Source organism: Tachypleus tridentatus, chromosome 9 (genome assembly GCF_004210375.1).
Source record: "Tachypleus tridentatus isolate NWPU-2018 chromosome 9, ASM421037v1, whole genome shotgun sequence".
NCBI lineage: Eukaryota > Metazoa > Arthropoda > Merostomata > Xiphosura > Limulidae > Tachypleus > Tachypleus tridentatus.
The window spans coordinates 124,627,443-124,765,287 of record NC_134833.1 but is presented as its reverse complement, the minus strand read 5'-3'; the positions used below and the strand labels follow the sequence as shown (position 1 = coordinate 124,765,287).

At 32.9% G+C, this 137,845-nt stretch overlaps 3 protein-coding genes and 1 long non-coding RNA gene across 12 annotated transcripts; 2 read left to right on the top strand and 2 right to left on the bottom strand.

Moving 5' to 3' along the window:
* The first annotated feature begins 25,006 nt into the window (after positions 1–25,006).
* On the top strand, positions 25,007–28,687 carry LOC143226277 (uncharacterized). Its single transcript, XM_076457032.1, has 2 exons — positions 25,007–26,571; positions 27,061–28,687. The coding sequence occupies exons 1-2, from the start codon at positions 26,209–26,211 to the stop codon at positions 27,205–27,207; spliced, it is 510 nt and encodes a 169-aa protein (XP_076313147.1). The 5' UTR covers positions 25,007–26,208; the 3' UTR covers positions 27,208–28,687.
* Positions 28,688–44,240: 15,553 nt separating this feature from the next.
* LOC143226275 (general transcription factor II-I repeat domain-containing protein 2-like) lies at positions 44,241–137,351 on the top strand. Of its 5 annotated transcripts, XM_076457028.1 has the most exons (5): positions 44,241–44,468; positions 84,749–84,884; positions 110,609–110,671; positions 136,678–136,740; positions 136,926–137,351. In XM_076457028.1, the coding sequence occupies exons 1-5, from the start codon at positions 44,445–44,447 to the stop codon at positions 137,108–137,110; spliced, it is 471 nt and encodes a 156-aa protein (XP_076313143.1). In that variant the 5' UTR covers positions 44,241–44,444; the 3' UTR covers positions 137,111–137,351. The 5 variants fall into 5 exon arrangements, 3 of the variants coding, with proteins under 3 accessions (XP_076313143.1, XP_076313144.1, XP_076313146.1); XR_013014532.1 differs by lacking the exons at positions 84,749–84,884; positions 110,609–110,671; positions 136,678–136,740; positions 136,926–137,351 and adding exons at positions 49,343–49,418; positions 53,034–53,195; XM_076457029.1 differs by lacking the exons at positions 110,609–110,671; positions 136,678–136,740; positions 136,926–137,351 and adding an exon at positions 94,997–97,667 and having other exon boundaries at positions 44,245–44,468.
* Positions 82,317–128,450, bottom strand: LOC143226273 (anoctamin-2-like). Of its 5 annotated transcripts, none has more exons than XM_076457023.1 (9): positions 127,302–128,450; positions 105,557–105,611; positions 105,143–105,247; positions 103,280–103,414; positions 102,657–102,820; positions 101,375–101,457; positions 99,652–99,723; positions 98,556–98,633; positions 82,317–82,796 (listed from the first exon to the last, which is right to left on the bottom strand). In XM_076457023.1, exons 1-9 carry the CDS (start codon positions 127,348–127,350, stop codon positions 82,755–82,757), a joined length of 783 nt encoding a protein of 260 aa, XP_076313138.1. In that variant the 5' UTR covers positions 127,351–128,450; the 3' UTR covers positions 82,317–82,754. The 5 variants fall into 5 exon arrangements, with proteins under 5 accessions (XP_076313138.1, XP_076313140.1, XP_076313142.1 ...); XM_076457024.1 differs by lacking the exon at positions 82,317–82,796 and adding an exon at positions 91,570–93,543 and having other exon boundaries at positions 127,302–128,435; XM_076457025.1 differs by lacking the exon at positions 99,652–99,723 and having other exon boundaries at positions 127,302–128,434.
* LOC143226276 (uncharacterized) lies at positions 107,935–125,113 on the bottom strand. The gene is made up of 4 exons (XR_013014534.1): positions 125,060–125,113; positions 118,866–118,961; positions 111,360–111,508; positions 107,935–108,148 (listed from the first exon to the last, which is right to left on the bottom strand). It is a non-coding gene; the product is annotated as an uncharacterized LOC143226276 (long non-coding RNA).
* Positions 137,352–137,845: the final 494 nt, after the last annotated feature.

Genomic DNA, 137,845 nt, shown 5'->3' with positions numbered 1-137,845 from the left:
ATAGACTTTGCTTGTTAATTCACTGGGATCTTATAAATTATTTTTATAAATGTGACTCGACTACTAAATTTCAAATAAACATATATGAATAATTAAGTTGCAAAGTGCGTTATTTTCAGTTGCATTATCCTCTATATATTTTCCTTGTTACAACAGTGCACATATTACTAAAAGTTGGAATTTTTTAATAAACCACATACATACACAAACAGAAGTTATATAAAAAGAAACAAATCCAATATGTAAGTGGTGCATATATATTGTACTATGATTAGCATTATATGAATAAGGGGACTTTTCAATTTCATATTATTTATTAGTGGAGACATTATTACATCCAGGGTAACTCTACTGTAAGAAGTAAAATCTAACACTGATAATTGTTCATTCAGTTTAACTACACTGGATACACTATTCCACAGTCATCATAGCCTGTCACTAATTTATATAAGTTTGTTCATACATTATTTGAAAAAAAATCTCAGAACAAACATCTTTTGTGCTTTTAATTGATGTGCAAGAGTTTTTATCTTTCTTTGTCTGTTTGTATAAAGAAAATAAAAAACTATTATACATGTCATTGACAGTTTATTACTAGTTTCATTTATAACATACACAAAAGAAAAAATATATAAAAAATTGTATGATGCTCTCACAACTCTGTAAATAACATTTTTCCATAAGTAAAAAAAGTGGATGACAAGTGCTATATTTGAGGAATTTTTGAACAAATGAAACAAAAGAATGGAACAAGAAAAAGGAATATTCTACTTTTCTTAGATAATGCAACTTGTCACCCAAAAGTTCAACTTTCAAATGTTTGTTTAATCTTTCTATCTCCATGTACAACATCAGTTCCACAACCACGAGATAATGGAATTATACAGTTTATAAAATTGAAACACAGAATATTGATCCATATTATTGCAAACATGGTCAACTGTAAGAGAGCATCTGAAATGACCATGAAAATTGATGTGTTAGATGCAATTGCATTTTTAAGTCATTCAATCAAATGCATAAAAAATGAATGTGTAATAAAGTGCTTTCGAAACTGTGGATTTATTCTTGAGAAGTTATTTGTTATGATGATTCTAGTGAAATCCAAACTTTGATCGAGAAAATTAAAGTAGATGATTCTGTAAATGTGGAAAGTTTTGTGAATAAGAATGTTTTAACAGAAACTGATGAAATTGATTTAAAATCTACAATAGAATCGCAAGATGGTAACAGTGCGAGAGATTCAGAAAATGAACAAAATGGAAAAGATAGTAGGAAATAGATATTCCTACTTCATCGCAAGTGATAAGTTATATTAACACTATCAAATTGCATGCAAAACTTAAGGGGGAAAATGAACTTCATGAAAAGGCCATAGAATTGGTGTTCTCTTTTAACCGCATGAAAAAGCCCATTAAAAACAACAAACACTTGAAATTGGACACTTTCTTCAAATAAAGTTAAGGTTTTGTGTATTTATGTATATTTTGAATGTCTATTTTTGTTCTTATTCTGATAAATATAGCAAAAATAGTATAATAAGTTTATCCACAAACGTCTCACTTCCCTTGAGTCAAGCAAGCATAATGTTCTGCTCAAAAATTATATATAATTAAGGAAATACATGCTCACTGTATAAGCTGGAAAAACTGCTTAAGCCAGAAGTTTTGTTCGGTCCTGTGCAATTCTGCCTTAAACATATTTTACTGTATTATGGTAAGTGATACTGCTTTTCCTTTTATCCTTGTGTTATGAAATTTCCTTTTCAAATAAATTTATTTAAATCAAAAAGTGAATTTGTTTTGAAAAAAAATATGAAGTGAAACTTAAATATTACAGGTGGCACTCAGATATATAAAAAATCAGGAAGGTGGTACATGAATGACAGAAGATTGAGAAACACTTATCTATTTCAAGAGTGTTAAGAAAGAGTGAATTCATAAAGAATAGTTTTTACTTCTTTGTTTTTCTTCAATTCCTCATGCTCATTTTTCTACCTCAATATTTTTTAAATGATAAGAAGTACAATCTTTAATATAAGACTAAAGCTGTGATATGATCCCAAACATTTATAAGAATTGCATTGGTTTTGTAATTTGCTTGTAACACACTAAACAATATTTGAAGTCTTCCAAATAATGATGCATTTAAGTATATCATGTAAGCTGCTAATAATTTAACAAACTCAACTTTTTCACTTTTTCTATCAAATAATTTCAACAACCAAACCACAAATTAAAAAATGTGAACCAAAACATGCATAAAAGACGAATAAAGTAATGTTGTAAAAATACAGTGTTATAGCTAAATCTTGTTCTGGTGAGAGAAGTTATTGGTAGGAGCACAGTATTTAAGTTATTTTAAAGTCATATATATATGTAGTGATATAGATGTGGATGTTGTGGGCTTGAGCACCCACATCTCACTATCCTGATTTCTAAATTTCTCATGTAAGACTAGCATATTGGAGGTGAAGGTTGAAAAACAGTGTCTCCCCATTGAAATATGGGTCCTATTTCATCAGTCACCTCCAAAACCTAGGATATATTTTTTAATCCCACATTGTAGCTTGTACCCTAGGATCTTTTTTTAAAAAAAATATGCAGTGTACTTAGCTCAATTTGAATGTGTTTTGTTTGTGGCTTGAAAACTTATGGTAACATATAAAATGAAATGAAAATCAGTGTGTCAAAAGCAATTGTGGCTACAAACACAGGCTCTCATATCAACATTATCGTGTATAATGTATAACCAAAATTTTAAAAAAGCAAACCTGTGAGAGTGATATGTGAAACTATTCTTAAACCCATAGTGTTATTCAAAATTGTCCTACCACATATAATAGGTATTACCTTAATGTACACTCTACAGAATGTTAAATTAAAATTACAGGAGAATTAACTAATACACTGCTGGCCAAAATCTTAAGGTCAATGAACATAAAGAAAAAAATATACATTTTGTGTTGTAAGACTCAACCACTAATTTGAGTAAAAGTTCGAAAGATGAAAAATAAGAAAAGGGAAAATAAAATTAAAATTTTTAGCATTTAATAGGGAAAATATGAACACTACGAAATTAGCCTAAATACCAACTGGCCAAAAGTTTAAGACCATACCAAAAAGAAGTCCTAAGCAGGGTAGCAAATGCCCAACAAGAGATCTTAGTAGTGAGTTGCATTGAGAACAACTGCAAACATTCGCTTTGGCATGGTCAATATAAGCATTTGCAGAAGGCTGGCTGGAATGTTATTCCAAGTGGTGAAGATGACTTTAGAAAGACCATGTACTGTTTGGAATTGACGTCCTTATGGATATCCTTATCGTGCCAACAACGTTGGAAGCCATCTGTACCATCCAGAATAAATTTATTCTCATCAGAGAACAAAATCTTTGTCCACTTTTCTACATCCCATGTTTGGTGCTTCTCAGAAAAATTTAACCAAGCTGTTTTGTGGTGTGGAAGGAGGTGTGGCCCTTTGAAGACGTTTACGGTTTTTTAAAGCCTTTCTCTCATAGATTCTGTCTTATTGTTCTTGAGCTATATTCTGCATCCATAAGGGCCTTAATCTGGTTCGACGATTGGCTGGTGTCTTGCCAGACAACCCATTGAATCCTCCTGCTCAACGCCAGAGAAATTTTCTGGGGTGACCACTTGAAATTCTCATTCTGTATTCCTCAGGGTCTTTTAAGAAATTTGCAACAGCAGTTTTACTACATCCAATCTCACCAGTGATGGCACGTTGAGAGAGACCTTGCTTTTGCAATTCGACAATTCTGCCAAGTTCACACTCTGTCAACTTTTTAGCCTTTACCATGTTTTTATCCAATGTAACGCAGGAGATGACAGTGGGAGATGTTGACAACAGTAATGCTTGAACACAAATGACTAAATTTCGTTACGTGTTCACTGATTATCACTTCGTTTCAGTGTGGGCTTAATCTTTTGACTAGCTTGTATTTGGACTAATTTCATAGTGTTCATTTTCCCTATTAAATGCTAAAAAAGGTTTTTTATTTTTATTTTCCCTTTTTCTTATTTTCATCTTTTGAAGCTCTTCTCAAATAAGTGGTTGAGTCTAACAATGCAAAATGCATATTTTTCTTTATGTTCATTGGCCTTAAGATTTTAGCCAGCAGTGTATGTAACACTAAGAACACTTGCCCAGAGTTCATCTCTTACAAGGTAACTATCCACATAGTTCACAATGTTCGGATGTTTCACATCAAACAATATTAATAGTTCAGTAACTGAACATTCTTTATTAGGTTGCTTAGTCAGATAAAGCATCGTAACAGAAACTTACAACTAAGTTCCTCTATCTATTGCTTTATATGCACCTGCTGAACCACTAAAACAATTAAAGAAATATCATCAGAATCTGTAATGTACTCGAATGTAAAGATATTACCAGATTCCAGTGATAAAATTATTATGCTTTAAAAAACAAATGAACAATGGAAAATCACATGTTTAAAATATTTGTACAATAATAAAACTGTATGCATATCTTATTATACAGGAAATACAATATCATACATAACAAAATGTCTTACATTATATGAATACTACCATAGAGTATCAATAAAAAATAAACAATAAGTGAAATTGACACACGTAAGCACCACTTTTAAAATAACATTAATAACTTTTTGGAAGTGATTCTGGTGTTACAGTCGAGATGTACTAGTAACGTGACAATTTTAGAATCTTTTCAGCAAATCATTCGTGAGTGAATTAATCCACTGAAGTAAATGTATGTTTTTAAGTATAAGAATATCAATGACACTATTGATTATTCTGCTCTATAAATCTTGTAAATTTGTGTATGACCAAATATGCTTTACAATTTCACAAAGCAATGATGTCTTTATACAGTGTTATTTTATTTTACAGAAGTTACTAAATGCTCTCTTTTAATCAAAATGTGCAGTTATTCAGTTTCAAATTTTAACTTTATCAACTATGTAACTATTTTTGCTGGGACTTAGTTATTTTTTAACACAAACATTTGTTCAAGTAAAATGTAATAGCTGTATTTGTGGGAGATGAATCAAACTGTCCACTTGTTACTCTGCATTTGTTTAATTCCTTGGTAGGTCAGAAAATGGCAAGGTGTTACTTATATTGAACATTTCCATATTTTATGATTTAAATCACATTTTCAATACATCAGGAATATGTTAAGCAGCACATACATTTCCCCTCTACATCACATATAGTGTAATAATGTTATAAACCCCATTACTTTCTCTACTGAAAATGCATTTCCATGGACTACTTACCTTTTCTTATATAAATAGCTATTCACATGCATTATTGCCCTCTATATGCAAAACAACATTCTTACACACATGCCACAGGCCTTCTGCTGCCCCTCCATCAGAAATGACTTACTCTAATGTGTATCTCATGCGAATTATCAGGACAACCCTCAACCAGTGAAACTGCCACATATTCAGGGTTACCCATGTTATTTCCTCTTTTGAATTTTACCAGAATATCAGAACGAGTTTTGCCACAAATTGGAATATTCTGCTTTAAACAAGAAAGTGAGATGTGTGAAAGGAGTTAAATACCTATCGAAAATACAATTTTAGTATTGATAAATTATAATATTACACATATGTTCACATAAATACCTAGAATTCATATTCCATAGGCAAAAGAACCAGAGCGACGAAATAAAGGAAGAATCCTTTGAAACCATAGAAGGAAAATATCTGGAAACAAGAGAATAAGATGCAAAGAACTGTTGTGAAGGACTGTACTACAATTGAACTCTTTGTCCATTGAAGAAAATTGGTACATGTGGATGGAAAACAGTGTCCAAGTGGTGTGTGAAAAAAAAACAATGGAACTGCTTCCAGAAGTACAGTGAATAATGCACAACAGGCTAAACTCAGCAAGCCAACTACATCCAAAATCCATGTTACTGGGAACTAACATCCATACAGTCATAGGGTGAGGAGCAAAACGTCAAAAGGTAAACAAGGCCCCTGAAAAATTTAATAATAATAAAAAATAACTAACCTAGCCAAAGTCACATGGAAATTTGAAGAGTGGCTACACATCAAAGAAGACAGCCCAATGAGGATGAAATGGTGATACTATACAAACAGCAAGAGACAAATGTGTTAGAAGTAGTCAACTGGTGCAGTTGAAGAAGTTCTTCCAGAGAATGATAAAGATGAAATACAAGAGAAAAGGTAAGACATCAAATATGATGAGAATAAATATGAAACAAAAAAAATACAGGACGACAACAAAAGAGACGAATAAACCAACTGAATCAAAAGCCCTGTCCCCACTGGCAAAGCTGAAAAGAGAAATATCACAAACAGAATAGTTGCCAAGGTATAAAGAGAGGGGAACAAGCACTACAGATGACAGTTGTGTGAGCAACGAAACATTTAAGATCACATAGAGAAAGTAGTCTGTCTGGATCAGACATATGATAAAAGTTACTAATGGAAGGAAGATAGATCAATGAGTTATCCTCACTAGCTACTGTTGTTTTGAGGAGGAAAGAATGATTCAGATAAAAGAGAAACATGTAGGATGATAAAGAGATAATAGCACACTGAATATAAATGTTGCAGGAAAATTAACTTGCGTTAAGATCATAGAATAAAAGAACTGATGTCCCAATGTAAAGACTAAGAATGACTGTAGTACATGCCAGAAGCATGAAAACAATATTGATGTAGCTATATTGGAATGTACAATACTCTGACAAAGTTAGCCCTGTAATGTATGAGCTACACAGATCCAGTGCAATGTGCATAGAACACATTTATCAGCTGTGTCCACACATCTCAGACAAACCCTTAGTTCACTGGCTTGACCAGGAGACTGCAGATGAAAACAATGAGTCAGAGGAGGGTGAGAACATTGTTTCTAATTGTTACATCCTGTATGAGAATAGAGAAAGGAAACTGTACTTGCATAGAACATCCAAAGAAAGGACAGCACAAATCTAACGTAGCTTATCCAAATATTAAATGGAATATAATTGAAGGCCACTTTATGAGAGAGGAACAATCGCAGCCACAACATCACAAACAACCAGTACCTGGCACAAATCATAAGGTGTGTTATCATGTAATTTACCCTGGTGTTCAGAGGTACTGAGGGAAGTAAGATAAAAATGACATTGGAGGGTACAGCATCTAACTAGTTTTACCTCCATATTGTCAGCCTCACATGATTAAGACAGAAATTGAGCAAATGTGGAAAGCTGGATGTTCACAAAAACTAACTAAATAAAATGAAACAAAAAAAATGATAATAAATTATAAAGAAAAAAAAACATTACACCAACAGGGAAGACAGCAAAACTGTCCTTGAATTTAGCATTTAAGCTTTCAATACAATGTTTTGATATAAATAACAAAGTATTAGGGTGTTACTATACTGAACCCAACCTACATTATAAATATAGTTCCCATCCTACACCATTTATGTTACCATCTGAAAATTCAATGGTTCTAATGAGATCCATAGAGTAGCAGGTATTATGTGAAGTTAATAACATAAAGCAAAAAAAAAGATATTACATGTATAATAACTTGTCTGTAATGCTATTTGAGATTCTCCCTCATAAAAAAGTACTCCTCTAGAAAATTTTGTTAATTTGTCATATCTTTCATATATATGTTTTTAAAATGGACTCAATAAGATCTGTTCAAATATGATCTCAGATCCTAATTTCAACATTGTTCAAGGTGGACACCTGAATGCCACTGGGTGCAGAAGGCTCAGAAGCTATACACACACCTCAGTACTTTTTAAGACCTCAGATGGATCATACAGTAATGTATCATATTCATGTTCCTAGATTTGGGAAGATATCCCCCACCAACAGTTCACACATCAATAAAAAAATATTTCCAGAAGCTTTTCAGCATAAACACCACGAGGTGATATGGTAGTTTGATAATATCCAAATAATGTGTAGCATATGCTCAGTAATAACATAACTTCATAACATTTTGGCATTACACAGTTAACACGTAATAATATAACACTTTTTTTTTTTATGCAGTCAGAATGTACTCTTATGGCATGTAGTACTAACTCTGCTCTGCCCACCACTGTATCAAAACTAGGTTTATAGTGGTATATGTCTGCAGACATACTATTGGGGAGCCACATAGTGCTACTAAGTAGCAATAGCATGAGTATATTAATTTCATTTGAAAAGCAAAAAGGTAAATCAGTTAGCAGTGTAACTTATAGGCTATTAGGTATTCCACACATTATTAGTTTTTGGTGTTTAAACATTACTTTTGTATACTTAATACTGCATCCAAATAAAAATGTTATAAATTGTGTAAAATATTATTTTCCATATAAAAAGAAAAAAGGATAATTAGTTGCAAATTTACTTACTTATTTGATGTATTTGTTATAATGTGGATAAGTCCTAAACTTCAGGAATGATGTTATAGTTTAATTATACCTAATTTGAATAAGATCATCTCAAATGTCCAGCATTCTTGAATAAGCAACTTTAAATCTCCAAAATACTAATGTACATAATGATAAAATGTGCTTTCTACATCCACAGAAAGTTTGTAGAATGTTTAAAATCACAAACTAAAAGAGAAGTCAACAGCAACAGTATCAGATGGAATAAGTAAATTAGTCCTAGACTTCAGGAATGAAAAACAGGGTTTAACAGTATATATTAAGTTTTGTTGTCATACCACAGTCACAAAAGCACAGATCAGAGAATTTGCATAAGACCTTTATGTGATTCTCTTTGGACTCTCCAAATTCTGCAGACTTCAATTGTTCCCAAAACACTGTCAAACACACCCTTGAGGCCAAGACAGGAAAATTTGAACATAGAGGCAGAACAATTAAACTCAATGATACTGATGTCAGGTATCTTTGTTCATTCTGCCTTCAGTACAAAAGAAAGGCTGCCACTGATGTCAAAGTGATATAAATGAACATCTATTAAATGACAGAAAGGTGTCCAGATCTAAAGAATCAAGAAGACTCACTGATAATGTAATATCTGGTTGTGTATCAGTTAAAAAGCTTTTACTTTGATATTCAAATATTTGCAAGAGATGGTGTCAAAGATGGTTCCGTAAGTTTAAAACTGGTGACTACAGTTTGATGGATGCAGCTCGCACTGAGTGCCCTGCTGAGTTTGACAATGACCTGCTTCTAGCAATACATGAGAAAGATTGTGCTGTAACTGTTGTCCATCCTTCCATTGTCCATCAACATTTGCAACTTGGTAGAGTTTTAAAGTTTGGAAAATGGGTACCACACGAGTTGTCAGCTTATAATCTGAGAGAATGAGTAGACATCTGCACATCTCTTCACTCTCATGAACTTCAAGCTTCATTTTTGAGCCACCTAGTTAGTGACTGGAGATAAGAAATGGATACTCTTTCAAAATGCCATGCACTGCCAACAGTGGGTTAATGCAGTAGAACCAGCAACACCACAGTCAAAAGTGAACCTGTACTTCAGGTGGTGTAACACTCTTTGAATTGTTACAAACAAATCACACAATAACTGCTGAGAGATGCTGGCAGTAACTGGATTAATTGAAAGCTGCACTAAAAAATAAATAAAAAGAGACCTGCTTTTGTAAATCAGAAAGGATTTCCACCATAACAATGCACATCCTAACATCGCTAGGGTTACTTTTAAAAATATTGAACAGCTTAGCTGGAAGAAACTTCCCCATCCTCCTTATTCTCCTGATTTTGCTCCTTCAGATTATAATTTTTTCAAAAACTTTACACATCATCTGAATGGAAAACAGTTTACTTCTATGATTTGTTAAAAAGTAACTCTTGTACCTTTTATATCTCAAAACAACTTGATTTTTATAAGTGTGATATTGAAAATATTTTGATACATTTCCAGACTGTTATTGAGAAGAGATGAAAAATATGTAATTGATTAAAGTTGTTATTTGAGTTATTTTTCTTCTTTTAAATCTTAGTGTTAAAAATGATATTACTTATGGGATGACCTCACAGTTTTCATATATATAGTGTAATCTACACAGGAAACCTAAACAGTAAAAAAAGGAAATAACTGCATCACTGACAGTGTTTCTGTTTAAAGCTTTATGTGATTTTGTAGTCAACAAATTCAAGATGCAAAATAGCTTAAAATTGTATTTATAAACAGAGAGTAATCTATCAATTATTTTAGGATTAACTTGATAAGTTCATTTATTCCACAACCTTCAACAGAAAAACATGTCTTTGAAATAGCATCTCAATATTACTTGCCAGAAAACAAACTACCAGAGCAGTTCCTAAAATTAAAGATATAAGTACCTATCAATTAATATACATACAAACATGTACACACTTGTTTAGGCACACTTTCCCAGTTTGAATGATTTAATATTTCTTAACTCTTTTCTGTCTTCAATCTTATAAAACCTTATTTCTTGATCTTCTAACCACACTACAACATTGAAAACTCATTCTCATCTGTGAAATATGTATTTGAAAATACATTTGAAAACACACTAGTTAATTCCATCCAGAACACAAACAAAATCAATTTAACTTGAGAAATACCAACTGAAATATTATTCAAAACATTGCCAAAAGCAATTTACTACTGTCTTACTAATATTAAAATATATAACTTTACAACTGCATGAAAGTGTAATTCAGAGAATAAAACAAATTATCAGTCACTTTCAACTATAAAAACCTGAGTTTGAATACAATATCAAAATTCTTATGATATATTTAAACTGCTATAAGTTGCACTAACATTACAGTTAAAAAAACACTTTATCACTGATATAAATTTCTAAATGTTAAAATGAGACACATCTTAATACAACAAATAGAAATGCAGTTAGCCACATTGCACAGATGTTTAACTTGCATTTCTTTCCATATAAAACAAATATTCTAACAAAATGTATTATATAACATTAAATTATCTCTCATTATAATACTGTTCTGAAACTTTATGTGCACTTCATTTTAAAAGATATAAACAAAAGGCAGGTGTAAATATACTTCAGTCAACATTTTGAAGTAACACATATTAAAAGCTCATCAAAGTTTTAAAAAGATCTAACATTAATAAGTCATACAATAACATGGTAAGTCTATTTATTGTTTTGAGTATGGTAAAGTTCAGCCCTAACTAAATTAAACCAAAAAATATACATAAATTACAGTGTTAATTTATTTCTTTATTGCAGAAAGGATGTATGCAAAATAAATGATTAACAAATGTCAGGCCTAAGACAAGTGGACTTAGATTTTTGGTGTATGTGATAAGAGTTCTTTTGTATTACTCTAGTATTTAAAGAAGTACTGTTACAATAAATATATTAATTTTATTGCAAATGTTTTGTGGGTCTCTTTAAGCTAAAATTATTAAACACCAATTAACCAGTCATATTTCCTAAGTAACATTCTCTTATATTTTTGTTCTCAGAAGAATAACAAACCTGATTATTCTTTCTGATTATAAACATGTTTCAATATGTTTCTTGTTGAAAATTGTGAAGCTGTTTGATATATTTCTGCTCATAAAGGACAATGTAACTCAATATGGGTTTTAGATAAATTTCTAAATTTACTATGTAATGGTACTGTTGCTTCATTATGGGTCTGTATTACATATGTATCTTAAACATTTCTTGGGAAAGTAGTTTTTCTAACCTAATCTGGTACAGATTTAATAAAATTCCATTGCTCTAACTCAAGTAGGATATAGTAATAACACTGAGGTACAATACAAAGTGTACAGCAGGCCAACACTAAAATAACTTTGAATGAAATACCTGTATTATTTGAACTTTCTGGGTGAATTATTTTAACATATTTAATTCATTTTATTATCATAATGTACCATTAAAAATCTATAACAATACTCATTTTGAAACTGGTTGATATTTAAAATGAATTTAACAGTTTGATAGAAATATGGAGAATAACTTGTTACAGAGTATTTTAAATTAGTTCAGCTTGTGAAATGGATTCTAAAATAATTTAATCAGCCTAAGTGGACTTTTAACATGAAGAGAACTGTCACATTTAAAATACAACTGTAGTCATCATAGTCTAAAGAATTCTTGAAGGTACATTTAACTTGTTTTAAATATCTAATTTTAAAATAAGTGGACTGCTTGCTGCATGTTATTTTCAAATTTATCACTAACAAATCACAGACATCTACTATAGAAGAATCCTAAAATTTTGACGTATGTAGTTTCTGAGTATGAGTTGAATGTAAAAATGTGCACAAGTTTGCAGAGGAGTTAAAGTGTTGATAGAAGCCACATATTTATTTCCTCTTTGGTTACTGTGTTTCAAAAACTGGAAAGTCTCACCTAAATACTAAAATTCATTAAGTTCATACTTATTGTAACTAGTGACACACACAACATGACTAGATAGTGGTGAGGTCCACGATAAACTAATGAAAAATAAATAAGAGGTAGAGAAAAGTTCAGTTGAGGAAATTAGTATAGAAGTAAATATAAGGGTAGACTTATTTCTTACTATCATAATAACAGAAGTAAAAGATATAAAATAGATAACTTCAGAGCATTAGTAGGAATGAAAGATTTTGATATAATGGGAATAACTGAAATACGGTTAAACAAAGATGATGTGTGACAAACATTTCCTTCAAATATAGTGTTTATGTCTTTTTAATAATTAGAGTACAAAAGGGAGAAGTGGATTTACATGTACAATGTAAGTTACATCCTGTTTTAGTTAAAGATATCAAAGATAACAACAATGAGATTATATCCAGTGAAGTTTCTATTAGTGTATATGAAGGGAAATGACATTTAATGGGAATTTGTTACAAACAACCAAAGGATATTCACATAACTCAAACAGTCACAATGAGATTAAGGTTTCAGCTGTTTGTGAAGCCACAATTATGAGTGATTTTAATTTCAAGCATACAAAACGGGAAATGCTACAGTCAACCTGTGAGAGAGAAAGGTTTTTGTCAACTGTTCATAATGGCTTTTTTTACCAATTGGTCAAGGAATCCACTAGAAAATGCTCTGTCAGATTTGTTGTAACTTTGAAAATACAGGTAGAAAACTGGGGAACACATGGGTACAAGTGATCACTGCTGTATTAGGTTTGATGTTTTTTCCTGCATATTGAAATGAGAAATAACAATATTTTGATTTCAAATTTTAAAGGGAAACAACAAGAATTATCTGTTAACTGGGCAGCTGTGTTATGCTGAGACACTGAGCAAATGTGGAAAATCTTCAAAGAAAAAACTGTCAATGTTCAAGGTAAATATTTTCCTTACAGAAAGAATAGGAAAGCAGCAAGTAAAAATAATGTTGGCTCACAAAGAGTTATAGAAATAAAATTAATGAGAAGCATAATAAATTGGAAATTAGGGGTGATGAAAATTGTCCCAATACTTAAAGACCCATTAGTCTTACATCAGTTGTGGAACACATTTTGGAGAATCTGATTAAAAAAAAACTCCAAAAATTTATTTAACCAAGCTAAGAATTTTATTAGATAACTAACATGATTTCACTGATGGAAAACCTTGCCTCAGAAATCTGTTGACATTTTTTCAAAAGGTTACTACTTGTGTAAATGAGAGTAAGAGGAGATCTGGAAGAAAGGATTGTCACAAATGCAGTTCAACCAAACCAGATTAATGTCACAAATGAGGTACCTCAGGGTTCAAGTCTTAGAACCTTTGCTCTTTTTGATTTGCATCCATGACACAGATGAAAGAATGGTCAATAAATTACTTAAATGTGCAGATTACATTAAGACATAGAGTGTTACTACCTGTGAATAGGATGCCACTGATTTACAGAAGGATTTATATCATTCAGTGAATTGGGCAAATAAATGGCAGATGGGATTTAATTATAATAAATGCAAAATAGTGCTGGTGAGTTATCATGATTTGAATAACAATTTGGATGGGAATAATATAAACAGTGTCATGAAAAATAAGAATCTTGATGTAATAGCTGATCAGTCTCATAAGCTATCCAAGCATTGTGTTATTGCTGGTGGTAGGACAAATAAATTTTATGTTATATCTAAAGAGATTTTCAATACGAGTCTAAAGCAGTTATAATTTTATTGTATGGTTCATATGTTGTGTCATATTTGGAGTATTGTGTTCAGTCTTGGTATCCTTACCTTAGGAAGGGCTTTGAATTGTTTGAAGGGTTCAAAGTTGGGTTACTAGAATGGTGCTTAGGATGGAGGAGTTGTCATATGAGGAGTGGCTGAAATCTCTTGTACTGCTTTCTCTTGGAAAAAAAAGAATTGGAGGAGGGGTGTGATATGATTGAGGTGTTAAAGATTGTAAAGGGAATTGATGATGTTGATGCATCATAATTGTGCATAATTAACAGTGAGAATAGTAGGGCTAGAGGACTCTAGTATAAACACTGGCAGGTTGGTTGGTTGATTTAATGTTTTATGGCACAAAGCAGCTAGGTTATCTGTACCAAACATCCAGTAAAAAGGTAAAAGTAAATTTAGTAAAATTCATAAAAGGAAATCAAGGTAAAACAAAACAAAGTATAAAACAACAACATAAATAGCATAAGACCAATGTTTACATCTAGTCTACAACGTCAACAATACAGTAATTCAAAGTTGTAAAGGACTTTCTGTAGCATGACTGTAATAATCATAACTCACCAGGAAGACTAACAGGTAAGTTCAAAAACACCATCAGTAAACTGAAGTTGGCCTTTCCAGTCCTGGTTTCAAGTTACTTAATGGACACTGGCAGAGTAGAAGTCACCTTCAGCTAAGATAACTTTATTTTTCTTACAAGATAGTTAGCCTTTGAAGTGAGTTTTCTTTGGATGTTATGGAGCAGAAAATTTAAACAAGTTTAACAGAAAGCTTGATAAGTATATGAATAAGTGTTGGCTTTAAGACTTCTAAAAATTAATTCATTAACATTTATAGTTTGAATTAGAGGATGTAAGAGCCAGGATGGACCAAGAGATCCCATACTGTTCCAAAACGTTATATATTATGTCCAGTGCTTCAGACTGCAGTCTAATTCCAGAAGATTTAATATGTTTCTAATGCAACAATAAAACTTTTGTCGATAATGTAGCTTCGAACTCAGCTTTGTTGTTAGTATTACATGGTTCACTATGGTACTGAAAGAGTAAGACCATACAACATAGGAGAATATAGTATTGGGTAAACTGAATTCTAAAAAAAAGTTCTATTCTAACATCTAACTTCGTTTTGTTTCGTTGGTCCCCTCATGATTCTATTTCGGATCAACTGTCCATTTGATTACAAACGTACCTTTATGCTAATGTTTATGCTTTAATGGTTGAGGTTATGTTTATTTCTGCATGCATCATACTTGGGCCAACAAAGTATAGCAAAAATATAAATTCTCTTTCTGAGAGTATGAATAACCTGGTTCTGAATTACATTGTTGAGTTGGCTAGGTCACTCGGCATATTACATTTTGTCTTTTGCAAAAAAGAACATCCTAAACAACCAAGAATGTTTGGCAACCAGAAAATAAAACATTTAAACTCACCATTTACACTAAAGTTATCTAAACTGTGATAACCGAAAGCTGTAAATTTCCTATTGAAAATCCTTATTTTTCGGTATCAAACAATGAACTATGGTCTACAAAAGACCTCTGCGCTACATAGTGGTTAGATTTTGTATAACGTTATATTTACATATTTTTTCAATTATAAATAAGCATTAATTATAGATTATGAAAAATAAAATAACTCTTCTTTGTTTGGTTGGTTGGTAAGTACAAAACAACACAACAGGCTATCTGCGTTCTGCCTACCACAAGTATCAAAATCCGATTTTGAAAGTTATAAGCCCCCAGACTTTCCGCTTAGCCACTGGGAAAATAACATTTGAACATCGATTGTGTATTGATATCGAGCAATGTACAGTAAATACACTCTTTTGGTAAGAAATGAGTCTTAATGAAGGTTTCTGAAATAAATTAGAGCCATGTTTGTGATTTCAGAAAAATACTAACAAGCAAATAAATAAATTGAAATTTGATATCTTTCGACAAAAACTGTTTTAAATAACCACGAAACAGATTAAAAGGGAAGTTAGTTTTCAAAAGCTGTAATTTTATTTATGTACAGTTTCATAAATTATTATGGAAAAGTGAGCGAAACACTAATAATCAGAAACTTAGGGACTGGTAGCCCAACTACTTCCAGAACTCCTGTATTCTATACACACGACACACCCGTGCTTTACTTATGAAAACCACTTCACACGAAATTTAACAGTTGCAGCACAAATTACAAGGTTCAGCCACGCGAGTGGCAATGCCTCCCCTTATTACGCTTACATCAAGCATTTTGAAGCTTAAATCTGTCATCCTTCTCATGAAAAAAAAATTAATAAAATATCTAATAAAATTGTTTGTTTTTCACAAATATTTCAATCTGTATGACTGAAAATATACCAATCACAAGAAGTAAAACATTGAACTACACGTGTTTATATTTGCTATGATTTCATCTACATTGACAATTTTATCCACTCATTAATTTTCAATTGATTAAGATAAGATATTCTTGCATTATTCTTTTGAAAAAACATTAGGTACAAACTGGATTAGAAACACCATATGAAACAGCGCTCTTAAAGATGTAAAACTGTATTCTCACTCTCTTGCCAGTGGCGTGAGTCTCTTTGTTACTATGGTTTCTTCCATGAAAAAATTGCCACTTGTAATTCTCAACGCAAGGGTTTTGGATTCTCTTTTGTTCGTTATGTATTTTATTTTACCCTACTTCTTTAGACCTGTAGATGGATTGGTTAACTGATGAGTCCAAGCTTGTTGTGTCTGAAGCTAAAATGTTGCTGAGTTAAACAATATGTAATGTTTGAAATTTTCAAATGTTGGTGGTTAAATTCTATAGTTTTTTCGATTAATAGGCATTAATCACAATTATAGTTTCCTAGGCCTGTAGCACATTGATTGTAGATGCCCAATAACAATATTAATCTTCTCTCTTGGTACGCTGCTTTTATATAAACCATGCGAAACTAGATTACACACCGAAGGTCGCTTGGCAAACGTTTTGTCAATCAGTAGCATTACATACACACCTAGTACTTTGTTGATTCTTACGATCGAGAATCTTCTATTAATTTCGAGAACAGGCAGGACTTGTGAATTACACAGCCCACAGTAAACGTCATAAGAAAAATAAAACTACACTGAAAGAAGCGAAGGTACTACACTAAATGTACAATAGTAAATCTGTTACAAAATAAAAACCGATAACTCAAGTGAGACTGAATTACCTTTTGACGAGGAACGCCCGGCATGGCCAAGCGTGTTAAGGCGTGCGACTCGTAATCTGAGGGTCGCGGGTTCGCATCCCCGTCGCGCCAAACATGTTCGCCCTTTCAGCCGTAGAGGCGTTATAATGTGACGGTCAATGTGATGGTAAAAGAGTAGCCCAAGAGTTGGTGGTGGGTGGTGATGACTAGCTGCCTTCCCTCTAGTCTTACACTGCTAAATTAGGGACGGCTAGCACAGATAGCCCTCGAATAGCTTTGTGCGAAATTCAAAAAACGAAAACAAAAATTGAGGAGGAACGGGTAAATAAAGAGAAACCTCAGAGTCAGAGCATGTTAGTGTTGTGTTAGTTGATGAAGTAATAATGACAAGGGACATCTCAGTTAAAAACACTAGAAGTGAAGATAAGGACCCCAGTAACAAATAATATGTCAAATACTTTCCCAATGATATATGAGTAGAACCTTATATCATGCAGATGCTCAAGTAGTTGCATACAAACCCAAGAATGATGTGAATGAAAGTAGGTAATATTGCCTCTAATAACATAACAAACACTGGATAATATGATACTCTATTTATGAAGTTGTAATTACGTTAAGTAGGTTTGTTTCTTTATTTTGAATATTGCACAAAGCCATACGAAAACGATCTACGCCAGCTGTCCCTGATTTAGCAGAGTAAGACAAGAGGAAAAGCAACTCCTGGGGTACTCTTTCAAACGAATAATGGGATTGACCATAATAACGCCCTAAGAATGAAAGGGCGAACATGTTTAGTTAAATGTGGATTCGCACCCGTGACTCTCAGATTACGAGTCGAGTGCCCTTACCACCTGACAATGCCGGGGCACGTAACGTAGGATAAGTCATATATGTATATAATTACATAAGATTATATGTTTATCAAATAAATTGTACAATATATTTTAAGAATAAATACTTAATAATTGTTTAGCTTTATTTGTAACATGAGAGTCACAATCAATTAATTTAAAGTAAACATTATGACAAATTTAATTACGAAACTCGATAGGGGGTCGTACGCATTGTTTGTAACTCATTGATGCAGAGATTATCGAGTGTCGCGTGTAGAGTACAGAAGACAGACGATTAGGTGTAATAAAGATAAATAGTTTGGTTTGATGTTTCATAGCACAAAGCAACTAGACTATCTGCGCTAAAGATAAATAAATAGTGTGATTGGAATAGTAGAAGTAGAAAAACAGACAAAAATTAGCAGACGAGATGTTACGAAACGGAAGTAGGCCAAAGAAAAGTAAAAAAGGGAAGTTAATCGTCGTGGAAGGCCTTACGATTAATATAGGCCTAATAATTGATATATTATTGTGAGTATTGTAAAAGATAACGAAAATAATTTATTTCGCCAAAGAGAGAACTGAGCATATATTTATATTAAATCTTTTAAAATCAAAATTACAGCTTAACTTCAGTTTGACGTATCTTAAAAAACAAAAGGCCAGCTAAGCCTAAAGTTACCACTAACCAACGTAAGCCTTATCGAAAGAATCTGTTTCTGTTATGGCGAAATAGAAAATAAGAAATGTATTTCATTACAAAAAAATATGATGAAATTCAAAAATACGAAGCGAAATTTAACGTTTACAAAACTTGCAGATTAAAATAATTGACACCAACCTTCCTAAAAATAAAAGTATACCTCCAGACCAAAAATCTCCCCAGTGGCTCAGCAGTATGTCTGCGGAATTGCAACACTAAAAACTGGGTGTCGATACCCGTGATGGGCAGAGCACAGATAGCCCATTGTGTAGCTTTGTGCTTAATACAAAACAACAACCAGACCAAAGAATCAAATATATCACAGAAGAACTTCAAATTAAAAGTTTAAAACAAAGTATAAAGGAAATTTTCTGCAAAAATGAACTGAATCCCCGCAACAAACTTGCAAGTTTAACTTCCTCTGAATATTACTATTATCACCATTCATACGTAAAATCACATACTATAAAGGCTTAACAATCAACTAAAGCAGCCCTGGATTAACCATTAAGCAAAATACGCACGTGATTAGGGCACCAATGGAAGGGAGAACCACAGAGATTTCCCCTTAGTTATAATGCCCTTACCTCTTTCACTTCCACACTTAACTTTGGTTGATTTTTTTTTTTTTTTTTGTAATTGCTCTTACCTACCGTGCTTGACTTTACTCTGCATTGTTAAAAAAGTTTTCTTTGGCTCGGTTAGTGACTAAAGTTTCGAGAATCTACTAAACTATATATCTGAAGTAAGAAGTAATTGATTTGCGAAAGATTACTGTAAAGAGTGGTTCAAAATGTTGATACAACTTCAGGTAAAAGATGATCATATGTTATGATGTCTAACCTTGCAGATGAAATATTTTTCTCAATCATTCCTTCTGCTGTGGCTATATATAAGAAATTTTCGGCAGTGGAACTGTTTTGTTTTATCTTTTACTGCTTTAATGAGTCACATCTACAGAAACAAAAGAGAATAATACCACAGAAATATAAGTCAAACGAAATGGTAACATGTGTACAGAGACGTGGCTAGTTTAATGTTTTTTTCGGCTTTGTTTTCGTGCCTTATATTTGGGTTATTGTCTTGTTTGTTTTAGTTTTATTTGCGTTAGTATTGCTTTATTTGTGTGTTTTGTAATATTTTTATAAGTGTGTTTTTCACTGAAGTTTTCTGAGCCGTTACGTTTTTTGGCTTCAAATAGCTTGCTGTTAAAAAACCTTTGTTTGTGAGTACATTGTTTGCAATTTATCATACCAAGAAAAATTTTAGAAAGGAATGCTACTGTAGCAATGCCACCGTTCATATATTACATGTAACCTATAAGAGCATTTGGGCATGTATGCATACCCTTCTAATTATGTAATAATATAAGCAGATCTGAAGCTGAGATTTACTAAGGAGATACGTACAAGGGTGCCTTCTGGTGATATTTTTTTATGAGACGAACGAACAATCCGAGACAGAAACACAAATACAACGAAGAGAAACTTTCAGGTGTAATTCAACTATTTTGTGACTATAAATTCAGTTCACTATGTGTTGTATTACATTTCTGAAAAGCTGGGAAAACAATTGAATGATCGGAGCAGTCTGAAGGCGATAATTCGACCTTTTAGGTCAAATTACGTAAGACTTCGACATGTTCGATAACAAGGTTCTTAACATTGCTATGTTTATACCATACGACTAGTAGTAGTACAGTACTGTGGCACCGTGGTCATACGAAGATAATGTAAACTGCAAAATCAAGAAAATCAATTTAGGATTGAAAATGTGCATAAACTAAACAACTTCATGTGAGCAAGGTTAGTACTAAGTACTAGGCTTAACGTTAGTGGCCTCAGTTGCAATGTACAGGGTGGCCCATAAGTCCCTACCCATCCATATATCTTATGTATCCAGTGTATCTGTGTGCTGTCCCTCATTCTCGCTGCATAATATGCGACGCCATGTTCTGTGAGATATTTTCAAGTATAAATGGGTTACATCGGCCATATTTCTGTGAAAAAAAGAAACGAATATATAATACATGCGTAATTGAATATAACATAATAACATATGGATGGGTAGGGACTTACGGGCCACCCTGTATTAGCATTAGGCCTGACGTTAATGTCATCTGAGAACTGAGTGACAATAACGTTAAGCCTAAATACTGTAACAAGTTTAGTGTAAGTACACTGGAAACGCTACTGTAGCCTGGAATAATGAAGTGGACTATTCCCAGTGTAAGGCTGTCGTTTTGAATTTGCCTTCGCATCCAGGCATGTAAGTAAAGTTTCAGACATATGCCTATTTCGTTGATGTATGGTTTGTTGGCTCATCTAAAGTCCCAGGTCAAATCTGAGCTCAAAAGAAAAGTTGAGGTTACAACTCATTCTTCAGATATTAGGATTAAGGTACTCTAGCCCAGGCCTAACCCAGTATTTAATAATTCAATGTGCAATACAGTTTACAACTGATTATATGTTATATATGTGTACTATTACAGAATGATTACTGTGTATATAGGCTACTACAGAATGTGTTGTGGATCACAAATTGTTTTGGAATACTTTTTGGCTCACAATGGATTTACATATTACCATTGTCATTGCTTCTTGCAATCAGCTACCATAACAACAACCTTAATGAAACTTTTGCAATGACTGAAAATTAATTTTTCTAAAATGGATTGAGGCCAGTCATGAATGGTTTTCAATGGTTATCAGAATACAGCAAGTCAATAAAAGTATTTATGAATTCATGTTTATGTGCTGATGGATCTGGACCCGAGGATAACTTTCTGACAGTCTTTGTCTAAATGTAGACCTAGAGTTTAGTATGTTTGACTGTCTTACGAATGTTTTTCTTTATAAATTTCAGTGTTTTTCTTATCATTATAACTATATATGATCCGTATTATTTTGTGTTTTTTTCTCTGTATATTTCAGACTGCAAGATGAAACAAGTTCATTTAAGTGGTGCACAAAAGAAAAACTGGCAGAAAAGAACCAACAAAAGGCTTTGGATTTAGTGGCCAAGACTAGATAGCAGACTAATTTGTTCACTGAACTTACACAACAAGATCTTCCAAATCAAAACCCATCTCTGCCATGAGAAGTCACTTGTACTGTATCTGACTCTGACATGATTAAAGTTGAACCAAGCTCCACATCTACAAGTACCACTTTGTCCACTTGAAGGTCAGAACATTATGATGACGTTGAGGTGTCACAGGCTTGCTCAACTGGAACAACTTTCACAACTGATCTTACTTTGCTTGTAAATTCTCCAGATATCTCTAGTGTTAATGTTGATGCAAGTTTCTCCACAAGACAGTTTGAAGTTGAAATAATTTCTGAAAATGAAAATTGCTGAACTATGGTAAAATGCTTCAGTCTAAAAAAGATGAAGAAACTAAAGCAAAAGATCCAGGGTTGTGGCTCGATTTCTCTGCTGCTGATGTGGCTTATTCGATTGCTTGTGGACCCACTGACTGTTAACACCACAATGGGTCATTTGTTAAATCTTGCTGGACTTTCAATAGTAGCAAACTAATGAAATACTGTTTGCAAAAACTTTTCTTTGGGGTAAAAGCCAATGGTGAGTAATACAAGAGAGAATGGTTGTTGTATTCACTGTCGACTCTTTGTCCCTAAATTTTCCTCGTGTTTTGTTGAAAGAGAAGGGTTCAGTGACTGGCGAAATACTATTGTAATTGATCATCATTAAAGAAGCACTACTCACCGAAACTCTATGTTAACATACTTAACTTACAGACAAGGTTTAGGCTTGCAACAAGAGTTGGAAAAAGAAATTAAAAGAAGAGTGCGATTACTGGGAGCATGTCTTGGAGCATGCAATAGTTGTTATTTGTACGTTAGCTGAACGTAGCCTGGCTTTTCACAGAACAGATGAAATTTGGTTCACTGCAGAATGGGAATTTTTTAGGGCTACATTAGCTCATAAGTCAGTTTGATCCAGTTTAGCAGGGCATATTTATAAATATGGAAATTTTGGAAAAGGAAATCCTTCATACTTGTCCAAAACCGCCTATGAAGAACTCATTGAACCAATGGTTCAGAAGGTCTACACATTCGTTGTTGATGAAGTAAATTCTTCTTGTTATTTTAGCTTGTCAGTTGACTCGACGCCAGATCTATCACATATAGATCAGATAAGAGTTGAACTCGATACTTAAAAAATGGGCAGCCTATTGAATGCTTTTTAACCTTTTTGGAACCAAAAAGTCAAATGACTGATGAAATGGCAAACCAGGTATTGCAGTACTTACGTGAACTTTGCAAACTTAATTTTACAAAATATAGGGGTCAGTCTTATGACAATGCTGCTAACATGTCTGGGCGTTATAAGGATATGCAGCAAAAGATTTTAGAAGAAAATAAGTTTGCCATATATGTGCCTTGTGCAGCCCATTCATTAAATCTGGTAGACCGAAGTTCTTTCTACTGCTGTCAAGTGGCAATTAACTTTTCTCTACAATGTATTTGCTCTATACATATTTTTCAGCCTCAACCAGCCAGTGGAAAATTTTTAAAGCTTGCACAATTAGGCAGCACGTGCTTCCATATTGCTCTCATGTTACTCTCGCTTCGTTGATATTCTCGATAGCACTTCTGATGATGTAATTTTTCCAGAATTTAGTCGAAGATAGTGCAGCTTCTGTAATTGTAGTCTTTATTGCTTGAGAGAAAGTTCGCTTCAAATAATAAGCTTCAAACGTTACAATGACACCGTGATTCATTAATTGCAGTAGAGATGTTGTATTGGGTGGAAAAAGATGAATTTTGACATTTCCATTAAAGTCACAAAGTCCTGTTGGATGACTTTAAAGTCCAAGTTGTTTTCTTTTGCAGTAATGTTCAACTGCAGGACAAAAATAGCTTTTTTAACCAGTCTTCAAACAAAGGTTTTGTGACCCATGCTTTTTTTATTTGATCGCCAAACAACTGGAAGAGTCTTCTTTGCACAACTGATAAGTGTTCGGGGTGTTTCCGCACGATACACAAGCACAGGTTTTAATTTAAAATCGCCAGATCCATTTCCGCGAAACAAGTGTCAAACGATCTTTTACCCCTTCTAACGTGGCCGAGTTTTTTTCATTTTCTGATAGAAAAGTTCTTGAAGGCACTTTTTTCCCAAAATAAACCCCTTTTATCAACATTAATATTTGGTTATCTTCGTAACGAACTTTTTATTAATTTGAACTTTCGCCTGCAATACGAACATTATGAAAACCAGAGTGTTTTTTAAAACGAAAGAACCAATCACGGCTTGCCAAAAATATTTCTTTAGTTCCCCATTCACCAACGTTTTCTTTAAAGGCGGCCCGGCATGGCCAAGCGTGTTAAGGCGTGCGACTCGTAATCTGAGGGTCGCGGGTTCGCATCCCGGTCGCGCCAAACATGCTCGCCCTCCCAGCCGTGGGGTCGTTATAATGTGACGGTCAATCCCACTATTCGTTGGTAAAAGAGTAGCCCAAGAGTTGGCGGTGGGTGGTGATGACTAGCTGCCTTCCCTCTAGTCTTACACTGCTAAATTAGGGACGGCTAGCACAGATAGCCCTCGAGTAGCTTTGTGCGAAATTCCAAAACAAACCAATCTTTAAAGGCGTTTAAAAAACTCGAAGCTTTCGTTTGAATTTCCATTTGACTTAAAGGAATTCGCTTCTGATTACAATCATCTATCCATATTGATAGCAGACATTCCATATTCACCATTAGAGAGCTCCTTTTCTTGACGATTGTTTTCGAGGCAAAACAGTTGGTAGCCATTCAACACTGTTTTTACAGGTTCTTTCATTCAACAGTCTTACAGATGATTCATTTATTCCTTCGTCTCGTGCGAGTTAGGTTTCTTTGGCTCAGTATCATCACACATTCTTTTCTCACGCATAATAAAATGATCTCTGTAAAAAGTATACACCCGTCCTTAACATGAAAAAACTGAACTGCCGCTGACAGCAAGTGATGCTCAGATTTATACTGTGCAGTATATAATGTGCATGCGCATTGTATAGGCTTGTAGAAAGATCTAGAATAAGCGAATGACACAAATTCGTAGACATCTTTTCAGAAATATATGTATTAAAATGTCAGCCATAATAAAAAGGGCCAAAGGCTTATTCGTATATAAATAAAGCCCCATTACAGTGAACCCCATACTGTTAAGCTTCACTGCGGACCTCCTTTAATATCCAAGAACACACTTCAAAGACGAAGAGAAATACGTAACAAGATATTTATGAAATTGAAGATTTATAAAAACATAAATCTACGTTTCAAAAACCGAAGTGTCACAGTAACAAAAATTACATTTAACAAAGGATTTCATTCATGTACTATCGTGTAATTGATTTATACGTTAGTTTTGCATGCTATTCTTCTCAGTTTTCAGTTGTTTAACTGAGAAATGAACAACTTAAAAATCTAGAAGCAAATGTATCTTAACGTCAAATTAATAGATAGGTTTGTTTTTTAATCTCGCGTAAAACAAGACGAGCCGTCCCTAATTTAGCAATGTAAAACTAAAGTGAAGGCAGCTATTCATCACCACCTATCGCCAACTCTTGGGTTACTCTTTCACCAACGAATAGTGGGATTGACCGTCACATTATAACGGGGATTTGAACTCGCGACTTTCGGATTATGAGTCGAGTGCCTTAACCACCTGGCCATGCTGGGCCTGAGGGGAAAGTAGCATTTGCAATTTCTATAATATTTATTATAAATCTTGCCCCCCGTTAGTACAGCGGTATGTCTCCGGATTTACAACGCTAAAATCAGGGGTTCGATTCCCCTCGGTGGGCTGAGCAGATTGCCCGATGTGGCTTTGCTATAAGAAAAAACACAAACACACACATAATAAATCTTAGGCTTATTTGATTCAGGGAATTAACTTTATTGCAACAGCACAACAAAACTGTGATAGTATTTTACCTGGCAACCATGAACAGCGTAATGAACATATTACCGTTTTCAGGACGGAAGATCTATTGAAATCTTGGCCTGGCATGGCCAAGTGTGATAAGGCGTTCGACTCGTAATCCGAGGGTCGCGGGTTCGAATCCCGGTCGCACTAAACATACTCGCCTCCCAGCCGTGGGGGGCGTTATAATGTGATGGTCAATCCCACTATTCGTTGGTAAAAGAATAGCCCAAGAGTTGGCGGTGGGTGGTGATGACTAGCTGCCTTTCCTCTAGTCTTACACTGCTAAATTAGGGACGACTAGCACAAATAGAGGTTTTGCGTGAACCTATTAGTGTCACGTGACCACAACGAGGTTTGTAAACATATCGCCATATTGGGTGGCAAGTGTCCCTCATGACTGAACGAGTTAACAACTGCTGTATTCAGTACTATTCACATGTAAATGGCTGCCGCTGGCTTTTCATCACTTGTAGCACACCTGACAGGTGCTGATAAGGCCAGGTATGAGGAAAACGTGAAGGAACTGGGTGTAGGAGACCCGTATATGCTCCCGCCACGTGTATTTACGCCAGTAATATCCAGCCAAGACAACGTTGTTCAGAGTCAGACTGTTTCCGGAGTAGATCTGCCATATATTACATATGGTGACATTTATATATATTTGATAAACAGGACTTCCACCTATACAAATGAAAGTCTAAAAGGTTACAAAAGCCTTGATGCGTACAAGTACTTTGTGGCAGGATTTGTACAGAATGTGCAGATAACCAGGGCAACGTCGGATAAAGTCATCATTACAGCAAAAGTTTGTACATCATGTTGTATTACATACATGTATCATGTACTCTGTATGATAGATTTAACTACATTTTAGACGAAGACTAGATACTTAAGTAAAGTAGGGCCCCCATTTTAATAAATGGTTCAATATTATTGTACTACATGTGTACTGACTGTTGTCAAAGCTCTCGCCTAGGAGCACTTCTATACATGTTTGTATAATGATATTAAGACACCTTATTGTCTAGGCTGTTTCAAAACTTAATTTTTGATTTATGATTAATTTTTGGTAAGGAATCAATATATAGATAATAAATAGTACAAGTAGACATAGACCGTTAAAGCTGGTCAATAGCCATGTTAGGTTTCTGTAAAAATAATTTAATATTTAGCTGTTCTGTTATTTTTTTATATTATTTTATTATTTGAGTGACACATGTATCCCAACCTGATACCCAGTTGTCTTTAAAAGCTTATATATACACAACTTAATATTTTCTTTGTTATTTTACAGGTGTGCCACTCTCAGCGGCTAAATGAACCACCACTAAAGCTATGGGTTGCTAGTTGCAGGAATGGAGAGATAATATCTTCCCACTGCACCTGCAAGGCTGGACTAGGTGAAGTCTGCTCCCACGTTGGCATTCAGATTCAAGTCTAACTAAGTCTATGAATGATATTTCCGTCTGCATACATGTCTCAGTTGTATATTGTGATGTACACAAGTCAAAATTATCACATGTAGCTTCAAGTTCATCAGCAGAATCAGTACAGCTGCTATCAGTGGCAGCAGTGCCAGCAGATTCTATGAAAGCAAGTTCAAGCAGCCCAGCAGCAGCTTCATGTCTCTTTTGTTGTTCTTTTCTCCTTTTGGTCACTTCTTTCCTGTTTTCATATTTACACAATTCAGCAGCTTTCCTTCTCTTCAGGGGAGAACGTGTAAAATGAAATATGGAAGGTACATAGTCAGGTGATAGGGGATCATCACTCTTCGTCCCTGAAACAGAGTACAATAATTTTGTTAAGATATAGACCTACAGGCATGATCAGATAATATTTATATATATAACACATACACTGTACACTTTTAACTAAATATAATATATATATATATATATAACTGAATATGCTGAACATTGTTTAACAACTGAATGTACAGCCAACAAATTAATTATTTGCACACTATTTAATTTTGTGCCAGTTGTGGTTTTCTGATGAATCACTTAAATTGGTCCTTTAAGAGATATTAACATTTTGTCTTAATGTACAAATGGCTATATAACCTATTCATCATGAATAATATTGTTCCTTCAGTAAATTTACTATTCAGTAATTTAAAAGTAAAAGAAAAGTGTGCAAAAAACATTTCTTTGACTGGTGCTGCAGTGTGCTCTGCTGTACATATATCATGCGTGTAAGTTTCAATTTATTCAGCCTGGCTATAGATGAATTATAGATACCTGACACAAAATGTTTACTACAAAGTCTGGTGTGCTCTGTGGGTGTCCAGTTTTTCCTATTGACAGCTGCAATCCATCGTCTTCTTCGGTCGGGATCTATAGGAAATCTGTAGTATGACACATTTTCCACCTGTCCATGTCGATTTGAACAGTTAAATGCACAACACGAGTGTACCATCGCGCACTTTTGACAATGAATCACCCTTGTGTTGGAATATAAACACGGTCAGCAGTAACTAGGTCAAGAGTGACGTCACACGCAAACCTCTATAGCCTTCGAATAGCTTTGTGCGACATTCGAAAAACAAACTATTGAAATCATATTAGTTTTGAAGAACAAAATATTTGATACAGCTAATTGTAGTCATTAATCCCTATATAACACCGTGGAATGCAGTATTTGTCACACAAGTTATATATGTGAATATTCTTTAACTGATTTTTCAATTTAAATATTGTTACAGTGTTTATACATTTATAACTACTCAATTATAATTTATATGTATCATGAGACATCTGTTAGCAGTCTTATTATGGTTGATATCATAAATACCGACTAAGACTTGTATTGTCAGAAGAAATTGCAAAGCAAAACTTCGTATACATTTTATTTGCTTTTACCTAAATTTCAAGTTGAAATCTCAGGCAAGTGTTGTTATTGTTTATTAAATCTAAATTATGCAAAACATAAACATGATTATAATTTCTCAGTTTAAGGTCTTTCACACTACAGAAAGCAATAAACTTTGCAATCATTATTGTTAGTAAAACGTTTTTCCACCGAACAATGTTACTTCAGTTCATGACGTCATTCAAACAAGAATACTTTGTGCGCATAGTAACACTGATATTTCACTTAGAAACAATACAGAAAGTGATTTACAAAGCGTACAGTGCAGAGAGAATTCAATGGCTAATTACACTCAATTATTTTATATTTTCGCTAATTTCCTGCTTGTTTCAGGTTTTAAATTCGTCTACGAAACTGAACGTGGTTCTACTCTCACATTAATTTGTTCAAACCGAGCTTATAAAAGAGCGAGAGAAGAACCAGTAATTTGGTTCTCAAATCTCAATGAACAAGTTATTAATAGTGAGAAAACGCAAATAAAATACGGTGGCAAATTAGTGCTAACCGACATCCAATTTGAAGACGCGGGAATTTACACATGCAAAAATCGTGAAGGTGATTACAAACATGATGTTAGAGGTAAATTAAAGGTTTTTTTTAAAGACCGTATTTTCATTTATTAAACGACACTAATTTAACAGAAATAACACCTAAATCGAAATCGTCCATCTTGCTTTTAAATTTCTTTCAGCCATAACCTTTTCGTTTGATATTTCACTCACCATGTGTATTGATTAAAAATAATAATTGTCTGTATATACGTAAGATTACACTGTGTAAGAAAATTTTTACCTTTTCCTGTTTCTGGGCACAAAATGTTATTTCCTAATTGCTTATGCCTAAAGTAAATGGTAAAGGCCTATTCTCTTCAAACTTTGATTTTGTGACTTGGGAGCGTGTACAACGAAAACATGATGGGGGAATATATTTGGGGGCAGATACTTGAAAGGGATTTATATGTTTCAGTCGCAAATCTCGAAAAGTACTTCTAAATATCTTTGTATAACTTTAGTATAAATACATGTAAATCTTGATTCATATGTTGTTTTATTCAGACATTATGTAAATATGCCCGTTTCTACCCTGTCGCGCCAAACTACACAAATTCATGGGGCATTATATTGCCCAATCCCACTTTTCGTAAGAATTATGAGTTGACAATAGTATCACTTCCCTCTAGTCTTACACTTATTAGGGACACTAACAAACAATTTCATATTATGTGAAATTCACAAACTCATATATTGTTTTATTCAACAACCAAGCGTTTCTACATGTTCATACAAAATTATTTATATTTCCCATGTAACGAAAGATTAATTGACAATGTCATTAATAATCGTTTGTAAAGCATTTGAAATTAGTTTATGTAAACAAAAGCCGGGTTCATACAAACCAATATTTTATCAATCTGTCATTAATTATCGTTTGTGATAAGCATTTGTATTCATTGGTTAGAGCTATGGAATTCTGATTTTTCTCTTACAGAGCTTGGTAGTTAACGAGGCTAAAAGTAAACAAGATACTCTCTGACAAATCAACCTTAGGTATTCAAAGATTTGGTTAAAATTTGAAATATCCTACTGATACACAACACTTTCAATCTATTTAAAGTTTCTCTATAGTAGTTTCAAACTGTTAATACCACTGCCGTTCGATTCTTTTTTTTTCTTTTTTTTGCTAGCTTAGCTCTGCTCCCCACTAGTACAGAGGTAAGTCTACGGATTTACAACGCTAAAATCAGAGGTTCGAAATCCATCGGTGAGCTCAGCAGATAGCCCGACGTGGCTTAGCTAAAAGAAGTTTGTTTTTTGAAATTCGCACAAAGCTACTCGAGGGCTATCTGTGCTAACCGTCCCTAATTTAGCAGTGTAAGACTAGAGGGAAGGCAGCTAGTCATCACCACCCACCGCCAATTCTTGGGCTACTCTTTTACCAACGAATAGTGGGATTGACCGTCACATTATAACGCCCCCACGGTTGAAAAGACGAGCATGCTGGCCCTACTAAAGGAAAAAAACACACAAACATAAACAACTCAGCTCTACATTTATTTTACGTATACAAATTAGATATTTTCGTTCTTACCATAAATGGATGTTTCTTTAATAGTATAAGGTTTTGATGGAGAGTGCAGATGTTAGTGAATCCTAATAATTATGTTTAACGCCACATTTGCTCGCAAATATTTCTGCCTCATTTTTATCAATTTGCTCATTACCGATTTTAAGTCTGTGGTGTGCGAAAATCTCGTTTTAGGAGATTTCTTTAATGCTAGAACCCGTTAGTAGGTCTCATCTATAGCAATAAAAATATATTTTTTCTTTATGCGTTGTAAAATATGTACAGGATGGGTAGAAAATGTTTAAGTTGGCGAAGCAATGATATTACACTTCCGATGATTTAATGTTTAAACTGGAATAAATGTGACTGAATAATTTCTTTGGTTAAAAGGAATTTTGATTAAAACTTCATTTGTTAAAACTAGTGTTTTCTTTTAAATTGATCCTCTTATTCTTGTGATTCAGTATTTTCAAATGACTTGCAAATACGTTGTTTTTTCACATTCTTTATGAATAGATTTAAATCCAAGTCGTATAAGTATGTGTTTAGTTTAAGTGGAGTGCAAATTTACAGAGAAAAATAGAAACAAAAACTCACAGCTTTAAAATGTGTAATATAATCTATTGTACCATTTAATCATTAATTAAAAAACGTTACGATTATAGTCTTATAATCGAACTGATAAGCAACCAGTTTTGGACTGACAACAGATAAAATCAGTTAACACTTAACATTAAATAACTATGTTCATGGAGTTATTGTTTTAATGAAATAGTCTCCCGATGAACAGCGGTAAGTCAATGGATTTACAACGCTAAGATCAGGAGTTCGATTGCCCTCGGTGGACACAGTAAATAGCCCGATGTGGTTTTATTATAAGAAAAACTATGTGTGCTTGACCATTCGAAAAGCTTTTCATTCTCTACAGTTAATTAGAAAGTTAAGTTCTTGCTTTCTACTCCAAGTTAGCTATCAAATATATTAGACAAAAGTGAAAGATTACCTCATACTTACAGTTTGTGGTCCCTACATATAGTTGTCAGATTTTCATGTATTACACGTGGACTGATATTATGATATTAATACAGCTACAATAAGTACATTTCTGTGTAACTTGTCTAAACATTTTCAAGGTATCTCTAATTGTAGCTGTATTAATGTCAGTTCACATGTAATAAATGAAAATCTGATAACTATGTGTAGGGACCACAAACTGCAAGTGTGAGATGATCTTTCGCTTTTGTTTAATAGATTTGATAGCTTACTGGAGGAGAAAGCAAGAACTTAACTTTCTATTTGCGGTCACATTCAGTGCTTGTACTAACTGAGCTAACTCCGATCTACTGTTTTCCACTGTAAAAGCGAACTACTGTCAGTTATTCTGAATTTTGTCATTGAAAACTAACATCTCAGCTCTTGTTTTATATATTTTATTTTTTTTTCTGATATGTGTTGATATATTAGTGATACTTACCAATGATCTGAATACTTTTCCAATCATGGTTTTCAGTTGGTTGAGTCAAATAATTCATATTATTCGTTTGTTCACCTAAAGAGTAAATAATTTCTTTATGGATTTGTCTCTGCTGATCAAACTGTTGTTACTGCACCAGATAGGAATTTTAAAATACTCTCATCTACGTTAATTAAACTGTGTTTTTATCGATTTCGTTCATAAAACGATACGTTTTTTTTATGTCATTTAATTATAATGAAAATTGAACTGTCATATTTTCATATGATAGTTTTTAACAACCTTCGTGTAATTTCCCATTAATACTATCTGCATTACTCTTAGTATTTTCAGAATATTTTGTAAATTATAAAATATTGTAAATTAAAAGTATCATCTTCAAACTATAATACATCGAACAAGATTTATTAAATCTTATTAATACAGATATCAAAGTGTTTTTTATATTGGTTTAATGTGTGTTTGCTCTTGTATTACAAGGAATTATTTGGTTTATCGTCTAGTGATGTTGGATTCTCTGTTTCGCATTTAAATGTTACCTGTAGTATATTTATTTGAGTTGCAGTGTTAAATTTAAAACGTGAGATTCTATTTTTTTTGTGTTACATGAATGTTGTTTTGAGTTTTGGGCTTGTTTCTCTGACGTAAAATACGTGGAAGTTGCCATAAAGTATTTTATAAATGACATTAGTATTGTATTTGCTTTATATTTTTACAAGAATTTAAGTATTTTGTTTATTGTATTTGGGGTTATTGACAGGGTGAGTATCGTGTTGTTGACTGAGGTTTCTCTATATCACCGTATCTCAAATCTCTTTCCTAATCGCTTTATAACCTAGAAACATCGAACTATATATGAATTCTGTAATAAAAAGTTTTAAATTACCCATTGTAGAATGTCTGCAAAATTTATTAGCTTCAAGTGGGTTCCTCAGAAATATAAATGCATAAAATAGATTATTACAACAATGTTAAAAGTACTCACAATGAATTATTACATTAGAGATAACATGAAATCAGTTTTTCTTAATTTTAATGAGAGGAAATGTCGATGTTGAAGTGTGGCATGAATAAGTATTGGTAAACATATCCACATATAATTACTTTAAATGTTACCATCAATACTACACTCTTTGTTCGTCCATATACTGATCCATCTAATCAGGACTCCAGTAATGGCTGATATTTCCCAACTCCAAGGTGCTAAGTGGGTCAAAAGATTATTTGAAGATGTTGATATTGACAGCTATAATATACTTATGAAAGATGCATCACATTCCATCAGTTGATGCTAAAGATGCCCTGAAAAGAGCTATTTCAGGGTAGTGATAAAGACGAACCCGTAATCTTATCGGTACTCCTGAAATAAACATACAGTATTAGTCAGAGGCTGCCACTAATGTTCACAGCAATAATACTTTATAGTTTATAAGGATTAGTAAGCCATGCCAAAACAATATTGAATATGCAACCTGGCATATAATGTGACTCAATCTGATATAAAGTCACGATAGAACAGAATTTATCAGAACAACTTCATGACATTGCTTAACATTTCGTAAATGGTGTGATGTAATCGAAAATTGGTTGCTTTTGGGAAAGGTTTGTAACAGACCTTTCCAATGTAAATTTTTATATGCCCAAATATGAAAATATATTCAAATGAGAATTTAAATTTTTCGAAACAAAGATATTTATTGTATTTAAGAGCATCGAAAAAATAATTTTGGTTCGCCAAAATAATTTATGAACAATTCATAAAAAAGACGTGCAACAAGTCGTACGAACACAAATGTCAGGATAAAAAACGCTGAAGTGTCCCAGGCGACAGTACGTAAAAAAAATATCTCAGTCTTCTAACCGCTGAGTAATTAGATAGATATGCATGTTATTGTACACACACACACACACTTACCAGTCACGTCACTGATGTAGTAATTATAGATTTCTATGTGATCAGAGACCAGATGGATTATGGTAAACCTGTAGAGAGAAGTGATGAGGCTCCAAAGTTATTTTGATATAATGAACTCAACTTATGAATGTTGAATCAAAATCTTATGAACTGTAAAGATACAAATCATATCTACGAAGTTTTTTAAGAACGTATTTTGAATAAACAATACTTTAAATTTACAGTGAAAGGTGTTAGATCGCAATATTATTTATCTTGATAAATCCACAAAAAATTAAGTATTTGATTTTATATTAACTTTAAATGAAAAATTTTCTCGGAATGCATTTCATCCAATTTCTGCATTATAAGGATATTATTTGATATTTTGTTGTTTGCAAGACACAATCTTATACTGATACATTTTACCAACGTAATATTCCCAAAAGAACCTGTATTTTCATACCTGATATTAACATAAACAGTGACAACAGTTCAACGTTTAACTGTGACAAATAAAAATTTTACAAGGGAAACACCAACAAAAATCAAATGTACCAATAAAAAAAAGATCGTGTGTAATTTCATAAATTTCCAAGTTTGTGTGATTAGTTTCATTAGTTAACTCCATTAGGAAGTACATAAAGAAACAAAAGTCTACTGTTAAGAAACTGTTTTGACACGTTTTATTTTTCTCACGAAAAGTAACATTTATGTTGTTATTTTACAGAGTGAGTCATACTTAATATTATAACTAGTGCGTCGTGCTCATTGTGAAAAACCTTAAAATTCCAACGGTGACACAAAACGTGCTAAAAAAATATTAACTCTCTGTTGTTTTCTCCAGTGTATGTTCCAGCCGAGAATCTCAACTGTACTCGTGGATACCAAAGAGATGTTAACAGGTGTTGTAAGTATATATGATACTCAATTACTTTAAACTGTTCACATTAAACACAAATAGATGAAAGACTTTTAAAAATATGGAATTTTGGTTAAAGAAATACGTTTTTTGACACTAAAGACGTTGTTAGAACAATAAAATTAACACTGGGTAAATAAATGTTTAACTATGTACTTTTAACGCTTTTAGATCCATGTCCTCCTGGACACTATGATAACGGATCCCAAACTCACTGCCTGCCGTGTCCAGGAGGGACTTACATGGCATCTTTTGCTGCTGACGCCTGTATACCTTGTCCTGGAGATAAAATTACTGATGAAGAAGGAGCTGATAATAAAGATCTTTGTAGAAGTAATGGAACAAAAGGGTTTTAAAGTTTTCTTTTATTGTTTCCTTAACATTTTAAAGATGTTTATTTTGTTCAGGCAGATTGTTATAATACGATACTTCTTCATAACTTTCATGGTTTTAATGCATTAAAAGCTTTGCTTTTACTGAGAAATCATACTACTCTTTTTTAAAGATGAGCTCAAACATTTACGACAAATAGTATTGAATAGCTGTCTTACCTCCAGTATATCATTTCAAAATTAGGAACGGCTAACGCTGAAAGTCCTCGTTCAGCTATCCGCGAAATTGAAAAACAAATATTAAACACAAATATTACGGTGTCTCAATATTTAACTAAAACAGTGTATGTCCCAAAACACATCTGTGTGCGTCACATTATTATCTTAGAAAGACGTTAAAGATATTTAACTAAAACAGTGTATGTCCCAAAACATAACTTATATCTATGTTTAATATGTTTATTTTGTGTACATAATGTCGTTTTGTAATAAAATAAAGTAATTTGTCCAAATACAAAACAAATGTTTTAATATGAGATTATAATAACATTGGATTATCAAAACGTTAGCAGTGTCTCATAAGTTCTGAATAAAACTATTAGAAAGAATTGTTACCAAGTAAGCGAAAAACTTCATGAGCAGTGACGTACGACGTTCAGTGTTTGTGGTCAAAATGGTATCGTTCTTTATCTGGGAAATTTAGAGTAAAGACAAATTTGTAAAATTACTGTTTTAATAGTGTTATAAAAACGCAGAAACTACCATTCAGTGGATACGATTCGATAGTAAAATATAATTATGCACCATAATAAGTGAAGCTGTTAATTATAAAACTTAACACAGTAAGTGAATACCCATTAAACAAACTGACTTTATTAAGTAGTCAATGGAAAGACAGTTTGTTTAATTTGTGTTATACATCTTTACAGTTTTAATGAATCTAAGTTGATTTAACTCACTGTGTTATACTGAGTTGTATAATATGTCAATTATCGTAAAGAAAATGTCTAGATTTTTCTTATATAGTCTGATCACGTGTGTTTGGAATGGAAAGTCAGTAGGTTTCGTGATATATCGTCTCACAATGTAAATATGTTGGAAAACCTAATTGATTTCCCGTTATATAACTATATAGTTGTTGTTATTACACAACTGTACTATTTGTCTACTAGTAAGGAGCTCAAATAATACAACAGGCGTCATTTTTCTTTGCTAATTATCTGTTTAACGTGTAAAGAAAAAATGTATATTTACAGTTGGCAAATTGTAAAGGTTGTTATCAATGTTTAATATGAAAATATATTATAAGTGTAAGAAATTTCATATTTATTCAATTGAAATTTTAATATGTTAATGAAGATTATTGTTGAACTTAAAGAATTATACACATTACTATTATTGTTAACTTACATTTGAAGTTTTATTTTTCTGTTTTACGTGACCGGTGGAGTACGTAAACTGATTTTAAATACGACTCTCTGTCTTAAGATCGAATTGAAGTGGTTTCGAAGGCTACGCTTCACTTGACTTCAAAATCTACAGTTCCAAGATGTGCTTGGCGAACAGCACTCATTTTGATGTGTCTTACTGCTTTGTGGTAAGTTACGACTGCAAGTTTTAACTGTGACGCATTATCCATAGCTTATTTAATTACAATATGTATTTTAATGGACTTGAAACACGTGATTCTTATTTATTTATTTTCTGTAATGATCATGCAGCGTACTTTGTTTTTCTACACCTGGAAATCTAAACCTCGGGAAGAACGGAATGTTTTGAAAAACCGTGTCGAACACAAACAGCTTGGTGATGAAAAGATAACCACTGATGAATTGGATATTTTGGAGGCTATGCCACTGATCCCTGAATGTGAGAAGAAGGTCTCTGAAAAGAATGTTAAGAAGACAAAAACTAATATTCCAAGAAAGCAAAAAGTGACCAAACGAACAACCCTGGAGACGATATATGAAAACGACCTAGGAGAAAGGAATACTTTGGTTCGAAATTCAATTAAGTTCTTATTCATCTTACGTAATAATTAATATTTGATGCAAGTAAATTCACATTTTTACAGTTAAAAAAAAAGATGCGTTCAGAGAATCTTTAATGTTCAGAGTCGTTTGAATGCGTGCAATTTTTTTTCTCCAAAATAGACTAATACATGTTCGATACCATTGAGGTCTAATAAGTCTATATGCTAGTTAAATTGATGAATCACCTCTTCTTCAATCTTAGTACATGTTGGAAGACAATTACCATCCATTAAACTGAACACAGAGCCAATCATAACAATATATGATTGTGTAAGAAGTTCGCATTACCTTTACTGATGTCCATAGCATTAATAACATCTGGAAAACATAAAGATCAGAATGCCCTTTCGTAATTTTTCATTCACATACATACTACCACTACTGATAATAAAAGCGAATTATTTTGTACATTAGTGGCACCATAATATATCATTTCCGCTCATATTGCTCACTTTATTTCGTTTTTTAACTGTATGTACAATGAAATGACGTCATGTTGGAGCTTTGAACATCTGATTCAGATATTATCAGGTTACACATAATCGGTATATAACGGCAACTTGCTTTAAAGGTGGATTGGGACCTTCTTAGCCAAGTACCAGTGTATTTGTGCCATTTTGTTGCAAGTGGTTCAACTATATCTTGTTGATGACGCTTTCAGACATTTTACAACAGTTTTTTTTTCTTCTTTTGACTGTCAGCCAACTTTCATTGGTCTGAAAGACATTTAGTGAAATATCCAGTTCTCTTCTTTTGGACTTTACTAAGATTATTGATTGTTTTAAAACGCTATAAGGTGCGTGATTTATTCCAAAGTTGCAAAAAAATAAGACAGTTTGAAAACTGTTTCTCTCTGTAACATAAGGTAAATAACCAGTCGTTTGAAGTTCAGATCACATAACTTTTCATGTTTAATTTATATAACAATAAATTGAGTAGAACACTAGTTATATAACAATAAATTTAGAAACACTTTCATCTTGTCTAGTTATATAACAATAAATTGAGTAGAACACTTGACGTTTAATTATAACCGCACTTTCATTTTGTCTAGTTATATAACAATAAATTGAGTGGAACACTTGACATTTAATTGTTACCGTACTTTCATCTTGTCTAGACAATAATATAAACAATCTAGTTATCCTTTGTGAACGTGTAAAATATAAATGGAAAACAGTATTTAAGCTATTGTCTGCTGTATATCATTCTTTATTCACTGCGTTAAGCAATGTTTGAAATAGTTTTTCTAGTTTCCAGAAAACATTTATGAGATAACTGAAACCAATTTCATAATTTATTATTTTTATAGAAACATTTATTTGGTTTTATGCATGTTATAGTAAAATTATTGCTCAAATTTTGAGTGTTGCACCACTAAACATAACTATATTCTACATCTTCAGAGAGAAACACCAGCGTCAAAACAAGGAAAAGCTATTAAAGAATATATCCAGCGACCTCTGTTTCCTAGAAATGTGAACAATTACGATGAACTTATTATCGTTAAACCAAATAGTAAACAAGGACATCGAAAAAAAAAGGTTGTTATTCTCATTGAAAATTCTGACAGCCAAGATACGTTTATCATTGGAAAAGTTCGGAAACAAACCTGATTTTTCTTCAAAACTGAGAAATAGAATTAATAAACGAATTTATAAAACAGCCATTGTTAATATGTTCACTCTAGAGTTAAGAGAAATCAAGATGGATTTTATCTCCACACTATACAGTTACACTAATGGGATTGATACTTACAAAATTGCACAAAATTTTTAAATTCAGTATCATTGATATTATTGGTTTATCAGAAACTTACATAGTAATTTAACTATTTACATTTATGTACAAGCAAATTAAATATAAACTCTAAAACTTAGTCTTAACATTTTATCGGAACATTCATAACTATTATTGAAATTTAAGAGACTGTGGCTTTAGTTCAACAATTCACAAGCGTTTTTTTCATGTTTTTATTATTTCCTTTTTTGCAGCATTTACTTATTACAATATATAATGTTAAAACTTGTTTATAATATTAAATCAAAAGTAACGAAATGTTTGTATACATATTTTTCGCCCATTTAAATGTAACAGCTATTATACATTAAATGCTCATTTCGGTAATAATTGTGTGTTTGTTTATATTGTTTGTAATATAGCTCTAAGTAAATTTACTGTCATAATATAGTCCAGCAATTCACAGTTGTTACACTGAGATTTACATGCAACATTTTTTTTTACTGAAATGTATGATCTACATGAACTTCTTCAATTTCTACGTTTAATGTGTTTGACATAGTTGATTACTTCGCTTAAGCCACGTATTGGTTCTTCAATTATTACACATTGATAATTTTCTTGTGCTTTGTCTACATGTTGGATTACGTATTAATTATACAACATTTTCAGTAGAATTGTTGTGATATGCCTATGACATATTCTGTTCTTATCTTACAGTTTATATTTATCGTTTTCAAATGGTACTCAGTGATTAACGTGTAACACTGTTAAGATATAATTTACATGCACCATTTTCGGTTATTAAAGTATTATTGACATGTGTCATCTTTCAGAGTGACGTGTAGCTGTTAGAGGTTGCGTCACACTGATTGTTACAGTTTATGCCTGAAATCAATAAACTAAAAGTTGAAATACATTTTTACTTTGTGTCTATCAGATGTGCTAGAACTCTAAATAAAGATAGCTTAACTGACTCTCGACCATAGTTAACTAGCTCACGTGTTTCACGTGCATGTATAGCGTGTCCTCTGCATAAGGAACAAGACTCTTTCCATCATCTGATAATGAATGAATGAATGTCGTCGTGTTTGTACCCTTGGGTTCTCTAACACTTCCCTCCAACATCTAATCAGGTTTTGAAAAGACAGTCTTCCTCCAACATCTGAAAATCATGTTAGATTATTGTTGATTTGGCGCATCTTTTTGTAAACAGGACGCTTTCAAGTCTTCAACTGAGCAAGGTCGTGTAAGTTAATAATCAACTAGAATTTTCTTATCATCAAATTCAATACACGTGCTCTGCCTGTAACTTTGTTGTTGCTCTAGTGGCTGGAGTCGAAGATATTTTAATTTCGTGGTTGTTTGATCTTAATTAATTCGTCCTGACAGAAAATGTCGGACAAAAACTTAATACAATTCATCACACGATAAAACGAATATTTTATTAGTTTAAGAAAGAAATGTTAAAACTAAACCGTCCTTTTAAATCCGATGCAGAATATCCACAATCACGAAAACTTCAGATTTCTATTCTCTCATGAACTACATTTTCAGGAAAACAATTTTCAACTAATAGCAGTACTGATACATAGTGCAGAATAATTCTAATATTTTAACTACCAAAGACTGCCATCATGCTATTAAACATAGGAGGATAGATTCAGAAAATCAGATGCTTCATTATAAAGTGGTTATTTCTAATAATTTTCATATTTGATTAAATATTAATTTCATTATTTTTAAGAGAATTGTCAGGAATATTGGACAAATCTAATAACTGCAAAATAAGGAGCTTCTATTTTATTGATCAACTGCCTGATCAGAAAATGTCAGTTGATAAATAATTTTTGTTTGAATTTCGCGCTAAGCTATACGAGGGCTATTTCCGCTAGTCGTCCTTAATATAGCAGTTAAAGACCCACCGACGATTGTAGGACTACTATTTTAAAAATAAATAGTGGTATTTAACATGACTTTATAACTTCCCCTACCGACGAAAGGGCGAGTATGTGTGACGTCGATTCGACCATGTGACCCTCAGATCATGGAACGAGCGTCCGAACCACCTAGCCAATTAATAAATTATGAAAATTTTGAAAAATGTCGTCCAATTTGATAATACAAAAAATATATTATTATATTTACAATAAAATTAAGTAATCCACTTTCGTAGAAACGTTTATCATTTATACTTAAATAATTAGGTTGCTCCCTTACCTTCAGTCAAAACATAATCATATTCAAATAATGACGTATTCCACTTACCTTGAACAAAATTATCTTCCTATTATGCTTCAAAATTTGAATTGTATTTTATTTATTGTATTTTTGACTTGTACAGTTATCAAAATTAAATTCAATAAAGCTTCTTTGTTTTGTATTTCATATGATTATTTTTCTTTTATATTTTATTTTGCACGTCTAGTTATATCAAAGACTATTGACGAAGAATAACGTTAATAAGTTTCAGATATTTCAAGTACTAATTTATTCTAATACTCGAGTCATCATTCAAAAGTATCATCTAAACTATTAAGTACAGGCTATAAATACATCTAGGTATTTATGTACACTATACAATATATTGTAGAAAAATATCATTTTTCATAATGAAAATAACAAATCAAACAAGAAAATCTTAGAAATGAAGTATTCTCCCATTTTATTTTTCTTTACCTTAGGTACATTTTCTCATTTCTCCACAAATGTATAATTCACAGTAGACAAACAAATCACAGAATGTTCTCGCGCTTTCGTAAAGTACATTTTTTAGTTGATTAACACAAAATCGGAGTTCGATTATTTAATTTATCGTTTCTTTATTCACTGAGAGAGCACGTCCTGGTGTTAGCGTACCTGGAGGGTTTATTATTCGCATCCCGCTGTTAAAAAATTTCTCTCACACTTTAGGAAAATGGATTCGCTACAAGAGGGACAGTAAAATTCCAATATTTGTAAAACAGTTGACAATGAATACCTTTTTGTAGCTGTCTTTTCTCTAGTTCAAAATACAAAACTGCTGAGCTCACAAAGTACTTGCTCAGCTTTACGCTAAAATTATGAAACAAACAAAAATACCTTCACTTCGTTTTTATGAGCCTAAAAACACACACCTAAGATTATTTATTATACTTTTCGTGATGACACCTTTGTATTTTATGTTTCATCAATCACTTCAAAAAGAAACATTCGAGGTTATTTCACCTGATTTATAAGAGAGCTTCTCTTTTCATTAAGGACATTTTTCATAAACTAAATTATGACGGCGACATAATTTAGGAGTGTCTTTGAGATCTTATGAACATGATAATCCATGTTAAAAACTGTGTCTAACAATCGATTCTGAACATTAAGCTCTAATCTAACTGTAATTAATATACTCACAAACGTAAATAACAATAAATATCTATTTTCCTTAACTTCTTCAGCACCTTTATTTTGTACATTGTGTAAGCAAAGTTAATCGTTTTTTTATCATCTTAATGACGAGAAAAACCACATGTAGATAAAATATATACGCTGCTAGCCAAAATCTTAAGGCCAATGAACATAAATAAAAAATATGCATTTTGCGTTGTTAGACTCAACCACTTATTTGAGTAGAGCTTCGAAAGATGGAAATAAGAAAAGGAAAAAAAACACAACATTTTTAGCATTTAATAGGGAAAATGTGAACACTATGAAATAAGCCTAAATACTAGCTGGTCAAATGTTTAAGACCATACCAAAAAGAAGTCCTAAACAGGATAGAAAATGCCCAACAAGAGGTCTCAGTAGTGAATTGCACGGCTGTCATTGCGAATAACTTCAAACATTCGCTTTGGCATGATTGACAGAAACGTTTGCAGAAGGCTGACTGGAATGTTATTCCAAGTGGTGAAGATGACTTTACGAAAATCATGCACTTTTTGAAATTGACGTTCATTTCTATAGACTTCCTTTGCCATCCACCCCAAACATTTTCATTGGGGTTCAGTTTGGACGAACACGCTGAATGGTCCAAAAGAAACGCGTTATTCGCCATGAAAAAATCCTTTGTCCTGCGGGTATTGTGGATTTCAACGTTGTCCTGCTGAAAGATCCAGTCATTTTTACACAAGCGAGGGTATTCAGTCAATAATGGTGACTGCCAATATCGCCACCTGCTGTTTGACGCCCTTGTATAACCTGAAGCTCCATTGTTTCATGGAAGAAGAAAGAACCCCAGATCATGATGGAAGCTCCTTCACTGTGTCGTGTAGAAAATGTCTTCGGTGAGATATCCTTGTCGTGCCAATAACGTTTGAAGCCATCTGGACCACCCAGGTTAAATTTTTTTCTCATTAGAGAACAAAACATTTGTCCACTTTTCTACGTCCCATGTTTGGTGCTTCTCAGCAAAGTTTAAAAGAGCTGTTTTGTGGTGTGGAAGGAGGCGTGGCCTTTGAACACGTTTACGTTTTCTAAAGCCTTTCTCTTGTAAATGCCGTCTTATTGTTTTTGAGCTGCATTCTGCGTCCGATAGGGCCTTAATCTGGTTCTACGATTGGCTGGTGTTGTCTTGCTGGATAAACCGTCGAATCCCAGTGCTCAACGTAAGCGAAATTTTTTTTGGTCGACCACTTGAAATTCTCGTTCCGGTCAAGGTCTTTTAAGATATTTGCAACAGTAGTTTTACTACGTTCAATCACACCAGCAATGGCACGTTGAGAGAGACCTTGCTTTAGCAGCTTGACAGTTCTGCCACTTTCACACTATGTCAAGTTTTCAGCCTTTGCCATATATTTTCCTCAATCTAACACAGGAGATGTCAGTGGGAGATGTTGAGAACGCTAATGCTTGAACACAAATGATTAAATTTCGTTACGTATTTACCTATTAACGCTTCGTTTGAGTATGGTAATAAAGTTGTGTTTTTTATTTTCACTTTTATTATTTTCATCTTTGGAAGCTCTTCTCAAATGAGTGGTTGAGTCTAAAAACAGAACACAAAAAATCACCTTCACACGTTTTCGAACACTTCAAATCAAATAAAAACAATATAACCATAAAAACACCTAATTAATAAATAAAGAAACCAACATAAACAAACTCAAAATCAAAGCATTACTTATACAGCAACTCAAGCCCAAAATAAACATCAAACATCTAAGCACGCCCTCTACATTCCTTCTCTCAATTACACAACTCTCTTCACACATGTGGTCAGCTATCAGTCACTTACCTCTTCCTTTCTTTGTGAGCTTGACGACGATCGAAGAAGGTCGAAAAGTTGTTCGCTTCTCTTCTTATAAGTTTTCTTAACACATTCAAGCAGTTTTTAAATATATACATTTGTGTATCAGATCTCTGGATTCTATCAGAACATGACGTGTATAAAATTCAACTTGGTACGTATTATTCTTTATCCTTGACGAGTCTCCTCTTTATTACGTTACTTACTTTACGTATTACTGATTCAAATCAGTACAAATATGAATTTGAAAATAGAAGATAAATAAATGTTAATACGTATTAAATTTATGATATTTTGTAACAAGTTTGAAAGAAACAATGTTCTTTTTTAAGACAAATATATTTTAATACAAAAATTATAATTTATGAAAACCGTTATCACTAAGAGTTATTACAAATGATGGATTATATACAACAGTTTTATAAACTTGTAGACGTTAATAGTGCTACTCCTCGTTTAAGCTATTTAGTTTGATAGGCTGCACATCCTTACAAGCTGAATTTTTCCGCCGAATATATTTAACATTTTCGAAGTAATAATAATGTAAAAGTTGATTAACTGAAGTTAAACTGTTTGTAATGTTAAAAAATCTATAAATGCTGCTAGCCAAATTGTGTAGTTTTCCGAATAGTTAGGGCTAATCACAGTTCTAATATTGCATTCTGATGGTAAGTGACTAACAACATTCTTCACGTAATACTGTCTCTCGGTTTTTATATGAATCAAGCGCGTCGTTCGAAGTTTCAAGAATGTTCTAGTGCGATTTCGTAAAAGAAATTTTGTGTATTACTCTCAAGAAATTTCTACAAATTTCTGGGAAAGGCTGGTTTAAAGAAAAATACAAATACCAATCAAATTAAAGTATTTTTGCTTTTAAATTTCTTCTTTCCCACTATTTTATGATTGGTTATGTTAAAATAGTTTTAAAATATAGATGAAGTTTCTATTTTTGCTACAATTACGACCAAAATAAATAAGATTATAGATGTTTTTTTTAAGAATGACTCCACTAACACAGTTTTATGAACATATAATTTTATGTGTATCTTTTTTTGTTCCATCTAATACAAAGTTAGTTTTCAGCTACAAGTGAAATGTGGGTGTACTGTTAGAATTCCATTACCATTTGACTTTCCTTCAAGCCTTCTTTTGTTAATCATTTCATCTGTGATTATTAAAAACTTTAGTAACAATTATTTGGTGCTTGTTAAAAACAAAACAGACCTGATTATCCGTTACACAGATATTTGTGTGTTCAACGTGTTTTATATGTTTTTACAGCAGTTTCTTAACTTTATATTTGTGATTAAGATTAGAAAAAAAAGATTGGTACAGTTTTCCATGATGATAATCGCTTCCTGTAGGCGAACTGTTGGTGTGACGTTTAAACTTAACAACATTTACGAGTTTAAAAACACCTGATAGCAACAAATATTTTTAAATCTTCCATATTAAAAAAAGTTGTATCCATCTTAATACAAAAAAACTGTTTTCCTTCCTTGTTATAACCACGGCAGCCTGAGTCACCTAGCAGGAAACATACAGAGCAATGGACTAATAAAATGGACAATTTTGTCAAACAGTTGACATTGATGGTGTCTGTTTGCAATATAACACATTCACACGGCTGAACAGGGCAGATATCAATTGGCATCTAATGGGTTTATCTTTACTCTTTTCGAAAGAGCTGATATCCTACAAAGCTATGTATAGCAAGAGATGTAAGACCTGTGGGCATCAAATAATATTACTGTTTCCGGAGGTGTTCAGATTCGTAGGCTGGAGTCATGTATATATTTGTATGGCTCCTATAATTGTGGTAAACTTTATATCCACAACTCATAAAACCCCCCCACAGATAAAGTATTTATACATCTTTGAAAAACAGATACGATCCGTCAGACACCTAGAGACTTTTGGAAGAAAACAGTAGCGTATTTTGGAAAGCACTAAATTTTCTATTGAATTTTTTTTTAATTTCGCTCAAAACTACTTAATTGTTATCTGCGATAGATGTCCCTAATTTTGCAGTGTAAGACTAGAAGGAAGGCAGCTAGTCATCACCACTCGCCGCCAACTCTTGGGTTACTCTTTTACCAACATTTTACCAAGATTGACCGTCATATTATAACGGTGGTACGGCTGAAAGGTTGAGCATGTTTGGTGTAACCGGGATTCGAACCTCAGATTACAAGTCGAACACCTTATCCCACCTGGCCATGCTGAACCTTGAGTCGAACACCTTAACCCACCTGGCCATGCCGGACCTTTTCTATTGAAAAGACTAATGACTACTTTAAAAATTTAGTGGAGCTGTTACGTTACTTTGTGTTTTCAGCCTTTTACAGGTTTTCTTTCATTTTCTTCAATAGTGTGATTAAGTTTTCTCTTACATATATCGTCTAGTTAAATTTAAATCATTTTTTATCGTTACTGACTTTAATTGTCCTGTGGTCTTTATTTTTATAACTTTAATCACCAAAGTATAAATTTCTATAATTATATCTCTTCTTGCTGTAGTGTACATTCGAATTTTGTCTCTATAATCTCACTGGCAAGGACTCGAATCCACTCTTATCTTTTCACCAAAAAACACTAACATCTGTACAGTTTATCAAAGTACATGTTTTGTCTTTATTGATGGTAAAAACATTGCATATATTCACTTCTTTATTGATGAATTTACTGTTGCTTACTTCTCATCCGACTTGTATTCCTGATGATAAAAAAATAATGGTAATTTAAATTACGATGATTTTCAAAACCAAGTGTAGATGTTTCTCAAGACCGTTAATAGTGTAGTGTCACATATTTTACTGTACACATTATTAACAACACATTGACTATATATATAGTTTGATTCGAGTTTTAGCATAAAAGGCAACTGTATTTTTATCTGCACATTTTGTTTTTCGTATTTTAACTGTCTGAAAGAAGGAACGTGCCAGTAGTTACATCGTAAAACTGAGCTTTGTTTGCGTGGAATTTTACCCGTTTAGGTTGTGGTGACCTTCGATTTTGGTTTTTTAAACGTTGTAGTTGTTACTGTGTGTTTTCTTTGTTAAGTGGATTATTTTCATTTTTCTATAATCGACATCACGGGAAACAGATGCAGTTTCGGTTTGTTTTGTGTTACACAGTTGCCATGGCAACTGTAGACGAAACGTTAAAAATTCTGATGTCTGTCATGCTCCATCTTCTCGCATGCTGTATACCGCAGTATATTTAGAATCTGAGAACGTAGAGAATCAAAGTAATTTTATTTATTAAATAAGTTATTTACACGCGTGCAGAATTAAACATTGAACAGCTCTGTATATATTATGCTTTAATTAAGATAATTTTGAATCTGTGAAGGATTGTTGCGTGTAAGTACAGTGGGATGCCTTGATCCAGAGACCAAAACACTCTTAACTTAAATACCGTTGGTTGATTTTTGTGTAGACTAAGAATAAGGACAAGTTTCATGTGAAGTTGATTTCCCAATAATATCTACAAATAAGGAAAACATAATTTAGATTTTATCATGAGAAAACTGTCTGGATTAGCTTAAAATTAACCGAGAACTTGGAAAAAATATAATTTGTATTTTGTAAAAGACAGTATTATAAATAATGTACATTCATTTGTTAGTAAGACGATGGTGACTGTTAACTTTATTAATTAATTTAATTAAGATCGAAATATTGGAACAATCAACAGATGTTCATGAAAACACATAACTATGATTAATGTGTTAAATATATTACAAGTAGAAATAAGTAATTCGTCTTAGAGCGAGAATATGAAGTTTATTAATCATACCGACTAATTTGTTTTATATTTATTGTTTTTATAACGTCAAACCTTGGATATTTTTAGAAATAATGAAACCAATTTAGAAGAGGACTTTATTGACTGTGAAGAATTTTGTAGAGTTTGTGTTGTTGTTTTTTTTTTAACATTGTCTGGAGAAGTACTCTGATCTATATATTATGTTTGTAATTAATCGCAAAGCTACAAAATGCGGTATTTGTTCTCAGCCCACCATGGATATCAAACCCTGCTCACTATAGTTGTAAATCCCGAATGCATACCGCTGTGTCACAGAGGGGTCTACTCGAGCTACCCAATTTGTATCACTTATTTATTTCATCTTCAACTTAAGTTAAACTTTAAAAAAATTCAAAACCACAAGTGCAGTGGCATGTTGTCAACTGCACATTAGTTCTTTAAGTCATGTGTTGTTTGAATTTCAATTTTTAAAAGAATATTTTAAATTATTAAACATATAAATTTATAAATTACTAAGTAATATTAGCGTGGCAATATGTATTTATAACAACTCACATTTTCCCTCAGTCTGCAATATTAAAAGTAAATACTAAATTGAAATACTGTTTTGATCTTCTGCAATAGTGGTGACGAAAGCCCTTTTAATTGTGAAAACTACTTTCGAATAATAAAACCAGTTATATTATTGTAATGTAGTCTAGTAAGGTGTATCCTTAGGAAAACCGAGCTGAAACCCTTTTACATACTATATAGCTATAGTTATTACATAGCAAAATACTTATGTTATATAACTGAGAGAGATCTTGTGAAACTAACTGTGTCTAGGTGATTAATTTAATTAGTAGAGTGTGTTGTAAAAGCTAGTAAATAGGAGTTAAAGATACCAGCTGGTTTACTTCTGTATTGTTTATAAAGATTTGTATAGGTTGAATTAACTAGTTTCATTCTTGTTTTATACTTTCAAAAGGTGAGTAACGATCTTTTAAAGTAAGTTACTCTGGGATTAAATAAAACTTAATTTACTTAAGTGGAATAAGTCAGATTTTATACTTTATTATCAATATCTAATATAAAAATGCAAGAAATGTCGTACTTATTTAATTAACATTTTTACGATGTTAAATCAAGATATCGTCAGGTTTAAAGAATTACACATTTTTCTGTTATTAATAACTGATATTTTCATTTTTCTCTCGGTTTCATGTAATCGATACAGTACGTAAATCGGTTTTAAATACGACTCTCTCTCTTAAGGTTCAACTGAAGTGGTTCTTAAGCGCCATTCCTCTGGGCTTCAAAACCTGAAGCTGTGAGATATCCTTGGTGGACGGTAAAGCTAGCTCTTATTTCGATGTTTTATTGCTCTGTGGAAAGATACATGTTATGTTCCAGTTCTTGATATTTAAAGTATGTGGAACAGGAATTAATCATTTTATCATACAGTTGTGGGAGAGTATCTGACCTCAATACCGACTATCTTTTAATTGAATAGCAGGGTTAGGTGTTCAATTGTATCTCTCCCACATTTCAAAATGTCAAGTATGCTCAATGCTTTTTTTGGGAAGTTCAAATGTCAGTACGTTTAATTAACCTTACGAATGAAACCAAACAAGATTTTCAGTTATAGCTAGCACTACCTACCGACATTCTATATAATGATTAAACATGTTTTTCCTCACAGTAACTATTATTTACTAAATTTTTGTGTGAAGATTTATCAAGTATTTATCGTAAGTGAATAAAATGATAAAAAATACATTGTTTTAGATTTAATATACAAGAAACTGAAAGAAAAAAACACTTTTTTGTTTCTCATTTTATTGAACAGCAGTGTTATTTATATTACTTACCTTAGTGCTTCAGTAAAGTTTGGCTTGTGTGCCCAAACTGCTGTTAGAAATATCTTCCTTCATGTGAGATACTATAGCCATGTATCTTCTTTCATACGAGATATTATGTTGATACATCTGATTTCAGGCTAAGTATTAATTTAAGACCTTCGACTGTTTATGAGGTACTATTTTGATACATCCGCCTTCATGTGAGATACTATATTTGATGGTGTGAAATAATGAAATATTATGACTGAATACACTTAGCTAAGGAATAGAGGCAATTATTTATTGCTTAAGCATGAGAGTACTGTTAAACTTATATCTGTAGGTAGATTCAGTTTAAATAAATAAAGGCGCAACCCAATATCTCTAACTTATGTAATAACGTGAGAGAAAGACCTCGACAGAGAATAAAGAGAGAAACTTATTTCCTGTTAAAGGAAAAATGTTAGGCTCGGTGTGATTTAATGATTAGGATGTTATATTTTGTATCAGAGGGTCTATGTTGGGATCTGATGACAAACAAGCAAACAATTTATTACACATCACATTTAAGAGCTACGAGTGTATTATTGTGTGTGATTCTTTTTCCTTTTTTTTTTAATTTCCCGTAAAAGTACATGGGGACTATCTGTGCTAGTCGTCCCAAATTTAGTAGTATACGACTACAGGGAAGGCAGCTACTCATCACCTCCCACCGCCAACACTTGTGCCAACGAATAGTTGGTCACATATTATAACGCTTCAAGATTGAAAGGGTAAGCGTGTTTGGTGGGACGGGGATTCGAACCCGCGATACTTAGATTACGAGTCGATCGCCTTAACCACCTAGTCAGGCCAGGACCACTTGGGATACCACAATTGATAGTGGAGGAAGCTATATACTGACTGTCTGCCTTCCCTCGTGGAAAGTTTCAGTTTTAAGATAACGTAAATTAAACACTAATTCCTGCAATCTAATCTTTATTGATATATATATTTGACTCTTGAACTACTCTTGTTTGACTGTCACTCTTATAGCATGCCAACACAGCACCAAAGTGCAGGGCATTATTTCGTTTAGTAGTAACTGGACTTAACCAAGAACCCTCAGTCCCATAGTCTGGATTACTGGTAGTTCGCTTAAAGAAGTGAGCAATAGGCCGCAAATGCTTTTACTGTTTAAGCCCGTATTCCTCGCATTCGTGGGTTAAGTTTGTTGTTTTTCTGCATGATTCTCACTGTTTTCGTATGAATGACACACAGGTTGGTTCTTCGAAGAGTCCCACCAAAATGGCCTCACTATCCTGTTGAAAGCTATGACGTGGAGCTCTGGAATCGCAGGTCAGTCTTGAAGTCCTGAGCTATGGGTACTTCACTCCCTAGGTTTTCTTGCATTTTGTTTTATACAGTATTACATCTTCGGTATGAAGGGTCTGTAAGGAAGCGATATAATCCATATCGGGTAGTAAGACCTCACAGATTGATTGGTTTTTAATTTAGCGATGACTATCTGTGTCATCAGTCCCTGACTTTGAAGTGATAGATTAGAGGGAAAACAACTTATCAACACCAAACATCACCAACATTTGGGCTATTCGTAACGAACAAAATGTTAGATTCTCACGTTCTTATGATCATGTTATTATTTAATTTGGGTCTTGTGTTTGAGAAGTGGTACTACTGACCATGCTTCGTTCTTTCAGCTGTATGTGCGTCATAATAGTAACAGTCAATCCCACTTTTCTTTAAGAAAAACTCTTCAGACGGTAAATGGTGTGGACTGATTACCTTACCAATGTTTTTTGGTTCAAAATTACGGTCTGTTAAGCCTAAATCACTGGGTATCTCCGACATGGCAACTTATCGCATTATGCGCATAATATATCAATTAATTGTACAAAGAAATTTATTCAAACTAAGAAGTTTGAAGCTTTGTTGTCTTCTTTATTTTAATAAAAGTTTTAATACCCACACTAGCAGTATTGAAATACATTGTTACATCAAGTAGATTTCTCGTGATCACGAAGTACATTATGTTGAAGACTCGAAAGAAAAAAACTTAAATTTACATAACAGTCTGATGGCAGTAGTAGTAGCTTGGCCAAATTGTTGCTTTATGAAGTTTGTAGTGATTAGAGGAGTTGGATATCTAACAACCAAACTCTCATTCGAAATGATGCTTCTTTACTCAAACAGATAATTAAAGTAAAACAATATATAAGTTATGTGGATGTCACTCTACGAACCCAAAACACATTTCAAAGATGAAGAGAAGTATCTATGAGGATATTTATTAAATTAAACATTTATAGAAATATGAAAGAACGTTTCAAAAACTGAAATGTTACAGTAACAAAAAGTACATTAACGAAAGCTGACATTACTTATATTACTAGTTTGTTAAATGATTTATGCTTAAGTTTTGGATGCTTTTGTTCTCGGTTCATTGGTAATTTAACTGAGAAATGGACATGTTAAGATGCTGGGTGCAAAAGTACCTTAACTTCAAATAAAGAGATAGACATGCGTAAAGTCGGAACATGTAGTCGGTTTAGGTTTGAATTTCCGTCACACCAAACATGCTAGCCCTTTCAGAGATGGTGGAGTTATAATGTGACGTGCAATATAACTATTCGTTAGCAAGTTGGTGCTGGGAGGTGATGACGAACTACCTTCCCTCCACTCTTATATTGTTGAAGAAAGGACGGCTATCGCAGGTAGCCCTTGTGTAACTTTACGAAAAACTGAAAACAAAACAAACACATCACGATATACTTATCCAGTGTAACTTTTTTATATAATTTTTTATACTTTTTTATATAATTGTTTAATTATGCTGATGGTATGAGTATCCTAGCCCTCAAAGTATGAGGTGCTAAAGTCTTGGATAAAAAGATTTCTCAATGTTCTATATTGATATTAAGGTTCACACTCATGTAATAACTACAGAGTAAATGTTGAAAATGTAACAATGCAGCGTATGACCGAACAAACAGAATTAGGAAACTAAAATTACTACACGTCTTTTTTATACAGATGTGTATTTTTTTTGTAATAAGGATTTAAAAACGTGAATGACTATGATAACTAATTAATTTTTAACCATTATTTTTTATTTTGTAACATAGATTTCTGAGATAAGTACAATTCGATACAGTGGGCATTCAGCGCTCTGCCCTTGGCGAGAATACAGTTGAGAACAGCTCTTTAGGTAATGAAATCCAGCTATTATTACATACTAACATATTAACACTAAATAGTATCAGTAAGATTAAAACACTAATGTGATTAACAGCAATAACAACTTTTTTATATTAACAAATCGCATCAACTGCTATATACCAATAATAATGAGAGACAAAATATTTCCCAAAACGCCATTTGTATGTCCAGCCTGATACTATATGCAGTTTACGTGATTTTTATCATAAAATATATATAGCATGGGTATTAATGCAGAGGTTAGTGAAGCAAAGAAGGTTTTCCGATAATAAAAGAGTTGAAGAACCACTTCAAACGAAGATATCCTTTGCCCTTATTCCTCTCTAAATGATTTTACACTTCTTATGATTTAGTGTCTGAATTGGACTAAATACGACAAAAAAACCGGTAGTTAAAAGGTATTTGAATTAAAACTTTTAATTATAATCTCATTTATAAAACAACACGTGATCGACCATATCATTACAGACGAGGCCTATCGTTATCACTAGAGATCGTAAAGACAACAAGATTCGTAATGTTGTTTATGAATACAGATAACAGTACATAAAGCTATATATATATATATACGAGAAATGGCCCGGCATGGCCAGGTGGGTTAAGGCGTTCGATTCATAATCCGAGGGTCGCGGGTTTGAATCCCCGTCGCACTAAACATGTTTGCCCTTTCAGCCGTGGGGTCGTTATAATATGACGGTCAATTCCACTATTCGTTGGTAAAAGAGTAGCCCAAAAGTTGGCGGTGGGTGGTGATGACTAGCTTCCTTCCCTCTAGTCTTACACTGCTAAATTAGGAACTGCTACCGAGCTGAAAGGGTTAGTATGTTTGGTGCTACATGGATTCGAACCCGCGAATTGCGGGTCGAACGTCTTAACCCACCTGGCCATTCCGGGCCTACTAGCTTCTAATATTCATGATTTGGGATATATATTGTATACAAATTATACAGAGTATTGCATACTTTCGCTGAATACAGTGGTAAGTCTACGGATTTACAACTCAAAAAATCAGGGGCTCGATTCCTCTCCGTGTATTCAGCATATAACCCGACGCAGCTTTCCTATAAGAAAAACACACACACACATGAGGTACAGTGAAGAAGTGGTCGACTTATTTGTTTAGAATTAAGCAGAAAGCCACACAATGTGATATCTGTGTTATCCCTACCATGAGTATTGAAACGCGATTAATGATTTACATGTTATAATTTAAGAGTCCCATCTTCAAGTTGTAATACACACAACAATATTTAATAAAAGTTTTAAGTATAGGTATAAAAGTGTTTTACTTTGCATAGGTTTAGAGTGGTTTTACTCTTGTATTAGAAGGAATTATTAGGTTTATTGTTTTATGATGTTGAATTTCCTCTTTGGTAAGTAAATGTTACGAATGATATACTTACCTGAGGTGCAATTTTTTTAAAAAAAGATTTTTCAGAGTTATGGTGTTACTTCCCCGACTTAAAATACATGAGACTTACTATCATGTAATTTATATACGACATTAGTATTGTGTTTGCTTTCTATTTTTTTACCAGAATGAAAGTATTTTGTTGTTAATTCTTTTTTTTGGATTAGGGTTATTCACAGGGTGATTATCGCGTTGTTGACTGAGGTTTCTCCCTTTACTAGTTACTTCAAATATCCTTCCCAGTCGCTCTATAACCTAAAAATGTTGAATATTATTTGAATCTCGTAATAAAAAGTTTTAAGTAACTCATTTCAGAATGTTTCCTAAACTAATTATCTTCAAGTGCGTTTCTCAACAAAATAAATGCACGAAATAGACTGCTTACAATTGTGTTAAAAATACTCACAATATAAATCCACGTGAGCAGTATCATTTTTATATAACATTGAGGCTTCATTTCCAAATAATCTAAAGTGAACAATTTATTACTTTCGAAAGAACATGAAATCAGATTCTCATAATTTTTATGGGAGGACTTGTCCATGTGGAAATATGATTGGTAAACATATCTACCTCTAATTCCTATGAATATTACCATAAATCCCACGCATTCTAAAGACAAACCATTGGAACATTTGTACGTCTATACACTGATCCAATTAATCACGACTCCAGTCTTATAAGTGATATCGCCAAATTCAACATGCTAAGTAGATCGATACAATCTTTGAATATGTTTATAGTAACACCAATAGGATACTCTTGGAACATTAATCTTATTTTATTAATTGATACTAAAGATGAGCTGCAAGGGATATTTCAGGGAAATGATGAAGAAGAACTCGTGATATTATTGGTATTGTATCAGTGCCAGGCTGCCTTTGAAATTTAGAGTTATCATACTCTTCAGTTTATAGGAATGAATAAACCACACCAAAACCGTTTTGAATATGCAAACTGGCAACTAATGTGACAATCAATGAGATATGAAGTCGAAGTACAACAGAATTTATCAGAACTTCTTTATGACATAGCTTAGCATTTCGTAGATATCTTGATGTAACCAAAGATTGCTCGCTTTTGGAAAAGGTATATAATAGGCCTTTGCAATGTAAATGTTTATATGTTCAAATATTAATTTAAATTTTCTAAACAAACTTGGTTCGCTAGAACAATTCGGAAAAAGTTCTGCAACATATCGAAGAAACACAAATGTCAGAGACGCTGAAGCAACGAAAAATATCTGGAAACTAGGTCAACCGGGTATGGATTACTTATTTATTATTTATTTCTGACTTAGTAGTAGTTTAGGTTTTAAAGTCCTTAAAGGAGACCCTTAAGGCAAACCTGGGGCGCTCAGAAACTTTTGTTTCTCTTCAGCCCCACACGCGTATAAGGTAAGATGTGTCGTGAGGAGAAAGGTAGAAAAAACGAATTGAATGATGTATTACAGAAAATAACGATAATATTGGAAAGTTGAGGAGCGGGAGAGCTGGACTGGTACACTTTGGACGGAAATCATCATGACCACGAGCAGGGAGACCAAGCTGCAGCAGGTCACAAATTCTTAAAGGAACCAGTGACATAAGGAGGGACAGAGAAAGGGAGAGAGAGAGAGAGAAAGAAAGAGAATAAAATATGGAGAGAGAGATAGGAAAGAGGATAGTGTGGAGAGTGAGAGGAAGAGAGACAGAAGGTCCTTTCAGAGCTAGGGTGCGGGGGATCTATAAATCAAATGGCGAGAAATGTGGGGAAACCAGAGTACCCGGAGAAAACCACTTTCACTGGGTGGGCGCGGAAAAACAATACCAACCCAGTGCCCAACCTGGAATGTAAAAACATTAATGACATATAAATGGGTAACACAGCATTGTCTGTTTTATCGGTAATGGTTAGTACTGGTCCCTGTGGTTAGTAGTCCAGTTTAATGGTGAAGTATACTTTGAGGTGTGTCTGCCAGTCGGAATAATTGGCGAGTTTGGGAGTTTCTGTCAGTAGCTTTAGTGTAGTATCGTTTGGTAAGTTTGATGAATCGATCCTGAATTGGTAATAGTTGAGTTAGGAAGTTGAGGTATGTTGCGGTAGTATAGTTGGGGAGGCGGTAAGCGGTTTTAATGGTGCGGTTTTGCAGGTTTTGTAACACTGAGTATTGTCCTTCAGTCATGTTACATGTGGCTGCACTACCATATTCGAAAAGGGGTCTAATGAATGCTTTGTATATTGCGAGAATAATTTTGGGAGAACAGCCTTTGTTGGGGCCACTAATACGTTTAAGAAAGAAAATTCTATTACTTGCTCGGGTAGCGATTTTCTGAAAGTGTGGTGTCCAAGATAGGTTGTGAGTCATGGTAAGGCCTAGAAAAGTGATAGACTTTGTGAAGATGATGTTAGTTTTATTGAGGTTAAGTTTAATGTTTTTGAACTTTTTTTCTGAAAAGTTATGTCATTAATATATATATTATAAAGTACTGGGCTGAGTACAGACCCTTGGGGCACGCCTGCATTTAAACTGAATGGGTGTGTGACCGAGGTATTTATCTTAACACTTGCCTTACGAATGGTAAGTGTATGGATGAAACAATATCAGACTTTCATTTGTATCTTATACTCAGCAAGCAACTGATAAATTCCATGTAATTTTGAAAGACTAGACTGTTGCCTGCAGTAGTTTTAAATATATGCTCTTGATAACTTTAATTAGTTTGTGATTTTTCGAGAAAATCAATTCTATAATTGTAAATTTTAACCCATTTTCATGCCAAACCACTTTGTAAGTTTATACAGTATGTATTTCATTTGAACTATCAGTTTTTCTTAGAAAGGAAACGTGAATTTGTAAAGACCACTTTTATACATTTTGTTAATTCTTCAATTTCTAACTTTTATTGTAGGAAGTATTAATTTAATTACATGGGATTTGGAAATCGTCAAAAAAACCAGGGTAATAAATGAATGAGACTTTCTGTTGGCTCATCAAACCGTAACTTTCTTGAATCAATACAAATAGGCTATGGAGGAATTATGGAGTTTATTGGTTAATGATAATAAGAAATATGACACTCACAGTCTGCCTGAAGATGGCGCTGGTTTATTCAAAATGGCTCCTGTTTAGTAGACTTGATCGATTGTGATCAACGCATGCGTGATAAATAATAACTACCTGAGAAAATGAATTAGTCGCCTATTTAGCTAATGTTTCACTTAGATAAAAAAAGTCTATACTGAACATTTTTAGCAGATAACAACGAAAAAGGTTTAGAAGTTAGTGTTAACCATTGTGAGCTGTAAAGTGCAATGGTAGAGTCATCGTGGATCATTATGAAGTGTAAATACTAGCAATGTATTTCTCAGAGATGAAGTTATTGTTGACTAAGTTGAGGTGTGAATGTCAGTTGATGAAACTGTTACAGATTGTTTGTTTCTTTTCCTTATTCTTACCTTATATTTATTTTTCAATTCATTATTTTCTTCTTTACTTTGGAAATCAGTCACCTTCCCATAACTCCCTGCAGGCAGTGAAGGGTGATATGGATGTGGGACGTTGTGGGCTTCAGCACCCATATCTTGCTCTCCCAATTTCTATTTTCTATTTCTATATCTATTGCTATTCCTTTATTTTCTTTCTTTATGTGAGACTGGCTAATGGAGGTTAAGACGGTGTATCCCCACCATAGTGTGGGGCTTACTTCTTCAGTTACCTCCAAAATCTAGGGTACATTTTATATCCCACATTATAGCTTGTATCCTGGGATCTTTTCATTTAGTGCAGCGTTTTTTATTTTGTTTGTTATTTTTATAATTTATTTTTGTTTTCGGCTTGTTTATAGGCTAAAACAAACTAATATAATTAGTCAAAGATTTGGATTTGCTGTTTTCAACGCAATCATTCCTTGTAATTTTGTTTACTTAACTTTATCAATATTAATTTTCTCCACATTGCACCAAACTAGGGTTACTAGCAAATGATGGGAATCATGCAAAATAAATTGTTAAGGCATTCACAATGCTTTTCATAAAGAAGATATGATTACTAAAAATGTTCACATAATTAGGATAAAATATCGTTAACTTTACAAACATAAACATATATTAATAAATTAAAGTGTTTTAACTCATATATGTATTGCCTTTTTTTTTGTTTTTCGAGGTGATAAAACTGTCCATAATTCTTTGCTATATTTTCTTTTATTATTTTGTCCCTCTGGTGGGACGGCTTCAATCTTACTGACTTTCAACACTAAAATCCAAGGTTCGATTCCCGGTGGTAGATACAACAGATAGCCTAAATTGGCTTTGCTCTAAACATTACCAAGCAAACAAAACTTCCACACAAAGGTAAAAGGTTATTTCTGTCAGAATACCGTAAATAATTTGATGATTTAATGTACACGTCACACTGTCAGTCAAGATCGCCTGAGTAATATGATTTTATAATGTTGAATATCAGATCATTCTATTACATTACTGCCACCATGGGCATATTATTCTGAAATAAAGTTATATCTTCTTTTATCTTAGCAATCACATGAGACAGCTTAGGTCTCATAATGCTTTCGATTACATTTCTCTAATATAATTTAGAAATACGAGTAAAACCTTCTTATATTATTTCTTTCATTCGCACCTTGGGAATCTCTTACCAGAATTAATTTGTTCTAAGACGATTCTTTATGTAATACACCTATTTCATTGCAATGATAACTTGTGAAACTGCACGGTGAATTTCGAATTGGATTGAAATTAACAAGTAAACCTTTAACATTATGGATTCGTGCCTACTGGTTGTGTGGAAATCCTAAAGGATAACATCTTAAGCCTCATAAATCTGTTCATAATCCAGTGTTGTAACCACATTCTACACTCCATCACCTAACACTATGTATTAACTTTATTCTACGCTCTCTTACCTAGTATTGTGTATTAACTTCATTCTGCACCCTCTTATCTAGTATTGTGTACTAAGTTCATTCTACACCCCTTACCATACTTCGTTCTATACATCCCTTTACCTAGTATTGTGTATTAACTTCGTTCTATACATCCCTTTACCTAGCATTGTGTATTAACTTCGTTCTATACATCTCTTTACCTAGTATTGTGTATTAACTTAGTTCTATACATCCCTTTACCTAGCATTGTGTATTAACTTCGTTCTATACATCTTTTTACCTAGCATTGTGCATTAACTTTGTTCTATACATCTCTTTACCTAGTATTGTGTATTAACTTCGTTCTATACATCTCTTTACCTAGTATTGTGTATTAACTTCGTTCTATACATCTCTTTACCTAGTATTGTGTATTAACTTCGTTCTATACATCCCTTTACCTAGTATTGTGTATTAACTTCGTTCTATACATCTTTTTACCTAGCATTGTGCATTAACTTTGTTCTATACATCTCTTTACCTAGTATTGTGTATTAACTTCATTCTATACATCTTTACCTAGTATTGTGTATTAACTTCGTTCTATACATCTCTTTACCTAGTATTGTGTATTAACTTCGTTCTATACATCTCTTTACCTAGTATTGTGTATTAACTTCGTTCTATACATCTCTTTACCTAGTATTGTGTATTAACTTCGTTCTATACATCTCTTTACCTAGTATTGTGTATTAACTTCGTTCTATACATCTCTTTACCTAGTATTGTGTATTAACTTCGTTCTATACATCTCTTTACCTATCATTGTGTATTAACTTTGTTCTATACATCTCTTTACCTAGTATTGTGTATTAACTTCATTCTATACATCTCTTTACCTAGTATTGTGTATTAACTTCGTTCTATACATCCCTTTACCTAGTATTGTGTATTAACTTTGTTCTATACATCTCTTTACCTAGTATTGTGTATTAACTTCGTTCTATACATCTCTTTACCTAGTATTGTGTATTAACTTCGTTCTATACATCCCTTTACCTAGTATTGTGTATTAACTTCGTTCTATACATCTCTTTACCTGGTATTGTGTATTAATTTCATTCTATACATCTCTTTAACTTGTATTGTGCAATTGCTTGCTTGAAACAAGACGTTGTAGATATTGGCCAAGAATAATGAAGTCATGATGTGCACATGGTTTTTCAAACAATACGTTTTTAAAGGTCCTGTTACTAAGGACTTTCATGCTATGTTTTAAACAATATCACAAAGAATCGTGTATTTGTACTACTGAACAGTTCCCGGATGATAACACGTGAATATGTATAGGTAACATAGCTGAATCACAACATAACTCCCTATAGCGTAACTACATTTAACAGAATATTTACAATTCACATTAGATTTCACAACACTTGAACTATAGATATATGGCTATAATTTAGAATAAAATGAAATATATTTTGTGATTGGAATTCTTAAACCAATTGATGAATCGTCTCTACAAACAAACATCAATGATTTACTGTAACCAATGTAAATATTCAGTTAAGGTCTGCGAACATTTTATCATTTTGTTTCTCTTGCGTGTTACGAGAGGATATAAACTCAAGGAATATTGTACACTATGTTTAAACAGTTTCTGTCTACTTATTAGAGATCAATCGATCGATTTAGAGGTTACACGTGGAACAGCGAAATGTCTAGACTGATATACGAGGTTCGATTCTCCGCATATAGCCCAACGTAGTTTTCTCTGAAAAAACAACATGAGTTACGGTTGAATGGTTTTTATAACTCTAATTATAATGAAACATTTTAAATCGAATATTCCACAACTGAAATAAAACGTATATAAAATATATATTCACTAAATCTTGTTTATTGTTATATTTTATCTGTTTCAGCGACATCTCAGAAAGTGTCTTTAACAATTAGTGTTAAATTTCAGAACTAAATCGATTGAGAACGTTGACGAATTGAACTTTACTAGATGTTCAAGATTTGTGCACTCGTACTACTGATTTTTACACCAGTTTTACCATCATGTATTTCATTTCTTCATCATGTGTCACTATACCTGTCTCAAACTTTAAACAATATATTTTATACCAGTTTTACCATCATGTATTTCATTTCTTCATCATGTGTCACTATACCTGTCTCAAACTTTAAACAATATATTTTATACCAGTTTTATCATCATGTATTTCATTTCTTCATCATGTGTCACTATATCTGTCTCAAAATTTAAACAATATATTTTATACCAGTTTTATCATCATGTATTTCATTTCTTCATCGTGTGTCACTATATCTGTCTCAAACTTTAAACAATATATTTTATACCAGTTTTATCATCATGTATTTCATTTCTTCATCATGTGTCACTATATCTTAATGATTATCTTAGCATCCAAACATCTTATATCTGTCAAGGTTTACTGTATTTATTCTTTCTCTGTGTATCGTCTTCAATATTTTCCCGTTAATTTCCATATTCTGTATTTTGAAAAACAGTTTTTTTTCTGCCTGTAATATCAAATGGTGGCTAACAGTAACAACTTGTTTTTCTAGGCATTAGAAACAAACATATTATTCCTTGTTTCATATATAATCTACATGATTGTCTGTAATGTTATATGATTGTCTGTAATGTTATGTGATTGTCTGTAATGTTACATGATTGTTTGTAATGTTACATGATTGTCTGTAATGTTATATAATTGTCTAATGTTATATGATTGTTTGTAATGTTATATGATTGTCTGTAATGTTATATTATTGTCTGTAATGTTACATGATTGTCTGTAATGTTATATGATTGTCTAATGTTATATGATTGTCTAATGTTATATGATTGTTTGTAATGTTATATAATTGTTTGTAATGTTATATGATGGTTTGTAATGCTATATGATTGTTTGTAATGTTATATGATTGTTCGTGATGTTCTCTTATTTTTAAAGCTATATTCTTAGAATTTCACCCCTCAGTGGAACTGCGGAATGTCTACGGACTTATAGCGCTAGAAACTGGATTTCGATACCCGTGGTGAACAGGTTGCAGAAAGCTTTATCTCAAACAAAGAAAGAAAGAAAGCTTAATTTTTCACCCATTATACGTCTTTAACTTACATCCAATATGTTCACTACATTATTTATATATGTGATTTTAAATTTACATCCAATGTATTCACTACGTTATTTATTTATAATATTTTAAACATACATTCAATGTATTCACTACGTTATTTATATATAATATTTTAAACTTACATCCAATATGTTCACTAGGGCTATTTATTTATATTATTTTGGACTTACATCCAATGAGTTCACTAATGCTATTTATATATAATATTTTACACTAACATCCAATATGTTCACTAGGGCTATTTATTTATATTATTTTACACTAACATCCAATGTGTTCACTAAGTCTATTTACATATATTACTTTAGACTTACATCCATACCAGCATCGCGTAGCATTGCGCGAAATTCCAAACAAACCAAAAATCCTTAGATGGCCATTTTTTGATAAATCCTATAACATATCGTAACATTTCAAAACAAAATTCTGCTTTTCATCAACGACCATGTAGGACATTTTCTCTTAAATATATTAAACTTTCTATCCTTTTGTAGTAGTATAACAATAGGTGAACATTGCTTGAAATTCTTGTTGGTTTTCTATAGATAGAAATAACAGTTCTTGTTTTGCTTTAGCTGTAAACATGTCTAAATATAGTGACAAGGTACTGGTTCACTTTTAAAGTTAATGTAATACTATGCTTTACTAATCTTTTAAAAAGATATAAAAATCATTTCTGAATTCCAGTTGAATAAAATACATGAACGTGTCCAAACTTATTTCATATAAACATCTAGTAATATAGTAGAGACTTTAACTTCAGCCCCTCACTCGCTGGTACAGCGGTAAGTCTACGGATTTACAACGCTTAAATCAGGAGTTCAATTCCTCTCAGATGGCTTAATAGATATCTCGATGTGACTTTGTTAAAAGAAAACAGATATCCCAATGTGACTTTGTTAAAAGAAAACAGATATCCCGATGTGGCTTTGGTAAAAGAAAACAGATATCCCGATGTGACTTTGTTAAAACAAAACAGATATCCCGATGAGGCTTTGTTAAAACAAAACACACACACTTTAACTTCACATTATTACTTAGTCTTGACTTTATTGTAATTTGTTCTTTTTGTATTCTGCCTCCATTTTATCAGTTTCAAAAACGAATTATTTTCGTTCGTTAATTTTAAAAAAAATATGTTTATACCTTCTTCTTGTAGCCGTAGCTACACTAAGAGTGACAGTCATATACATCAACGCTAATGTATATGACTGAGTGGCCACTCAAGAGTAGCCAAAGAGTTGACGACGAGTTCTGTTAGCTTACTGCCTTTTAATGTTCTTTAATGTTCTGAGCGAAATGAACTTTCTGAAAAGACAAGGGTTGTAATAAACAATGATTTTGTTTTTCATTGAGGTTCAACTTTATTTATAATTTATCAATAGTATATATGTATGTAAAACATTTAATAGATTCTGATATGGTTCCCACCGTCAGCCTTAGTTGTTATGTTATTACACTTGTTTACTTCACATATTGTTCATGTTTTGTTTTGTTTCTTGATGTACTTCCTCAAGTTATTATGCATGAATTATTCTACAAATAACACATATTTTGCATAGACACATGTACTTACCACATTTCACCATCAATGTGTTGGTTAATCCATCATATATCAGTATAATAGAGTTTGAGTAAAATGGTTGAGATACTTTTTAAATTACGGACGATCACAACATGTACGGTGTGAAGGTCTGTTAACTGTGTTAATATTTGGTGACATAACGGAAAGACAAATACTCTAAATTAATTTACTGAATTAATGCTATCGTAACTTAAAAATTCTAGCTTTTATCGGTCCGTGTTATTGGAGAAGATATGTGTGAACTTGCACAATTCTGGATACGGAAAACACCAGCTTACGATATTATAAGTGGCAGACACTGTTAGGGTGTCAAAAGCACAAAAACTATTATTGTCACAAATGAGGCCGGACTTCCCTTTTATGTTGTGGTTCTTTCGTGTTTCATCCCTCTGGAAAATGACCAAAATGGACATCAAAAACGAGATCTATATGCAATAGCCTGCGATTTTATCGTCTGGCGAGCCTAGATCACAAACCCGGAAAGCAGCTAGTTGGCTCGGAACACGATCTGAAGCTACTCACAATCAAAATGTACCAGCAGAAGCTAATACCTTCAACCGACAAACCGAATTCACCTTACTATGAAACCATGAATCCCGTGTCATAATATTTCTCTTTTGTGTGTGTTTAAATAATTCTTGTTTATATTGTTCAGTTAGTGATGAAATTACTCGGCGAATTTTTGCTTTGCAAGTCGAACAAAATGTGTAATTAAACAACGTAACATATGAAATGTTCCTGTCAGCTTTAGTCATTCTATTTTAGTTTACAATTTTAGATAAAACAAAATGTGTAATTAAACAATGTAACACATGAAATGTTCCTGTCAGCTCTAGTCATTCTATTTTAGTTTACAATTTTAGATAAAACAAAATGTGTAATTAAACAATGTAACACATGAAATGTTCCTGTCAGCTCTAGTCATTCTATTTTAGTTTACAATTTTAGATAAACCAAAATGTGTAATTAAACAATGTAACATATGAAATGTTCCTGTCAGCTCTAGTCATTCTATTTTAGTTTACAATTTTAGATAAACCAAAATGTGTAATTAAACAACGTAACATATGAAATGTTCCTGTCAGCTCTAGTCATTCTATTTTAGTTTACAATTTTAGATAAAAGCTATGTATACATTATATTTCTACTGTAAAAACTCAAATAAAAAATAAAATGTTTACAGTGTTTTACGTCTATTTTTATCGGAAATGTTGGGTTGTTTTAACAGCTGAACTTAGTTTAACTGACGCATAAGGTCAGTCGAACTAAATCTAAGAATACGTAATGCGTATATAAAAATAAAACAAAAAAGTTCTTTTTCTTTGTCCCTAAAATTAGGTTTTTTTTCAACATCAAACATACAATTCTGGAACATCTTTGTTTTTAAGTTTTCAGAAAAACACTTAGTGAGTAACACAGTATAACATATTTTTAATATCTGTTTTATCAGATATTATGTTAACGTAAATAAACTTCTTCAAACAACGTGATTTATTGAACCTAACGGCCCGGCATGGTCAAACGTGTTAAAGCGTTCGACTCGTAGTCCGAGGGTCGCGGGTTCGAATCCCGGTCGCACCAAACGTTAACGTAACTTCGGTCATTAGGTTCATAAAACCAACATAACATGTAAACAATCAGGCATGTGTCTAAGCTTCTGAGAAATGTACAGTTAAAGGGAATCTTTGTGGCTAACGTTTGTACTTGTGAAACAGAAAAGCATGGAAGCTGTAAGTTTTGTATGTTTGTGCATAGCACGTGTAATTGTTTAAATGTCTGATAAAATTAACTTACTTTCCTTCCAACACTGATAGCATTAAAATATTAATATTCTTAGGTTTTCATATTTAGATAAAAATACATATCTAACTGAACTTTTGTATTATGGATTTATTCAGATTTTTTTACTTTATGATAATTTGTATCATAACACGATAAAAAAGATAATTTTTTTTTCAAACTAGATAGGATGGAAACTTTTAATGTAATTATGAATGATGTAGCATTTGTAACAACAAATAAAAACTAGTTTATCATTTATTGTAAGAAAAAGAGCGATTTTAGTGTTAATTATTAACAGTAACAAACGAAAGGATAAGAAACCCATTCCCTTTTAGTCCTTCATATTTTGTTCCTGTAATCTGCCTTCAGTGACTCTATCGTATAAAAGGGAAAAGGCTTTTATCCATTCCCTTTTAGTGTCTCACTCTTTGTTTTTCTAGTCTGTCTTCAGTAGTCCTATATGTCTGTGGACTCGAACCGATAATAAGACGGTTTTCGTAATGACAAGAAACCCACTTGTAGTTAAAATGTAAGAAAGTCGAAACGTTGTTCACCGCTTTATTTTGGTAAAAGTGCTAACACCATACCAGCCGTCCTGAATCCGGTTTTCGATACCCATGATGGGCAGAGCATAAGCAAACGGTAGTCCGATCATGTAAAAGTAATGTGTTCTGAAACATTTCAATACACATCCTGCAGAAAATGACGTTAGATAAGTAAATATTTATTTTTTCTTACTGGATACATTCAAAGTAAACTTTTGGATTTTCTTTTATTCTTCCTTGAGGTTAATTATCTTTATAATTAAGCAGAAATAACAAACTCAGAGTTAAAAGTTTTCAGAATCTAAATAGTTTTTGTTTGTTTTGAATTTTCGCACAAAGCTACTCGAGGGCTATCTGTGCTAGCCGTCCCTAATTTTGCAGTGTAAGACTAGAGGGAAGGCAGCTAGCCATCACCACCTACCGCCAACACTTCGGCTAATCTTTTACTACCGAAAAGTGGGATTGACCGTCACATAATAACGCCCCCACGGATGGGAGGGCGAGCATGTTTAGCGCGACTCGGATGCGAACCCGCGACCATCAGATTACGAGCGCATGCCTCAACGCGCTCGGCCATGGCGGGCCACGTAAATAATAATACATGATATTGTTTATTCTCTAAGTGTTAGGATGTAAGTGTCTTTTCTAATCTAGCAATGTGTGAATTCAATTAAACACACTCTTCATAAAAGATGTAGTATTAAAAGTACGTTAGTCCTTTTGATATTTAGTTTATTATTTATTAGTTTATCATATTTTTTGATTAAATTATCTACAACGTTGTTTAAAAACATTTATATCAATTAGTCCACGAATAAATAATCTTTTCAAAGTGCACCTATATTGAAAGGTTTTAAGTAATTCGTGTTTACTTTAAAATCTAATAAAAAAAACACCTTAAGTGGGAAAAAAAGGTGTGGCTAGAAATGGATTGAGCGTGCAAATTGGAATGGTTACTGCAGATAGCCATCGTGTAGTTTTGTTCGAAATTCGAACAAACTAACTGTCAAATCAACAATGGTAATGTTGTGGTGAACTTGCTCTTGTGTATTCAATGGAATCTCACTCTTCTTATGGAATAAAACACTTTAATTCTTTTCACAACTACTTTCACCACCCACACTATTATATCACCTCCAGAAACTTTCGCCATTAAAGTAACTCAACACATAGAGGCCAATCGTCTCGAGTGATTTTCACTCTCACTTGAATTCGAATTTCTGTCAATAGAGAAAAGAGTGAAATACCATCCATCAAACCATAATTTAGAGTGGGGTTCTTTCTGGCCAATAAGGAAAATGATAAAACACATCCCACTAAATGGCAACTTCCAATCATTCATTGTACAATAATGAAAGGGGTGTAACACTACACATCAAAGCGCAATAATCAGTTATTGTGTGTCTAATAGTGAATTGGGTGTAACACTACACATCAAACCACAACATCCAGTTATTTACCAGTAGTGAAAATGGTGTAACATTATACATTAAACTACAACCACCAATCATTTATTGTCCAAGTGTAAAAAATATAAAAAGCTAAACATACAAACTACAACTACCAATCATTCACAGTGCAATAGTGAAAAAGGTGCAATACTAAACATCCAATCACTTATTGTCCAATAAATAAAGCCCCCGCTAGTACAGCGGTAAGTCTACGGATTTACAAAGCTAAAATCAGGGGTTCGATACCCCTCGATGGGCTCAGCAGATAGCCCAATGGAGCTTTGCTATAAGAAAAAAACACACACACACAAACACATCCAATAAATAAAAGGATGAAACCCCATACATCAAACTACAATCTCCAATCTATCACTGTACAATAAACAAAATGGTGAAACACTAAAACACCCAACCACAACTTCCAATCATTTATTGTCCAATAAATAAAAGGATGAACTGCTGTATATCAAACCACAACCTCCAGTCACTTACTGTCCAACGAATAAAAAGGTGAACTACTATACATCAAACCAGACCAAGTTATTCATTGCCCTCAGTTTGAGTTGCTCTCTACTATGCTAACGAACATTTTCTTATTTGTATCTACTATAAATGCATTTCAAGTGGGCCTGGCATGGCCTAGCGCGTTAAGGCGTGCACTTCGTAATCTGAGGGTCGCGGGTTCGCGCCCGAGTCGCGCCAAAACATGCTCGCCCTCCCAGCCGTGGGGGCGTTATAATGTGACGGTAAATCCCACTATTCGTTGGTAAAAGAGTAGCCCAAGAGTTGGCGGTGGGTGGTGATGACTAGCTGCCTTCCCTCTAGTCTTACACTGCTAAATTAGGGACGGCTAGCACAGATAGCCCTCGAGTAGCTTTGTGCGAAATTCCAAAACAAACAAGCATTTCAAGCTGCCTTGATGTTGTCAACTTCTATTTTGTTTTCATTGTTTAAAACATTTGACTTACTGAAGTTGGACTTAAGCTGACGTCTCATACACTGCAGAGATCTCTTTAGTAGTTTTCCATTGTCCAACCACAGGTAATCATATTTTTTACTGGAGTCATTCATATGTCCTTTTTTAGTCATCTTGTAAGTCAGTGGTATGTATAAGGATTCACAATTCTAAAATTCTCCACAGCGGACAGGGTTGCAGGTATCAAGAAAGAACAAACAAACCAAATTTTCCTTTTTTATGACCACTCTAGACATTTTTATGACGAACGTCTATGAGCAACCTTTCATAGTCATTCCTGTTAAAAAGGATGACCTTTGATATGACCCTTTGTATTTCGGAAATAATTTATCATTACAGACTAAACAATACATGGCAACACCTCTATATTTTCATCGCTCAAAAGATTCCCTGCCATATTGCGTAATCAATCTATTTTATATATTATAAAAAGGTTTCTAAGTGTATCACATGGCCTAGAGTCTTAAGTTGGTTATTTCTGGGTTATATTCTGGATGTTACTGACGGTTAAGTCTTCAAGACCTTGTGTATTATTAGAAATTATTAACCACTTAATGATACATGGTTGTACTGCACCTGAAGTTAACTCTAAATTAGCCCATAATCTTCGAAACCACAACATTCAGCCACATAACGTCGTGTGTACGGTCATTATGTCTTTCTATAGATAATGAACTCCACATTAAATTTTAAAATTTACAAAAATAATTAATGTTAATACATTTCTGAGTTACTATCATCTCCTCTTTCTATATATAACAATCTCTTTACCTTATTGTGTAATTTGTTATTAGTTCAAAAAAGGTAGAGGTGCAAGTTTTTCCCTGTTACATTGACTTTTAAAAAACAATGAATCCACAGTAACTGTTTGGTAGATTACAATGTCTGCCGTAATTATCGTTATTATTACTGCTGTGTCGTTCTTGTTGTTTTTGAATTAAACACAAAGCTACACAAATGAGCATTCTGTGCTCTGCCCACCACAGGTATCGAAACCCGGTTTTTAGCGTTGTAAGTTCGCAGACATACCGTTGAGCCACTGTTGGGCACTGTGTCCTTTATTGGTGTTGTTAATAATTTACCACTGGGTAAGGAATACTATGAACATTAAATTTCAGAATATTTGAAGATTATTTGTGTTAAATGTACGAAATATTTCAATACTATGTACACTATTGCTGGTTAGAAATGATCACAGAGAACGTACGGCAGTTTTATAAAACATTCCTGTCATAAAAAGTTTGAAATAGCTGTAAAATACACGAACGTTGTGCTGGAAAAATAGTTTAAAAAAGTGTCATTAAAATAAATAAGAACAATCGAGTAGCAAGAACGTTTCTTTCTTTCAAGTGTTAGTTTTGATTTTGTATTAAAGAAAGGTATAAATGGACCAAATATGTTTTCAAACTTCACATATTAATCATATTCGCCTTTGAAGCCATTTGGAAGCCACGGGGAGAAAGCTATTTTGTTTTGATGCAGATTTAACAATGAAATACGGATTTCGACGAAGTAACCTTTTCTTAATCCTAAAAATCACCAAAATTCCCTTTATTTTAGGTTATTTAATGACTGATTTTCTTCCACCACCACACTTCACTCAACCCCACCCCATCCCAAAAAAAAAAAAAAAGAAACCAGGAGAATCATTGAAAGGAAATAATAAATATTTTACAACGACAGCAACGCTGAAATCAAGGGATCGATTCCCCTCGGTGGGGTCAGCAGATAGCCTGATGTGGCTTTGCTATAAGAAAACACACACACACACATACAAAGATTTATTTTTATTATTCAGAAGGCCTTGTGAAAACAATACTTCTTAAGTTTACGATGTTTAAATGGATAATATAAAACCAAGTAGCCCAATAATTCCGTAAGCTAAACAAAAACGTTTAAATGTATAAAGATTTTAAACGAAATATGAAAAATCATTTTTCATTAAAGGAGATAAATTGTACTCATTATTAGGTTTAATTCTTTCACTGAAATTTTAAATTTATTATTATCATATTTAAGTTATTTCTTCGAATAAACGGTACTGTAAGGCTTAGAGTTCCATAGCTAGAGTTTACATGATGCATCAGTCCCTAAAAGGCCTGGCATGGCCAAGCGCGTTAAGGCGTGCGCTTCGTAATCTGAGGGTCGCGGGTTCGCGCCCGAGTCGCGCCAAACATGCTCGCCCTTTCAGCTGTGGGGGCGTTATAATGTTCGGTCAATCACACTATTTGTTGGTAAAAGAGTAGCCCAAGAGTTTGCGGTGGGTAGTGATGACTAGCTGCTTTCCCTCTAGTCTTATACTGCTAAATTAGGGACGGCTAGCACAGATAGCCCTCGTGTAGCTTTGTGCGAAATTCAAAAAACAAAAACAAACAAACCTTCACTTCACACGATTTTAATATTTACATAATACGACAGTAATTATTGTCTCTCGAAATATTGACTCTTGTGATTATATTTATTTTGAACATAATGAAGAGAAATATATTTTAACAACGACTTTTTATTATTATTCTGCAACATAAATTTATACAATGAGATATTTTGCCAATTTTAATACCCGCAGGGAAGGTTAGGACTAAAGTTTTGTCCAAAGGCTGTTCAGGATAAACTTAATATTACCAGTTTTCGTTGATTAAAATTAGAAAGTGAACTTCTGCTGTTCTTCGCGTTATGTCTGAAAAATTTTCAAAAATCGTTCAAGAAAGTTTGTTTCCGACTGTTAAAAAAATGTTATGACTAAACGCATTCACTGAACGATGCAAAGAGATTTCTTACAAACACATACATTCGGCACATTTTTATTTTAGATACAAATACACAAAACAGATATTTAAATAATTATGGTTCTTCCTATACAGGTAGTTAATGTCCTGTTATTCGAAACAAGAACGTGTGTTACAAAAGTCCTATGATCAAGGTTAAATCCCCAGTTTTTAAGTAAACTCTGGTTTGTTTGAGCACAAGGTAATAAGTTGAATTTGTACCCATCAACCAAATGAATGAATCAAATAATTTGAATAAATTATCGTGCTCAAGAACACAACAAAAAATATCAAACTCGCACTATCCGACTACAATTCCAAAGGACAAAAATAAATAAGTCATAATGCTACCATATTTATTTTATTTAAAATCAGATATATAACATACAGTCATAAAGTATTCATTATCTTTAATAGACAGTACTATCAAGTGAACGTTATTTTGAGGGTGTTTTTTTAGCATTACCCTCTCCGTTGGTGTATTAGCACTATATGACGACCAATTGCAGTGGTTGTGTCATCTAACTAAATCTTTTATTTAAGTCTACATGTTTACCTGAGGTTGGATACGTTATTTTAAAGCGATTTGAGAGCCTTAATATATATAATTATTGTCCACGTCGCCACGTTCAGTCACACTTTGTATGACGACTGTGAACGCTAGCGATAGTCCTACACTTTAATTTCATTGCAAATGTTCAAAGCACAATACTCCTTACTGAATGCTTTCTACAATCTAGTAGTGTACGAAGGCTACGGTCTCCTTTTTTGTATTCGATAGCATGGATATTCGTGTCATTATCCAGCAACTTGAGACATGCGATGTCCACATTTTCTTGAATTCGATTCTATTTTAGTATTTATCATTTATCTTCTGTGATAAAAAAATTCTGCTTTATCAGAAAAAGAATACAGATTTTTTTTCCTCATCCCTTTGTAACCAGCACACTGTATACGAAGTACAAAGGTTTAGGGTACTTTATTTTTCTATCATGCTTCGACACACATGATAAACTTCATGTTCAAAAGAAATAAAATATTCCTGCTCATCTAACTCTGTATTGTATAATCAGTGATATTGCTACGTCTACGTTTCTTTACAATGAATATGTTTGGTTGTTTGACTATTTGTTTTAGAGCAAGGTTACACTGAGCTAGCCATCTGCTCTGACCACCTCGACTCACCGAATCTCGGATTATAACGTTCTAATAAATCGAGATGAAAACGTTTAGCTTTAAACTAGTTGCATTACAAAGATAAAAACAGTGTTAAAATTTGAAAGTGTCATGGCATATGTAACTTATAACATTGCAATTACAACATGAATACAGTGATATATTTTCATAAGAATAACTTGCAGTAAGAGCTGATACATGTATATAAGTTGTAAAAATATATGTCATTATATAAAGATACTAAAGTTTCTATGCTTTACACAGTTCACTGTCGTTGTCTTTGGATAGTTAAAATTTCAAAGTTTAAAAACTCGTGACAAATAACTTCCAATGCTGTAGCTTAAAGCCCGAAAGAAAACATAATTTTCCATATACGTACATGTATAACGTTCTAAAATGACTGTTAGCAACCTTTTCGGGATTAGGCTCATGTTATTCTTGTTTATATAATACTTAAAAAGTAATAGCTTACTAAACTTAAGAGTGTACTAGTTTTATCTCTAAGCTCGTTTTCCTTGTCCAACAAGTAAGAACGGTGTAAATACACCCATTATAACAATGCAGCTGATATTAGACAGTGCATGAATATTGTTTGTACACTAGGCTTAAGAATACATGTAGAAAACCTAAGAGTGAACGTACTGTGTTCATTACTTAAGGGCCCCATTCTAACTAGTGACTCTATACAAGTTCAGAACTCGTATTAACTGATAATAATAGGTTCGACGTTTTCTGTAAGTCAGTACAAGTGTGGGTTCCAAATGTAACGTTTCATCTAACAAAACCTCCAGTCATTCTCTCTCATGTCATCGTTAATATTTTATAAAACAGACACCTAATCGCTAACGTTGCGAAAGCATAGTGCATAGTAAACAGGCGTTAATGTGCTTATATTATTAATGTTGTTTACAAAGAAAGAAGGCATTAAAGGTTTGACATTATCAAGCGTAAACGAGAGGAAATTAAAGGTATTCGCATTATAAAATGTATGATGAAAGAACTATCAAGCACTAACACGTTGATATATCAAGAGCAGACACGTGAGAAAAAATGTTAACTTCACTTAACGTCTGATATTTGAGAAACTGACCTTTAGTGTATTGATATTATCAAAGTTATTCACAGGAGAGTTTGTTTGTTTCTAACGTACTAATGATTTAAAACAAACATTAATGTGAATATATTAACCAAATAATGTGGCCCGGCATGGCTGCAATTTGTACTGTCCAGGCCCGACATGGTCAGGTGGGTTAAGGCGTGCGACTCGTAATCTGAGGTTCGCGGGTTCGAATCCCCGTCGCGCCAAACATGCTCGCCCTTTCAGCCGTGGGGGCGTTATAATGTGACGGTCAATCCCACTATTCGTTGGTAAAAGAGTAGCCCAACAGTTGGCGGTGGGTGGTGATGACTAGCTGCCTTCCCTGTAGTCTTACACTGCTAAATTAGGGACGGCTAGCACAGATAGCCCTCGTGTAGCTTTGTGCGAAATTCAAAAACAAACAAACAAACAATAACCAAATAATTGACGTAAATGATTATAAAATAAAACTACATTTAATCTGATCGAATTTGTAACACTGGTACTTCGTGTATATAGTTTATTTAACTGGAATTAGAATTCATATCAAACCAGTTGGTACTAGCATCAATAGATGTGGTTTAACTACAATATTAAGTTTATATAGTGCTAAGTATTTGATTAATCAAGGGAAAGCATGACCAAACCTGACTTGTGAAAAATTACTAAACATGATTATGGAGTAGTTGAAAACATTGGTTCTGTAGCAAATGTGAAAAATAATAATTCCTAAGTTAGCAAGGCCGCGTTTTTTGAAACAGCCAAATCAACCATCGTAGTTTACACTTATTGCTTGTACAGCCAAATCAACCATCGTAATTTACACTTATTGCTTGTACAGCCAAATCAACCATCGTAGTTTACACTTATTGCTTGTACAGCCAAATCAACCATCGTAATTTACACTTATTGCTTGTACAGCCAAATCAACCATCGTAATTTACACTTATTGCTTGTACAGCCAAATCAACCATCGTAATTTACACTTATTGCTTGTACAGCCAAATCAACCATCGTTATTTACACTTATTACTTGTACAGCCAAATCAACCATCGTTATTTACACTTATTACTTGTACAGCCAAATCAACCATCGTTATTTACAACTTGAGGTAATATCACATGATGCTGAACACTCTTTAATTATAATAATTTTATAAACTCTAGAATATTCGTGCTGAAAAAGTTGCAAAGAAGAGCCAATAACATAAAGAACAACAACGACATCACTGGTTATGTATTTGCACGTGCTTTCACTCAATGCTTTACTGTTTTAAACTAACCGTCTTTAGTCCGAATGACAAAAAAAACAATAAAAAGATAGGTTTACCTTTATTCTAAAGGAAAGCTGTAGTAAAACTTTGAACTGATAGTCAGTGATGTCAAGAAACCCACTTGTTGAGAAATTTATATGCAAAAACGGCTCGTTTGGGTTGAGAAAATATTTTACATAGAAGAGCGAACAACGTTTCGACCTTTTTCGGTCATCGTCAGGCTCATAAAGAAAGAGGTAACTGACCGGAAGCTGACCACATGTTTGGAAGGGGTTGTGTAACTGAGTGTCGGAATGTAGAGGGCAATGTTAGATGTTTGAATATATAACTTTATTTTATAACATTAATATAGGTATAAAGGCGTTCCTTTATATTGGTTTATTTTGGGTTTAAGTTGTTGTATAAGTAAGGCTTCTTTAATTTTGCGTTTGTTTATGTTTGTTTCTTTATTTAGTATTTGAATGTTTTCTATGGTTATGTTGTGTTTATTTGACTTGCAGTGTTCGAAAACGTGTGAAGGTGACTTTTTATGTTCTTTGAATCTGGTTTCCATTTTTCTACTTGTTTCTCCAATATAGAAGTCGTGGCAGTTATCACATTGTATTTTATAAATAATGTTGGTGTGGTGTTTGTCAGTGTAGTTTTTACATAGTATAGACCTCAGTTTTGTGCCTGGTTTTTGAATAAATTTGGTATTAACTGGAATGTCATATTTTGTTACTAATTTTTGCCAAATGTTGGTCATTTGTTTGCTGATGTCAGGAATATATGGTATACAGCAGTATATGGTTTCGTGATTTTTTGATTCGTGAGATATATTTACTTTTGTTGGTTGATTTTGCTTTCTGTCTAGGTGTGTGTGTATAATGTTTTCTACGGTTTGTGGAAGAAACTTATTGATGTTGATGAAGTATTGTTTTATTTTGTCTAATTCATCGTTAATCTTATCTGGTGAGCATAGTTTTATAGCTGAATTAAGAGTTGTGATAAGTTAAAGAGAACACGCTGAGTAAATCATATATTCGTTGGTAAAAGAGTAGCCCAAGAGTTGGCGGTGGGTGGTGATGACTAGCTGCCTTCCCTCTAGTCTTACACTGCTAAATTAGGGACGGCTAGCACAGATAGCCCTCGAGTAGCTTTGTGCGAGATTCCAAAACAAACAAACAAACAATAAACAAGGGCTTGCAACGTCAGTCAAGCCCGTAAGAGTTTAATGAAAACAAAACTACTTTAGTTCTGTTACAAATAAGGTAAAAAGACTGAAGTTTCGCTGTTAAAACGATTCTGGTGAGATTACCAACAGCATGACGTCCACTGAGCAGGAATCAACAAACATGGCTCCTTGTGGTAGGTTTCGATACATACAGGTGTTAGCTGTAAATGCTTACTGGAGTTTCACTTTGTTTCTCATGTCATTATGTGAAAACGGATTTTTTTTTCAAGCCGGTACATGAAAGTGTATTTTGTTTCTCGTGTCAGTACATGAAAATATACTTTGTTTCTCCTGTCAGTATATGAAAACGTATTTTGTTTCTCAAGTCAGTACGTGAAAATGTATTTTGTGACAGCAAATGCACTTCTAATGTGAATAATGCACCATGCTGTATTATTGGACTAGAAAGAATTGTTTTTCTTACAATTTCAAGCAATACGCTACATGTTAGTGGGCTATTACAAGGATTGAATTTCGAATATAAGGCCTACAGCAAAGATTCTGATTCACGAGACTTTTATAATATACTAACAAATACGATCTGAAGTACAACATTTTAGACACGTTATTAAAACTGTTTGAAATCGAACAAGAGATAATATTATGTGTTGACAGAGATAAAAATAAAAGGTTCACAAAGTATATTTATTTTAAAATCTATCCTCACAGAGTTTTTATCAGAATATAAAGTTAAGCCCATTACCCTCTTTTGAAGTGCCAGATTCTAGAACACAAAGTTCTACCTTTATGGGTTTGTTTTTTGTTAAGTGCAAAGTTGAAAAATGAGCTACCTGTTTTTTGTCTACATCGAAAACTGAATTTCAGCGTTATAAATCCCTCAGGCTTAGTCACAGGAGTGAGCGGATATCAATGCTGACCACTGTGGGTATCAAAAGCAGATTTTTAGCGTTATAAATCCTTAAACTTACCACTAAACCACCGGTGGAAAAATTCATACTTTCAAAGAGTTGAAAAAGTTATTGTAAATCCAGGAAAATTCATAAAAAATACAAAATTTTTAACAGAAGCAGAACTATGTTACTGTTTACAGACTTGTGTTACTTTTTACAGATTTGTGTTACTGTTTACTGACCTTTATTACTGTTTACTGACCTGTGTTACTGTTTACACACTTGTGTTACTGTTTACAGATCAATGCTGCTGTTTACAGACTTGTTTACAAACCAAACAATCAGCAGTAAGGTTAAAGATTTAGGACACTAAGATTCGAAGTTCGATTCCTGCGTTGGGAACGTCTATTATGTAGCTTTCCTTTTAAACACACCGAAAATGAATCTTTGTATTTACTGGCTTTTTTAAAGATTTTCTGACAATACTTTAATGTAATATTTATTTGTTTTTAATAATAATAATAATACACTAATATTAGAAACTAGTTGATTGTTTATCCTGTTTTGAAGAAAAGTTGTTACCTTGTTTCATTCTCTTTCCAAACCAATGACCTCTGACCTCTGATAACGTGGATCTGCTTAATTCCGTCTCTCTCTCTCTTTCTCCTTCCTGATGGAGGCCCGGCATGGCCAGATAGTTAGGGCGCTTGATTTATAGTCTGAGGGTCGCGGATTCGAATCATCGTCACAACAAATATGCTCGCCTTTTCAGTCGTGGGGGCGATATAATTTGATGATGAATCCCACAATTCATTGACTAGCTGCCTTCACCCTACTCTAACACGGCTAAATTACGGATAACTGGTGCAGATATCCCTCGTTTAATTTGCGTGAAATTAAAACAAAACAAACATATCTTCCTGGTAGCATACTGATAAACTTGAGGTCTTACAACGCTAAAGCTCTGGGTTTGAGTACTGCAGTGAGCTCAGGATGAGTAGTTCATTGTAAAATTTCATGCTAAACAACAAATGTCGTCCAATAATCATGATGACGAGAATCCCAAATGAAGTAAAAATGTATTTCAGTTAAAGTTTTAATACCCACACCAGCCGCCTCTAGATCACACTTCGTCTAATAGATAGCGTGCCCAGAGAGTGAATTCAATGGTTCATGGTTCGGGACTCATTATCTCAAAAAACTTCCCTCTCCGCCAACAGTGGGCAGTAGGTATTGTTGACCTAAACTTGCGTTGCTCTGACAGAAATCCTGACACTTCGTCTTGTCCTGACAACTTCAGTTCATTTACACAAAATATAACTAAGAAATACATCAGAAAATGACGACAAGAATAATCATTTCTCGTTGATTACACAAGTTATGGAAGACTGAAATCTATTCAACTATAGTTCTGGTTTTAGATCTTTCTACTGTTGGACGAGGTCGACGGTTGATTACATAAGTTATGGAAGACTGCAATCTATTCAACTAGAGTTCTGGTTTTAGATCCTCCTGCTGTTGGACGAGGTCGACGGTTGATTACATAAGTTATGGAAGACTGAAATCTATTCAACTATAGTTCTGGTTTTAGATCTTCCTACTGTTGGACGAGCTCAACGGTTGATTACATAAGTTATGGAAGACTGCAATCTATTCAACTATAGTTCTGGTTTTAGATCTTCCTGCTGTTGGACGAGGTCGACGGTTGATTACATAAGTTATGGAAGACTGAAATTTATTCAACTAGAGTTCTTGTTTTAGATCTTCCTACTGTTGGACGAGGTCGACGGTTGATTACATAAGTTATGGAAGACTGAAATTTATTCAACTAGAGTTCTTGTTTTAGATCTTCCTACTGTTGGACGAGGTCGACGGTTGATTACATAAGTTATGGAAGACTGAAATTTATTCAACTAGAGTTCTTGTTTTAGATCTTCCTACTGTTGGACGAGGTCGACGGTTGATTACATAAGTTATGGAAGACTGAAATTTATTCAACTAGAGTTCTTGTTTTAGATCTTCCTACTGTTGGACGAGGTCGACGTTTGATTACATAAGTTATAGAAATACGTTGAATTTTCTTTCGATTTGTACTTACTGTTAGGTGTTCAAAAATATACATTTTAATGTGTCTGTTTATTTCCTTTCTGTTGTTCTTTCTACATTTAAATGTTTTCATAACTAATTTAATACATGATAGAAACTCTTAAGCAAAGTTATCACCGTTTGTTTGAAGTTGGGGCCCGGCATGGCCTAGCGCGTAAGGCGTGCGACTCGTAATCCGAGGGTCGCGGGTTCGCGCCCGCGTCGCGCTAAACATGCTCGCCCTCCCAGCCGTGGGGGTGTATAATGTGACGGTCAATCCCACTATTCGTTGGTAAAGAGTAGCCCAAGAGTTGGCGGTGGGTGGTGATGACTAGCTGCCTTCCCTCTAGTCTTACACTGCTAAATTAGGGACGGCTAGCACAGATAGCCCTCGAGTAGCTTTGTGCGAAATTTCCAAACAAAACAAAACAAATGTTTGAAGTTAAGCACAAAGCTACAGAACCAGCATTCTGTTATCTGCCCATCGCGGGGATCGAAACCCGATATTTAACATTATAAGTCGTAAGTCTTGCCAATGAGCCTTAGGTGGCATATCGACGCGTAAAAGCTCATATAACTTTGTGATGTAATTTCGGGTGTGACATAACCTTAACGGTACATATAAACCTCTAACCATACCCTAAGGGTCTGATCGATGCACACCGACATCAAGTTACTGATGTTTTAGAGTAAATATATACTCTATATTTTGACAATGTGATTTTTATTGTAAACTCTATTGTTTACCCTAAGGGTCTGATCGATACACACCGACATCAAGTTACTGATGTTTTAGAGTAAATATATACTCTATATTTTGACAATGTGATTTTTATTGTAAACTCTATTGTTTACCCTAAGGGTCTGATCGATACACACCGACATCAAGTTACTGATGTTTTAGAGTAAATATATACTCTATATTTTGACAATGTGATTTTATTGTAAACTCTATTGTTTACCCTAAGGGTCTGATCGATACACACCGACATCAAGTTACTGATGTTTTAGAGTAAATATATACTCTATATTTTGACAATGTGATTTTTATTGTAAACTCTATTGTTTACCCTAAGGGTCTGATCGATACACACTGACACCAAGTGTAGCCACGAAGACATTTAGTTTCTTGTTTGTTTAGGAAATACCAACTAGAAGAGTCAGTTTCTATCCCATATCACATTTTATTTGTATTAACTCAGAATATGACTTACTCAAAATGAATTAACAAGACGTTGTAGTGCGTAAAAGGCCCAGCGAATTTCTATTATGTACACCAAAAGAACATATCAGAGCGTCTTGGGGCACGTTTACAGACATTTATTACATTTAGAACTTGATAAAAAACGAAAACAGTGTGTTTAATTACCAATCTAAAAGTTATGTATGCATACATTCAACGAATATATGTTCATTAATAATAACATTATAACTGTTTTTACGAAGTTTCAGTAGTACGATTTTTTATAATTTGCATATACAATGATGTGTAGTGTTCGTTTAAACACGTTATAGATAGAACATGGTATTAGCATTGGTTTAAAACTGAAAACTCACTGCTACATTAGTGTTGCTTTACAATATATATAGTGGTCTATCATTGCTAGTTTGAAGTGTACATGCAATGCTCTATAGTCCTAGCTTAAAGATGGAATATATATATAGAGAGAGAGTATTGTATTAGAACTAGTTTAAAAACTGTATATAATGTCCCATTAGTTCTAACATAAACTGTATATAATGTCCCATTAGTTCTAACATAAACTGTATATAATGTCCCATTAGTTCTAACATAAACTGTATATATATATATGTAGCGCTCTATTTGTACAAGGTTAAATCGTGTTTACAACGTTCTAATAGTCCTGGTTAAAATATACATATATTGATATAGATAAAGTGTGTGTTTCATTAGTTCTGGTTTAAACATACTTCATTCAGTATTAGTAAACTAAACTAGTGTAAGACACTGTTTGAACACTGGTGAATTGAAGTGTACTGGATATAAGAAAACCTTTAGTATAAAATGGCTTTCTTTTATGGATATCTATTAAAATATTCAACTATTGTTTTATAGCTTTCCTTTATGAATATCTCTTACAATATTCAACTATTGTTTTATAGCTTTCCTTTATGGATATCTCTTACAATATTCAACTACTGTTTAATAGCTTTCCTTTATGGATATCTCTTACAATATTCAACTACTGTTTAATAGCTTTACTTCATGAATATCTATTACAATATTCAACTATTATTTAATAGCTTCCCTTTATGAATATCTCTTACAATATTCAACTACTGTTTAATAGCTTTCCTTTAAGGATATCTCTTACAATATTCAACTACTGTTTAGTGTTGTGTGCCTGTACAATTGTTTGTAAATTTCTCAGTTCCTTTACACTATTTTACCTACTTTGTTAAATGTAATTTGTCACAAACAAAATTTTTTGCTCAGAATGGTAGCCTGAAGAATGTCATAGTTTAATTAGATGGTCCCTCGCTGGTATAGCGGTAAGCCTATGTATTTACAACGCTAAAATCAATGGTTCGAATTACCTCGATGAACTCAGCAAATAGCCCGATGTGGCTTTGCCATGAGAAAACACCCACACACACTCTCAACTAAACGGGCATTATTACTTCCAATATCGAGTCTGTCAAAATTGAAGTATTTAAGGAACAGAAGTTCTTCTATTTATGGTATCAAATAAAATAAGATTTTTATTTTTATTGTATTTTTTGCGATTAAAAAAATCACACAATGTGCTATGTTTTCGGATATCTAAAAATCATAATCGAATTGAAGATTAAATATAATATGCAAATATTATAAAGGTTCTAAAGGTATCAGTGCCACTATTTAAAAAAAAAATTCTTTTACTATTTGACTTGTTTTCTTTAGCCGCTGGTCACTTCAATATAAAAAAATTGATTCATAAAATAATATCATATTGTTTTAATATTTTATTATTTATAAGTTATGTTAACTCTTTGTAAGAAAAGTTTATAATTTGTGGAAACAACTGTCGTCCAAGATGGTTTTTAGCACAAACATTATGGCCAATGTTGTTGGTCTGGCATGGCCAAGTGGTTAAGGCACTCGACTCGTAATCTGAGGGTCTCGCGTTCAAATCCTCGTCACAGCAAACATTCTCACCCTTTCAGCCGTGGGAGCGTTATAATGTGACGGTCAATCCCACCATTCGTTGGTAAAAGAGTAGTCCAAGAGTTGGCGGTGGGTGGTGATGACTAGCTGCCTTCCCTCTAGTCTTACACTGGTAAAGTAGGGACGGCTAGCACAGATAGTACTCGTGTAGCTTTGCTCGAAGTTCAAAACGAACCAAACCCAATGTCGTCCTCTTTATCTCCATCTTTAAACGTTTGAAATTACTTTACGGTGTTGTAGCGATTTCTTTTGTTGTACCAATTCTGTAGGAGTATTTGACAAAACGAAATAAATAACAAGTTAGCGAAAAAATAATTACGACTCTACTTCCCATAAGGCACCAGTGACAGGCCTATTATAATTTGCAAACACTACCTTATCTATATCGTTCCTTAGAGAATTACAAAAATGTAATAGGACTATTCGTAATGTCTTATAACAAGTATAAGAATACCTATTAATATGAAACTTTTAACGTAAATTCATGTATACGAAGTGCCATATTTTATAAATTTCCTAAATTTGTTTATTTCAGAAATTTGACACGTAGCTACAGAAAGTCGTATAAATACGGTCGTTCCTAATTTTGAACTGAAAGACAAGAGGAAAGTCAACTAGACAAATAGCGCATAGTGTCATTTCATAGGGTACTCTTGTCTGACAGAATAATGGGACTTGATTGTTGTTCTTACAGCGTCCGAAGTGCGGCGTATGGTTTTACGGTAATAGACCTCAAACCATGAACCCTAAGATTCACAGTCCGAGCACAATAATCACTAGATGGTTGACTGTATTACTAATAAGAGGAAATAAAGCTAAACCAAAGAATACGTGTTTTGTATTAAAACTTCAATGTTAATCACAAACTACATTAAGCCATTAAAATACCGAGTTGCTTTCAGTTGTTGTCGTGTACAACCGAACACTTTACAACAGAGAAAACTATAATATCCAGTCACGTTGAAGATAAGCCTCTTATGAGATTTCTGATAATATTTTGTAATGGAACTTTAGTTAAATTATTGGTCCTTCTAGGTTAATCTTAATTAGTCTTAAAACATATTTCCTAATGCTTTTAATTCAGCCATTTATCAACGTTCGTGTTTGTTTAAAAAGCAAACAATGAATTTATGTTTAATATAATTGATTTTGATATATCGATAACTTTCATGAGATACTTCCAATTTTTTGGAATTCATCGATATTGGTTGTAAAAGTATCAAATCAAAGACATATACACAAATATACATACATAATATATATATATATATATTACTTTTAAATATAAAATAATACGACCTCTCTTTTCTGGACGACATAAACTTGTTTCTAGGGGCATGAACAAAAAACAAGTAATTCTTACATAATTTATATATTGACTTTCAGTAAATAATTTCTGTTGCACTGCTCATAAGTTAATTAAACAGGTCGGCAAATTTAAACTTTATAAAAGCTGGTGTGGTTTTAATAACTGATCTTTTTTATGGTTCAGCTACATAGTTTTTGGAAATAATATTCTTTTTTTTCCCGTCACGTAAAATATTTTCTACAAACTAGGAGAGAAAATCTCTTACTTAAATCAAGCTGTTATTTCGTTTACCACAATGAAATTTTTTATTATTATTATAAAGACTATCACGTCACGATAGGCCTAGAAAAATCTGTTGCTAGTGGTTATCAGCAAAACAAAATGTGACCTGATTTCAATGAAATCAGTTCACTTATATAAAAGTACATTTGAGGCCCGGCATGACCAGATGATTAGGGCGTTCGATTCGTTATCTGATGGTTGTGGGTTCGAATCCCCATCATATCAAACATTCTTGCCCATTCAGCAATGGGGGCGTTATAATGTGACGATCAATCCCACTACTCGTTGGTAAAAGAATAGCCCAAGAGTTGGCGGTGGGTGGTAATGACTAGCTGATATATATATATATACAACAGAGAAAACTGGATATCGATTTCGTATTCGGCGTACAGGTATTACAGTGGAACACATAAACATTTCAAGACAGTAGAATCATTATAGGCTTGAGATATCAATCTTTCACTTACCACTTTTTCAATTTTACGAGAGAAGTCGAAACTGGGCCTAAATGATTTGATGTTTACCATTTTTAAACCCAATCTTCTAGTGATGGAAAATTTAAACTGGTGTAATTGTTTTACTATTTTGTTCATGTTTACTTATGATAAATGGGTTTCGTTTCAGGATAGAGATGAATGTGCTGAATGTCCGTTTCTTTGTGGAATGGAAGCAGGGTGTTTGAATACCGTTGAATCGTATGTATGTTTGTGCAACGATTTGAAGTTGAAGGATCCTGTGAGAGGATGTTCAAGAGAACCTGGTAAGTGTGTAAAGCATAAAGATTTGTAAAACTGTAATATGATTGTCTACTTAACTAAATATAGTAGAAATACGGTCATGTAAACGTTTCCATCACGTAAAAACGCGACATGACTTTAAAGGTCTGTTTATTTTTTGAAAAATCTATTTGTTTGTTTTTGAATTTCGCGCAAAGCTATCTGCGCTAGCTGTCCCTTATTTAGTAGTGTAAGACTAGATAGAAGTTAGCTAGTCATCGCCACCCACCGCCAAATCTTTGGCTACTCTTTTTGCTAACGAATAGTGAAATTGCCCGTTACTTTATAACATTGTCACGGCTGAAAGGGCGAGCATATTTGGTGTGACGGGGATTTGAACCCGCGACTTTCAGATAACGAGTCGAGCGCTCTAACCACCTGGCCATGCTGGACCGTTTTTTTGAAGGAATATAGAACAAAAATGTAGCAGAAACATCATGTTCAATATCATTGTTTACTGGGTGAGGTTTTTCTTCGTATGTTGAAAAAAAAACTATGTAGCTAGCCTATCTGCACTCTGTCTACCGCAGAAAATCGAACACTGGATGTTAGCATTTTAAGCCCATAAACTAACCGCTAACACACTGGGGGCTACTGGGTGAGATATTTAGAGTCAACGTTCGCGGCGCCACATATTTTCTATTTTACCCTATTTGATGCTAAAAACACGGGTTTCGATACTCGTGATGGGCAAAGCACAGACAGCCCTTTGAGTAACTTATGTACCAAAGATTCCTAATATTTGTTACACTGGTTTTCATGGTGAGAATCTCAGACAAAATGTATCTATGCTCTTTAATACAGTATCGTTCTTCTATAGGCCTAAGTCTTTGTGTATTGCAATACAAATATGTCCTCAGCAATCAGGGAGAGCGTTTCATAAGCTAATAATGATACGAAAGTTAGCGCATAATAAAGTTTACACTGATAACAATCGTAATAACGTACGAAGGAAAATTAAAGTTTTTTTATCCTTTGTTTTCCGATGTCTTCATACGTATATTGCGCAGCGATATCGCAACCGACTCAATTTGTTTGTTTTTTAATTTCGCGCATAGCTACACGAAGACTTTATGCGCTAGCCATCCCTATCTTAGCAGTGTAACACTAGAGAGAAGGCAGCGAGTCATCACCACCCATTGTCAACTCTTAGGCTACTTTTTACCAACTATAAGTGGGATTGACCGTAACATTATAACGCTCCCATCTCTGAAAGGGCGAGCATGTCTGGTGTGACAGGGACTCGAACCCGCGACCCTCGGATTACGAGTCGAGTGCCTTAACTACCTGGCCATGCCAGGACATCAGACAACTTAAGTAGCTGTATCATTTTATGAATTCCGTTCGTTTTTCTTCCATTCTTGTTGGAGGATAATTTGAGTCAATGGATATTCCGAAACATTTTAAACTTTACGACATGTGTCTTGTAGAATGATTTTAGTGGCATACTGATTTTTTCGGTTTTCTCTTTAATTTTAGAGACCCTCGTAAAACATTCAAAATTCAGAGAGTTTTGGTTCGTTTTAATAAAAGTTGGTGAAATGTTATAATGAAATACGTTTAGAGAATAGTCAATATTCGTGCAGCTGGTAAGTATACGGATTTACAACACTAAAATCAGAGCGTTCGATTTCTCTCGGTTGACACAGTAGATAGGCTGATGTAGCTTTGCTCTAAGAAAACACACCTATTTTGCACCTAACGACAGTGTCCTAAGGTATTTCTTTACTCTAGTCGATGGGTGATATTAAAAACGAACTGTGATTACGTAAGCTGTGGAATATTTCCAATGCAAACAAAAAAGTATTAAATGAATAACCTGATTTAACATTTTAGGTGAAACGTAAGAAGTTATAAGAATTTACTGAGGCAGGCCAGTGATATGTTGACACAGTACTGTTTGTTCGGTCAATAAAACTGTCACACCACGTTCTTTCCTCGACGTTTTATCACACTCACTTTTAGCACAAAGTGTGTGAAATATTTTGTTCTTGTGTAAAAGAAAGCTTCTGTATCGTCACATATTTGTCATTGAGAAACTGATATAAACTGAAAAGAAATATGTCACGTGTCAATTATATTTGAACAACAATTGTACTGCATGTATACATACCCACTGTTTATACCCTGACACATGATATATACACACTCACTAATATATATGCAAAAACGGCTCGTTTGGGTTGAGAAAATATTTTACATAGAAGAGCGAACAACGTTTCGACCTTCTTCGGTCATCGTCAGGTTCATAAAGAAAGAGGTAACTGACCGGAAGCTGACCACATGTTTGGAAGGGGTTGTGTAACTGAGTGTCGGAATGTAGAGGGCGGTGTTAGATGTTTGAATATATAATTTTATTTATTTTATTATATTAATATAGGTATAAAGGCGTTCCTTTATATTGGTTTATTTTGGGTTTAAGTTCTTGTATAAGTAAGGCTTCTTTAATTTTGCGTTTGTTTATGTTTGTTTCTTTATTTAGTATTTGAATGTTTTCTATGGTTATGTTGTGTTTATTCGACTTGCAGTGTTCGAAAACGTGTGAAGGTGACTTTTTATGTTCTTTGAATCTGGTTTCCATTTTTCTACTTGTTTCTCCAATATAGAAGTTGTGGCAGTTATCACATTGTATTTTATAAATAATGTTGGTGTGGTGTTTGTCAGTGTAGTTTTTACATAGTATAGACCTCAGTTTTGTGACTGGTTTTTGAATAAATTTGGTATTAACTGGAATGTCATATTTTGTTACTAGTTTTTGCCAAATGTTGGTTATTTGTCTGCTCATGTCAGGAATATATGGTATGCAGCAGTATATGGTTTCGTGATTTTTTTATTCGTGAGATATATTTACTTTTGTTGGTTGATTTTGCTTTCTGTCTAGGTGTGTGCGTATAATGTTTTCTACGGTTTGTGGAGGAAACTTATTGATGTTGATGAAGTATTGCTTTATTTTGTCTAATTCATCGTTAATTTTATCTGGTGAGCATAGTTTTATGGCTGTGTTTATTTGGTTTTTTATTATGTTGAGTTTTTGTTTTGTTTCATGTGCTGAGTCCCAAGGAATGTATAATCCAGTATGGGTGATTTTTCGGTGGATTTCTGTTTTGAATTGTGTGTCGGTTCTTGTAATTTTGAGGTTAAGAAATGATATTTGATTGCTTTCTTCGTGTTCACATGTGAAGTTAATGTTGAGATGTATAGAGTTAATGTGATTGAAAAAATTAAGTATGTGTTCTGTAGATTTGAATCCCGCAATCGTGTCATCTACATATCTGTACCAGTATAGTGGTGGATGTAATGCTGTGTTAATTACTTGTGTTTCAACTTGTCATGAAAATATTGGCTAGAACTAGTGATACTGGGTTGACTATGCTTAGGTAATTTGTTTATATGTAGTTGTGGTTGTTGAACATGAAGTTTGTCTTCATGGTGGTGAATTTTATGAGGGTTGCTAATTGGTTGCTGGGAATGTCTATAGTTGGGTTAGGATCTCGGATATAGAGTTCTAAGGCTATCTTGCAGGCTTCAGTGGTTGGAACTTCTGTAAATAGGGATATAACATCGAAACTGGCCATTAAGGCTTTATGATTAAGTTGGTTTAGATTAGACTTGAAATTAAAAGTGTCTTTGATGAATGAGCTGGCTGATGTTACATATTTGCAGAATGCCCATGCTATGTATTTACCAAGATTGTAATTAAACGATTCACATGTGGACATTATTGGTCGTAATGGACAATCTGGCTTATGAGGTTTGGGGATGCCGTGTATTTGTGGTGTGCGTGAATCAGTTTTACGTAGGTAGGAATAAAGTGTTTGTGAAATTGTGTTGGCTTTTTACGTTTTTAGTAGTAATTTGTTCAGTTGAGTCTCGTGTGTCTTTGTTGGATTTGTTTCTATTGGTTTAAAATTGTTTGTGTCTGATAGGATGTTCTTCATTTTTTGAATGTATTCATTCGTGTTCATTATTACTATAGCGTTACCTTTATCTGCTTTTAGAATTTTTATGTTTTTGTCTTGTTTTAGGTTTTTAATGGAATTAATGTCTCATTCTGTAAGATGGTTTTTTGAGAATATTCTTTGAAAAAATCGTTTAAGATGTTGTTTTTAGGTGTTTCTGGAAAATATAAATTTTTAATTTTACCTGGGAAGTTTGGCTGTTAGATGTCAATAAAATTATATAAGTTGTCTTTTTTCTGTTGGTTGTTTCCTTGTTTTTGTTTTCTGTAGAAAGTATCACAGCTTCCGGTCAGTTAGCTCTTTCTTTGTGAACCTGATGATGACCGAAGAAGGTCGAAACGTTGTTCGCTCTTCTGTGTAAAATATTTTCTCAATCCAAACGAGCCGTTTTTGCATATATATTTCTCTACAATTGGGTTTTCTTGACACCACTGATTAAAAATAAAAAAAAACTTTCTGCATTTAATAGGGAAAATGTGAAACTATGAAATTAGCCTAAACACTAGCTGGTCAAAAGTTTAAGACCATACCAAAGAGAAGTCCTAAACAGGGTAGGAAATGCCCAACAAGAGGTTTCAGTAATGAGTTGCACGGCCATCATTGCGAGTAACTACAAACATTCGCTTTGGCATGATCCATCCCCAAACATTTTTAATGGGGTTCAGTTCGGGCGAACACTCTGGATAGTCCAAAAGAATCATGTTATTCACCATGAAAAAGTCTTTGTTCTTAAGGCATTGTGGTTTGCAGCGTTGTCCTGCTGAAAGATCCAGTCATTTCCACACAAGTGAGGGCCTTCAGTCAATAAGGATGCTCTCTCCAACATGCCAATGTAGCCAGCTGCTGTTTCACACCCCTGTATAACCTGAAGCTCCATTGTTCTATGGAAGGAGAAAGCACCCCAGATTATGATGGAACCTCCTCCACTGTGTCGTGTAGAAAATGTCTCCGGTGGGATATCCTTATCGCGCCAGTAATGTTCGAAGCCATCTGGACCATCCAGATTAAATTTTTTCTCATCAAAGAACAAAATCTTCGTCCACTTTTCTACGTCCTATGTGCTACTCAGTAAAGTTTAACAGAGCTGTTTCGTGGTGTGGAAGAAGGCGTGGCCTTTGAAGACGTTTACGGTTTTTAAAGCCTTTCTCTCGTAGATGCTGTCTTATCGTTCTTTAGGTGCATTCTGCGTCCGTAAGGGTCATAATCTGGCTCGACAATCAGCTAGTGTCTTGCAGGACAACCCATCGAATCCTTCTGCTCAACGAAATTTTCTTGGGTCGACCACTTGAAATTCTCGTTCCGTATCCCTCAGGGTCTTTTAAGAAATTTGCAACAGCAGTTTTACTACGCACAATCTTGCACGTTGAGAGAGACCTTGCTTTTGCAGCTCGACAATTATGCCACGTTCAAACTCTGTTGGGCCCGGCATGGCTAAGCGTGTAAAGGCGTGCGACTGAGTGTCTGAGGGTCGCTGACTAGCTGCCTTCCCTCTAGTCTTACAGTGCTAAATTAGGGACGGCTAGCACAGATACCCCTCGAGTAGCTTTGTGCAAAATTCAAAAACAAATACAACAACAATATCTAACAAACAGCCTCTGTTGGTAGGGTCCTCCGCTAGTACAGCGGTAAGTTCACGGATGTACAACGCTAAAATCAGCGGTTCGATTCCAATCGTCAGCAGATAGGCCGATGCGACTCTCAAAAAGAAAAATACACAAACATAAACATACGCTTGATCGGAATTATCAGTTTCAAGAACTTCAGGCCTTGTTAACATTAAAACTCGAGAATCGATTCTCGCAGCGAATATAACACAGATTTCCTGTTCTGTGACTTTGTGCTAAAACGTATAAAGAAGTCGTTCGATTTTCAGAACAAAGCTAAACAACGGGCATTACATAGTTTATCTCCAGTGGGGAATGGAAACCCGATCCTACTGTTGTAAATCCAGAAACTGATTCATTGACAAGAGGAGCAGGGGAACAAATAAAATACTCTATAATCGAAACATTTTTACTATCTTTCTCTTTTAAATTAAGTTTTTCTTCGATATAAAGCAATAAGTATTTATGCTAGTAAATCATATTTTTCTTCATTTTCCACGTGAACTATTTGTTTCTGAAATATCCTTTCGTCGACGAGAACTATTTTCTTTTTCTTATCAAGAAAGGTATACCTTTAAGAAATATTAGACAAAGACTTCATAAAAACTTTTAGATGCTGCTGCCCTCTAGTGGGTAAAAGCTAAGGTTACAATTTACAACGCTATAATCTGAGGTTCAATTTCCCTCGATGTAAAAGCCCAAATGGCCTATTGTATATCTTTGGGCTGAAAATAAACACACACACAAATCGTGGTCGTAGTTACTGCGAGTATTACAAGCCGATTATTATCATAATTATTTTATTTTTCACAAAAATTTTCAAAACCTTAACATAAAACTCACTAATATCCAGGTTCATTGTGCTTGTATCATTTGTGGGGCCCTATTCTCTGTGACTACGGAGTAAAATATGACCCAGATTTCGAACATTTAGAACTGATGTTGTTTTTTTGTTTTTTTTTCATGCTCACTCGTGCGAGGCGCCTTCTAGTGATGAGAAATTGCTCTTACATCGAGGGAGTATTTGGAGTTGGTTGTTTTTTCACATTTTAATACAAGTGTTTGTTTATAAAGTTTAGCTTAAAGAAAATGTCAAATCAAGTCTAATGTTGAAAGATGTTTATTTACAGTACAAGTAATTTATAGTGTAGTGGAGACGCAATGTAGTCAGATGACTTGTTACACAGTTCAGACAGTATAATAGTCAAAAATACGAAGTGACACAATGTGTTACAAACCTCTACTTGTAAATACTCAACCCAAGGAACTAACAAAGTACGTTTAAAAAGTTACAGTTGTAGTAATAAACTACCAGATGCAACACAGTGTGTGTGCGCTTCAATTTTGCAATTGTATAATCATCCGATAAAATCTGTTTAAACTTTCAAACTGCTGCCATACTGAGACAGATCATAAACTAAAAAATACTCAGCAAGGAGCTGTAGTTTTAGAGCCGGATAATGGAAAGTGTCTACGTTACTTTTTCCTCTACCCACAGCTTCTAAGTCACTTTCATTACTTGACAGAGGGTCTGGTTACATTCTTCACGAAGAACTTTACATGCACGTGTCAGTAAAGGAAAAGTATTTTACCTAATTTTATGCCCTCTTGTTAATGTACATATACGCGTGTTCGACCCGTAAGACTCGCTGATTGTTATTAGATTTTCCAGGCTTCAGATACTCAGATGTCATTTTAATATTACGTCACTGTAAACCTTCTCTTTCCCCATATCATAATAGTTTACTTTACAACTATTTCTATTAGATTTTGGAGTCCGGGCTAGTAGATCTCTGGATTTTGGAGCAATGGAATCTACTTCGATTCCGCGCGATACTGTAAAATATTCCTTACACTATAATATATTGGTGCGTTATAAGAGTGACAGTGCATCCCTTAGCGGGCTTTGCATCGCCTGGTGGTTAGTGCCCTAGACTCGCAATCTACTGGTCACATGATCGAAACCCGTACTCGAACGTGGTCATCCTTTCAGCCTTCGGAGCGTTATATGTGACGATCAATCTCGCTTTTTGTTGGTAAAGAGCAGTCCAACAGTAGACGGTAGGTGGTGTTGAGTTAATTGTTACCTTCTAGACTATCACTTCAATATTAGGGACGGCTAGGCTTGGTGGTTTTCTTAAAAATATAAATACTTTAATAGGAAACAGAACCGTTTGCACGTTTTATTCATTTATTCCATAAATCTGACTTCGTGCGAAATTAGAATGAAACGGTATTCTAACTCACGCCTCTGGAGAAGCTGAGGTTCCAATCCTGACAGGTTCGGTTTTTACATCTGGTTATTTCGGTTCTGAATAAACTAATGTTTAAAATAAGCAGTTAATCATAAATACAAACTTTAAGCATGTTTTCAGTTTGTCTTTTATCGTTGCAATATCAAACTTTTAAACGTCCATACGTTATGTCAGAACCAAAAGGAAACAGCTGTTTCAATGCTGACTTAACAGTAATCCTCTCAACCTGTCTTTACTGTATTAAGATGTAATTAACTATTCTCTGTATATGGTGCAAAACAAACCGAGGGAAGTATTCAGCCAGAAAACTTAAAAACAGAAAACAAAGTTCGAGCAGAGTCTGTCTTCACCCAACTGATTAATTTGTCGGTTACGACAATTAAAGGTTGTACGTCACAACCAGTTTATCAATGTTCAGAATCAGAAAACATCCAAGTGTGTCTTGCACGTTCATACAATATGAAGTGTATGTGTGTGTTTCTGCTTCTATCCATGGCTCGTAATTCAATTAGTTTTAAGCCTAACGTAAACATACGGTGCCCAAGCCTTAAGTCGTTCATTATTTTTGGTAATTCAAAGATTTTGTTGTTACGAGGTCGCTGTAACCAATTAATTTCTTTCAGATTTGGCCCGGCATGACCAGGTGGGTTAAGGCGTTCGATTCGTAATCCGAGGGTCGCGGGTTCGAATCCCGGTCGCACCAAACATGCTCGCCCTTTCAGCAGTGGGGGCGTCATAATGTGACGGCCAATCCCACTATTCGTTTGGAACGTTGTTTCAATTCTAACACAGTTGTTCCTACTCATTACACTTCTCCCTTCGTAACTGGAAAAGAAAAGAAAAACATTTGTTTGAGTTGTTACACGGATACTGCCATACCTTGTCTCTATAATATTAAATAGAACATAATACAACATTCACACTTAACTGTAACTTTACCTTCTGTGGATCGTTAAAATGTGGCACAGAGAAGCCCAACACCTGGAGACTGAAATGGGTGAGTACACTTATAGATTATATTAACAGTACCTTGATGACAGGTGTATAATAACAGGAAAACTGTTGAATAAGCCAAGAAAACGCATAGATAAAAAGAAGGAAGACCGGTAGATAAAGACACAAAGACTAATAGATAAAGACAGGAATACAGCCTGATAAAGATAGGAAAATGGAAAGGTAAAGACAGCTGAACTTTTAACACATTGAAGCACCTCTTATTGTTATTTTTGATCGGTTGTGACTAATGAAAATGATTTTATTTATCTTTCGTCTTAAAATGAAAATATATAAAATAACTAAAAGGTTATGAATAAATCTGAGGAATTTGAAATGTTAAAAACAGAGCACTTTGCAACAGATGAGATCAAAAACAAAATGTTAGAAAACTAAAAGAAATGAATACAAGGTTAGAGACTTGGAACTGATTAAATATCCAACTAATAAATAAATTCACTAATGGAAGAAAGCATGAAAATATTGATATTGAATTTGAAATTCCCTATGGGAACACGAATCTTAATGACCAGGTGAGAAACGCCAAAGAATGCAGCCGTCTCTATCTTTGGCCCACAAATCACGAGAAAGGAAAGACAAATAATCGTCGACACCCTCCGCAATAAACATGTTGTTTAAAATCATATCGAACAATGTAATCGACGATCATACTTATAAAGCACCCTCAGCTGTAAAAAAAAAGGAACGTCTTTAGTATCATGGTCGCTCGAACTTTCGACTTTTCAATTGCTTGACCCTCAAATATGGAGGAGAAAAACAAACTGAATGTTGAAGGTCAGGGGGTCACCAAACTACGGCCCCCGAGATAATTTTGACCGGCCCGCCAGCAGCTAGCCACTTGAAAATAAAATGTCCGACTGTCATAACAAAATAAATCACACCGATGGTCGCTTCAAGCTGGCAAACACAAGACGTTATGATAAAAAAGAAACAAGGCTGTCACGCGCATTTTTAACCAATAGGAAAATTCTTCTTTCGTCCTTGCTGCCTGTTTATTCATATCGAGGTACGTATCTATGAAAGCATTAGTATTTCGAAAACAAGTACAGACTTAACCCTCGTCCTATCGACTCGTCTTGTAAAGTCAGCAACCTAGGGTTACCGCTTCAGCAAGCTCATTTCTCTTAGTAGTCGGGTTATGCGCTTTTCGTAACTCGTTCTTAGGTAAGTGTCGTGGCAAACGTACGTTACAATATATTTTGTTTGTGCGTTCTTGGACCAGTACAATACTTTTCTCACAGCGTTCTGTGTTTTTCATTTTCAGATCCTATTTTTTTTTCACCCATCGTTATGACTCCTTTTAGAAGAAGAGAAGTGGACTCTGAGTGTCGTGCTTTCAATGAAGAATGGGGAGAAAAGTACTTCTTTGTGGAAACAAAAAACCAGAAAGCTACTTGTGTGATGTGCACCGAAAGTGTTGCCATTTTAAAAGAGTACAATCTTCGGCGTCACTATGAAACAAAACATCGATCAACATATTTGAAATTTTCAGGAAAATTCCGTTCTGAGAAATTTGAATCCATGATACGTGTTTTTGGAAAAGTTATGCTTTTTGTGACATCTTAACCCATTTTATAATTACTAAAAATGGGCAATTTCACAATTTTTTGTTTGTCAATGTTTGGGACCTGTACAACAATATCTTTCTACCAGCTACCATGTAAATTGGTCAAAATATGGCTGAGTAAATGATCAACAAATACCTCTAAATTGTGCTTTTTTCAGATCTCTTCCTCCCCCCCCCCCCCAAAAAAAAGTAAAAAAAAAAAAGATTCAAAATGGGCAAATCCAGCTATTTTTGTTTGTCATTGTATTGAGCTCATGAATATTTACATTTGTGCCAGTTGCCTTCTAGACTGCTGTAAATATAACCACACAAGAGCCCAAAAATATATATTTTTGGGTTATTTGGCATCTGGCCCCTTAAAAAAGCCTAAATAAAAAAAATGAAAATACTAACTAGACATACTGGACCAAAGTATGACCCTACCAAGTTTCAAGATAATCTGAAACTTGAAAAGATATGTACGTATGGCAATCGACTGAAAAGGGTTTGGAAGAAGGTGAAACAACAGAAAAACTATATCTCTCTCATGATGATGAGGAACCCACGTGAAGTAAAAATGTATCTCAAGATGGCTAGTATGGGTATTAAAACTGTTTTTCTTAACCTGAAGGCCTGAGATTCCTAAGAAGGTGAAACATTGTTCTCTAATTTATTTTAATAAAAGTTTTAATACCCATACCAGCCATCTTGAAATACAGTACACCTATCTGTGAAAACAATTATGAGAAATAACTCTCTCGAACACTATAATGCAAAATATTGGAAACTGAATTCACTGAAAATAATAAAATATCCTCCCAAGTTTACAAAGTGCATCCTTTAAAAACAATTTTTCTTTAAACATAGAACCAAAAATCAATGACCATGAAGTTATAAAAGTTACCTTAATTTAAGAATGTAGCCTTACTCTAAAACAGTACCACCTGTGGTACTGGGATATCTCTATTAAGCCTTTGAGTAATCTCTGATCATTTGGGAAAAAAAACCTTTAAAAGTAGACTCATTCTTGAAACACCACTGAAAACCTTTCTTGTAAATAGACTGGACCACCAAAAGATTGATAATAAGCAAAATACATGATTGTTGAGACAAAGTTAAAATTTCCTTACTTAATCGTGTTATTTTTATTCATGTTATTGTTACACAAAACTACAGCAAAATCGACCGAGCATTTTCAACCACAACATAGACAGTTATGCTATATGGAATGCTATGAATGCCCATGACTTACTTAAAAATTAATTATTTTTCAGTGAAAGATGCTTCATGTGATTATAAGTACATAACAGATGCAATGTTTTTCCGAGTGGCTGCTTTTATATTGGACTCATGTTAAACAAGTCACAAAACCTTGATCAATAATTACTTCAAAAGACACAAATCTTTATTTAAAGAGATGTTTTAAACACACTTGTTTCATTTGAAAGGGCTGTTTTTCTACTGGAATAATTTTATATGTGCCTAGTGGGGGTCGTGTCTCACTCTAAACACATATTTTCTCATTATTGTGCATTAAAAAAGTCAACATAGCAGATAATTAAAAACTAGGTATTTAAAATCCACAAATAGGGATCACAAACAAAATGCAAGCAAACAAAACTGTAGATCTATTGCTGACAGCTTAACTCAAGCCACAAATAACCATTTTGATTCCACTATAAAATTATTTCAGATGATATTTATTGTGTTACAGGACTCCACTGAGATTTCTGCAAGAAACTGACAGTACTTTTGAACTTACTTCCCCATCCTTAATTATGTCATGCTGTGAAATTTTCTATGTCCTTCATTTTTAGCCATCAAAATTCCAGTGTTTTACTAGTATGTGCATTAGTTGGAAACTACAGCTTGTGCATTTTCTAGTGTTTTTATTGGAAACAGACACAACAAAATTAGGGGATTCTGTTGATGGATATTGTTATTCAAGCCACTGTTGTTCATCATTACTCAAATTTATTTCCCTGGCAATATTTCAACAGCTGTTTGACACTGGATGATTACCATAACAGATGTTACTATTCAATATCACATCGGTAATTCTTTCTACTGTTTTTTGTACTTAGCAGAAGTCACAAGTACATATTCAGTATTTATTACCACTGTATATGTTACTCTTTCATATAGCTATTGTAATTTTAAATAGGTAGTGGTAGTAAATATTATTGGTAATTATTAGCAATTTAGCAAAGTGTGCCACTGAAAGAATTATTTGTGTTGCCTTATTCTAACAAACACTTGTACACAGCAGGCTGTTGAAGAACAAACATATTTGTTATGCAAACCTATCAAAGAAAGCATGTGACTGTGTATGTTTATTTTGCACTAACCTTTGTTGTATTATATTAAAAGAAACATTATTCCATTCTGATGAGATTCCTTTGTTACTGTTCATCTTTTGTTACATAATAGTACAAGCTGATGGAAGCTTGTCATTAAATTTGTGATCATATAATCTTTGCCTTCACAATGGTCCTTTGAGAACAATTTTACAGTTTGTATGTTACAGGTGTATACCAGTAAATATGTTTATTTTCTCTTGAACATTTGTTATTTATTTTTAATATGTGGTGGATGAGTGGAACATAAAGCAGAAGCAACAGTAAACTGTCAAAAAATATGTAACATTCAACTGAATTCACATGCACTTGTGAAGTTTAGAATGTATTCTCTATAAATGAATATTAAAAAAAACATCTTAAGTAACAATATAATTAAAACTCATTCTAGATTGTCAGAAAAATAAAGAAACAACATGAATCAAAATGCAGAGACTGTATTGTTAAGCCTATAGCTAGACTCTAACAAAGTAAATAAATACAGCTGCAAGTAATGTCTGTATTATTTTCTTAAGCTTATTATAAATCCCTCTATTAACTTCATGCCTACAGTACTTATCAATTTTAGTGGGGACAAAATAGTTTGTTTACTTTTTAGAGTCCCGAGTTGTCAGCTTGAAAATACAATTTTTATATTTTTATTCAACTTTTCTGATGATCCAAACACCCCTTCCCAAATTAATAATTTTTAATAATAAAGTACACATACACACATATTCCTGCATATAGATAAATTTCTCATTCCCACTGAATACCAAACACCATTACTGTGTCAAATAGTCTTCATTACCTATTGAACCTGTTTCTAAAGTTCACTGTTCTCAAAATTGGTTCTTCTTTAAATCTGAAATCTTAAATGTTCACATAGCTTTAGTGTACACACCTATATACTTCAAATTAATTCATAAATAAATACTCACAAGTAGTAACACCACAGACCAGGAAAATATGGTACACGGTACTCGTCTCTTCCAAAACGAAACACATGGTTCGTTTACCTGTTACAGTGTACATCACAGAAGCATTTAGAAAAACACATCAGTAAAAAACTAAGTAATAAATTTTCATAACTCGTAAGAAATAAAGTTCAAACATGTGCCCTTAGAAAAAGAACTAGAACTGATGAAAAACTGCTGTAATATTCCTTCTGAAGTTCAATTTACATTATTTTTGAAGGGGATAATAAAACCACAACTTAGGCATTGGAACATCTAACTTGTTTGTTTGTATTTTAAAAAAAGGGATAAAATGTAATGAGCTTTAAATGATTTGCTTTGTTTTGAATTTCACACAAAGCTACACGAGAGCTATCTGCACTAGTCATCCCTAATTTAGCAGTATAAGACTAGAGGGAAGGCAACTAGTCATCACCACCCACTGCAAACTCTTGGGCTATTCTTTTACGAACAAATAATGGGATTGACCATCACATTATAATTACGAGTCAAGTGCCTTAACCACCTGGCAGCCAGGCTGGGAACTTTAAATGAGAATATTTGAAATGCACAGAAGTTGACATTTTAAACTTTCAATTTCAAACAATGTTCTATCAAGATCTTTTAAACTTTTGTTATTCACATCTGTTTTTTATACTCTGCTATCTTTTAAACTGCATGTAATGCATTTACATTGAATTATTTTTAAAAAAGTGTTTTATCACCCTTTTAAAATTGTACCTTTAATAACCATTTACTCAAAATAACTGCATTTTTCAAGAAGAATAAGGCATTTTTTTAAGTTTAATAATTTTAAGAAAGAATTCATACAAAAGATACATAGCTTGTTAATTTTGTTTGATAGAGTTATTTAGTTACAGTTTTGTTGTTAAACCAATACCAAACACTTTCACTGTCATCATAAAACTCATAATCTGATAATCAACTACAACACTGCAAATTCATCATCAACAGATAGATCTGGACTTGTATAAAAACAAGACAAATTGTGGGAACAACTAGACAAAAAGTCAGATGTTTGTTTTGATGTTTATTATAAATTGATAACTGCTGTTCTTACCCCTGTAATAAAGTTTACTTTCTTTTTCTTTACTTTTGATAATTTAGCTAAATATTCTGGCCTTGGATGTTCCTGGTGATATAAAAAAAAAAAAACACATTATGATCAAGACTTCAGGTAAAACATCATATCTGTGTGTTAAGAAATTTACATTTTTAAACATGTATTTTTGAGAAACTTTCTCAAAAGAATACCTTAAGGGAACATTCAAACATTATTTTTATAAGACAAAGTTTGAAAAGATGTTCAAAGGGAAATACTAGAGAGTAGCTGTAAATATCATACTGGAAACAAACAAACTTGTCCTGAGCACCCACTCAAGGCAGGAAAACAAGGTCATTAACCCTTTCACATCAAGGTCAAACTGCATATCTCACAACCTTTTACAGAGTTAAATTCAAAATTTAATTAAACTAGTTTATTATCGATGTATACAAGTAAACTTTGCATCACAATGTAATTACTGAATCAAATTTTAATAGTATTTAAGTTCTTAGATTCTTCTATAATTTACTTATCACCTCTCCAAGAATTGAATAATTTTATGTAAATTATAAAGTAGTTATATTACAGCTTTCTATCTTATTCGTTCATGATGTCATACACTAGGAAATTAGAGTCATTTAGCACACACACAGCTTCTCTTTTACAAGCTGCCAATAGTTCTCTATGATGTTGTATATCCATAGACTTACCACTATATCAGCAAGGGGCATTTAGTGTGGTAGTGCCATTAGTAAAGAACAAAAAAAGATGATGGTAAACAGTACATTTTATGTTTTTCATGAATATTCTTTATTTATTACTATAAAAGTAACTAAAATGAAAAAACAAGAAAGTTGTTAGGTTAGATTAGCTAAAATAATGAATAGTAATAAGAAATATTCTTCATATTGTTTAATGTAATTCAATAGGGTAACATGAGCTGAAGGTTCACCAAGTGATTTAAAACTTGTGAGGAAGGATTAATTGTTTGTTTGTTTGTTTGTTTTGAATTTTGCACAAAGCTACTCGAGAGCTATCTGTGCTAGCCGTCCTTAATTTAGCAGTGTGAGACAAGAGGGAAGGCAGCTAGTCATCACCACCCACCGCAAACTCTTGGGCTACTCTTTTACCAATGGATAGTGGGATTGACCATGACATTAGAATGCCCCCACGGCTGAAAGGGCGAGCATGTTTGGCGTGATGGGGATGCAAACCCGTGACCCTCAAAGGAAGGATTAATAGTTACACATGGTTCAAAAGTCAATAAAACTATAAGATTAAGAAGAAACAGATGTATATTGTCACAATTTGTTGTCATTTTAGCACAATAAAAAAGTAATTCACAATTATTTCATAATTTTTATGGTGGTTATGAGGACGTTTAGATTGGCTGATCATTTAAAAGTTATAGCTTGTAAAATAACAGATAAAATAAACTTTTTACTGACAGCAAACATCATCTGATATTTATGAAGGAGGTTTAAAGAACTACATAAGTGAAATTTGAAAATTTTTAAATGAAGTATTTTTAATCTTAACATGAAAAATCACTTTGCAATCATAACAGTCAACACTGACAACATATAATTAAAATATTTGTATGATTACTGTCAAATTTGTCATGACACAACTAGTACCTTCAGAATCACAATAGGTATACTGCCATGGTTAAAAGTTCATGTCAAATACAAAAGTCCATTGTGATAAAATTAATTACTGAGGTAAAAGTACACATTACCTCTAAAGTGGCAAAACTAGTCATATTCCAGAGGTGGGTAATTTTTTCTGAATACCTTTTCCACAATTCAAGAAATATTACAGCTGAAAGTAAATAAAAACAAAGTGATAAAGTTTATCATCACTGAAGACAGAAATTGCAACAGAATACAAATTACTCTTTAAACTTATATGGCTTATGATAATTTATTCAACTATTTTTGTTCACCAAAGTGTTAGTAATAACAAACTTTGTAAAGTGTTTTCTTTTTTCCTTGAAAAGTCCCAAATTACAGACAAGATATCTCAAAGTAATAACATGCTTTTGGAATTAATTTGAAGTGTTTGATGTGAGAATTCAGTAATAGAAGTTTAAAGTCTTGAATGTGTAGCAAATTTGATGTGCTTTATGTTGGTTTGAAATTAAGACCATTTCAAGTATTGCAGGTATACAATGTTGGACGTTTTATGTTGAAGTAACCCTTTTGCTATGGGCATCCATTACCACACATATCATGAGGATTTTCTTAGTGAGTTACTTTCCCAAAATTCAGGTCCTTTGTAAGGTCAGTTTTATGTTACTGGACATGGTAGCATGAGCATACATGCACCTTGTCATTGTAACTTCTACACTGTTATCCAGACACAGTTGAAAGATCAATATAATAAATTTATATATGTACATGGTGAGGACAAGAAAAGTGGCCCCCTTGAAAATACTGTTAATTTGTTATATATTTTATTAGATAATAGAAAAATGTGTAAAATGCACAAGATCTGTTCCAAAATGATATCAAATAAATTAACATTTTCAAGGGAGAGGCACTTTTTTGTCCTCCCCTTCTATATAAATGTATAATGTTATCAAATTTAAGCTATTTTATATGAGTTGTAGTTTGTAGTTATTCTAGAATGAAAAAAGGCATTATTTATATTAATTTCCTAATTGTTTAGAGTGGTCAAATCTATCAAGCCCATACAGAGTTTCATTAGTAAAAATAACAGACAAAACATTATGTTTTTCTTTGTACAAAAATGTTTGATAATTATCTGGAGGTTATAAAAATTTTATATGTGAAATTTGAACATTTTCTGATGCATAAAAGTATTTTTAATCTTAAAATCAAAATTACTATGCATGTCAACATGCTGAAAGAAAATAGGCACAAGAAAAGCATTACTTAAAAAAGTCTTAAAACTACATAACAAAAAATTTGATATTTTGTGTATGAAAGCTCTAACAGAGCCTGAAGAAGAGAATATTACTTATTTAACTTTAACATGCAAATCTATATAATACTTACCCCAGAGTGACATAAAAACAGCAAAAAATACAGCAGCACCATTGTCAAAAAGATGTGAAATTCTGACAAAAGTGCATGTCTGTCCTAGCTGTTCATATTTACATCCTTTTATGTCACACCGAGGACATAAAATTATGTCTTTGTGGTTCTCACAAACGTCCTTACTGTAAAAAGAAAATGCAATTTTGTTTTAAGTTTATAGAATAAACACAGTACAGTTGAACATTTAAATCAATCATAATATACAACTATCAATTTCAATGATAATGCCACATAAAATAACTGATTAACTGAAATTATGTTTAAATCAATTTGTCACAAAAATTATTTAAAATATTTTAAGGTACATTAATGGTTCAAAACATATCAACAAATAAAAATTAATGGTTCCAATTATTACTCTTTGCAATTATTCCAGCTACAAATGTCTTGTGTGAAAATAATTAATTAGTTAAAAACTGATTAATTAGTCCAGTGATTAATCACTTACCACATTCCATCAATTACATATCTCTAAGTAACTGATTTATCTGAGGTATAATTTAGAAAATGATCAAACATGAGTTATAAAAATAATAAACTGTTTGATAACTCTTTTAATTTTTTTCTCCCCTTATTCATACCTGTGAGCATCATCCACCAAAGTGAAGAACCCATATAGGAAACACAGCACTCCTACTGCTGAAGCTGAGATCAACATGCAGGTATAAAATCCCAGCCAAGCAAAGTAGAGGCCTATTTTGACTCCAAAATATTCCCTGAAAAAATTGAAAGGAACAAACAATGAAGTGATTCTTATCAAACAAAATGTAGTGGATACAATAACTAATGAGGAACTCCAAAAAATCCATCCATAAGAACCTTTTTTTTTTTATAAAGATTTGTCTCAATTTTAAACTCTGACTAGTATGAGAGCAAAGTGATTTTCATGCTAAAATTTATAAAAATTTATATATCTTTGATATTACAGTTTCCAAATTTCATTTGCATAGCTTCTAGAATCTTCTAATTGAATATCAAGTTATTTTTGGTAAATATTTATGTTATGCATAATTTTCTATACCCTTACATTTCATGAGATTAGGCCATTTGTTTAACCTTGTAACCACACCAAAAAAAATATTTTTCCTTTCTAAAATCCCTGCAGATTACAATAAAAGCTTATTATTTATCCTGACTATCATCAGGCTTGCATCAATTAAATATGACAACTTCCTATATACTAAGCCTATGTTACAACCTAGGAATCACCTTGTATACACTTAGTTCAAATTACAGCATAAAATTATGTAACACACACGATCTTCATAAGTATTTACATATATTGCAAATAAATTAATCTATTTCTTCATTCATATATTCTAATGTTACCTAATAAGTATTTTTTTCACTATTATAACAAACAAAATATGTGCATATAAAAAATAACAAAAATCTAATACTTAATTGTGAATGCTGTAATTTCTTTTGTTGTCAAAGTCTTAAAGTATTGAGAGATGTTAACCCAAATTTTCCATGGACTGTTTTTCATCTTTTTCCCAAATTATTTATTAATTTCAAACACACAATTTGGAGCACAAACAATAATAAACACAAAGCATACAATGTCTTATAATTATTACAATTTAACTGGTTTTCTAACTAAACATTGTGCATCAAAACAATTTCCTTAGCTGGTTAAACTAAACATAGTAATAGCAGATTTGAATCTATGTTCCGAAAAACTTAAAAGCCATCCTGTGAACAAGATGACATCATACATAAAACAGAATATTAAATATTTATTTTCTAATGGTTATCAATAATGTAATAGCAAATGTCAAAGACAGAAAGAGAGAGAATTATTTACATTTTTGAAAGACTGTATGTAAGAGAACAGAGCTTTATGGGATGGCTTGGTAACTATAACTTTATGTTATGTACGAGGAAAATCTGCAAGTCTGAAAGTTGTATTCAATCTCAGTCAATCAAATACAAGTGAAAAGATGTCTAAGTTTAGCAATTTTGAAGAAACAAGTGCCATCACGTGATACAGAAATGTAAACACTAAGACGTTACAAATTAAAATATTTTTCTTTTGAAATTCAGAAAGTAAAACTATATTATATAATAGAAACATCTGATTAACTACATACAAATGCGATTAGATCTACATCTCTTTTGGTTATTACCACATCTTTATAGAATTTTATATCTCAATGAAAAGAATACATTATATCTCAATGAAAAGAATACATTAGCAACACGAGAGAATTCTCTCCCTCCTATCATGACTGACTCTCCTTATATATAATTATTGTATTTAGAATGTTCTCTTTCAAAACACAACTAGTATGAATAAAACTCCAACTGAGACTCTAAACATGGCATACAAATATAAGATGTTTTTTTGGTAATTTCAATCTTTAGGTAAAACTCAAAACTTTTACCAAGTGATTTTTTATATTAAATAAATAAATTCTGTCCAGGAAATTATTAACACTCACTTGATGTCATCAAGGGGTTGTTTTTTAAATATTGTTGAAAACGAAGCCCAGTTGTTTAATAACCATTTCCTGGGAGCTTTGTCATCTGAAGAATGACATTCCCCCCTAATAATACGTCAAAATAAATTATCAACATAACCATTATTTTACTGATACAGGAAGTGAAATATCTCCAAGTATAATGACAACTGATAAAAATATGTTAAAGTGTACTTTGCTGGAAAATAATATTAATAACAAACTACAGGAGCAACCCTATCACATAAATTCATCAGGTCACAAACCTGATATAACACACACTGGCTATAGAAATAACTGTGAACAATACTTTTAACATATGAAAAATTGTACTTTCTCAATACTTTATCAACATCAAGCACACTTGAAAAGAAAAATCCAATAAGTTAACTGACCTCATGTAAAGGAAAGGCAGCTTCGCAGACACGAACTTCGATGAGCTTTGTTATTCCTGAAAAAACAGGAGAAAAACACAGTATAAATACACAAGGCATGAAATATTTAAATATAAAAATATTTAATAAAACAATGTAAACAGTGATTGCAATGACTTTTATTCATCACCATATATCATATCATATATTGGAACACACATATCATACGTAACAAACCCAAGCACACACATATCAAGTACTACAGGGTTGCCAGTGACTAAGTCTTTTTTTAGTAGTTTAAGAAGCCTATAACCATTAACTGTACATTGGTTTCCATTTCTGTGTGATTGTATCACGAATTAAAAGAAGAGTATAGGGAGATGCTAAGTTGAAACTTTGAAGAAAATAGAAAGCCTAGCATTCAGAGAGGAAAAAACATGTTTGTTCATTATATTTCATATTTTTCAGTTTCTCATTTCACTGCACATTGGTAATTTCATTTCTATTAGTATTACGGTTGAAAAAATAGTAGATGATATGTAAAGTTTTGCCAGAAAAATATTTTTGAAAAGAAGTATTTTTTTATTTTTTTAGCATGGAAACTTTCACTCAGACTGATTCATTTAAGGCTTTGGAAATTCACAGACAGATCTTTATGGGAAATATTTTAATAGAAATATTGATTACTTGTGTACAATACAGTTATGGTTACTCAAAGCTTGACAAATTTCATAAATGAATGTGTCATAAATTTAGAATTATAGTAAAAATTAGTACTTACAGCTCCACATGAGCAGGTGTTTCCCTATTGGACTGACCCCATACACATAGAGTGTTAATATTATTTATCACTATTAATTTTTATATTTATGGATATTATTCAGCACTATTAAATTTTAGGACTAAAACTTAATCTAGTTGAAACTTGTGAGATATTATCAAGTGTTAATAAGCAAAGGTAGCCAACCAATCAATCAGTACATTCTAATAATTATAGCTTCTTGTTTTCTGTGTATTAACTTATGAATATTAAACACTTCTTGTCAGTTTGCTATATAAAATTAGATTCATTAACTGTTCACATCATGTGATAAATAACAAAACTTCTAGTACACACTAACAGTCTTATGTCAAACTACATTAAAAAATACAAGTCTCTGAATTTAAATTGTAAAGTTTAATATGACAGAAAAGTTCAGGTGGATGTTCCATCTTGGGATTTTATATATACATGAGAAAACAAATCAGCAGCTGGTCAGTGCAAGGTCAAAACTAAATATAATGATGATAAGTATGAATCATTATAACTCAGAGTATTTTAAGACACAGATATTTAAAAATACACACTGTAATTTTTAATTAACAGATTTCTTAACATTATTTCTACTAAATATTTGAGGGCTATCTGTGCTAGATGTCCCTAATTTAGACTAGAGGGAAAGCAGCTAGTCATCACTGCCCACTACTAACTCTTAAGCCACTCTTTTACCGATGAATAGTGGGATTGACTGTTACACTATAATGCCCTGACAGTTGCAAGCATGTTTGGTGTGACAGGAATTTAAATCTGCAACCCTCAGACTGTGATTCAAGTGCCCTCTCCATCTGACCGTGCTGGACTAAATAACTTAAGGATATATCAGTAAATCAAAAAGGTAAGCTATGCAAATTTCAGATTCTTACTTGTGATAATGTTAAGCTCATGTTTGTATCTTAATATAAATTTTAGTAGCTTACTGTTCGTGTTAGTAAATCCTAACATGATACTGAAAAGTTACATCTTACAACCTTTGTTATGTTACTTTTCAAAATTTAAAACTGATTGGCCAAAACATAAAAGTGAACTAAAAACTAAATTTATTAATATAGACTCTTCATAAAAGTGTTTAATTCATTTTTGTGTACAACATGGTAGGCAATTGTGGCACGAGCACTTTGAATCACCCACAGCAGAGGTCACAGCAAAACTGTAAACATAATTTATGACAGCTAATTTGTACTCAAAACTGAAATTTGTATCACCACTTGTATATGATGGTACTTTGTGTAAAACTTTATTACAAGTAAACATAATGAACTGCCTTATGGAATAGTTGGAAGACTTACAGAAAATATTACAAAAGTCAATTTAAAAAGTTTTCTTTGTTTGGAAACTTTTTTATACTTTTAGCACCTCTCAGGAAAAGCTAACTACATGCATTTTAATTATTATAAACTCATCACTAAATGTTATCATATTAAAATGCAAGGAAAAACATATAAGCATGATACATAAAATAATTTCATATTATATAAAATTAATTGAAAAAATTCAGTTTTCACTTCTAGATTATCTAATGACTCAGTTCATAATAAAGAAATTTATTTTCAAAAAGTATAAATTCAGCTCATGAATTTTTTCAGTAATTCTGATGCACAGTAAATTATACAGAGAGGAAATTAAATACATATTATGTTAAAATATATTACGGGAAATAATTTTTTTTTTCACTTGCCAAATGCATAAAATTCTCCTGTATTATTACTAAATCTTTTCTGCTTCAAAATAAAATTCACAATTTGAGCACATTGGGCTGGGTTAAAGAAATCTTCTTTCCTCGCTGGAACATCAAATCTTTAACAAGACCAGGAAAAATAACTTTACACAAATATGAACATACGTGAACAAAATATTTTTAAAATTACAAACCTCTTTCACCTGTTAGAGCAACAAGTCACATTTACAAAGTAATTAACTATTAGAGTTCCTTTAGATGTATAACACATTAAATAATGATGCACTACATTTATTAATAGATACAGATGTAGCAATATGACAATACTCTTTTCTTACTGGAACCCTGTACTGGGCCAGTAAAGGATGTTATGATTTATGTTATTGATCTTATTCTGATGTAACATTACATGCACTATTATATAGATCTTACTTGTCAATATAAAATCTTTAATATAGAAGCTGATGAACCATACAGGCTTAACAATAAAGACAAATCCTTTGTTACATCTAAATTCCTTTCTAACCAACTTTACATATGATGGCTTTACACAACATTATAACAACCATCCAAGTTATTAGTTTCTTGAAGTAAATTGTGATTTATTACTCTGTATTTTTTTTTAAATCATAAAGGGCAAGTAATATCAAAAGTGCCATTACTGACTGACTCATGTTTTCACTTCTGAAAAACAAAAACTCATCATGAAGTAAAACATTAAACCATAGTGTACATTCATGAACATTTCACTTATCACATCATTCATAATGACAACATGAGCTATATGTTCCCCGAGTTATTTATAACTTGTGTGGTGGGTGTATTTATGTCGATATAGATCAAGGGCAAGAAAACTATATACACCGCTGGCCAAAATCTTAAGGCCAATGAACATAAAGAAAAATATGCCTTTTGCATTGTTAGACTCAGCCACTTATTTGAGTACAGCTTCAAAATATGAAAATAAGAAAAGGAAAAATAAAAAATAAAAAACGTTTTTAGCATTTAATAGAGAAAATGTGAATACTGTGAAATTAGCCTAAATACTAGCTGGTCGAAAGTTTAAGACCATACTGAAATGAAGCGTTAATTGGTAAACACGTCACGAAATGTAGTCATTTGTGTTCAAGCATTAGCATTGTCAACATCTCCCACTGACATCTCCTGTGTTACATTGGGTAAAAACATGGCAAAGGCTAAAAAGTTGACAGAGTTTGAACTGGCAGAATTGTCGAGCTGCAAAAGCAAGATTTCTCTCAACGTACCATCGCTAGTAAGATTAAGCAGAGTAAAATTGCTGTTGTAAATTCTTAAAAAACCCTGGGGGACACAGAACAAGAATTTCAAGTGGTCGGCCCAAGAAAATTTCGCCGGCATTCAGCAGGAGGATTCGATGGGTTGTCCAGCAAGACACCAGCTGATCATCAAACCAGATTAAGGCCCTTACGGACGCAGAATGCAGCTCAAGAACAATAAGAGGCATCTACGAGAGAAAGGCTTTAAAACCATAAATGCCTCAAAAAGCCACGCCTCCTTCCACACCACGAAACAGCTTGGTTAAACTTTGCTGAGAAGCACCAAACATGGGACGTAGAAAAGTTTTGTTCTCTGATGAGAAAAACATTTAACCTGGATGATCCAGATGGCTTCCAACGTTACTGGTACAATAAGGATATCGCACCAGAGACAGTTACTCCTTGACACAGTGGAGGAGAGTCAATCATGATCTGGGGTGCTTTCTCCTTACATGAAACAATGGAGCTTTAGGTTATACAGGGGCGTCAAACAGCAGCTGGCTACATTGGCATGTTGGAGAGAGCATCATTATTGACTGAAGACCCTTGCTTGTGTGGAAATGACTGGATCTTTCAGCAGGACAATGCTGCAATCCACAGTGCCTGCAGGACAAAGGACTTTTTTAATGGCGAATAATATGATTCTTTTGGACTATCCATCGTATTTGCCCAAACTGAACCCCATTCAAAATGTTTGGGGGTAGATGGAAAGGGAAGTCTATAGAAATGGACATCATTTCCAAGCAGTGCGTGATCTTCGTAAAGCCACCTTCACCACTTGGAATTGCATTCCAGCCAGCCTTCCGCAAACACTTGTATCAACCATGCCAAAGTGAATGTTGATATTATGAACTCAGCTTCTGTATATTCAAGCGAAATCTTACGAAATGGAAAGATACAAACCATATTTACGAAGTGGATTTTTATTAGCGTTATCTGAATAATCAATAACATAAAATTACGATAAAAGATGTTCCCAATATTATGTATTCAAGTCGACTCAAGGTAGAAATCTTGATACATCCACAACTTTGCCAAACAAAAATTTTACAAGTGAAATACCAAAGGAAGTGAAACGTACCTCAAGGTATAACATAATTGATAAAGAGAAGAACTGTGAGTGCTTTCATAAAATTTCAAGTTTCTGTGATTAGTTTAATGAGTTGACTCAGTTACTCAGCATATAAAGATATAAATCTAATCTCGCACTCTGTAAAACTTTCTATTCCTATCAATGACAGTGAATGAGCTAAAAAAGATTAATCTTTTTGTTGTTTTCTTCAGTGTATGTTCCAGCAGAAAACCTCACTTGCACTCGAGGATACCGAAGAGATGCTGACAGGTGTTGTAAGTATATATTACACACAATAGAAAAAAAAATTGATTTATTTTAATGGTTACAAAATTGGTCATATTGACAAATCTCATACAGAGTTTGGGTGGAATAATACAAAATACAGTCTAGTTTTACTGACTAAAATGTTTTAAGTTTATTTATGATGTTTAAATTTAAATTTCAGATGATTTAAGTGTTTTAATCTACATGATAATCACTTTGCACCCACAGAAGTCAATTTTCTGATTCCACATATTCACAGACTCTTGCAGTGAAAGATACTTCATTATAAATTATGTTTTTCTCAAGAAATGATTTAGTGATTACTCACAGTTGATGAGATTTTTATGAAGATACACAAAACGTATTAGAAATTATTGTGCTGAAACTATAAAGATAAATTTGGGTCACAAACTTGGCTGATTCAACCAAGCCCATAGTAAAAAGAAATGATGGTAATGGTCTGACTCACTGGTTGTGGGTTCAGATCCCTGTTCCCAAACATGTTCATACTTTTACCCATTGGGATGTTGTAGCATTAAAATCCTAATGCAGTTAGCCCTTAAGTTGCTTTGGCCAATATAGAAAACTAACCAAACATTAAAAAATATTAAAAAACTAAATGTACAGAATATCACCTGACCAAAATCAAAAGATTTATAGCAAATAAAATCCAAAAGCCCAAACATGTGTACTTACAAGTATTCCCTAGCTCTTCTGTATTCAGTTGTAAACTGTTGCCTCTTTGATATTTTGGAGGCAAAGAGATTTGAAATTGTATGACAAACACCACTTATACCTCTTTTTAATTTTTTATCATCACACCTTGAATACTGAAATTCTGGTACCTAAAAGAAATACCAAAATAACATTTTTAAACTGGTGTATGATTTCAGAAATGCTGAACTCCTCAGAAATACATGTGAAATGTATAACAAATTTATCACAACATAATTTATAACCAGTGGAAAAATTGAAACCATTCTTCAAAAGAGAGAGAGAGAAAGGAAGAAATATGTAATATCACAATAATTTATGTTTGAAGCAAGATATACCCAGTTTGTCTCACTGTCTCTGGCTCTCTAATTAGCTATTTTATCAATTATCTGTAAGATCATATTGGATGAATCATACTTTAATCAATCATTTGTATTCTGGACTTCCTGTTGATTATAAATTTAATAAGACTTGTATTAGCAATTTGTAAATTTTAGCAAGTTGAAGGTGGGTGTGGCAAGAGGTTCTTGCATTTTCATTGGTTGCTCTGTAGTTCCATATGATTGAAGGATACAAGATAAAGATTTAGAATATTAATGACATTTTACATAACATTTCATAGTTCAAGGGGAAAGTTCAAAAGAGGAAATAACTGAAGAACAAATATTCAAATTCTCACACTAGGGTAATTTAAAATTGTTTTTAAATATTTTCTTATATTATTAAGAACTAAAAATTTATATAATATTAAAATCTGCAATATCATCTATGGTTTGTTGTCAAGTTTGTTCGTACATCATAGTAATTAAGTGGTTTAATTATATTTTGAATGTAACTTGCTTAAACATCATAACACGTCAGTTTAACTAGCCCATGTGCGAAGAGTTCATACATCCTAAGTGTCTTGTTTGAATTGTGAAAGGTGTCAACCAATGTACTCATAAAGTTTTATTTACTCTGTACTCTGCCCTTAAATACAAAATGATTAGTAAGCATACTGCAAGTGATTCCAGTGCCAGCAGTAAGCCAAAAAATTGCAATAAAAGCCATTTCAGTAACAACAAAATTGGAAACCATCAAGAAGTTTGACAAAAGCCAGAAGCCAGACTTGCAATAAATTCCAAAGCATTTAAGTTCTCACCATCAACTACAGTAACTATCAAGAAAGAAAAAATTATCCAAAGTGCTAAGTTCTTCCACACCTGCATCTGTTAAGTTACAAAATCAGTATTGCCCAAAGATAATGGATAACAAAGGCTGACTTGACAGATTAAAAACAAAAAGAGCATAATTTACACAGCCTAAAGGCAGCAAGTGCTGACATGGAAGCAACATCAATGTGCCAACCAGTTTTAAAAGATATTATTGAACAAAGAGGATATGCGACCCATCAAGTTTTCAACATTTGAGAGACTGATCTATATTGGAAGAAGATGCCAGACAGAACAGGTTCAAGCAACAAAAACAATTTTTGAGGATTGGTTTACAACTTTTTCTGCCCTGCAGTAAAGAGATGTTTTTCTATGGAAAAAAGATCACATCATTAGCACATCAGTTTGGATTTTAATGGAATTGAAGAGCAATTCATCAATGACTTACTAAAATCATACTATAAACAAATGACCAATGAAGAATTGATAAAACACTGACCAAAAATTTGCTGATTATGAATAGAAAGACGACTAAGAACCAGAACCACAACTGTTTTTAAAACAGAAAAAGCTGTCAAATTCATTTTTACTATTTTATCAAACTGTGAAAATCCAGACTAAAAATGACCAAAATTGTGATTGAAGCCTTAATAATTGAACACGATGTTGAAAGTGCCCTAAAGAACTTTATAGAGAAAAAATGTGAGCATGCTAGACAAACAGCATTGACAGCATTCTTCAATCAGTGTACACCACCCTCCTAGCCATGATGATGTTGATACTCCCACTCGGTCCAGCATGGCCAGATTGTTAAGGCACTCGACTCGTAATCTGAGGGTCGTGGGTTCAAATCCCCATCATACCAAACATGCTCACTATTTCAGTGGTGGGGGCATTATAATGTGACAATCAATCCCATTATCTGTTCATGAAAGAGTAGTCCAAGAGTTGGCAGTCGGTGGTGATGACGAGCTGTTTTACCTCTAGTCTTACACTACTAAACTAGGGACAGTTAGTACAGATAGCCCTCATGCAGCTTTGTGTGAAATTCAAAAAATCAAACCAAATAAAAACATTTGATAATAGTAATAATTACACCATTTTATTTTAATTAAAATTTTAAAAATATCATTCATAAATAATTTCAATATATTTTACAAACTACAGGAATTAACACTCAATGTTAGATCTTTCTATGATAATATTTTCCATTAAAGTTATCACAGTTTTAAAACAGACAAATTCTTACAAGCTATGTATTTTTACTTAACATGTACAATTTGTCCAACATGTTTCCCAAGAAATACAGGAAATAGCTATAGGAATTATTTTCACAAGTTTCAGATTTATATTTCTTCAAACTTCAATATCTTACATGATAAATCTAAGTAAGAAAGACTATAATAAATCTTTCCATATTAATTGTGTTTGTGAAAGTAATAATCAGAGTTCTAAACACTATTAAACATATTTACCCGAATTCACTTTGGGAAAAGAAAAAAAAATCAAAACATATTAATCTATATTAACAAATAACAGTTATGTTAAAGAACATTACAAGATTTCACAGACGGAGCTCATATGCTCACTCTAATGTTTCACAAATGATGTTTCCCTATCACGAGGTGAACACCATATTTTATCAACATTGTTATAAATCCAATAATTTTTTTTGCCACCAATAACACGAGTAACAGTTTTACAAAATAATAAAACTTTTTTCAAATATTTCACACATCATGCAACAGACTTATTGTTATGCATTTGTTCTGATGCCTACATTTCTTTCAATTTGATGCTTGTAGTGTATATTGTTGGATGTGTATTGTGTAACTCCCAGCTGTTTTCTAACTTTCTGGAAGATTCTTAAGAGTAAGAATCAACAATATTTGTTTTACAAAAATGCTTACACATTTTTTAAAATGGTTTAACATTCAAGATTATCTCCTTAAGCCATATAAATCAATGCACCAAAAAGCAGAACAATTATTTTTATCACTACAAGTGTACTACAAGCCACAGAAGCTATAATTGTGATTAATGCTTATTAATCAGAAAACGATAGAATTTGATCAGGAATCTTTATAGATACTGAATATCACAACCTGTTCAACTTCAGTGAATTGAGTTATGGCATTGGTATATCTACAAGGACATTAAATATCTTTTGTGTGTATTAATCTTGTTGACGAATGTCATAAATTTAATACATATAAACATTTAATTAACATTTAAATTAAAATTTCCAGCTGTTTGAAATTGTAATACATTATGTACGTTACATAAAAAATTGGAGACTGATCTGAGATAAATTATAATACATAACAATCAACAATATAATTTCTCTAAAATTAATTTTAAGGTAATAATGAATCACTGTTATATTGCAGCCACGATTAGCTTTACTTCTCTTTAATATCTTACTATATATAATTAAAGCATGTTCTTTACATGGTGTATTATTACAGTACTAACAGTAATTTTGTTATAGTAAATGCATTTACCATTAGTACTACATCTTGTCCTTAGTCATAATAATAATAATGATATTAGCTTTCCAGCTACTTCTTATAGTTTGACTTTATTCATTACTTCCTGTACTTACACATTACATCAGTGAAGATATAATCAAACACACATGTGCAGCCACAGTGATGTAAAGTTCTTGTTATCAGAGTATTTTTATTTGAAACTATGCTCTGCAATAAAGAAATAGTTGTTGCATAAATTTTAGTTATTTTTCTAATTTATTGAATCTTCAATGCACAAAGTGTAGAATTGTTTTATGGATTTTTGTGGTACCAGTACTGGTGAGTTTGTTTTATAAATCTATTTTTATTAGTACAAGCTTTATCATTACATTTTAATTATAAAAATTAATTTACATTGCTAGCTTATTACATGGAATTAAGCCTATCCTAAATCACCTAAGCTAATTATTATAATGAGGTATTACTGGGATTACAGCCAAGAATATCACTAACAAACAACAATACTCAACTGACAACAACAAAGAGATTACAAGCAAAAATGTAAAACCGTATATTTAATTAGAAATATTTATTACTCAGTTGATTTTCATCTGTTCTATGTGGACAGCTACCCTATATCAGACATTCAAATTAATTACATAATGGTCTTGACTTTGATGTAGCCTTCTGTTAAAGTATTGTATCACAACAATAGAATTTTTATCACACCAACTCCACATTGTACTGTTGACATCCTCTTATCATCCCTTCCTTGTAAACAGTGATGATGTAACATTGAATAAGTTCCCACCAGTTGAATGTATTATGCTACATAGCAATTAGGGATGGTACAAGGAGTGACAGTGGTCTTTAGAATAATGTTGACTCTTTTTCTCATTATCATATATATATACCATATGTTTCAGCAAGAAAAAAACATGAAGTCAAGCTTATCATTTGAAACATTACTTTTCACCAAATTAGAGCAGTTTATCGAAATCAGCTCCCTCATCAGTAACCCCAGAAAAGGGCAAAGTAGAAAACTAAACTCCTTGTAGTAGGGGACTACAGTTTATATGATTGAATTTTCCTTTATTCACCACAGTACACCTGCATTTGTAAACATATTTAAAGAATATAAGTGGTATGTAGCACTAGTTGCTTCAGAATGAATGAAAGTCATTGCAGTACAAAAAAATAATGCTTAAGTGCAAATATAATGAGTTATCTCCTTTGTAATTTATTTTTCAAGTGAATATTAAGTATCAGGTTCCACTTTGTAAAAGATGATATAAATAGGTATCTGCTACAATTTAGAGAATGAAAAGAATGAGAGTTATCACTAATACAGATGGTTAATCACACTTTAAAAGAAAGGTCCGCATGTTAATGCTCTAGTATGATGTGATAAATTTGAGTTACAGCACTGTACGTAAAATGATTAACTTGTGTACATTCGGTTTATGGCAAATCTATGGTCCTTTGACAATATTAAATGTCATGAATATACTTACAGAACAGACTCCAGAATGTTTGTCAAAGCCCTTTATGAAGAAGAATATTAATACGGAATGTTTATAACAACAACACAGTTTAAATAATTTGACAGTGCAATACAGCTGTGAAAGAATTTACTGAATACACTCAAGAAATACATCACAGTCCTCTGTGAGGAAAGATGTTTATACAGAATATTGAGAAGAGCAAAACAATTGAAAACAATTTAAGAGCCAGGAAAGAATTTGCAAGAATATATTCAAAAACAGTAATAAGCTTCAAAACCACATCTCAAACAAGTGCAGAGCAAACTTAAAAATTTGGCTTAGGAAAATGTACCCTTCTACTCTAAAGATAATAAACAAGGATATGGCATTCAGCCATACCACAAAATCAATGTCTAATTACATGCAAAAGATGAAGTAATGCTGGAATTTAAGGAATTCCATTCAATAACATACCCATTATGTCCTTTACTTCAGAACCAATAATCACCATAAACTAAGTTTTTAAAAGCCAATGTCCACAGATTCATCTGTTATTAATAAAAGCTTTCTACTTGTCAAAAATAAATTATATACAAACAAACTTAGCATAGATGCTACATTAAGAGTTTAAATCTCAAATCTATCCATATCTTAAACCACAGCTTTATGGTGTTTTACATCACTTAGGTGGCAAGTAATAGTTGATTCATTATTATAAAGATTGTATAAAGTGTTGTCATAACTCTAAAGAAAGAACTGACAACATTTCAATTATTTGAAACACTTCTCAAATATATTAGTATAAATATATTTATTTTTATACATTCTTGTTCTCAGGAAGACATTTATAGGCACTGACCTTTAAATTTTGCTTCCAAAAGTTAGATTAATTTCTAAAATGTAAAGAGAGCAAGAAAGAACACTTTTTCTAACTTATGATTCATCAGAATTCACGTATCTGAGCATTTTATGTCCTTTCTGATGTGTATTATTTCAGTATTGATGCACACAAAATATCAAAGGAATACTATAACAACATGATCATTTTCAAAATAATACAAGAATGTTATAATTATTATTTTAATCCAAACAAAAATGCACAAATTTTGCCAAACATTTTGAAAATTATTTCAAACTGTCACTGCTATAGTTGTTATACAATCAGTAGTTAAGTTTCATAGCTGACAACAAATAAAACTCGTTAATATTTCATAAAAGTAATTGATCCTGTAATGTATATGAAAAAAAAATTAGCAAACTATAATAGCTGTGATATATCTTTTACAATTCATAAGTTAGTACTGTTCCATTGACCTCTTCATTACACATACATTTAACATTAAGATATCTCAGGAGCAGCAAAGACTGGGAATATAACCACTATGTGGAACTTCATGAAGAAATTTTTCATATCACATTAAACTGTAAATTTTTCTTAATTAGTTTATTATAGATTCCAAATTAAAAGTATGTAAAAACAGGATTTTAAATCCATCTTTTGTATGTAACATTTCTGTGCCAACACAAACATTTTTTCAACACAAGGATTTATCAACCAGGATGGATGTGATGGTAGACAAAAAAACCCTATCCAAATATGTAATATTTCTTTTCTACAAAATGCAACATTTAAGACATAAGTGATTTCAACTCCCTTGATATGTTACTTTAAAATTATCTCTTCACAAATGACTGTAAATGCTCAGAATTTATTTGCATTTTACTTTACTAAATCCAAAAATGAGAAAATCAAAACTGTTCTCTTCTTAACACCCTTAGCAGCCTTTCAGTGTAATAACAAAATCAAATTAAAGAACTACTTCCAGTGGTGGATTAATAACACAGCTGCTGAACATCATTTAAGAAAGAACATCATACTTTGTTTTATGGTCATGCAAAGGAAACAAACTTAACACATTCCACCAGACAAAAAGGGAAATCCATGAATATACAAAACAATAAATGTATTACAACTAAATACAGTAATAGTATAATAATTTCAGCTGTGATTAATAATATCAGTGATGCAGTGTTTTGTTTGGGAGGTACAAACTATAACAAGCCATTAATGAAGATACTTTTTTAATCACATCATAAGTATACTTAACTTATGTAAATTAATTAATTTATTTAATATTTTTTAGTTCAAACTTGCATATAGTTGAAGACAATTTGAACTAGAATATACAAAGTTAAAAAAGAATAATTACATAAATATTTGGTTATAATTAATACAGTAGAAGTTTTCAACATAATTCTAAACACTGGTGAAACTTCCATCACATTTTCGTCAGTCTCATAAAAAAGCTTACATATCTTTACAAATCAATGAGCAAATACTCATTGTAAACTGTATAACAAGCTATCATTAAATCATCTTACCTCTTTCATCAGCATTTTCATCTTTATTATTTCAGCATATCAGGTTAAAACTTCCCATGGGGCATGAATTTTCACAAAGTTTACACCAACTGTGCTCTATTGAAACATAAAAAATAAGATGTAACATTACTGAGGTTTTCTTATTATCTATTCTCAATACAAATGGTATTGTGAGTGAAAATATAAATAAATATATGATTTAAAACATATTTCACACAATTCAAAAAGTTTGAAAATTTTAAGATAATAATAAAAAAATATGTTTTTCAGTAATATAAATAACTTTTTTTCATACTTTAGCACTCTTACCACAAGCTCAGTCAAATCAACTTTGTTTGTGACCCCAAACTGACCTTTACTTTTCATACTGTGACTTAATGTTTTTGTGTATCTTTGAAATTTCACAAGTTTTCGGTAGACATTACAAGATTTTTGCATACAAACACCATAAAAAAATCAAAATATTGACTGCTCCAAGTGTAAAGTGGTTCTTACATTATGGAAAGAACATATGGTAATTTTGATTTGTTTCCTTTTCTTTATCATGGTGGTTATGAGGATAAAAAATAATTTCCTTCATCTGAAAATTATCAAATTTCATTTGTGTAATCTCCAAAACTTCTTGAATAAATATCAAAAGTTTTTCTCAATAAAACTTCATATTCTATCTTCTATTTTCTCTATCCTAATTCTCCATGCATTTTTTTCAGTTTGACACTCCTCATAACCACCATGATAAAAATAAATGAAACAAATCAAAATTACCATTATGTTCTTTCCATAATGACTGCAAATTGTAACAGGAAACTATGATTTTATCATAAGTAGCTTAAATATTGTAATAATATAATTTCTACTAAAATATTTTTGTTTTATTGCTCTTTGAACTGTGTCTAACTAATAATCCCACCACAAAAGTTGAAAATCCCATGACAAAGTGTATCATATATTACATGATCAAATAATGTAACTCATGAACTACTCACAAGCATACCTTGTGAAGCATTTGTAGTACTATTGGTATCTTACCTAATTAAACCTTCTTCAATTTAACAAGTTTCTACTTTTTTAGATTTTATTTACTTTCATTTTAATGAATAAAAAATAGATATGAAAAACAAGAAATTACAGTACTTCACTAGATCTTCAATTTTTTTGTTTTGAACAAAATTTAAGCCTAGTGTTTTGTATTAGAGGTACAAACAGATTAAAAATTTTTGATTTGTTTAATTAATGCACTTACATACACAACATAATAAAACATGGAAAACAAACAATGTCCTACAACTATCACAATTTCTCTGGCTTTTCACCTACGAGATAAAACTTCAGCTAAACGCATCAAAATATTTCACACAGAAATAATGTTTGAACTGGAGAGAAAATAAACAATTCTTTGTAGATAAAAACGATGTCATATATAATTTGTTAGATTAAATCTTTGACTTTTTATTGCATCTAAATAAATATAGTTTATGACATCAGAAAGAACTACTGGTAATTTGTGAAAGATAGAATGTGAGAGGCAGGTGTGGTAAGTGGGTCTGATTTTCTCATTTATTACTCTGTAAACTAATTGTATAGAAGGCTTTGCTTGAGCAATAACTATGTTACAACAAATAATTTCTACCACATCTACTTTTAGGAGAAAAAATAAATAAGAGAAGAGACAAAAACTAGAGGGTAAATTACACAATTTCACACTATGGGAGTTTGAGGATTTTTTAAAGTATTTCCTCACAAAATTAAGAATTTAAAACTAATGTAATATTAATATTTTAATTATTAAACACATTTTGATGTCACGCTTATTCATGTACAATGATATTAAAGTGAGATAGTTACACTTTAAATATAACTGAAAATGTAACATAAGCCTTATGACCTATCCTCAGCATAAGGATTAACCAATTTACCACCTGCTGCATTTCATTTATTTTTAACTCATTTTGAAACAGCCCATAAAAGGTCTCAAAAGGAGAAAAGTTGGTTGGTTGATTAGTGTTTTTTGGCACAAAGCAGCTAGGCTATCTGCATCAAACATCCAGTAAAAAGGTAAAAATAAATTAAATGTAGTAAAATACATAAAAGGAAATGAAGATTAAACAAAATATCATTGAAAAACAGAAAAAGCATAAAACCAATGTTGACACCTAGTCTACAATGTTAAGAGAGAAAGCAGAGTTAGAGAAGTTGTAAAGGACTTTCTCTAGCATAATGGTAATAATCATTGCCTGTCAGGAAGACTAACAGGTAAGTACAAGAACCACCACCAGTCACCTGAAGTTGGTCTTTTCAGTCCTGCTTCCTGGTTATTTGTCATTATGGCCAGTACCAAAAGGTAAAGTAATAAAAGTGTTAAAAGACATGCAGCAAAATTGTAAAAAAACAAGTCACCAGGATGACTAATGGGTAGTTCAAACAGCAGCGTTAGTCACCTGAAGTTGGCCTTTCCAGTCCTGGTGTCGAGTTATTTAATGTTATGGCCATTTTCCAATTTAAAATTGAACTAGAGAGATTGAGACTCTTAAAAGGGAGCCACAATTAAAAAGGTGTAATGAATAAATATCCAACACTTAAATGAGATTATAAAAGATTAATGGCCATTAAAAAACTAAAACTTTATCAAGGTGGACAGTGTTACCATCACCAATAACACTGTCCAATGTTACAGATTATCCCTGGGAAAAAAACATGTTTAAAATAGTGCCGTCATTGAGAATCGTAACGATGGCAAGAAAGTAAAATGTTTCTTACAGTGATTTGAGTGTTACACAAACATAACACCACTCTATCAAGAGAAGCAGGAGAGAGATAGTGCAGAATGTCATAGTGTACATCATCAGGTTCAACAGGTGTACTGCCAGACTGATAAAGGGGTATTTTCAGTTCCACCAGTGTAAAGGGACGATTATAGTCGAAGAGACAGTCAGTTCGGAAGGAAAGAGTCTTGATGGCCATGAAGTTGGAGGAACAAGCAGAAGTGCTAGACACTTGACAAAAGCTTTCACCTAGAGTATTGGCGATGCTCAGGACATCAGCTACCTCTTGGCCATCAGAGAGTAAGATTGAGAAGAGGACAGAATTGTAGTGCCCACTGACCTTTCAAATCCTATTCCATATAACCTTGGAACTGGTGGTAGAAGATATGCTATTTGTGAACTTAATCCAAGATTCCTTCTGTCTTTGACGTCTTACCCACTTAGCATGTGCACGGGCCTGTTGAAAAGCGATGCGGTTTAAAAATGTGGGATATCTAAGTATCCCGGGTCCGTTTTTGAGCCTTTCATGCCATGTGACAGACAGGATTCCACCACGGATGAGAATATCGTGGAAAATGTGTTAATGTTTTTGGAATACACTGAGCACCTGCTTGTATAATACAGTCAGTTACCACTCCCACACAGTCGTCTATTATTGGCTGACTTATGATGGCAGGATCAAGTTCTGCAAGAGTAGTGAAAGTGGATTAGTCTGTCTGATCTAGCTTCCACCGGGGCACGCGGGTCAGGTGACATCGACCACGGCCAGTTTCTCTCAAAAGTATAGGAAAATGATCACTGTCTAGTGGATTTGGGAGAATAGTAAAGGGGAGCAAATTCAGAGATCAGTCGCAGTAAAGAACTGACTAGGTACATGAAAATAAGTGGAAGAACCAGTAGTGAAAAGAGAAAGATTGTGATCAGACAGCATACACTCTACAGAGCAACCCCTCCAATCAATAACAGCACTTCCCCCAGAGAGGATGATGTCCATTAAAGTACCCCAGGATTAGAAAGGGAGACGGCAACTGTTCAACGAGAGCATCAAGGTCTGATGCTTTTCATTTGTTTTGAAAACAATTCTCTTGGAGGCACAGAGAGATCTGTCTGCACTCCCACTGTAGTTGTGGAATGAAGTGCAGCAGCATATCTCGGAGATGAAGTGGCAGACAGCAATTTCCAAGCTTCAGGATAACTAATGTTACAAGTCGTTTTCAAACGCTGCATCTCTTTTCCTCCAACCATTTTGGGCAAGAACAAAAGTAGGAAGGGTGAGAACCATTGCAGTTGACACAATGTGGGTCTGAGTCACACTCATAGGCATCGTGGTCCTTGCCACCACAACATGCACATGTGAGGGAACCACGACATGACGTCTTTGAGTGGCCGAACCTCTGACATTGAAAACATCAGAAAGGGTTTGGAATGTACAGCCGTACTTTGTAATTTAGATAACCTGCCTTGATGGTGACAGGTGCACATAGTGATGTAAGTGTCAAAACGAGGATATTTGTCAGCAGTGTAACTCCATCTTTGCAAGTGGATAAACCAACGAGAATCTCTGACTCAAGGACGTTCTTCAAATCCTTCTCAACAATAACTCCTCGTAATGAATTCAAGGTAGCATGAGGGGTAACCTCAATGGGTACATCCCCAATTGCCTTTGAATTCAAGAGGAGTTCACTGTGTTGGGATGTGGATGTTTCAACCAATATGTCTCCAGATCGAAGCTTCTTTACTGACTTTGGAGAGCCAGCGAGTCCCTCTAATCCATCCTGAATAAAAAAGGGGGACATTTGCCCTAAAGTTTTTCTGAAAGAGAATGTAATATAAGAAAATGAGGTACAGGTGTTACAGATGTTGAAGATTGCTGCTCAGAGTCTTCAAGACGTGGTCATTTACCTATTGACTGTTTTTTTACTATTTTACTTAAATTTTCAGTAAGAGGATCCATAGGAAAAACAAGAAAATTTCGGTTCCCACTGACCCCACCTACCATGGAGCCCTATGAGGGAACGCACTACAATGTCAAGCAAGGACACTGCAGCAACGCCATGGTTTCGTGAGCACTATACCCAAACACCAGCATCAGACACAATGTCCAAAACACCCATTGAGAACTTCCAACACTGGTATTTGGTTGACTCTAACCCAAGTGGACCAGCCGATTGACCCAAGGGGGCCACCCAAAGGCTGCCCGTCTACAGGAATTCAAGGCCAAAGTGATGTGTTAGGGTTGGACCCCTCAATCACCAGGATCCTCTCCTCTCCTTCATGGGTCACCACGTGGGTGGATGTTTAGATCCCAGAGAAGGTAACCAGAAAAAACAGAACCTTCACTGGGAGGTCCCCTCACCATGTACAGAAATCCACACCGTGGGGGGAGAAAAGTTAAATGCACTAATCACATCATGTAATTACTTTATTATTCAAAGTCAGTTCTGGTTCTATATTTTAATACATTAAGCAATTGATTAAATAAAATAGGAATATTATGGTTCACACAGTAAAAGATGTTTCTAGTGTGGTTTCTACATCATTTTTTGTTATGAGTATAATGTTTGTTTGTTTTAGAGCAAAGCCACATTGAGCTATCTGCTGTGTCCACCATAGGGAATCCAACCCTGGATTTTAGTGTTATCACTAAACCTATCACTATCTCACCAGGGGAACAAAAGCAAGAATGAGCGATATGCAATTTCCTTAATATACTTTTGTCAAATATTATTAAGTTAAAACCCATTTTGGGGTAAAAATTCATTTCCACATCAAACAGAGTATATACAACTTCTAAGCCTAATAAACCTCATAAAATATTACTAGGATTATAAGTAAAATTAATAATAAAAACAGGTTACCCAACTCTTCATGTAATCATTGTAATTATTTCTGTGATACAGTATACCATTAGATAGACCAGTGTATCAAGTTAGTTACATAATTTGTTGATCTATGCACAAAGCTATCTTTTACCTCAAGTAATTAATAAAAATAAATGTTATACTAATAATTATACCACTAGCTTTAAACATTTCATATGACTTAATGCTTGAAATAAATACCTTTTTTTTTCCTTAGTACAAGTTGTTTGTTAAATATATAATAAACTATTCAGAGTTAACAGCTACAGAACAGGAATATTTTTGTAATATAAATAAAAACAAGTCTGAAGAAAGACACATTAAAAACACAATAATGAAAGATATAGCAAAACAACAGCTTTGCAAATAAGCAAAAACTTTGAAGACTTGCATTTATCACTTTAACTACATGAAATCTTGTAACCAAACACAAAATGTTAGTTTAGTTAAATTTTAATTTCTTACAATTTTATGTTTCATACATTATTTTCTTATGTAAAACAAACACCTAAACCATCTATTAACAATTCATCATGAAATAACAGATATGTAATGAAAAAACAACATTTACTTGATGAACATGTTCCAGTTCAAACCCTTCGTCCTCCAAATTGGCTTCAAAAATTTGTCTAATATTTCTGTGAGGACCACTGTCCTTTCTCTGAAGATGGCTTGTAAACCAACACAAAGTCAGTTTGATGGTGTTCATCATCAAACAGAGTAGGTTCCTAGTTAATACAATTCCAAAATTTTGTAATTCTAACTAGGTTTTTATTTCATCTAAACAAAAATCATTATTGGTTTGTCTAAATGTTTTGTTTAGATGAAATAAAAACCTAGTTAGAATTACAAAATTTTGGAATTGTATTGTTGGTTTGTCTAAATGTTCTGTTTCTTGTTCATAACAAAAATAATTCAATATGTACATATACACTATCTTTTTTTCATCTATCAAAAGTGAATCTGTATTTATAAAAAAAATATTAATAGACTTCTAAAGAGTATATGAACACATTTACTGAAATATCCTAGTGGCAGCTTGTAATTTCTGTACATGTAAAGCTCACAAGATGCATAAATGAATAAGTATTCTTACCACAGAACATGGGGAAACTTCCCCTAAAGTAACCTCACCCAAGAAAAAATTATTTCCAAATTTAAGGGTTTTATTTCTAAATGATAACTTTTGTAATAAAAAGTAAGGGGCCCTTAAAACAGGGCCATTTTAAACATACTTGTACAAAAGATCTTTAGATATAAAACTAGACAATGTTTATAGACATAGTGTGTCTTTAGCACATGAATGTTCTGCTCCACAGAATTCACCAAATACAATTCTTCCCCTCAAGAAAATAATTCTGAAAGAAAATTTTCTTTAAATATTACAGAATAGTTAATGATTTTGAAAAAAAAGCATTTAATTTCAGTGATTGGTATAAAAAAATTATATCATGTACATTAAACCTGTAATATCAATTCCCTTGATAAAAAACATGTTATATACACAAAAGGGTACAGTAAATATTCTTAATAAATATACAAAATATAATCATATCAAAATTACACTAGTGTTCTATATATATATATGAATATAAAATGCTGGAAAGAATCAAGCCAACTTAAGGTGTATATAAGACACATTTATTCCACCATTCAATACCTCAATTATTGAACTACTTAATTCACATGACAGTTGTACATTAAAAACTGTTTATAAGATTTGATTTTTTTTACATACACCATTAGAACTTTAAAATACAAGAAATTTGAATATCTGTTGATGTTTTTAAGTAAAAAAAGTTAGCAACGTAACTATTTTGTAATGATAAAACAGGAGAAGTGCTAATAAACATGCATCATGTAATAAATAATAAACAGAATCATAAACTCTTTTTAACTATTGAACAATGTAATAATACCTCTGTGGATTCCTCAATCTGAATATCAATTTCACTTGATATTGATCTGATATCTTTAGCACTTTCATAAGTGCTCGACTCAGACTCTGAATCTGACAGAAATAATAATAATTAAAACAATGAAAGAATACACAGAAATGGTAATTTTTAATGTTGTTCACTGTTGAAATTAAAAAGTAAATTGTACGGAAAATCTGGTTTTCTTATGTCCAAATTTTTCTTACTTTTCAAATGTTAATCCTTAAAATAAATAAACAAACACTACCTACACTAACCAGTCTTTTATATCTGCCAGGTGACGTTTTCAATGAGATAATGACAAACTATAATTAGTGACCAATCAATCATAAAATTGGCTCTAAATTAACTGTTTGTTGAATACAATCTCCTATTAGCTGTAAATCTTTTTAGATATTTTAAAAAACATTCAGTCTCAAAACAATTATAAATGTCATTTAACTACAGTGTCTCTTCAAAGATTTGATTTACCATTCGTCACTTGAGTTATACCAGTTTCAGAGAATTTCACCACTCATGATTTAGCCTCGACAGGGGCAAATTGAGGGGTGAAATTCCCTAAAACTGGTATAATATTTCAACAAGTGATAAATGAAATGAGAGATCTTGTTTCACATTTATTATTTTAAATGCCTCTGCTAAATAATTCAAAGAATAAATTAAGAACATTAAGCATATTTTATACACATACAAAACATTTTGTGGAACAGGCAAAAGCACATTTTTCTTTAGAAACAGTTTAAATGATGACATTAAATCAAAATTATTAAATACATACATAAAACGACAAGAAAAACTTATACCATTACAACATGACAAACATGTTTCTTTTTCAATATTTGTCCTGAAGTATTTATATTCTTATTCGGTACTTACCTGCTAAAATTCTTTGGCCTGTTTCCACATCAGGCTCTTCCCCACTCATTTTCTTAATATTGAACAGCTAATCTAGATAACCAAATGTGACATTTACAGAAACTTGAAAACACACTACACTTGCTAAATATAATCATATATTATTCAACCAAATTACATAGTTATTTGAGAATTATTAGATGTTTTAAAGACACAAATCTAGCACTGTAGATGACAAATATTATCCAGCTATTGAATCAATATCAACATGTACGATCACAGATTGCAACAATGATTTGCTTTTAACTTTATAAAACCATGTCAACTATCTTTACATAAAAAGCACTTAACGCTCGTCTGGCATTAATGCAGTGCTCTATGTCTGGATCATGATTCATAATTAAGTCTGAAGCAGTTTCCATTGCTATAAACATTTTGTGAAGTTTATGTAAGGGAAATTATTTTTCCCGCTCTTCACTGGCACCTTCGTTACACTCTGGACTTTTTTTCTACCTGATGTGCCCGATCTTGGTATAAATTAAGTACCGTATCATTATCGAGAGCTTGAGAATGTGTGTAAGTACACTCTCGAATATTAGCCACTTCCAAAGACTCAAATCCAAGACTGTGTCCAATTTTGACGACGTCTTCAGAAACATCCCTAATTTAGGACTTAAAGCCGCAGGAATCGCTTGCACAATTAGGCAGAACGTGCTTCCATATTGCTCTCATGTTACTCTCGAATCGTTGATACTCTCGATTGCACTTCTGATGATGTAATTTTTCCAGAATTTAGTCGAAGATAGTGCAGCTTCTGTAGTTGTAGTCTTTATTGCTTGAGAAAAAGTTCGCTTCAAATAATAAGCTTTAAACGTCACAATGACACTGTGATTCATTAATTGCAGTAGAGATGTATTGGGTGGAAGAAGATGAATTTTGACATTTTCATTAAAGTCACAAAGTCCCGTTGAATGGCTTTAAAGTCCAGGTTGTTTTCTTTTGCAGTAATGTTCAACTGCAGGACAAAAATAACTTTTTAACCAGTCTTGAAACAAAGGTTTCGTGACCCATGTTTTTTTATTTGTTCGCCAACCAACTGGGAGAGTCTTCTTTGCACAGCTGATAAATGTTCGGGAGGTCTCTGCACGATACACAAGCATAGATTTTAATTTAAAGTCGCCAGATCCATTTCTTCCTAACAAGTGTCAAACGATCTTTTAGCGCTTGTAACGTGGCTGAGTTTTTTTCATTTTCTGATAGGAAAGTTCTAGAAGGCATATTTTTCCCAAAATAAACCCGTTTCATTAACATTAATATTTGGTTATCTTTGTACCGTACTTTTTAATAATTTCTATAAATTCATTAGGAAATTTTTCAGCAGCATCTTTGTCTACACTTGAACTTTCGCCTGCAATACGAATATTATGCATACCAGAGTGTTTTCTTTGGCTCGGTATCATCACACATTCTTTTTCTCACGCATAATAAAAGGATCTCTGTAAAAAGTATATACCCCCCCCCTTAACATGAAAAAACTGAACTGTCGCTGACAGCAAGTGATGCTCAGATTTATACTGTACAGCATATAAATGTGCATGCGCATTGTATAGGCTTCCAGAAAGATCTAGAATAAGCGAATGACACAAATTTGTAGACATCTTTTAGAAATATTTATTAAAATGTCAACCATAATAAAAAGGGCCCAAAGACTTATACGTGAAGTCCCACTATAGTGAATCCCATACTGTTAAGCTGCACTGTGGACCTCCATTAATATCCAAGAACACACTTCAAAGACAAAGAGAAATATGTCAGAAGATATTTATGAAATTGAACATTTATAGAAATATAAATCTACGTTTCAAAAATCGAAGTGTCACAGTAACAAAAATTACATTTAGCAAAGAATTTCATTCATGTACTACCTTGTAATTGATTTACACGTTAATTTTGCATGCTATTCTTCAGTTTAACTGAGAAATGAACAACTTAAAAATCTAGAAGTAAGTATATTTTAACGTCAACAAAGAGATAGGTTTGTTTGTTTTTGAATCTCGCGTAAAGCTACACGAGAACTATCTGTGATATCCGTCCCTAATTTAGCAATGTAAAACTAAAGGGCTGGCAGCTATTCATCACCACTTACCGCCAACTTTTGGGTTACTCTTTCACCAATGAATAGTAGGATCGACCGTCATATTATAACGTGGATTTGAACCCGCGACTTTCGTATGATGAGTCAAGTATTTTAACCACCTGGCCATGCTGGGACTAAGGGGAAAGTAGCATTTGCAATTTACATAATAGTTATTATAAATCTTAGGCCTATTTGATCCAGGGTATTAACTTTATTGTTACAGCACAACAAAACTATGATAGTATTTTGCCTGGCAACCATGAACAGTGTAATGAACATATTACCGTTTTAGGACGAAAGATCTATTGAAATCTTGGCCCGGCATGGCCAAGTGTGTTAAGGCGTTCGACTTGTAACCCGAGGGTCGCTGGTTTGAATCCCAGCCGCACCAGACATGCTCGCCCTCCCAGCCGTGGGGGCGTTATAATGTGACGGTCAATCCACTATTTGTTGGTAAAAGAGTAGCCCAAGGGTTGGCGGTGGGTGGTGACGACAAGCTGCCTTTCCTCTAGTCTTACACTGCTAAATTAGAGACGACTAGCACAAATATCGCACTAGCTTTGTGCGAAATTCAAAAACAAAAACAAACTATTGAAATCTTATTAGTTTTAATAACAGAATATTTGATATAGCTAATTGTAGTTATTAATCCCTATATAGCACCATGGAATGCAGTATTTGTCACATAAGTTATATATGTGAATATTCTTTAACTGATTTTTTTAAAATTTAAATATGGTTACAATGTTTATACATTTATAACTACTCAATTATAATTTATATGTATCATGAGACATCTGTTAGCAGTCTTATTGTGGTTGAAATCATAAATACCGACAAGACTTGTATTGTCAAAAGAAATTGCAAAGCAAAACTTCGTATAAATGTTATTTGCTTCAACTAAATTTCAAGTTGAAATCTCAGGAAAGTGTTGTTATTGTTTGTTAAATCTAAATTACTTGAGTTGGTACTGCATAACATAAACATGATTATAATATCTCAGTTCAACCAATAACAGAAAACAATAAACTTTGCAATCAGCAATCATAATTGTTAGTAAAATTTTTCCACCAAACGATATTACTTGAGTTCATGACGTCATTCAAACAAGAATACTTTGTAAGCATAGTAACACTGATATTTCACTTAGAAACAATACAGAAAGTGACTTACAAAGCGTACAGTGCAGAGAGATTTCAATGGCTAATTACACTCAATTATTTTATATTTTCGGTAGTTTCCTGCTTGTTTCAGGTTTTAAATTCGTCTACGAAACTGAACGTGGTTCTACTCTTACATTAATATGTTCAAACCCAGCTTATAAAAGAGGGAGAAAAGAAATAGTTATTTGGTACTCAAATCGCAATGAACTAGTTATTAATAATGAGAGAACGCAAATAAAATACGGTGGCAAATTAGTGCTAACCGACGTGCAATTTGAAGACGCGGGAATTTACACATGCAAAAATCGTGAAGGTGATTACAAACATGATGTCAGAGGTAAATTCAAAGTTTTTTTGTAGACCATATTTTTATTTATTAAACGATAGTAATTTAACAGAAATAACATCTAAATCTGAATCGTCCATCTTGCTTTTAAATTTCTTTCAGCCATAACCTTTTCGTTTGATATTTCACCATGTGTATTGATTATAAAAATAATTGCCTGTGTATATGTAAGATTACACTATGTAACAAAATTTTTACTGTTTCTTGTTCTTGGGGACAAAATGTTATTTCCTAATTGCTTATGCCTAAAGTAAATGGTAAAGGCCTATTGTCTTCAAACTTTGCTTTTGTGACTTGGGAGCGTGTACAACGAAAACATGATGGGGGAAATATATTTGGGGCTGATACTTGAAAGGGATTTATATATTTCAGTCGCAAATCGCGAAAAGTACTTCTAAACATCTTTGTATAACTTTAGTATAAATACATGTAAATCTTGATTCATATGTTGTTTTATTCAGACATTATGTAAATATGCCCGTTTCTACACGTGTATTGACTACAAAATTATTTATATTGCCCATGTATACGTAAGATTATGATGACAATAGTATCACTTTTAACTTAATTATTTCACAATAAAAATTTCATATTATGTGTTACTTATTTGTAAACAACCAAGCGGAATGTTCATAGGAAGAAAAAAGAAAATTAATTCTGTCATTAATTATCGTTTGTAAAGCATTTGAAATTAGTTTATTAAAAATTCGATAACCAATATTTTATCAATCTTACTATATGTTTGTGATATTTATTTGTATTCATTGGTTAGAGCTATGGAATTCCTGATTTTTCTCTTACAGAGCTTGGTAGTTAACGAAGCTAAAAGTAAACAAGATACTCTCTGACAAATCAACCTTAGAATTCAAAGATTTGGTTAAAATTTTGTAACTGTAAAGATATCCTACTGATCACTACACTTTCAATCTATTTAAAGTTTCTCTATAGTAGTTTCAAACTGTTAATACCACCGCCGTTCAATTCTCTTTCTTTTTTTGCTAGCTAAGCTCTGCTCCCCACTAGTACAGAGGTAAGTCTACGGATTTACAACGCTAAAATCACAGGTTCGAATTCCTTCGGTGAGCTCAGCAGATAGCCCGACGTGGCTTTGCTAAAAGAAGTTTGTTTTTTGAAATTCGCACAAAGCTACTCGAGGGCTATCTGTGCTAACCGTCCCTAATTTAGCAGTGTAAGACTAGAGGGAAGGCAGCTAGTCATCACCACCCACCGCCAATTCTTGGGCTACTCTTTTACCAACGAATAGTGGGATTGACCGTCACATTATAACGCCCCACGGTTGAAAAGACGAGCATGCTGGCCCTACTAAAGGAAAAAAAACACACAAACATAAACAACTTAGCTCTACATTTATTTTTACGTATACAAATTAAATATTTTCGTTCTTACCGTGAACGGATGTTTCTTTAATAGTAAAACGTTTTGATGGAGAGTGCAGATGTTAGTGAATCCTAATAATTATGTTTAATGCCACATTTGCTCGCAAATATTTCTGCCTCATTTTTCTCAATTTGCTCATTACTGATTTTAAGTCTGTGGTGTGCGAAAATCTCGTTTTAGATGATTACTTTAATGCTAGAACCCGTTAGTAGGTCTCATCTATAGCAATAAAAATATTTTTTCTTTATGCGTTGTAAAATATGTACAGGATGGGTAGAAAATGTTTAAGTTGGCGAAGCAATGATATTACACGATGATTTAATGTTTAAACTGGAATAAATGTGACTGAATAATTTCTTTGGTTAAAAGGAATTTTAATTAAAACTTCATTTGTTAAAACTGGTGTTTTCTTTTAAATTGATTCTCTTTTTCTTGCAGTTCAATATTTTCCAATGACTCGCAAATACGTTGTTTTTTCATATTCTTTATGAATAGATTTAAATCCAAGTCGTATAAGTATGTCTTTAGTTTAAGTAGAGTGCATATTTACAGAGAAAAATAGAAACAAAAACTCACAGCTTTAAAATGTGTAATATAATCTATTGTACCATTTAATCATTAATTAAAAAACGTTACGATTATAGTCTTATAATCGAACTGATAAGCAACCAGTTTTGGACTGACAACAGATAAAATCAGTTAACACTTAACATTAAATAACTATGTTCATGGAGTTATTGTTTTAATGAAATAGTCTCCCCATGGGACAGCGGTAAGTCAATGGATTTACAACGCTAAGATCAGGAGTTCGATTGCCCTCGGTGGACACAGTAAATAGCCCGATGTGGTTTTGTTATAAGAAAAACTATGTGTGCTTGATCATTCGAAAAGCTTTTCATTCTCTACAGTTAATTAGAAAGTTAAGTTCTTGTTTTCTACTCCAAGTTAGCTATCAAATATATTAGACAAAAGCGAAAGATTACATCACACTTACAGTTGAAGGTCCCTACATATAGTTGTCAGATTTTCATGAATTACACGTGGACTGATATTAATACAGCTACAGTATACAGCTGCATTTCTTTTCAATTTGTTTAAACATTTTCAAGGTATCTCTAATTGTAGCTGTATTAATGTCAGTTCACATGTAATAAATGAAAATCTGATAACTATGTGTAGGGACCACAAACTGCAAGTGTGAGATGATCTTTCGCTTTTGTTTAATAGATTTGATAGCTTACTTGGAGGAGAAAGCAAGAACTTAACTTTCTATTTGCGGTCACATTCAGTGCTTGTACTAACTGAGCTAACTCCGATCTACTGTTTTCCACTGTAAAAGCGAACTACTGTCAGTTATTCTGAATTTTGTCATTGAAAACCAACAACTCAGCTCTTGTTTTATATATTTTATTTTGTTTTTTTCTGATATGTGTTGATATATTAGTGATACTTACCAATGATCTGAATACTTTTCCAATCATGGTTTTCAGTTGGTTGAGTCAAATAATTCATATTATTCGTTTGTTCACCTAAAGAGTAAATAATTTCTTTATGGATTTGTCTCTGCTGATCAAACTGTTGTTACTGCACCAGATAGGAATTTTAAAATACTCTCATCTACGTTAATTAAACTGTGTTTTTATCGATTTCGTTCATAAAACGATACGTTTTCTTTTATGTCATTTAATTATAATGAAAATTGAACTGTCATATTTTCATATGATAGTTTTTAACAACCTTCGTGTAATTTCCTATTAATACTATCTGCATTACTCTTAGTACTCTCAGAATATTTTGTAAATTATAAAATATTTTAAATTAAAAGTATCATCTTCAAACTATAATACATCGAACAAGATTTATTAAATCTTATTAATACAGATATCAAAGTGTGTTTTTATATTGGTTTAATGTGTGTTTGCTCTTGTATTACAAGGAATTATTTGTTTTTCGTCTAGTGATGTTGGATTCTCTGTTTAGTATTTAAATGTTACCTGAAGAATATTTATTTGAGTTGCAGTGTTAAATTAAAAACGTGAGATCCTATTTTTTTTGTGTTACATGAATCTTGTTTTGAGTTTTGGGCTTGTTTCTCCGACGTAAAATACGTGAAAGTTGCCATAAAATATTTTATAAATGACATTAGTATTGTATTTGCTTTATATTTTTACAAGAATTTAAGTATTTTGTTTATTGTATTTGGGGTTATTGACTGGGTGAGTATCATGTTGCTGACTGAGGTTTCTCTGTGTCACCGTTATCTCAAATCTCCTTCCTAATCGCTTTATAACCTAGAAACATCGAATTATATATGAATTCTGTAATAAAAAAGTTTTAAATTACCCATTGTAGAATGTCTGCAATATTTATTAGCTTCAAGTGGGTTCCTCAGAAATATAAATGCGTAAAATAGATTATTACAACATTGTTAAAAGTACTTACAAGGAATTATTACTTTAGAGATAACATGAAATCAGTTTTTCTTAATTTTAATGAGAGGAAATGTCGATGTTGAAGTGTGGTATGAATAAGTATTGGTAAACATATCCACATATAATTACTTTAAATGTTACCATCAATACTACACTCTTTGTTCGTCCATATACTGATCCATCTAATCAGGACTCCAGTAATGGCTGATATTGCCCAACTCCAAGGTGCTAAGTGGGTCAAAAGATTATTTGAAGATGTTGATATTGACAGCTATAATATACTTATGAAAAATGCATCACATTCCATCAGTTGATGTTAAAGATGCCCTGAAAAGAGCTATTTCAGGGCAGTGATAAAGACGAACCCGTAATCTTATCGGTACTCCTGAAATAAACATGCAGTATTAGTCAGAGGCTGCCACTGATGTTCATAGCAAAAATACTTTATAGTTTATAGGGATTATTAAGCCATGCCAAAACAATATTGAATATGCAACCTGGCATATAATGTGACTCAATCTGATATAAAGTCACGATAGAACAGAATTTATCAGAACAACTTCATGACATTGCTTAACATTTCGTAAATGGTGTGATGTAATCGAAAATTGGTTGCTTTTGGGAAAGGTTTGTAACAGACCTTTTCAATGTAAATTTTTATATGCCCAAATATGAAAATATATTCAAATGAGAATTTAAATTTTTCGAAACAAAGATATTTATTGTATTTAAGAGCATCGAAAAAATAATTTTGGTTCGCCAAAATAATTTATGAACAATTCATAAAAAGACGTGCAACAAGTCGTACGAACACAAATGTCAGGATAAAAAACGCTGAAGTGTCCCAGGCGACAGTACGTAAAAAATATCTCAGTCTTCTAACCGCTGAGTAATTAGATAGATATGCATGTTATTGTACATACACACACTTACCAGTCACGTCAGTGATGTAGTAATTATAGATTTCTATGTGATCAGAGACCAGATGGATTATGGTAAACCTGTAGAGAGAAGTAATGAGGCCCCAAAGTTATTTTGATATAATGAACTCAACTTATGAATGTTGAATCAAAATCTTATGAACTGTAAAGATACAAATCATATCTACGAAGTTTTCTAAGAACGTATTTTGAATAAACAATACTTTAAATTTACAGTGAAAGATGTTAGATCGCAATATTATTTATCTTGATAAACAAAAATTAAGTATTTGATTTTATATTAACTTTAAATGAAAAATTTTCTCGGAATGCATTTCATCCAATTTCTGCATTATAAGGATATTGTTTGATATTTTGTTGTTTGCAAGACACAATCATATACTGATACATTTTACCAACGTAATATTCCCAAAATAACCTGTATTTTCATAACTGACATTAACATAAACAGTGACAACAGTTTAACTGTGACAAATAAAAATTTTACAAGGGAAACACCAACAAAAATCAAATGTACCAATAAAAAAAAGATCGTGTGTAATTTCATAAATTTCCAAGATTGTGTGATTAGTTTCATCAGTTAACTCCATTAGGAAGTACATAAAGAAACAAAAGTCTACTGTTAAGAAACATTTTAACTGTGACAAATAAAAATTTTACAACGGAAACACCAACAAAAATCAAATGTACCAATAAAAACAAGATCGTGTGTAATTTTATAAATTTCCAAGTTTGTGTGATTAGTTTCATTAGTTAACTCCATCAGGAAGTACATAAAGAAACAAAAGTCTACTGTTAAGAAACTGTTTTGACACGTTTTATTTTTCTCACGAAAAGTAATATTTATGTTGTTATTTTACAGAGTGAGTCATACTTAATATTATAACTAGTGCGTCGTGCTCATTGTGAAAAACCTTAAAATTCCAACGGTGACACAAAACGTGCTAATAAAAATATTAACTCTCTGTTGTTTTCTCCAGTGTATATTCCAGCCGAGAATCTCAACTGTACTCGTGGATACCAAAGAGATGTTAACAGGTGTTGTAAGTATATATGATACTCAATTACTTTAAACTGTTCACATTAAACACAAATAGATGAAAGACTTTTAAAAATATGGAATTTTAGTTAAACAAATACGTTTTTTGATACTAAAGACGTTGTTAGAACAATAAAATTAACACTGTGGGTAAATCAATGCTTAACTATGTACTTTTAACGCTTTTAGATCCATGTCCTCCTGGACACTATGATAACGGATCCCAAACTCACTGCCTGCCGTGTCCAGGAGGAACTTACATGACATCATTTGCTGCTGACGCCTGTATACCTTGTCCTGGAGATAAAATTACTGATGAAGAAGGAGCTGATAATAAAGATCTTTGTAGAAGTAATGGAACAAAAGGGTTTTAAAGTTTTCTTTTATTGTTTCCTTAACATTTTAAAGATGTTTATTTTTGTTCAGGCAGATTGTTATAATACGATACTTCTTCATAACTTTCATGGTTTTTAATGCATTAAAAAGCTTTGCTTTTACTGAGAAATCATACTACTCTTTTTAAAGATGAGCTCAAACATTTACGACAAATAGTATTGAATAGCTGTCTTACCTCCAGTATATCATTTCAAAATTAGGAACGGCTAGCGCTGAAAGCCCTCGTTCAGCTATCCGCGAAATTGAAAAACAAATATTACGGTGTCTCAATAGCACATCTGTGTGCGTCACACATTATTACTAGAAAGAATTGTTACCAAGATATTTAACTAAAACAGTGTATGTCCCAAAACATAACTTTTATCTTAGAAAGAATTGTTACCAAGATATTTAACTAAAACAGTGTATGTCCCAAAACATAACTTTTATCTTAGAAAGAATTGTTACCAAGATATTTAACTAAAACAGTGTATGTCCCAAAACATAACTTATATCTATGTTTAATATGTTTATTTTGTGTACATAATGTCGTTTTTGTGATAAAATAAAGTAATTTGTCAAAATACTAAACAAATGTTTTAATATGAGGTAATAATAACATTGGATTATCAAAACGTTAGCACCATCTCATAAGTTCTGAATAAAACTATTGGAAAGAATTGTTACCAAGTAAGCGAAAAAACTTCATCAGTAGTGACGTACGACGTTCAGTG

Excerpts from the sequence above, each read along its gene's own strand:
- LOC143226277 (XM_076457032.1), top strand. The coding sequence starts at position 26,209 with ATGGCTGCCGCTGGCTTTTCATCACTTGTAGCACACCTGACAGGTGCT. Across the intron at positions 26,572-27,060 it reads AAGTCATCATTACAGCAAAA|GTGTGCCACTCTCAGCGGCT; the intron begins GTTTGTACATCA and ends GTTATTTTACAG.
- LOC143226273 (XM_076457023.1), bottom strand. The coding sequence starts at position 127,350 with ATGAGTGGGGAAGAGCCTGATGTGGAAACAGGCCAAAGAATTTTAGCA. Across the intron at positions 102,821-103,279 it reads TTGGTGGATGATGCTCACAG|TAAGGACGTTTGTGAGAACC; the intron begins GTATGAATAAGG and ends TTCTTTTTACAG. Across the intron at positions 98,634-99,651 it reads AAGTAAACTTTATTACAGGG|GTAAACGAACCATGTGTTTC; the intron begins GTAAGAACAGCA and ends ACACTGTAACAG.
- LOC143226275 (XM_076457028.1), top strand. The coding sequence starts at position 44,445 with ATGACGTGTATAAAATTCAACTTG. Across the intron at positions 44,469-84,748 it reads CGTGTATAAAATTCAACTTG|GATAGAGATGAATGTGCTGA; the intron begins GTACGTATTATT and ends GTTTCGTTTCAG. Across the intron at positions 84,885-110,608 it reads AGGATGTTCAAGAGAACCTG|TGTATGTTCCAGCAGAAAAC; the intron begins GTAAGTGTGTAA and ends TGTTTTCTTCAG.